The sequence below is a fragment of the Hyla sarda genome, chromosome 10, assembly GCF_029499605.1.
Source record: "Hyla sarda isolate aHylSar1 chromosome 10, aHylSar1.hap1, whole genome shotgun sequence".
NCBI classification, from domain to species: Eukaryota; Metazoa; Chordata; class Amphibia; order Anura; family Hylidae; genus Hyla; species Hyla sarda.
In genome coordinates this window covers 85,498,968-85,643,146 of record NC_079198.1, presented here as the reverse complement: position 1 = coordinate 85,643,146, position 144,179 = coordinate 85,498,968, and the positions used below count along the sequence as shown (strand labels likewise).

Sequence of the window (144,179 nt, the reverse complement as noted above, 5' to 3'; positions counted from 1 at the left end):
ACCAGCAGGTGTGTACTTTGGCTGGCCTTTCACAGTATCTTGGCCCTTAAGACTTTAACAGTAACAAAATAGTACACCACTTAGATGTACGGATGTGGTATGCTCTTAATAGGGGAGGACAATGTGCTCCAGTATGCTTAAAACTGTATTTGTCTACAACACCAGAAGGTATAAACTTTTGGCTGGCCTTTCACAGTATCTAGCCCCTTAAGACTTTAACAAGAACAAAATGGTACATCACTTAGATGTACGTTTGCGGTATGCACTTATGAAGGGAGGACAATGTGCTCCAGTACACTTAAAACAGTATATGTCTACAACACCAGCAGGTGTGTATTTTTGGATGGCCTTTCACAGTATCTAGGCCATTAAGACTTTAACAGGAACAAAATGGTACACCATTTAGATGTATGCACAATTTACACTTAATAGAGGAGGATATGCTTTTAGTGCTCTGTTCATCCCAACTGGCTGGCTACTATTAGCTTTTTACACACCAGTGCTGCTGCACACAGGCGTATACTTCACCCAAAATTGCACTTTCTCTCTCAATCTCACACCCTTCCCTATCAGTGCTTCTGGGCTGGATTTGGGCTTGAGGTGAGTCGCTGCTGTAAAAAAGCTTTTCTGTGCAACACACTGCTCTCTGTCCCTCTCTGCAATAGAACGCTGTTCTGACCAGGAGGTGAATCGTTGCTGTAAAAATGCTTTTGTGTGCAACACACACTGATGTCTGTCCCTCTCTCTCTGGAATAGAATGCTGATGTGACTGGCTGCAAGATGGCTGCTGATTATATAGGGCTGTGACATCACAGGGGTGACTGGCTGCCTGCTGCATGTGATTAAGGGTTATCCCGCCTACCCACCTTCCCAGGTTTCCTTGCCCCATGTCCTAACATGTGGATCCACCATTTTAGATGCCCTGGAGCCTGGACCGCACTAAATGGAGTTTAATGAAGCGATTGAATTGCGGCGATATTCACATTCATTGCGAATCAAATTTATCTTGAAATTCGTAATGAATTCGGATTTGTCAGATTCGATCAGCCCTAGTCTTAACTTACAATATACCAAAGTCTATATTATCAGCAGCATTTTTAAAAAAAATAAAAAATCAGGAGCAATGGAATAAAACATTAAAATAAATCTAGATTCAAGAAAAGTCCCAAGCTGTAGCAAACAGAGAAATAATCACATACATTGCTAGCCTTCCGAAGTGTAAATGACAGTCATATTGAAATTTAGAGACTTTGTACAAGGATTTGTTTTGTTTGTGGAGCTGAACTGTGAATACTCAAATACTCAAGATTCTGAGAATAGACTTTACAAAGATTATCAGGTTTCAAGAAATGTTACTAAAAGGTTGTATAAGTGTCCCACACTGCAAAGTCTTTAACACCCTGAACACTTCAAATAAAATAGAGGCAGCAGCAGAGCAAATACAAGAAACAGGTGTTACTTCAAGCAACAAAGCAGCGCTATATTCTCTAACATTGTAGGGTATGCTCACCTCTAAATGCTTTTTCACTCTCTGAACTGTATATTAATGTCGCTTATATAAAAACTAACATTACCAATGCATTGCTTTATACATCTTGTAGTAAGTAAGATGTAGATTTTTCTACTTATCTAGAAGGTTCCTGGTTACCACAGGAACCTTTTGGTAACTTGTTAACAGATATAGCCCTAACTGCTTTGCCTTTGTAATGCTGCAGATTGGCAACCACCAGGGTACCATGTTTCCTGGTTCTTGCAAGCATCACACAACATTCTCTGTGCCATGTTTCTGATGTATTTACTGGTATTCCTGCTCTGGTGTGTCTCTTTCTGTACTTTTATTGAGCCAGTGTGCACTCCCTAATGGATTCTCCTCTAATCCCAGCCAGCCACCGCAAATATTAGATTGCCACAAATGCTGTTCCAGGCCTCAGCAAGGTGGTGTTTTCAGCATTGCTTGGTCTCCGACGCATTTCATCCTGCTGTTTCTGTGTTGCAGTGATCTTCTCTGCTGTGCCTGTCTGTATACTGGCCTTTGACTTGAACTGTCAACCATAATTTCTTTCTGCTTGCTGCTTGTTCCAGCCTGCACATGTAGCCATCTTTGGCTAGCTGTTATGAATATCTCTGGGCAGAGATTCCGTAGTGTTACAAATGAGCTGTATAGAGTTAAGTGAACTTTTAAAAGGTTTGTCGGCCTTGCCGAACTTTGTGAAAATCAAGAATATGGTTCAGCTTGGTTGACACGAACCAGCAACGAAATAAACACCTTTAAAATACTGCCTAACAGTTCTACACCCTTGTCTTACACTGTTATGAGTGCATTCAATTATTTTGAAAGTGTTTTTAAGGCTCAGTTATGGTGACATGTGATAACCCATGGTAACTTTTCCAGCTTGACCATTTTTTAGGCTTACTCCTACCAAAATAAAGCGGCATAAAGTATCACTGGTTTTTGGTAGAGGCCTACCAGTGTTTATATGCACACGGAGGCATGGAAAGACGATGTGGCTTTATGAAAAAAATTATCCCTTTTTTGGGGAGTAGTAACAGAATTGGCATTCTAAAAGAGTGAAGATTGAAGAAAATATATCTCTTCATGAAAAGCAGAAAAAAATTATCCCTTTTCTGGGGATGATGAGTAGTGTATGTGTAGGCCTGGCTGGAAGTAGGGTGATGGTGGATTTGTTTTACCAGTAGTATCCCACGTACAGCAGGTGGTGGCTGACTGATGTTAATAGAATACAGCATAAGATGGAAGACAGATGTTTATAGCATACAGCATGAGATAGAAGACTGATGTCACTAGCGTACAGCAAGAGATGGAAGACAGATGTTTATAGAGTACAGAACGAGATGGCGGATTGATGTCACTAGCATACAGCATGGGATGGCGTACTGGTAGTGGCAGGAAGGTGGTGGGCTGGCGGCTAACTGATGTCACTATTGTACAGCATGAGATGGCAGACTAATGTCACTAGTGTACAGCATAGTATGGCGGACAGATGTCACTAGCGTACAGCATGAGATGGCTGACTGGTGTCACTAGTGTACAGCATGAGATGGCGTACAGATGTCACTAGCGTACAGCATGAGATGGTGGATAGATGTCACTAGAGCACAGCATGAAATGGTGGACTGATGTCACTAGCGAACAGCAGGAGATGGCGGACTGATGTCCCTAGCATCCAGCAGGGGTGGTGGTAGTACTGGCTAATCCAGTGTTTCCCAACCAGGGTGCCTTCAAGTGTTGCAACAATACAGTGTTCAGTCAGTGTGTTAACTTCAGTATTTCCTATGCCCATGCAATGGTACTTTCTTAGTTTGTTAGGAGATCTACCCTTTTATTGCTCCTATCCACTTATTTGGTTTACATAGGCATAGGGCATCACTTTAACAAATTTGAGAAGAACACTGACTGGGTTTTAAATCAGATGCCTGCTCTGACATTTCGCTAGTAGAAACTAGCTTTCTCAAAGGGACATCAGGCTACAGCAGTGGAGTGGAGTTTTGGTCCTTATATTAGCTGTCAATATCCCATCACTTCCTATGCGCGATCCCTGTCCAATCCAATGATACCACATCATTGGTTGGGTGCATTTAATTCTATGCATATTACGTTGACACTGACGTGTTTCTGGCTTCTGACATTGCCTTCTGCATTACGCATGACATTGAAACCGGTGCATGCGCAGTCATTAAACCCAACATCGAAACCGGCGCATTAATGTATCAAGATACATTTGAGATGATCAAAGCTATTCAAAGTGGTTATATATAGATATAGGGACATTTGCTGGTCACTATATGTTAATCCAAGTCTAAAATTATATTAATATATTACCTATTAACCTTAACGACCACTCAAAACATGACTATGTATAAAAATAAGTATTCTTTATTATGAAATTAATTCAAAAACAAGTTAAAAGCAAAAGGCATGGACATGTAGCAATGATAATGAGTAATGGCCAGCTATAGAGAAGACAGTAGTGGTCCAACACAGGTGTGTTTGCCAAAACTAAGTAAGGATATATATATATATATATATATATATATATATATATATATATATATATATACACATATATATATATATATATATATATATATATATATATATATATATATAATGCAATCATACAAAAAATACAAAAAAGTGCAAAGTGAACAATAAATGCATATAAGTGCAAAGGAATGGTACCCTGGATCAATGAAGAGCAAAAGTGAAAGTGGCTGAACACCAGGAAAAGCAGTCAGAAACCAGACGATAACAAGTATATGGAGAGCCCCCCATTCCCCAGTCATCCACCACACCTCCAAAGCCAGGTGGCTTTGCCCAGGAGTCATGTTGGTGGAAATTTTTTTAACAGCCAAGGAGCCATAATTCTCACTTCTCACTTCTCCCATAGTTGTTATTCTTCCCATGTTGATAACAGGCCTATATATCATATTCCTGTATTCAACATGAACTTTGTTTCCATATTCGTCCTTTTCCACTGTGCATATACATAATCCTTGGATCCATATAGTCCTAATTATGTATTCTTATCCTTCGAGATCTTGTATATAGTATGATAGATGTCCACCATATATCTTCCCAATGTCACACCCTTTGGTAAGTATGACTTTTAGATTGTTTCTTTATAGTCATCCCCTTACATTTAACTATACTAATTATTACTGATACTGATAGGTTTTATCCATAAATATTTTTCTCAAGTAATTACTATTTTAGATGTGCCAGCTTCAATGTGCTGCGTGTATACTCTTTCAAGTGATCTTTTTTACATTCTTTTCTCACTCCAGAAATGCAGAAAATGATAAACCCTCATTTAGTCCAGAGGTTTGTTTACTATTCAGGTGATATATCCATTTTGCTTCTTAGACTTCTATCTATGTTTCCTTTCCGTGGCCCAAGATCATATTTTGCAACACCCCAAAATTTGATTGCATCCAGTTTGTTGTCATGTACTGATCTTATATATCGGGCAATCAGGGTATCTGCTTGTGTGCGGATAGTACTAGTATGTATGCCTACCCATTTTCTTAGCTCCTGGGTAGTCTTTCCCACGTGCATCTTTGGACATGGACATTGAGCCACATAGATCACATTGTGGCTACTGCAATTGATACATTTCCTTAAATCATATGTACATCCATCTATTAGGTCTTCTTTTTTATCATAAATTTGCAAGATATGCAATGTCCACATGGGAAGAAACCCATGATGGGTGTGGTAACCAAGTGTGATGTTCCACCTTCGGCTCTCATTCATGACTATGAACTAGCATATCCCGAAGGCTAGGCCCACGTCTATAGGTTACACTTGGTCTATCAGGTAGTACTTCCACAATGTCTGGGTCCAATTTGCACCTAGCTCTTAAATATTGACCGACAGGGATGCTACGTTTTAAAGCATCAGGTTGCCAACTGCCCCAATGTAAGAGGCTGTTGGATGAGTTAGGCTTACGATATATACGTCTGTCAGAATTTTGTTCATGCTGTCTATATATATCGTAAGATCCAAAAAAGTGATCTTCTTGCCACCTTCTTCCGCAGTAAATTTCATTCATATATGATTTGTGTTAAGACACTGAACAAAATCCGAAAATAATTCCCTATCACCGTCCCAAAAAATCTAAATATCATCTATGTATCTCCCCCAATCTAAAGTGTGCTCAGTGTACTGGTAATTCTTCACAAAAAACAATAGTGTGTCCCCACCACCCTAAAAAAAGATTAGCAAAAGTTGGTGCACAAGTCATGCCCATGGCAGTGCCTCTTATCTGTCTATAGAAAGCACCGACGTAGAGTAAAAAAATTGTGAATCAAAATAAATTCTAAAAGTGATATAACAAACTGATTATGTTTGATACTGCATAGAAAGACAAGTTCTCACTGCAGTGATACCTTTATCATGGGCAATATTGCTATTTAAACTTTCCACTTCCAAACTCATAAGTACAATGTAGTCATTCACCTCTAAGTCATTGATTTTAAGGACTGTGACCTTTGTGTCTTTTAAATGTGAAGGTAGGGAAGATACAAATGGGGCTAGGATTTTATCCACATAATTGCTTATGCTCTCTGTTAGATTATTATTTCCTAAAATGATTGGGCGACCTTTGATGGGGTTCATTGGTTTATGGTTTTTCGGAAGTGCGTAGAAGGTGGCAACCATAGAGTGTGCATTAAATAAAAGTTTAGTATCTTTCCTACCATCACATTTAAAAGACACAAAGGACACAGTCTTTAAAATCAATGACTTAGAGGTGAATGACAACATGTTACTTATGAGTTTGGATGTGGAAAGTTTATATGTCAATATTGCACATAACCTAGGTATCACTGTGGTGAGCACTTTTTTTTCTACATGGAGTAGGCATTTATCACACATAATCAGTTTGTCATATTACTTTTACAATTTATTTTGACACACATTTTTTTTCTCTATGGCGGTGCTTTCTAGGGAGATAAGAGACACCGCCATGAAGACAGCTTGTGCACCCACTTTTGCTAATCTTTTTTGGGGTGGTGGGAACTCACTATTGTTTTTGGTGAAGAGCTAACACAGTACACTGAACACATTTTATATTGGGGAAGATATATGGATGCTATGTTGATTTTTTGGGACAGTGATGGGGAATTATTTAACACAAATCATATAGGAATGAAGTTGACTGCGAAAGAAGGTGACTAGAAAATGGGCATTTAACCGTGCAAGACAGTGACAGACAGATGCTATTAGGTTCGAAAGAAGGCAAACAATCACAAAACATTATTAGGTGCATAGGGACCTATGACGCCTATATCTCTCAGATCACAGGCATACTGAGAAAATACTGGAGGATACTAAAATTGGTTCCACACATGTGGAAGTACTACCCGATAGACCAAGTGTAACCTATAGACTTGGGCCAAGCCTTCGGGATACACTAGTTCATAGCCATGAAAGAGAGCCAAAGGTAGGTTTCTTCCCATGTGGACATTGTGCATCTTGCAAATTTATAATAAAAAATGAAGAATTTTACTAACCCAACAGATGGATGTACATATGATATAAGGAAATGTATCAATTGCAGCAGCCACAATGTGATCTATGTGGCTCAAGGTCCATGTCCAAAGATGTACCTGGGAAAGACTACCCAGGAGCTAAGAAAACTGGTAGGCAAATACATTAGTACTATCCCCCGATACCCTGATTGCCCGACATATAAGATAAGTACATGACAACAAACTGGATGTAATAAAATTTTAAGTTGTTTCAAAATATGATCTAGGGCCACGGAAAGGAAACATAGATAGAATTCTTCTTTAAGAAGAAGCTAAATGGATATATGGCCTGAATAATAAACAACCATCTGGACTAAATGAGGGTTTATCATTTTCTGCATTTCTGGAGTGAAAAAAGAATGTAAAAAAAGATCATGTAAGAGTATACACATAGCACATTGAAGCTGGCACATCTAAAATAGTAATAATCCAGAGAAAAATAATTATAGATATGAACTGATATATTCCATCATTAAAACCTAGTAAATAGAGATAAGATGAGCTCAAACATAATATCAGTAATAATTAGTATAGTTAAGATGTAAAGGGATGAATATAAAGAAACAATTTAAAAGTCATACTTACCAAAGGGTGTGACGGTGAGAAGATGTTTGGTGGACATCAATACTATATACAAGATCTAGGATGAGAATACATAATTAGGACTATATGGATCAAAGTATTATGTACTGTGGGGCAAAAAAGTAATTAGTCAGCCACCAATTGTGCAAGTTCTCCCACTTAAAAAGATGAGAGAGACCTGTAATTTTCATCATAAATATACCTTAACTATGAAAACAAGCAAGATTTCTGGCTCTCACAGACCTGTAACTTCTTCTTTAAGAGTCTACTCCTTACCTGTATTAATGGCACCTATTTGAACTTGTTATCAGTATAAAAGACAACTGTCCACAACCTCAAACAGTCACACTCCAAACTCCACAATGGCCAAGACCAAAGAGCTGTTGAAGGACACCAGAAACAAAATTGTAGCCCTGTACCAGGCTGGGAAGACTGAATCTGCAATAGGCAAGCAGCTTGGTGTGAGGAAATCAACTGTGGGAGAAATTAGAAAATGGAAGACATACAAGATTACTGATATACTCACACGATTTGGGGATTCACTCAAGATCTCACCCCGTGGTGTCAAAATGATCACAAGAATGGAGAGAATGGAGAGAAAAATTACCTAGAGAGCTGAGACCAAAGTAACAAAGGCTACCATCAGTAACACACTACGCCGCCAGGGACTCAAATCATGCAGTGCTAGACGTGTCCTCCTGCTTAAGCCAGTACATGTCCGGCCCAGAGTTTTCTAGAGAGCATTTGGATGATCGAGAAGAGGATTGGGAGAATGTCATATGGTCAGATGAAACCAAAGTATAACTTTTTGGTAAAAACGCAACTTGTTCTGTTTGGAGGAGAAAGAATGCTGAGTTGCATCCAAAGAACACCATACCTACTGTAAAGCATGGGAGTGGAAACATCATGCTTTGGGGCTGTTTTTCTGCAAAGGGACCAGGACGACTGATCTGTGTAAAGGAAAGAATGAATGGGGCCATGTATAGTGAGATTTTGAGTGAAAACCGTCTTCCATCACCAAGGGAGGGCATACAAATCACGGCACTGGCTACGGTGGCTGGTTGAGGAACACTATTCAATTCAAGTATTTGCAGGTATGAGCCTTGAAAACTGTTTTGGATTTATGGTAGCATAAGATGAGTCCTTTGGAGGCCGTGAGAAAAATGTCCCCTTATCTGCTGTAGGTTTCTTGTATGTGGATTGACTCCTGTTCTCTCTAATCTGTGTCTGTCTATCTAACTATCTATCTTTCTCTCTTTCTAATCAGTATCTCAGTCTCTATATTTTTAATCACTAACTGTCCCTATGTCTGGCTTTCTCCCTCTCTCTGTCTCCTCTCTGCAGAAGTTCCTGAGCGCTCTGAATGCTGTGGGTGGCATCAGTGCCTTTTTATCTGTGTCTCTGGCAGTGTTTTATTGGCCTTTCTGCTTGACACAGTAAGCAGCAAATCACATGATAGACCTGTGTTATCATGTGATCTCCTGCTTTCTCTATGTCATCTCACTGCCCCCGGCCTGCCCTGCTTCTTCCGCCGACAAAAAGCCATGCTTTCTGTTTAGTTTTTTTGTGTGCTATTTACCGGCTCACGTGAACCAAATCATTAAAAAAAAATTATGTATCAACTGGCTCCAGAAAGTTAAACAGATTTGTAAATTACTTCTATTAAAAAATCTTAATCCTTCCAATAATTATCAGCTGCTGATATTGAGCTGTTCTTTTCTGTCTGGTAACAGTGCTTTCTGCTGACATCTCTGCTTTTCTTGGGAACTGCACAGAGTAGAAGAGGTTTGCTATGGGGATTTGCTTCTACTCTGGACAGTTCCCAATTAAGGTGTCATCAGAAAGCACTTGGACAGAAAAGAACAACTCAACTACAGCAGCTCATAAGTACTGAAAGGATTAAGATTTTTTTATATTTTTTAAATACATTTTTAAGTAATTTACAAATCTGTTTAACTTTCTGGAGCAAGTTGATATATATATATATATATATATATATATATATATATAAAAAAAAGTTTTTTCCTGGATAACCCCTTAAACGCACCAGGATGTACATTTACATCCTGTACAAGAAGCGAGCACCAGATCATGCATGCTCGCTATATGCATGGTGGGTCGCAGCTGGTATCAGCAGCCAGGGACTCGTCGGTAATGGGGGACATCAGTGATCGTGCTGATGCCCGCCATTAACCCCTCAGATGTCGTGATCAATACAGATCATGGCATCTGCCGCAGTGCGGCACTTTGAAGAGCTGATTGGATCGCCCACAGCGCTGCTGCGGGAATCCTATCAGCTAAGATGGCGGCTGGAGGTCCCCTCACCTGCCTCCGCTGCCTTCCCGGGGTTTTCTGCTCTGGTCTGCAATCAAGGCGATTGCACTAATCAGTGTTATGCCTATGCATAGCACTGATCTGTATTAGCAATCAAGTTATTGGACTATATATAAGTGTAAAGAAATATATAAATATATAAAGTTTAAAGGGGACTATAAATAAGTGTAAAGAAAGTTTAAAAAATGTAATGAGCCCCTTCTCCCCCCCCCCTTTTTTTAACAAAAAAAGGTTTAAATTAAATAAACATATGTGGTATCGCTGCGTGCGTTAATGTCCTAACTTTTAAAATATAATGTTAAAGATCCCTTATGGTGAATGGCGAAAATGTAAAAATAAAATATATATAGCCAAGATTGCTGCTTTTTGTCACATCACATCAAAATTTATTAAAAAGTGATCAAAAAGTTGCATATACGCATAAGTGGAACAACAAAAAAATTACAGATCATGGCGCAAAAAATTACCCTCATACAGCCTATTCTGACCAAGTTATAGGGGTCAGAATAAGGCGATTTGAAACATACTATTTTTGTTGAAAAAGTTTGATTTTTTTTTAAGTGGTAAAACATGTAAACATGGGTAACATTTTAATCATATTGAACCACAGAATAAAGAGAACATGTAAAGTGTAAGTATAAAGTGTACTGCATCAAAACGAAATCCTCAAAAACTTGCAAAATTTAGTTTTTTTCTTTTCAATTTCCCCACAAAATTATATTTTTTTGGGTTGCGCCGTACATTTATGGTAAAATAAAAGGTGTCATCACAAAGTACAATTGGTCACGCAAAAAACAAGCCCTCATATGGGTCTGTAGATGGAAAAATTGAAAAAAAAAAAGTTAAAAAAAACTGAAATGAAACTGGGTGCGTTCTTAAAGGTCAAAATGGGCTTAGTCCTTAAGGGGTTAAATGTAAAATAAAACAAAACCTATATAAATCGGGTATCGTTGTAATCGTATGGGCCACATTTTTTATTGGTCAAATATTAATATTTGGGGCCCCATTTTTAGGTTTGCCTAGGGCCACACTTTGTCTAAATCTGGCCCTGCTGCTAACGGTTACCTGTACGTGGCTATGAAAATAACATAAAAACCTGTAGTTGCTATTACATTCTCATCTCAATTTAATGCCATAAAAGAAATTATTCACAGACACCTTCACTATCTACGACAAGATGAGACTATGGCCAACATTCTTTCCAAGAGCTGCCATGTGGTGCCAAAGAGGGCCAATACACTGGGGGACTTATTGTCCCCCAGTTTGGTACTCTCCGACACAAAAACAGAAAGTGGCTGGCTTAGTCACAAGGGCTTTTTTAAATGTGGCAGTAGGATATGCAGAACTTGCAATCGTGCAAAAGTATGTACACAATTTTCAAATGCGATAGAGAACCAGAATCATGCCATTAAGCATTACATTAACTGCAACCATTGCAATGTGGTATATGTCATAGAATGCTCAGAGTGCCACCTCAAATATGTGGGATGTACCACTAAAAAATTGAAGGTGAGGGCGCTTGAGCATTTAAATGACAGTGCCAGTAATACCATACGTAATCGGTCAGCAGCATCTATGCACTTTAAAAATATACATGGAGGTAATGTTAAGCACTTTTGTATTTATGCTATTGAGCGTGTCACTTTGGGACCGAGAGGAGGTTGCATGCGGAGGAAACTATTAGAAAGAGAAGCATTTTTTTTTTCACGTTGGGAACTAGTTCCCCGTATGAACCTCAATGAACTGCTGTTTCACTATTAACCCCGCATAGCTACCTCACGCTGAGTAAAACTACAAGTTTGTAGCAATCATGTATATTTAACATGCTAATTTTCATCTATGTATTTTTTAGCCATGTGTTGCAATTTTCGCTTTTGTTTCATTATTTTAGCTTTCACTTTTACTTACAATGTGTATGGTATTAGTTGCTTCTCCTCTCCCCAGAAGTCTGGTTACTTTGATACTCTCCAAAACACTAGGAAGGGGTTAATTTCCTCTTCATTGGGAGTACTATTTAACGGACACCTGTGAGAGGGGATGACATCACTGACGAAGGATGCACATGCGCCTGAAACGCGTCTGATATGCCTGGGTTGTTGTACCGGTTTTACTCGTGCCTTGAATAAAATTGGATATATTTACTTCGCATGTATCATCTCTTCTTTCTTCCACTGTCAATTGCATACATTAAAAAAATGCAGGATAACAGGTTGAACTAGATATTTGAACATATTAACAAAAATATGTTTTTCTATTTGCCTATGCTTTACTAGGATGATGTTTTTAAAAGTCTGGTGTAGCCAAGTGAGGGTGGTAGCAAAATGTAACAAGAGTGAACAAAAGAGAATATATTTCTCCTAATCGGTATACAAGTCAAGATAAAAACATTAAATGGGCACTGTCAGGATCAAAAACTTTTCATATGTTGTACATCTTGGCAAAACATTCATCTTTCTAATATGCTTCATGAAAACATGTCTTTATAGAAATCATGGCCAATAAAAAGACCCCTAGGGGTCCCTAAACTATCCAGAACATAGTCCTGTCTGGCCTGAGCATTATCTTTGCCCCAGCTGAAGCACAGGCTGGGACAAAGTCTAGGAAGTAAGGGTGGCACTACCACTCCTCTGTGCTCTCTCCTGTCCTGTCTATCAGGCTCCTGTCTTAAAAACAGACAGAAGGGGATTACAGAGCGGTCTGTAGTGACTGGAGACCCAACACAGCAGACTCAGGGAGAAGTTGAATGCATGGTGAATGAGGACGGGCTCAGTGCTTGCCTCGGACATGTCCCTTTCTGAGTAGTGGATGTCAGAAAGAGTGAGCAGCAGAACAGAGAGATTTGTGAGCCAAATATAGAAGCTAGATAGGGGATACATTTCATTCGACAGGTCACTCCTTTAACTATATATGAGGTGTTTGTATACAGGATTTAAAGGGGCACTCCTGTGGAAAACCTTTTTTTTTTTAAGATCAACTGGTGCCAGAAAGTTAAACAGATTTGTAAATTGCTTCTACTAAAAAAATCTTAATCCTTTCAGTACTTTTTAGGGGCTGTATACTACAGAGGGAATGTTTTTTCTTTTTGGATTTCTCTTATGTCATGACCACAGTGCTCTCTGCTGACCTCTGCTGTCCATTTTAAAAACTGTCTAAAGTAGGAGAAAATCCCCATAGCAAACATATTCTGCTCTGGACAGTTCTTAAAATGGACAGCAGAGGTCAGCAGAGAGCACTGTGGTTGTGACATAAGAGAAATCCAAAAATTCAAAAAGAAAAACATTTCCTCTGTAGTATACAGCCCCTAAAAAGTACTGGAAGGATTACAATTTTTTACAATAATTTACAATAATTTACAAATCTGTTTAACTTACTGGCACCAGTTGATAAAAAAAAAAAAAAAAAGTTTTCCACGGGAGAGGGAAACAATTTTAGGAACTCAGGATTTATCTTTGCATCTTTTAGGAATTACCATTTATCAGTCAGTAAATGACAAGGCCCAAGTGGTGAGCAACATACTGTATATACATTTTAAATTCAAAATAATATATCTTATCTATCTTTTATTAATAATTTGTTTAGAATCTAAAAAGCATTTTGAGGTAAGCAATGTAAAATTGTATAATTGAGATGTACCATTGTTTTCGGTGGCTCAGTGGTTAGTACTGTTGCATTGTAGAGCTGAAGTCCTGGGTTCGAATGCCACCAAGGTTTCCTTCCACACTCCAAAGCATACAGGTGCTATATAAATAAAATTATTATGATTTCTAGATTGTTGGCGATATATTGTTTATATTATATAAAACTAAAGCTACAAGAATTTACAGTGGTAAACTGATTGGGTTTGAGACCAAAAGTCTACCCAATTAAGGTATATAATTACCATAATTTTTTTTTATGAGTCATGTAGAGTAATATTAACATGCATTGTTAATATTTTATAATCTCTTCAGTCCTATGTAATAAAAAGCAAAGTGTTGCCAGACACCTAAGTAATGTACGTTATGATCTTCTGGGACTTTTAAGTATCCAAGCTTACATTCAGTTCAGAACATATCCAGTAACATTAACACAATTGCATTATCATTAGTAGGAAAAGAACTGTTGTACATCAATTTAAAGAGCTTGACTCCTTAAATTTTTTATAACATCTTAAATGATAGATGCCTCAGTCTTAAAGGGGTATTCTGATTTTAGAAAATTGTATTTAAACAAGACTATCAACCCAAGATATATAACTTACTAATATAGTAATATCACAAATTGTACTGTCTTTAGTATACATTTGCAAGAAGAACAATACTAAGGCCCCCCAAACAAATGGATTTTTGATAGTTTTGCCACTTTTAGGCTGGGTTCACACTACGTTGTCTCCCATACGGGAGCGCATACGACAGGGGGGAGCTGAAACCTCGTTCTCCCGTATGCCTTCGTATGCGCTCCCGTATGTCATTCATTTCAATGAGCCGGCCGGAGTGAAACGTTCGGTCCGGTCGGCTCATTTTTGCGCTGTATGCGCTTTTTCCCCGGACCTAAAACTTTGGTCAACCACGGTTTTAGGACCAGTTGTAAAAGCGCATACGGCGCAAAAATGAGCCGACCGGACCGAACGTTTCACACGGGAGCGCATATGAAGGCATATGGGAGCACGAGGTTTCAGCTCCCCCCCGCTGTATGCGCTCCCGTATGGGAGAAAACGTAGGGTGAACCCAGCCTTAGTCAGTTTTTTTAGACAAACTTTGAGACAGTTTCATAATAGTCCCTTATTGTACCAATTTAAAGCTCTAAAGAAGGTGATGCATAGCACAGGGATACTTGTTTTGGTGTTTTGAAGTCAAATGTTCATTAGACATAATACAGTGAGGCATATTTATAAAACTGTCTAAAACACAAATGGTTGCCCTTTGGCTGCATTGAGCAATAAAGACAGTTTTTCTTTTATATCTTTGAATGTTACCCTGAATGTTCTTGCAATATGATAAGAGTAATAAATGGTGCTAAAACATCGTTTGGTAGGCCCTCTTACTATGGGATCTGATGATCATAAATTGGGCTCACCTTTTTTGAAACTCCTGTGCCAGTGGGACAGTCTAAAGGGTTTCAATAGAATGTTGTATCACAGTTGTGCCCTAGACTCAGATCCTGGTAGCAATTGACCCCAGTTGTGTACATTGCACTTTATGTCATGCATACACTGAGGTCCTACAGAGGGTAATATTGTTCACATGTCTTATACTTGACTGTACAGCTGAGTGATAATTTGGTCATAAATAATCTCCTAGCCAATAATAACAGGGATTGTCCCTAGGCCAACCCTCCTCTTCTGGGGGAAAAGATGTAGACAAAAAACAGTTAGGGAGTTCCTGGCCTTTGCCAGAGCCACATGTGCTTCACTTAGCTAATAGTCTACAATTTAGTTCCTGATAAAGTCCACGCTTTGAGAATACGTCCTACTACATCTCAGCCTTAAGAGGAGAAGTTGTACAAGGTTCTCTTTGTCTTACACTTATCTTTTTGTGGGTCAAATGGTCTGGTCAATACCAGCCTGTACCAAAGATTACCACCAAGGAGTCAGTAAAATAGAGGGCTGCACCTTGCACCACATTAAACTAATCCGTGAAAATCCTTGTTCAGTAGTTTCAGTAATTTAGACTGAGAACCTGGGAACTAGAAAACCCTAACATTTGCTCACATCTGCATTTACATTTCATGTACTCATACTACATAAGCTTACAAGTTGTTTAATGTGATCCTAGTGTCAGAAGTCTCATTCCTGTAATTTGTGTGTAGAAAAAGCTTTAGACAAAAAGGTTTGTGGGTCAAAAAGAACCTCTAGGTTAGTACCACTCTGTCTTATGTCAAAAGCATCAGGGACTATTACAGCTAGCATAACTCTCATCATTGCCCTAGTGACCACTGCACAGCCATTGGTAATAGTCACCAGTTACTAAACATTCTGTGCCAATTTTTGGTGTCATTCCTTAATTATGTATAGTGAAAAAGTATAAACTAAAATTACTCTGTTATGAAAATCCCCTCCTCGGGAGAGCTAGTCCCTACAAAGTCTGATATTATAAGTGCTGATGTAGCACTGGCAGACATTTTAAGGATACTTCTGTACTCGAGAGGGGAATGGTAACAATTCATGCATTTCAAAGAGGAATAATAAAGGAACAAAACAACACTGTCATATTAAGAGAGCAGAAGGTCCACCTAAAAAAAAGTATGTTCTTAATTTTCCATTGCAGTTGTGTCTTTTAGTGCTGGTGTTTACATTGGGCGCATCTATATTTTTCTATGTTGAGAAGGCCAATCTAAAACAAACAAAACAAAAAACCCTATTCTCGAAAATATTCTCTCTAACAGTAACAAGACAATATTACATTTCCCTTATAAAGCACTTGAATTTGCACTCTGAGACCTAAGATAACATTAATGTTCCAAACCATTTGAGAACAGTTAAGAGACTGGCATTAAGAGGATATAAAGATTAGAGTGCACATGGTGGGTAGGGAGGGGCAGGAGACCTTGCCAATCATCAGGACTTTCTAAATAACAGTAAACAGAGAAGACATTTAGTCTCCACTACAACCACTGGAAATCGACATTCAATCTCCGCAACTAACACATTTCAGAGGACAGATATTGGGCACTTGACAATAAGTATCTACTGAAATAACAGAAGAAATGAACTGCATATGGACTTTACACAGTATATGGTTCTTATATCTTTATAAAACCTGCACAGGTACAGTAAATGCATTATTAGACATTATTCATAACCATATATGATATCAACTAAACTATCTAACCTGTCTTTAATATATTACAATGTTTTGAAGCTCAAGAAAATAACCTGACTCTTAAAAGTGCCCACGGAAGACTTATAGCGCACTTAATGAATGGGTACAACAAGGGGGTGAGACCGGTGCAAGACTGGAGAAAGCCAATAAATGTGTATATAGATCTCCAAATTTATGCCATTCTGCTTGTGGTAAGTCTTGTTCTTCATGACCACTCTTGACTGCACTGTGTTTGTTGTCCCTTCTTGTATCCTAGCTTTGGTAGTTTTTGATAATATAGATATCTGTGAAGGATCATTTCTAGGTCCCTCCGTGTATTTATTTTACCAAGCTGCAGCGCTACAATAACATAGAGAAATATATTTCAGATTACAGGAAACCTAATTATCATTCCTCACAGGAGAGAAGCCACAATGGCAAATCATGCAAACCCAACCTAAAGCTTTGAGACTAATTTGTTTTTAATGAAATGTTATGAAACAAATGCAGAAAAATTGAACATGATTATACAAATGCCGGAGCCAAGTATTTGCATATCAAATTGTGCTTTCTTTTTACATTTTTTGATATAAGCACAGAACACAGAGCTTACCAGTATAGGTGTTCAGCAAGGTTTGTTGGATAGATAGATAGTTCTGTTGGATCCAGATTTATTTGGACAGATATTACATTAGAGGCAAAAGTTAACTTATCCCCTATCCACAGGGTCCTGTCCGGTGATTGCAGGGGGTCACAGCGGTCAGACCCCCCCCCCCCCCCAATCGGCTACTTATCTCCTGTCCTGTGGATAGGGATAAGCTGATTTTTCATGAAGTTCTCCTTTAACTGAGCCATTTAATTTTATGTGCCATTTAATATCTTGTAATACTTTCACTTATCCAAGTGATTCTGAGACTGTATTTTTTTTATGACAATAGCATTTTTCCAAATCTGACATTTTAGACTTTGAAGTAAGATAGTCAAAGGATAGGGGATAAGATGTCTAGGGGTGGAGTACCCCACTAAGGGACCCATTCATTTCAGAAATAGATCTGAGTGGCCCAGGTGCAAGAAACACCCTTTTATGACCCCCTTTGAAAAAATCACAACAGGATTTAGAAACTGTGTTAACTATTTAGATTGTTAGCAGCATGTAAGGCAAAGTGGAGATGAAATTAAAAATTGTCTTGGTTTTTGCAGAACATGCTGTTTTTGGTACTATTATGGGGTACATATAATAGTACTTTTTCATTTTTAATGGAGTTTACTAAGCAGGGTAAATAACATTATAGTTGTTACAAATATGACAATGCCTATTAAATATGTGTTTGTTTTTTATTTTGTGTAATAAAATAGGGCTTTTTTTTTACACTTAATTAGTTTTTACAAAAACTTTTTCTTTGTCCCCTTTGGGGACTGTCCAATTACTACTGCTGAATTCTATACCTCTCAGTGTTACTGACAACATTTAAGACCCAGCCTGTGGCTGGGCCTCACAGGCTTCTGTTGCTGGCAAACTTGGAGGTCATAATTTGGTCTCTGGTTGCTTTTGCACCCCTTGGAACCTCACAGTTATAATGTGGAGTTGTCAAGGGGTGACAGGGCAAGCCCTTCCCCCCCTGTCAGGCTTATAGATGCAGCATTCAGCATTGACTGTTGCATCTATAGAGTTAAACTGCAAAGACTGGCATGATCTTCGGTCTTTGCAGTTGTGGAAGCTCAGCTGTATTTGACAGCCGTCTTCTGCTGCTGAGCATGTGCACTCTGCTCCTGAGTGCATTGGATTGCCATGACATGAATGAACGTCATGTCATGTGAACGTATCAGTTGCCTTGACAGACATTTATCATCATGTGGTGGGAATTCTAAAGTTTTCAAACCTTTTTATTTTTTTATTGTTTTTTTTACACTTTCTTGGAAAACCCTGCTTGGGCAAAATACAAATGTGGTAATTTGATGCTCCTAAGAAAAAAAAGGGACATGGCCCCCACCTATCATGTATCAATTTTGTCACTGCAAGCTCTGCGCCCCTTGTAGATACTCTCCTGCAAGACCCCCCATTTGAAGCAAGTTGCACTTTGTGTTTGAATTTTTAGCAGTTCTGACTAAATACATAATTGAATAGTATTTTAAATTCTTTTTTTTTGTTTTTGTCATTCTACCTTTCATCAGGATGAGAAACAGCAATCATTTACTACTTACATCTGGTATGAGCAGGTAAAAAAAAATGAACTGATTTTATATTGTCTGTCACCATGAAAATGCTGCCCAATCTACCTGCATTTTGTTATAGAGTAAGAGGAGCAGAGGAGATTAATATGCAGGGTTGTAAAAAAAAGATTCATTATAACTAAATTATAATTATATATTTTATTACTTGAAATCTTTGCTATATAAGGGCTTAGGAGTCCAATGGGCAGTCTCCTTCAGTGATTCCAAAGAAACAAGAAAATCCCTCTGTAAGTGCTACTTCTCCAAAACGGAATCACACATAGAGATGAAATTTAGTAAAGTTGATCTTTATTCACCAATTACGCATTTTGGGTATACACCCTTCTTCAGATTGGCAATCTGAAGAAAGGTGTATACCCGAAATGTGTCATTGGTGAATAAAGTTCAACTTTACTAAATTTCATCTCTAAGTGTGATTCCCTTTTGGAGGAGTAGCACCTACAGAGGAATTTTCTTGTTTCTTTGCTGCCATACCTATAAATATAGCCGCTCAACTCGACTCATTAAGCCCTTCCGGGACCAAAGTATTAAACATAAAAATCAAATTAGATTCCCTGTTGATGAGGGATTGAAATCTATTATTGACATCTAGAGGTATAGTTTTAATCATTGCTAACCGCAATACAATAATGTCTCCCCCATGCTTCAAACAGACATGGTGAAAGATGTTGTGCTTTATAAAGGAATACAGTATATTGGAATGGTGTTTATTCCTCCTCTGATGGACAGTCTGAATAGTCCGTCAAAATATATACTGAATTCCACACACACAAGTGAGCAAATAGACTGCATACCTGGAGGCACATGTAAAAGACGCTCTAATACTGAAAATCTGACCTGTCTAGTTAGAATGTAATACCCGATCTTCCACCGGCAAAATCCATCCACAACACGGGCAGCGGCTGGAGCCGCATAGACAGGAGCCCATCTGACAATCACCTGACCACATCATATGAAAGGAGTCATGAGATACAGCAGTACCCTGGTTTTGTAAGTGACTATTCTTTAATTCAGTCCGTAGTTTACTTGGAACTAATAGAGCTTTCAAATTCTTTGCCCAATGAAATGTTAAACCCGGTTTTGAAGGAATCTGTTTTTTCAAAAGGGGATCCAATTTTAATATTGCCCAATGTCTATTTAAAATCTGTTGGATTTTATTACTATTACAATTAGTAATAAAATTATATAGATTTTTTTCTTATTAGGAGTCATATTCTCATTCTTTTTATAGGATTTCACTAATTCACATTGCTTCAAAGGAAGAGTTTTTTTTATGCATTTTTTAAAATTTGTTTAGAGTATCCTTTCTCTAAAAAGCACTTTTGTAGTATTCTAGATTGACAGGTAAAATCTCTATCTCTATCTCTCAGGTAAAATTTTACGTACTCTGCGGTACTGACCATAAGGGATATTGTATATCCACTCATGGGAATGACAACTATTAACATCCACTTTTTTAAAATGGGTGCATGTCTGAACACAATCCTCCGGGCCCATAAATATCTCTAGGTCCAAGAAAACCATATTAGAATCAGAAATATTAGGTGTAAAAGTAAGACCCCACATGTATTATTAAGGTGTGAAATAAATTCCAAGGCCATATCCAAAGTCCCAGTCCAAATAAAAACAAATCATCGATAAATGTACAGTAAATTAACACCCCCTTATTCAAATTAGCATAACTGGGGTCGAAATGAGTCCCCATCGCACAGCCCCTGGTCTGATGATATAACAATCTAATCTAATCTTGGTAGACTTTGTAGACTCTGCTTGTAAATATTATCGGAGGAAAGAAAGGACTGTCTTCAGTGAGTAAACACAGCATAATACAAAACAGATTAAAATCCCAAACCCCAGGTCAGTATAATATACTAGTTAGGCCTAATTGTGGTGGTGTTATTTTGTTTTGTGTTGTTTTTTTACTCAACTTTTTTATGCTATATTTTTATTATGTTATTTTTTTGGGCATTGCTTATGTTTTATAGAGCTCTATAGAAAAACACCATAAAATGCAGCTTTTAATGTATTTTTGCAAAACTCAAAATTTTACTTAAGATACTATGTGAGATTAATAACAAAAAAAGTCTAATTCTGGTCAGTATTTTGATCAGAATTTTTAGCCAAAATCAGTAGTGGGTCAAACACACGGAAGAAGGAACACATCTTTCCATTATAGAATTTCTCTGTGTTGGTTTCTCTCATGGTTTTGGCTGACCAAGATGTTTACCGAAATAATATGTGTGAACCCAGCCTAAACATGAAATAGATTTTTAACAGTGACTCAGGTTGTGCAATCCTTAGGGTCTATTCACATAGCAGAATTTCAGCTAGCGGAACTCCGCCTCAAATTAAAGCCCAAATACTTCTATGGGATTCCACACGGAATTCTGCAAGCTGAAATTCAGAAGTGTGAATAGGAGTGCTGAATCCCATAGAAGTCTATGGGCTTTAATTTAATAGATCCTAAGACTGTCTAGTCACACCTTCTATTGGTAAAAAAAATTTGTGTAAAAAAGAGTCGCAGGTAAGCCATGCTTCTTTTACTGAAGGTTCACCCACTTCCCTATAAGCTATGGTGCAAAAGTGTCTAAAAAGTATCTCAAACACATTGAAAATGTGGTACAAGTCATGTAAGCCATTTTAATTTTTGGAGATTTCTGATGAAGACATCCTAATATTTCATTGTTTTATTTTATTTTTTTATTTGAACTAATAAAGGGTTTAATAGGATTTGATGTTAATAAAATTAGAGTACCTGTTAGAGCAAGAACAAACATTTAGGACTATATTCATAATACAGAGTTATTACTTTTCTTTTGGCTTTCTCATATTAAACAGTCCTGGAAGGATGAGTTTCTTACTTGGGATCCAGAGAAATTTGATAATGTAACAAGAGTTTCAATTCCTACACAATGGATATGGCAACCGGATATTACAGTGGTTGAACTGTAAGTATAAATAATCCCTTATAATCCCTCCTTTTACTTAAAATGTAGCAAACTTTAATTGAACATGTTACATATCTTGAAGTAACATGACTGTGTTGAAGGGGTGTTTCAGAGAGTCTGTGGGACAGTGACCTCCGTCACTGATTAGTTGAGTGTGAAGGCCGTTGTGCGACACTAACATAAGGAAGTGCTTCACATCAGGGGCTGACACCATGACAGGGAGGGGAAAAGTACGTATAGGTGTTTGTTAGAAAAATAGGGGAATACCCTTTAAAATTTCAAGTTTGGTCCATCGAGGTGTGTAAAGCATGATATGTCAGGTTAAAGTTGGTTCAAGAGTAGAAAAGAGAAGACAGACCTTAAGGTATATACAGTATATGTGTAAAGATGAACAAGCTAGTAAGATATGCATAAACAATTTATTGGTGAAATACAATTGAAAGTATGTCCAAGCAGGGCCCTTGCTGTGGACTGTATACTTATTGGTACTCAAAATTCATACATGAACAAAGATGAACTGTTAGAATGATCTAAAATCATATAAAATTACTTGAAAGTCATTGGAGGTATATATGTTGTAGAAAAGCGTTGTAAAAAATCCTCAATACAGCCACCCACAAGTAGTTCAATATATTGATATTATATCCGTGGTATTTAGTAGCAAAGTGATAGTTTGTAATAAGAGGCTGGTGCTATGCACCACTCACCGCACCGCTTCTAATGATCTCCGGGATGGGAACCTCGCTTGTCAGGAATGGCAAGGCTGTACGGCTGGCCCGGGGATGGTGTCCGTGTGCCGGTCTGGCTTGGTATCTGGAGTGGCACAGGTTGGCGTCTGGCCGGTATTTGGCGGTGGAATGAAGGCAACAGTCCGGCAGTGAGTGTGAGCAGACAGCGTCCTCGTATGTGTCCAGCGCTGCAGAGTGCTTGTCTGAGCGGTGGGCTGCAAATTGGGAGGTTCCAGCAGTTGAAAGTGCTGGAAATGCTGTGGATGGTTGTTTTTCAGGGTGGTCTGTATTGACAAGGTGGGTAGGTATGCTAGACGCGTTTTGGGGAGACCCCTTTCTCAATAGCAAAGGGGTCTCCCCGAAACGGCTTGTCACCCGCCGTAGCAAAGGGAGCCCAAGCTAACATAACACTGCAGCAGCCCGGGACTCCCGCAGCCAGGCCGGGATATATGCAGGAGATGTCCCTGCCATCTCTGAGTGTACTGCAGCACTGAGGGATGGCAGGGACAGCTCCTGCACATCTCCCAGCCCATCTGCGGTAATCCTGGGCGGCTGCAGAGTGATCCTCCTTTTAATATATAACAGAGCAGGGGAGTTTTTCTAGGTTCTACTGTAAGATCAAATTTCCTGGGTCCCATGATTGGCTGCTTGGACCCGGCCAAGCACGAAGCTGGAAATTAGAAATTACAGTAGGGACTAGAAAAACTCTGCGGCGCAGAGGTATATTAAAAGAAGCCCAGGCTGGCATCACTCTGCAGCCTCCCAGGCTCCATCTGATGCTATCCCCCCTACTCTTTAACTTAATGAGGGGATGGGTAGACTGCTTTACACCCCCCCTTGTGTCCCACCCGCCCGTGCCGCACATCTCCTGCCCGCTACAAGACTGCAACTCCCAGCATGCACTCACTGTAAGGGCATGCTGGGAGTTGTAGTCTTGCAACAGGTAGCAGACAGATGGGAGATGTGCAGCATGGGCGGGTGGGAGACAAGGGGGGGGGATGTAAAGCAGTGTCCCCATCATTAAGTTAGGATATCGGAGATAGAATCAGACGGAGCCCGGGCGGCTGCAGAGTGATGCCAGCCCGGGGCTCCTTTGTACAGTTGTAATATCATATTTCCCGCTGGAGCCGTGATCATAGCTGCCAGCGGGAAATATAAAAAATTGCTCTCCAAAGCTGTTTTGTAAGCCAGGTCCGGGCTGGCTAACATTCACGGTGTTTTGGAGGGGTTGCGACTTTTTGTAATATCAGACCACTGCAAAGAGAAAAATGTAATTCATCACTTTCCGAAACTCTCCGAAAGTCGCACAAAAATTTGCTTAGGCGCTTATGAAAATTTTTGTGCGTCTTTTGTAAGCAAAACAAGAGCTCTAAATCCCTTGATAAATGTCCCCCTCTGTCTTCTTCTTGGAAGTTCATTTTTGCAGCCTACAAAATAAGTGTCACCTCAGACCTTTCCCAGCTTGCTGTGCGGCCCATGACAATACATCAGGTGGTAAAGAGGGCCTGGCTGCTTTGTCTGTTGTGTGTGAAGACAGCCTCCTTATGAGGTTACTGGCGCACATGTGTGTTCATTCATCATTACACATATCCACAACTTGGTGTTAGGTTGTGCTTGGATGCAATGGGTGGGATAACCGATGTGTTGGAGGGAAATAAATCATCTCTCACCTTAAAACAAAGGATCCTGGGGATTGTAGTCTGAGGGAGGCCACAGAAATAGGAAGTAGCCAGTTCCCAACAACAAGCCAACAGTGTGATTGAGGACACAGGACACTCATTTACCACCAACACAAGTACAGATCCTTGGTAAGCATGTCCAATACTGTATGATACTTAATTACTAAAGTCACATTATGTTGAATAACCCCTTTAAGGTCAATTTTTCAATTGCCTCCTCCCTGTTGACCCAGAAACAACTCACCTTATGTGTATTAGGATGTGGAGCTTCCTTTGAAGGGAACCTGCAAGCTTTATTTGTTTTCTAAAAATGAAAGGCACCATTGAACAACATTTAGGGTTTTAGAGTCAAGAAGGGGGCTTAACTGCTTTAGTGCCACAACCTGGCACAGCTTGGAGGTGGGGGGAAGTTTTCATTGTCTGCTTTGTTACAGATACAGCGGAGAAAAGAAATAACAGTAGCATTCAGCACACCCAAGGAAGCCTCTCCTTGTCCTAGACAATATAGGGCAACATTCAAACAGATGAGCTACAGTATGTCCTGGTCACTCTGTATACAAATCTGTTAGCTTGCATTTCTTTTGGCATTGCCATTGGCTGTCCGGGCATCATGAGAGTTGAAGCTTTACAACATCTTGAGGGCCACAGTTTGAAGACCAATAAATTAAAAGAAAATTAATGGTGCACACTAGAGATGAGCGAATTTTTGAAAAATTCAATTCAGCCAATTCATTTTTACATTACGGGTGCCGGATCCGGCTGGGGAAGGGGCAAACTGTGTTTTCCCGTACCCGAGCCGGACCAGGAGCCAAAAAACCTAGCTACAGCTCTGTCTGTAATGCATATCATGGAACAATGTTTAGCACTTATCTGATCGTCTTGTAGTTTGCAGACTTTGTTTAAAGACTTTTTATAATTTAGGAAAAGTGACTTGTAAATTTTGAAATAAAATGTAATAGAATTTAAATTAATATTTTTGATCCATAAAAGCCAGGTAAGGCTGCATTCACACTTTGCTGGATCCGGCTGGGGGAGGGGCAAACCGGGCTCTCCCGTACCCTAGCAGGACCAGTACTGAAATCAATTTACTTTAATGAGCCGACCGGAGTCAAACGTTGACTCCGGTCGGCTCATTTTTGACCCGTATCTGGTGTTGTGACCAGACATAAAATCATAGTATACTACGGTTTTAGGCCCGGTCAGGAAACCACATACGGGTCAAAAATGAGCCGACCGGAGTCACCGTTTGACTCCGGTCGGCTCATTAAAGTAAATGGATTTCAGCACTGGTCCGGCTGGGGTACGGGAGAGCCCGGTTTGCCCCTCCCCCAGCCTGATCCGGCACCCGTAACGTAAAAACAAAGTGTGAATGCAGCCTTACCTGGCTTTTATGGATTCAAAATATTAATTTAAATTCTATTACATTTTATTTAAAAATTTACAAGTCACCTTTCCTAAATTATAAAAAGTCTTTAAACAAAGTCTGAAAACAACAAGACGATCAGATAAGTGCTAAACATTGTTCCATGATGTGCATTACAGACAGAGCTGTAGCTAGGTCTTTTGGCTCCTGAGGCGAGAACAGAAAATTGGGGCACCCCTTGGGAAAAAAAAGTAGCGGGACACCTCCACCAAATAATTTTTTTAATATGTTTCTTATGTAGATTACAGTATGGTTTTATGCAACGACTCACAAACGACATATTCACTGATCATAGAAATTCTCATCTTTTCTTCTTCCCCATCTGGCACAGGACATCATGATAATCTGTTCCAGCCAAAACTCTTGGGCAGAACCTGCAACACAAACATATTAGTATTAGGCTCTGCACTTTTCCAGCATTATACTCCCCTTTTCCCTACAAAATACTTCAGCCTTCTCCAAACATAATGCCACCAGCCTTCCCACAACGCACAATAAATGATGATTATTGATTACATTTACAAGTCAATTTTTATAAATTATGAAACATCTTTAAACAAAATCTGCAAACTGCAAGGCTATTATAACCAGCCTAACCCCACACAGTGACAGAGGGGTGTACATGTGAGACAGGGGTGTAGAGGGGTGTACATGGTAACAGTGGGGTGTACAGGGGTGACAGAGGGGTTTAAATGGGTGACAGAAGGGTGTAGAGGGGTGACAGAGGGGTGTACGGGATAACAGAGGGGTGTCCAGGGGTTACAAGGAGTGACAGAGAGGTGCAGAGGAGTGAAAGAAGGGTGGGGGGAGCACTACCTGAAGCTGAGTAGGCCTCTGTCAGCGCTGCCCCTGATCCTTCCCTCCATCCACATCATTATGCTGAGGGACCAGGGAGAATCCAGAGTTCGGAGCTGCTCCACAGGAGAGGGAGGATACACGAGGATTGGAGCTGCAGCATCACCTGTCCCGGCACTGCACACAGACTTCCCTCTCACCTGGCCTGCATGCCAGTGACTCACAGGTACGCAGGCCTGGGCAGAAAAATCAAAAAATGTTAGCGCCATATTTCCCACCAGAGTGTCCTGGCACCCCCCCGGTTGGGAATCAATGCCTCAGTGTAATGTGTGCTGGACCCCTCTTGCGGCCCCTTGCACTTATGAGGGGAGAGAAATGCGCTACAATACGCTTAAAAAAGTATTTGTGTACACCAGCCGGTGAGTACTTTTGCCTGGCCTTTCACAGTATCTAGGTCCTTGAGACTTTAGCAGGTACAAAATAGTACACCACTTAGATGTACAAATGTGGTATGCACTTATGAAAGGAGAAAATATGCTACAGTACTCTTAAATAAGTATTTGTGCACAACGCCAGCAGTACACACCAGTGCTGCAGCACACAGTCACTGTGTACTACACCAAAAATTGCACTTTCTCTCTCAATCTCACTCTTTTCCCTATCAGTGCTTCTAGGAAGGATTTGTGCTTGAGCTGAATCGCTGCTGTTCTGTGCAACACACTGCTCTCTGTCCCTCTCTGTAATAGAACGCTGTAGACAGTGACTGAGAGGTGAATCGCTGCAGTAAGAATGCTTTTCTGTCAAACATACACTGCTGTCTGTCCCTCCTAGTCAAATCAGAATGCTAATTTTACTAGGAGGTGAATCGCTGCTGGAAAGAAAGCTTTTCTGTGCAACACACAGCAATGTCTGTCCCCATCCATCTCTTTGCAGTGAAAGGCTGAAGTGACTGGCTGCAATATGGCTGCAGATTATATAGGGCTGTGACATCACAGGGGTGACTGGCTGCTGATAGGCTGCATGCTGCATGTGATTCAGGGTCATCCCACCTACTCTTGTTCCCGCCTTCCCAGGATTCCTTGCCCCATGTCCTCACATGTGGATCCACCATTTTAGATGCTCTGGAGCCTGGACCACACTAAATGGAGTTAAATGAAGCGATTTGTGTGATCGAAATACGTCGAAATTCGCATTCGTTGCAAATCAAATTTTTCCTGAAATTCTTAATAAATTCAGATTCGTCAGATTTGATTCGCTCATCCCTAGTGCACACATCTTTACCTACCAAAACTATTTTAAAGACGGACAACCAGTGAACATACAAAATTATGGATACCAGGATTCATTTAGTAAAGGATAGCCTGTTTAGTTTGATCCCAAAAAAGAGTTACCGTAGCACAAAGATGTCATAAGATAAAGTCCATTGCATCTGCATATGGGACTGAATAGCTGTAGACCAAACAGATGGACTCCTGTCCATCTCCAACAAGCTTCTGCAATTGTCACATGAGCATCAGAACTAGACCACAGAAAAAAGATAGAAGGGGACCTGGTCTGATGTTTACCATTTCTTATACACAGGCCCAGATTTAGCAGTCTGCCAGAATCCAAAATTGTCTGGTTTTGCCTATAAAAACTAATCACAGCTCAGATTTCATATCCTAGCCAGCTCTGGTAAAATATAAGCTGGGCTGTAATTAATTGTTATGGTTAAAAGCAGACAGTTTTGGTTTCAGGCAGATTGATAAATTCAGGCCATTGAGTGCACAATTTTCGGTAGAGATGAGCGAATTTTTGAAAAATTTGATTTGGCTGATTCGGCGAATTTTCAAAAAAAAAAAAATCATTTAATTCTGAATTTATTTGCGGCGCTATTAAAAACTGCTATTTCTGGCCTACAGAGAGCCTCAACAGGGGTGTAGAACACTTTGCCTTGCTGTAACACGCATAGGGAGTGTGCTGGGTTAAATAATAATGTTATTCAATATGACATGCAGATTAGAGCAGCACAATAACAGAGCCTGGAGGTGGCATCAGTAAGAAGAGACCATATAGTGGCTGAATGACCCAGCCTGGAGGTGGCAACAGCCTGACGAGACCATAGGGTCTCACAATTGAAAAGATTTAAAATATTTTTTAACATTTAAATTGAAGATTTCAAATAGATGAACCTAAAAAGTTATATTTAATGTGCCAGTAGCAGTGGCGCAGCTATAGAGGTCACAACGGTCGCCATGGCGACCGGGCCCCTACGCCCCTTCTCTGGTGGCGCTGAAGGGGGGCCTCATTTAGTCCGGTCCCCCGGCCCCAAGTAACGTCGGCTGGGGGAAGGGACACTGCCGCTTTAAGAGCAGCAGACGTCGGAAGCATGTACCTGACGTCACGGTCCCTGCCCCAGCTGCACAGGAGGACGAGGACATCCCGCCGCCGCCTAGAGATGCTGCAGCCTCCCTGCAACATGAGGAGCTGGACGAGGCTGGAAAAGAATGACGGAGGGTCAGAGGTGAGAGTGGCGGGGGGAGGGTTTGCTGGCTAGAAGAGCATGGAGCAGTGTTTCCCAACCAGGGTGCCTTCAGCTGTGGCCAAACTACAACTCCCAGCATGCCTGGACAGCCAAAGGCTGTCTGGGCATGCTGGGAGTTGTAGTTTGGCCACAGCTGGAGGCACCCTGGTTGAGTAACACTAGCATGGAGTATGACAGAGGGGGGAGGAACATGGAGACAGATGGGTGGGGGGGTGTCAGAAAAGGAACATGGTGGAGGACAGATGGGGGGGAGAAGCCCCCCTCTGACCTCCTTTCATAGTAATTGCGTATATGAAGTAATTACTTCATAGTAATTGCGCATAGTGACATCCTCTGATCTAAAACTACAACTCTCAGCATGCCTGGACAGCCTCCGCCACGATCCTTTTCCTGGTTGCCGGTGGTTAGTGAGGCATACTGACAATCACCGGCCGCAGTGAAGTCCTGCCTCGGCCAGCGATAGGCTGAGCGGCAGTGTGACTCAACGCCCACCGGCAACCAGGAAAAGGATTTCGGCGGAGGCCGCACCCCTGGTGCGTATATATATTTATTATTTTACTGCCCGCAGTCTGAATGAAAATTTTTGCATCCTGGAGTGCTCCTTTAAGTTAAAGAAAAAAAATATATATTGTGGAAACCTCTCTTATCATAAATCATCCTGTACAGATTAACATTAGGGTAGGGTTACATATCTGCGGATCCACCGATGACTTGGCTCTATAGAGTGCCTCCTGCTGTTTTCCCCCCTGTGTGCTGCTCACAACAGCAATCTGCCACTAACAAGCAGCCACACAGGGACCTGCGAGGCACTGTGGGCACATGCAGTGTATTCTGACACATCGTGGAGCGGCAGATTGCTGCTGCAAGCAGGACACAGGGGAAAACAGCTGGAAGCACACTATAGGGTCAGGTCATTGACGGATCAGCAGAGTAACATACACTATTGATCTGTTACATGTGACCCTACCCTAAGGGTGCGTTCACGTGTGCGTATTTTTGCTGCATATTTGCTTCAGCAGATTTTGCTGATGTATGTGCATATATGATGTACTGTATGTATGATGTATGAATAATGTGTGCGTGAAAGATGTGTGTAAACAAGATGTTTGTATGACGTGTGGAGATGTATTCTGTGTGGGGGGGGATCTGGAGGCGGCGGGTGTATGTATGATATGTGTGTGTATGATGTGTGTATGTATGTGTTTGTATGATATGTGTGTGTATGATGTGTGTATGTATGTGTGTGTATGTACTGTATGATGTGTTTGTATGTACTGTATGTGGCAGTATTATATTCAGGGGGTACAGTGGGTGGCAGTATTATATTCAAGGGGTACAGTAGGAGGCAGTATTATATTCAGGGGTACAGTAGGAGGCAGTATTATATTCAGGTAGTACAATAGTTAGCAGTATTTTCAGGGGGTACAGTGGGTGGCAGTATTATATTCAGGGGGTACAGTAGGAGGCAGTATTATATTCAGGGGTACAGTAGGTGGCAATATTATATTCAGGGAGTACAGTAGGAGGCAGTATTATATTCAGAGGGTACAGTAGGAGGCAGTATTATATTCAGGGGATACAGTGTGTGGAAGTATTATATTCAGGGGTACAGTAGGTGGCAGTATTATATTTAGGGGTACAGTCGGTGGCAGTATTATATTCAGGGGGTACAGTGTGTGGCAGTATTATATTCAGTGGGTACAGTAGGTGGCAGTATTGGGGATACAGTGTGTGGAAGTATTATATTCAGGGGGTACAGTAGGTGGCAGTATTATATTTAGGTGTACAGTCGGTGGCAATATTATATTCAGGGGGTACAGTAGGAGGCAGTATTATATTCAGGGGATACAGTGTGTGGAAGTATTATATTCAGGGGGTACAGTCGGTGGGAGTATTATATTCAGGGGGTACAGTCGGTGGCAATATTATATTCAGGGGGTACAGTGAGTGGAAGTATTATTTTCAGGGGGTACAGTAGGTGGCAGTATTATATTCATGAGGTACAGTAGGTGGCAGTATTATATGCAGGAGGTACAGTGGATGATAGTTTTATATTCAGGGGATACAGTATTTGGCAGTATTTTATTCAGGGGGTACAGTATTTAGCAGAATTATAATGATTATTGTCTTCATGCAGAGGATGAGGATCTACTGACAAAGTGAGGAGCCAATGGTGTCTGGATGTCAGACTCTGCAGAGAAGATGGAGCTGGACCAGATGAAGAAGAAATGAAAAGACAACAGAGAAGACGTCACTCAGGTCACTGATATCATTGTGTATTCTCCTGACTGTCACATCAGAGCGGTAGTCACTGATATAATTGTGTATTCTCCTGACTGTCCCATCAGCTGGAGTCACTTGTTAGTTCTGCAGAGATGATAGGTGACAATGTACCCTAATCTGTGGCTCTCCATCTGTTGCAAAACTACAACACTCATAATTCCTGAGGTTCTCCAGACATGATGGGAGTTATAGCTTTATACCAACTGGAGAGCAACTGGAACCAAGGTGATTGGTGGGGGTCCCAGCAGTTGGACCCCCTCCAGAAAAATGGGCTGCTTATTCTTAAATGCCTGGGCCTATGTTTTGTCTGTCCGGCCCTGCCTGTTAGTCACTTATATTGTTGTGTATTCTCCTGACTGTGTCCCAACAGTGCTGTAGTCGCTGATATCTTTGTGCGGCTGAGTAAGGGTTCGTCCGGGATTGGGGAAGCGGGTCGTCAGGGGGGGCCCAGGGCAATTTTTCGCACTGGGGCCCTGGGGTTTCTAGCTACGCCCCTGGCCAGCAGCATGAGGGGACCAAATGGTGGTATAATGAAACAGCCTGGAGGTGGCAGCAGGAATGGCATACCATATAGTGGCTGAATGACCCAGCCTGGAGGTGGCAACAGCATGAGGAGACCAAATGGCGGTACAGTGAAACAGACTGGAGGTGGCAGCAGGAAGAGGAGACCATATAGTGGCTGAATGACACAGCCTGGAGTTGGCGGCTGTAAGAGGAGACCATATAGTGGCTGAATGACACAGCCTGGAGGTGGCAACAGCCTGACAAGACTATAGGGCCTCACAATTGAAAAGATTGAAGATATTTTTTAACATTTAAATTGAAGATTTTAAATAGATGAACCTAAAAAGTAGTGTGCACAAGTAAGAATTGAGGATATGCATTGCGTAAAACTTAACGTTTAATAATATTCTTAGGAGAAAAAAAATATGTACCCAAAATTTTTTGGAAATCAAACAAAAGGAAAGTTGTGCAAAAAACACCATGTGCCACCTACATCACCAAGTATTGATGTGATGCAAAAACCTCTAAAAGATGGAAGGGAACAACGTATGGTCCATTGTACCCGGAGGGGGTAAAAACTTCCCCTGTAAGGTCCTGTAAGTGTTACTCGTCTTAAAAAGGGCAGCCCCACACAGGAACCTCTTCCTATTTCCACCTACAAACACTGCCATTTCCCAGGGTTTTTAGGTGGAAAAAGGAAGAAGTTCCTGTGTGGGGCCACCCTTTTTAAGACGAGTAACACTTTCCTCGAAAGGGTGGAAGGGAAAAATGTATTGTCCATTGTAGCAGGTGGGTGTAAAAATTTCCCCTATAAGGCCCTACTCTTGCCCTATTAATTCCCTTTTTGGCAAGTGTTACTCACCCTAAAAAGGGCGGCCCCACACAGGAACCTGCAGGTCTGAGGTATGGAGAGATTCACTAATCCCCACTATGCATAAATTTTTATGGCGAGATCTGTTTTCCAGGTCTTCCAGTTTTTCACTGACATAACAGATGTCTGTTTCAGTTTGACATAGCCTTGTAGCAAGACCACTGTTTTCATCCAGACGACCCGCCTGTGCACCCAAATCTGTTTGCAATTGTGTTAACGTTGAGTGCATGGTGTTTTCAAGGGTTGTCTGTATAGCTTAGAGTAAACAGCTTGACCAAAGTTGCCGCCAAGGTCTGAAGATCCATGGGGGAAGTAAAAGAGACTTCCGAGGCACCCACCAAGGGAAGGGGCTGAATGGGTACGGGTGTTGTCAGGGCACCCTCCTCAGGAGTGAACAACGGCTGGCTGCCGGCGGTATCCATAGCAATAAGATGTAGCTGTGCTCCCTTAGAGAGAACTGGGTGAGAAGCTGGGATTGGTTGGAGTGTAGGTACAGTGTGGGGCGCCACAGTTGGGGGACCTGCACGTTGGGACCCTTTGTTTGGGTCTTCAGATATTTTTTGTCCTAGTCTTGATGTTACAACTTGTCTTTCACAGTTATGGTCAGGTTTCAGCCTTCCCTACCTTGGCCATGTCTCAGAGCACTGAACATCTTGCCGTTATGAAATATGACAGCACTGGAGGATAATGGGTTCCTGGTGGCTTTACATTTGATTCTTCTCAAATATTTGGTAGTTAAATTTCTTTTTTTTTCTCAATGTGTTTCTTGTCAAATGTTTACTATTTGCAACAAAATGTTTAAAGGTTGTATGATAAGGCCCCAATATCTTCTTTTTTCGCCCATTTTGCCTGTGGAAAAAAAGCTGCCTAATAATTATTCACACCTTGACATATGGTGTTTTGCAACAGCTGGAGGCACCCTGGTTATAAAAAACTGGTCTGCTGTTTACTGCATGGAAGGCAGCTCAGGTGTGCTTCAATGGGTGGGGTGGATGAAGTGTGGGAGGGAGAAAAGTGACCTCACACTTACAAATAAGGGATCCCGGGACTTGTAGTTGGAGGGGGGGGGGGGGGGGGGACTCCAACAGGAAATAGCCATTTCATCAAAAGTAAGATACAGCGTTATGGTAATCTCACAACACAGCCATTTATCTCCAAGACAAGCACATATCCTTTCTAAGCATGTCTATTACTATCTGGCAGGTAAGTACTAAAGTCAAAGAACACAGAACAAAGTGTTAGTGATACAAGGGCAGGTTAGGCTCCTACTTCCATTGTGATGCAGATCAGCCACAATCAGGTATTTAAGGGGAGGTCGCACAGGTGCAAAATACTAATAAACAACCACTCACTCACCACCTACTATTCATGAGGGAGGTAGCTGCATAGTAGTATATATATATATATATATATATATATATATACATATATATATATATATAAAAAAATATATATATATATATATATATATATATATTTGTATATGTATATACTTGCTGAGTACCCGACATTGCCCAGTTTTTCCTTTCTAATCCTTGTTGTGAAGGAAAATCAACAGAGGAAGCTTTTGACTTCCTATCCCGTCCTCATATATTGTTGTCATATCCCAACTCCATATCCCGACCTCCTATCCCGACCTCCTATCCCATCCTCCTACCCTGTCCTCCTATCCCAACCTCCTATCTCGACCTCCTATCCTGACCTCCTATCTCGACCTCCTATCCCATTCTCCTATCCCGTCCTCCAATCCCGACCTCTTATCTCGACCTACTATCCCCACCTCCTATCCTGACTTCCTTTCCCATCCTCATATCTCGACCTCCTATCTCGACCTCCTATCCCGACCTCCTATCCTGACCTCCTATCCCAACCTCCTTGCCCGACCTCCTATCCCATCCTCTTATCCCAACTTCCTATCTCGACCTCCTATCTCGACCTCCTATCTTGACCTCCTATCCCATCCTCCTATCCCGTCCTCATATGCTGTCCTTGTATCCCGACCTCCTATCCCGACCTTTTATCCCATCTTCATATCCAGACCCTAGGTCGAGGTCCTCCTCCTACCTCCTATCCCGACCTCCTTGCCCGTACTCATATCTCAAACTCCTATCCCGACCTCCTATCTCGAGCTCCTATCCCGACCTCCTATCCTGACCTCCTATCCCAACTTCCTATCCAGACCTCCTATCCCATCCTCCTATCCCGTCCTCATATGCTGTCCTTGTATCCTGACCTCCTATCCCGACTTTTTAACCCATCTTCATATCCCGACCCTAAATATGTGTACCAGGTATTATATAAATATCTCCAGCCGTACGGAAGTTACGGAACAAAAAAACCCAACCCTCACAAATGGGGGTAGTTAAGGGTGAAATTAACTATCCTATATTTTAAGTGGACATATAACATGTGACCAAGTATTATCAAAATATCTCCAGCCGTTTGGAAGTTATGCTGGAACATATATTTCCCATAGACTTGTATGGGACTTTAAACATAAACCCCACCCCTGGCAAATGGGGGTGAGTAAGGGTTAAATTACCTATCCTATGTTTGTTGTTGACATATAAGTAACATGTGACAAGTTTCATGTTAATATCTTCATCCGTTTGGACGTGATGCTGGAACATACATACATACATACATACATACACACATACACACACATTGGCCCTCATTTACTAAGAATGTTGTGTAGGTTTCTTTGTGGGTTTCATTTCCCTACAATTTATTTTCCACAATATTTACTAAGGTTTCCCTACATTTTCCACTTTCCCTACATTTTGCTTTTTTTTACACATTCTCTGATCTGTGGGATTTTCCTCAGCTCAAATCTATCACATTTTATGTGGAAACCTTAGTAAATGAGTTGGATTTTTGTGAAAATGTCGGGAACACGCCCCTTTTCGGAGACCATGCCCCCTTTTCCCAGCGGTCACACCCCTTTTCCGGGTTTTCTTAGCAAAATGGAGAGTTAGTCGGGTTTTTTCAATTCTGGCGCAAATTCTGGTGCAAAATCTGGTGCAGACAGAATTTCTGGTGCAATGCGACAGAATCTGGCGCACAACCCGACAAAACAAGTTGGGTTTGCAATGGTAAATGAGGGCCATTGAGTTTTATATATATAGATTGTGATGTGGTCATGTACCGTATATACTCGAGTATAAGCCGAGTTTTTCAGCGCAATTTTTCGTGCTGCAAACGCCCCCATCGGCTTATACTCGAGTGAACTCTCTGCCTGTCAATCCCTTCATCAGTGGTCTTCAACCTGCGGACCTCCAGATGTTGCAAAAATACAACTCCCAGCAAGCCCAGATGTTCTAAAAATACAACTCCCATCATCCAGGTGAGTACAAAACAAAAGGGGGGGGCTGGATGATGACGAAGGCCGCAGTGGTCTTCAACCTGTGGACCTCCAGAGGTTTCAAAACTTCAATACCCAGCATGCCAGGCATGCTGGGAGTTGTACTTTTGCAACATCTGGAGGTCCGCAGGTTGAAGACCACTGATGAAGGGATTGACAGGCGGTGATGGCTGTCCGGGCATTCTGGGAGTTGTAGTTTTGCAACATCTGGAGGTCCGCAGGTTGAAGACCACTGATGAAGGGATTGACAGGCGGTGATGATGAAGGGGGGGGATGATGACGAAGACCACAGTGGTCTTCAACCTGCGGACCTCCAGAGGTTTCAAAACTACAACACCCAGCATGCCCGGTGATGATGAAGGGGGGGGGGGGGGGATGATGACGAAGGCTGCAATGGCTGCTGTAAAATCTTGGGTCTTGGGTCCTGTCTTGGGTACTGTCATTTAGGTGGATGTTACTCTAGCATGTACCACGTATCTAAACATCACTGATTGTGAATGGCCTCACTTTTTATTGATATACTGCCTGTAATGACAATGGGATGACTGCTACAAAAAAGTGAACTCTACAGAACAGGACAGCACTGACGTAAGGCTTAGTAGCCAGCGTGACTGTATGAATAGTAACAGGGAAAAAAAGCCAAAAAAAAAAAAGCATCACAATTATTTATTTTTTAAACTTTCTTTATAAGTCATTTTCTGGTAACATGTCCTCTTTAATCTTAAAAGGAAACTGGCATCAGGTTCACCTACATTAATCAGTTATGTACAGGTGGGTTACACCTATTATAACAATACTTACCTACCTATGATCCGTAGTCCTGTTCGTCTGTTACCTTCTTTATCCCCTTAAGGACCGAGTGTTTTTCTGTTTTTGCACTTTCATTTTATCCTCCTTACCTTTTAAAAATCATAACTCTTTCAATTTTGCACCTAAAAATCCATATGATGGCTAATTCAGTCATATTACCCCCAAAATATATGGTTAAACAAAAAAAATCATTGTGCGACAAAATTGAAGAAAAACAACATTTTGTGAATTTTGGGGCCTTCCGTTTCTACGTAGCACATTTTTCGGTAAAAAAGACACATTCTCTTTATTCTGTAGGTCCATACGATTAAAACGATACCCTACTTATAGAGGTTTGATTTTGTCTTACTTCTGGAAAAAATCCTAACTACATGCATGAAAATTAATATGTTTAAAATTGTCATTTTCTGACCCCTATAACGTTTTTATTATTCGGTATTTAATTTAGGGGCGGTATGAGGGCTCATTTTCTGCGCTATGATCCGAAGTTTTTAGCGGTACCATTTTTGTATTGATCTGACTTTTTGATCGGTTTTTATTCATTTTTTTCATGATGTAAAAAGTGACCAAAAATACACTATTTTGGACTTTGAAATTTTTTTACGTGTGCGCCATTGACTGTGCGGTTTAATTAACTATATATTTTTATAGTTCGGACATTTACGTATGCGGCAATACCACATATGTTTATTTTGATTTTGATTTACATACGTTTTTTAAAAGAGGAAAAGGGGGATGATTCAAACTTTTATTAGGTTAGGGGTTAAAGGGGTACTCCGCCCCTGGCATCTTATCCCCTATCCAAAGGATAGGGGATAAGATGTTAGATCACCGCGGTCCCGCTGCTGGGGACCCCGGGGATCGCCGCTGTGGCACCCCGCTATCATTACAGCACAGAGCGAGTTTGCTCTGTGCGTAATGACGGGCGATACGCCCCCTTAATGCAAGTCTATGGCAGGGGGCGTGACGACCGCCCCCCCCCCCCCTCCCATAGACTTGTATTGAGGGGGGCGGGTGGAGCCGTGACGTAACGATGCTCCGGCCCCTGTATTGGCCGTCATTACGTGCAGAGCGATCTCGCTCTGCACAGTAATGATAGCGGAATGCTGCAGCAGCGATCCCCGGGGTCCCCAGCAGCGGGCCCCCCGCGATCTGACATCTATCCAAAGGATAGGGGATAAGATGTCTAGGGGCGGAGTACCCCTTTAAGTGATCTTTATTTACTTTTTTTCCACTTTTTCTGCAATGTTATAGCCCCCATATAACATGCAGTACATTAATTCAATACACTGATCAATGCCATTGCATTGCATTGATCAGTGTTATCAGCATTCAATTTCAGGCTTGGAGCAATCATTTGCCGATCAGACACGCAGGAGGCAGGTAAGGCACCCTCCTGATGCATTCTAGCTGATCGGGACATTGCGATTTTACCACGATGGTCCCGATCAGCCCGACTGAGCTGCCGGGAAGCTTTCATTTTAACTTTAGACATGGCAATCAACTTTGATCACCGTGTCTAAAGAGTTAATGCCGGACATCAGCCTGATCTGCGATGTCTGGCATTAGCCGCTAGTCCTGGTAACTTATAGCAACCGGGACCTACTGATAGAGATGTCGCGAATTGTTCGCCGGCAAACAGTTCCCGGTGAATTTCGCATGATCGCGTTCGCTTCGCCGGGCGAACATATGTGAAGTTCGATCCGCCCCCTATGCTTTAACATTGCAGTAAACTTTGACCCTGTGAGTCAGAGTCAGCAGACACATTACAGCCAATCAGCATCAGTCCCTCCCTTCCAGACCCTCCTACCTCTTGCACGGACGCCATTTTAGCCTCATTCAGCATGCTGCAGGCTTAGGAAGTGGAGGGTTAGAGAAGCTGCTCCTGCTGTATAGGGAAAGCGATAGCTAGGTTGCTGCTAGGTGGTGTATTCAGGGTCCAGTTTACTCCTAAAGCACTAGTGTAACTTCTGCTTTAAGGACAACACCCAAAAAAGCCCTTTTTAGGGCTGAAAGATATCAGTCCTGGTTGGAAGGGAACCGCTGGTTAAAAGGGGTACTCCAGAATCAAACTTAAGTTCCTTCAAGCAACTATCTACTACAGTATTCAAAGAGCTTAAAGATATCAGTCCGTTAGTCTTGCAACAGCTGGAGGCACCCTGGTTGGGAGGGAACCGCTGGTTAAAAGGGGTACTCCAGAATCAAACTTAAGTTCCTTCAAGCAACTACTACAGTATTCAAAGGGCTGAAAGATATCAGTCCGTGTGTTTTGCAACAGCTGTAGGTACCCTGGTTGGGGACCACTGCTTAAAAGGGGAACTCCGCTGGCAAGCTTTTTTTTCTTTAAAGCAACTAACTACTACAGTATTCAAAGGGCTGAAATATATCAGTCCGTGTGTTTTGCAACAGCTGGAGGCACCCTGGTTGGGGACCACTGCATAAAAGGGGAACTCCGCTGGCAAGTTTTTTTGCTCATTGTCACACTAGGGCAAATCACATTTGGTGTGACAGTTGTGCAAATAAAAAAAAATACCTTTTTTGGCTGTTAAATAAAATCAGCCGTCACTGTTAGTTCACGTCACAGTTGCCATTTTTCCTGCCTGCAGGGCAAATTGTGTCACCCTAGTGCAAATCACATTAGGTGTGACAGTTGCGCAAGTTAAAAAAAACATACCTTTTTTGGCTGTTAAATAAAATCAGCCGTCACTGTTAGTTCACGTCACAGTTGCCATTTTTCCTGCCTGCAGGGCAAATCGTGTCACCCTAGTGCAAATCACATTAGGTGTGACAGTTGCGCAAATTAAAAAAAAAATACCTTTTTTGGCTGTTAAATAAAATCAGCCATCACTGTTAGTTCACGTCACAGTTGCCATTTTTCCTGCCTGCAGGGCAAATTGTGTCACTCTAGTGCAAATCACATTTGGTGTGACAGTTGTGCAAATAAAAAAATAAAAAACCTTTTTGGGCTGTTAAATAAAATCAGCCGTCACTGTTAGTTCACGTCACAGTTGCCATTTTTCCTGCCTGCAGGGCAAATTGTGTCAACCTAGTGCAAATCACATTAGGTGTGACAGTTGCGCAAATTAAAAAAAAACATACCTTTTTTGGCTGTTAAATAAAATCAGCCGTCACTGTTAGTTCACGTCACAGTTGCCATTTTTCCTGCCTGCAGGGCAAATTGTGTCACTCTAGTGCAAATCACATTTGGTGTGACAGTTGTGCAAATAAAAAAATAAAAAACCTTTTTGGGCTGTTAAATAAAATCAGCCGTCACTGTTAGTTCACGTCACAGTTGCCATTTTTCCTGCCTGCAGGGCAAATTGTGTCAACCTAGTGCAAATCACATTAGGTGTGACAGTTGCGCAAATTAAAAAAAACATACCTTTTTTGGCTGTTAAATAAAATCAGCCGTCACTGTTAGTTCACGTCACAGTTGCCATTTTTCCTGCCTGCAGGGCAAATTGTGTCACCCTAGTGCAAATCACATTAGGCATGATAGTTGCGCAAAAAAAAAAAAAAAAAAAAAAAAAAAAAAAACCTTTTTTGGCTGTTAATTAAAATCAGCCGTCACTGTTAGTTCAAGTCACAGTTGCCATTTTTCCTGCCTGCAGGGCAAATTGTGTCACCCTAGTGCACATCACATTAGGTGTGACATTTGCACAAATTAAAAAAAAATACCTTTTTCGGCTGTTAAATAAAATCAGCCGTCACTGTTAGTTCACATCACAGTTGCCATTTTTCCTGCCTGCAGGGCAAATTGTGTCCCCCTAGTGCAAATCACATTAGGTGCGACAGTTGTGCAAATTAGAAAAAAATACCTTTTTTGGCTGTTAAATAAAATCAGCCGTCACTGTTACTTCACGTCACAGTTGCCATTTTTCTTACCTGCAGGGCAAATTGTGTCACCCTAGTGCAAATCACATTAGGTGTGACACTTGTATAAATTTAACTAAAAAAATGACAGGCAGAGAAAGGCCACCCCGCAGGGGCCTTCGTGGTGCTGGGATTCCCTTTGGCCCTAGAATGGCCAGTGTTCAGAGGCCACGTACCCTGAACCCCCAAAGTTCTGAGGACTTAGTTGACTGGCTATCACAAGACACCCAATCTACTACTAAAGCTTCCGCTCGGAACCTTGACGCACAGTCCTTCTCCTCCTCTAGCTTAGTTTCGGGCACCTCTCATGCTACCACTTGCCCGCCTGCCCCAACACCAACACTAGCACCACAGCAGCTTTACTTGATCAGTCAGAGGAGTTATTTACACATCAGTTTGAAGACATGAGTGATGCACAACCATTATTGCCAGAGGATGTAGTTAACAGAGATATGTCTCAGTCAGGCAGCATTACACACATACGTACGGTGTGATGATGATGTTGCACTCGCTGCTGCTTCCTTTCTTGAGGTGTCAGATAGTGGTGAAGGTGTTGATGATGACGATGTTTCCGTGGATGCCACGTGGGTGCCCGCTAGAAGAGAAGAAGAGGGGGAAAGTTCAGATGGGGAGACAGAGAGGAGGAGGAGACGAGTTGGAAGCAGGGGGAGGTCATCGCAAGGAGTTAGTGGCACAGTCAGACAGCATGCATCGGCACCCGGGGTCAGCCAGATGGGACGCCAATCAACGCATGCTGTTGCCACCACCAGAATGCCATCATCGCAGAGCTCAGAAGTGTGGCATTTTTTTTGTGTGTTTGCCTCTGACAACAGAGAGGCCATTTGCAACCTGTGCCAGAAGAAACTGAGTCGTGGGAAGTCCAACACCCACCTAGGCACAACTGCTTTGCGAAGGCACATGATGTCACATCACAAAGGCCTATGGGATCAACACGTCAGTACAAGCAGCACACAAAGTCAAAGCCGCCATCCTCCTCCTGGTCCAGCATCTTCAGCCAGGTCAACCACTGCTGCCCTCCTTGCCCCCTCTCAACCATCCGCCTCTTTGTCTCTCACCTTGAGCAGTTCCTGCTCATCTGCCCACAGTCAGGTGTCTGTCAAGGACTCGGAGATGTTTGAGCGCAAGTAGACAATTTCTCAAAGTTACCCCAAAGTTGTCTGACAGCTGGCTTGTCGGAACTGCTAGCCTGCCAGCTTTTACCATACAAGCTGGTGGAGTCTGAGGCCTTTAAAAAAAAAATTGTAGCCATTGGGACACCGCAGTGGAAGGTACCCGGCAGAATTTTTTTTGCACAAAAGGCAATCCCCAACCTTTACTCCATTGTGCAAAAGGAAACTATGGCATGTCTGGCATGGTCCATCTCACCAGGGGGGCAAGGGTCCATCTGACCACTGATACCTGGTCTGCAAAATATGGTCAGGGCAGGTATATCACCTACACTGCGCATTGGGTAAACCTGGTGATGGCTGCCAAGCATGGAATGCGTGGCTCTGCAGAGGAGTTGGTGACACCGCCACGACTTGCAGGCAGGCCTGCTGCTACCTCCTCTACTCCTCCTACTCCATCCTCTTCCATAACCTCCTCGGCCGAGTCCTCTTCCACTGCTGCGTCTTGCTCCACATCAACGGCACCCCCCCCCCCCCCCCCAAGCTCCACATGTGCTATTCCGCATCCCGGATACGGCAGTGTCACGCCATCTTAGGGTTGACTTGCCTCAAAGCGGAGAGTCACACCGCACCAGCGCTCCTGCATTATAGAGTCTTCTGGACTTTATGATAATTTAAACTTGAATTTTGAAGAGTACTAACCATTACACAAAGGAACGCTTGTTACGCGTGTGATTTTTTAACTTAAATTTTCAAAAGTAAAATACAGAGAGGGAAGAATACTGTTTCTTTATTTGATGAAAAATTTTATTTAGAAAATAATTTCTTTGTGTGTTTCTCCATCCTGCATTATAGAATCTTCTGGACTCTTGGATATGCGCTTGTTCTTATATTTCAGCCATGTGTACATGCCTAATTTTTCTGGCCTCTGGTGCTGCACTTTTTCTGCTGCTGCAATTTTTCTGGCCGTTGCTTTCATCTTGATTTGGTGAAAAATTTTATTTTGAAAAGGATTTCTCTGTGATTTTCATCGTCCTACATTATAGAGTCTTCTGGACTCTTGGATATGCGCTTGTTCTTATATTTCAGCCATGTGTACATGCCTAATTTTTCTGGCCTCTGGTGCTGCCGCTTTTTATGCTGCCGCAATTTTTCTGGGCGCTGCTACAGCTGCGGCTGCAACAATACCAAATTTTTGAGCCATGTGTACATGCCTAATTTTTCTGGTACTCGCTGCTGACATCTCTGTCCATTTTAGCAACCGTGCATATTAGATGTATGGTAAGGGTAGCATGGTGGCTCAGAGGTTAGCACTGCTGACTTGCAGCGCTGGGGTCTTGGGTTCAAATCCCACTATGTGCTGCCTAAAGGGGGGCTCTAACTATGTGCTGCCTAAAGGGGGACTCTAACTATGTGCTGCCTAATATAGGGGAATCTATGTGCTGCCTAACATGGGGGAATCTATGTGCTGCCTAAAGGGGCTGTAACTATGTGCTGCCTAATATGGGGGGGATCTAAATATGTGCTGCCTAATATGGGGGAATCTATATGCTGCCTAAAGGGGGGCTCTAACTATGTGCTGCCTAACATGGGGGAATCTATGTGCTGCCTAAAGGGGGGAATCTAACTATGTGCTGCCTAATATGGGGGAATCTATGTGCTGCCTAAAGGGGGCTAAAGCACGTTATTCCAAACCATTTAGGAATAATAGGTGATTTATTCCCTTTATGGATTAAAACCAGACTCTGCATCAACTATGTAATTTTCCATGGGAGTTTTGCCATGGATCCCACTCCGACACGCCACAGTCCAGGTGTTAGTCCCCTTGAAACAACTTTTAAATCACTATTGTGGCCAGAAAGAGTCCCTGTGGGTTTTAAAATTCGTCTGCCCATTGAAGTCAATGGAGGTTCGCCCGGTTCGCAAACTTTTGCGGAAGTTTGCGTTCGCGGTTCACAAACCGGAAATTTTATGTTCGCGACATCACTACCCACCGAGTATGATGCGCACTCACCTGCTGAACATGCGTCATACCTCAGGAGCCGCAGATGGACGTTAATGAACGTCCATTTGCGGCAAGAGGTTAATCCAGCAGCAGGCTTGGTACATGGGCATAGCTTAAGGAGCACACGCACATCACTGCTGCTGCTTCCCCAAGCCTGCTAGCAGCAACTGTAATATCTTGGATGAAAGTCATTGGTCTTTGTAATGAAAACTAATTTTTTTTTCTAGATTGGAAGCTGGGAAACCTGCAGAAGTTTCTTATGTCTACATTAATTATAATGGCATTGTCCAGAACAACATGCCCTTTCAAATGAAATCTTCCTGCAACTTTGACATCTATTATTTTCCATTCGATCATCACAACTGCACATTTACTTTCTCTAGCTGGATACATACAGGTATGTTTTGTCCTATATCTACTCAAAAATGTGCTACAGTATAGTCAATGATTAATTCCTATGTTAAATTCAAGTCTTGTAGTATAAAAAATTTAATACGAGCGGCCTAAAACTAACTTTCCTTCCTTATTGATTTACTCCTACTTCCTCTGAATATGAATCTTTTTTCAACTTTCTCATTTTTAGCGCAAGATGTTAATGTATCTTTTCGGAGACATGAGTCAAAGACATTTACAAGTATATATAAGGATGATGGAGAGTGGGAAATCGTCAATGTAACTCCAGTCTACCGTTTGTATGTTGTTGACCTAGAGGAAAATGTTGATACCTTTGGAGAAACCTTGTTCCATGTAAGTTCATTCTTTTACCAGTTTATTTTTAGCTTTAGAAAAATTCAGAATGAACAAAAAAACAAATGTACAGGCCCCGCTTATGGATACTAACCAATTATTAAGATGCTGTACAATATTATGGTATGATCTTCATTTTCATGGTCCAAAATTCAGTCAGTTTCCTCATTTATGATAATTTTCTTTTATTGTGATGTTAATTGTACCTGTACATTGGCCCTTAAAGGGGCTATCCAGCTGTTAAAAACTTGACCCTATCCACAGGAGAAGGCCTGACTTTTCCCAGTGAACCCTCTGGCCACCCATCTTCTAAAACATACATATCTAGGCAGTGATGGCCCGCTCAGACAATCACTGACTGAGGAGGGGCACCATTGTGGCCGGTGATTGGATGAGCGGGCAATCACTGCTAAGACAATTACGTCTTGGAAGGGGGGGACCAGAGTGTTCAGCAGGGAGAGTCAGGCCCCAATCTATAGATACTTTTTAATAATTTTAAGCAAGGTTATACTCATAGAGTTATACTCATAGAGGATGCAGAGGTACCAATTGTACACAGACAATAAAGACAATGTAGGAATACAGATATAAATATAACCTCTAGATATAAATATATTGTTAAATAATGAGATTAAACAGCTAGTTGTACTAAAAACCAGTTTATTTACGTAATGGTATAGATATAAATATATTGTTAAATAATGAGATTAAACAGCTAGTTGTACTAAAAACCAGTTTATTTACGTAATGGTATATCAATAGATAAGTCCAAGCAGAGCCCTTGCTATGGACTGCATACAATTAAAACATTCTGTACGTGAATACATAAAATAAATAAATGAATGAATCGATAGATGTCAGCAGTTACAGCCACCCACAGTCCTGTGTAAATTCAACAAGGTATTGTTAATCCAATAAGTGTGGTTCAACAAGGTATTGTTATATCCAGCATGGTTATAGATAGTTAGTAACAGATTTGCAGTTGTATTGTAACAAATTTTGTAATAAGGTTTGGTGCTCTGCACCACTCACCGTACCGCTGTGTGAAGAAGATCTCCGGAAAGTGAAAGTGTCAGGGCAGACTTCGCTTCTGTGGACCGGCAACGGCTAGACGGCCGGCCTGGGATGGTATAGATGTCCGTATGAAGGTCTTACTGTGTCCGGAGTGGCACAAATCTGCGTCCGGCCATTAAGCACGGTGAAAGGCTTGCAGCGGTCCGGCGGTGAGAGGGAGCAGCGTCCTCGTGTATCAAGCGCTGGCAGGCGCACGTCTGAGCGGTGGGCCTCAAACTGGGGGATTTCAGAAGTTGAGAATGGTGGATGTAGGTTCTAGGATGTAGTTATTCTGCTGCTTGGTCTGTGTTGCTGGGTCATATATCAATGCTAGACACGTTTCGGGGTGTCCCTTTCCTCAGTAGCAGTACAATGATATAGTGGTTACCCCATGTGGGTATTGGTCTTATATAGTCCATAAAATTGTGACATTAATTAGTGTTAATTGGTGTCTCAGATGATTAGTGTTTCAGATAAATGATGGACCGGATTTTCCGCCTGGAGAGACTCAAAACGCAGACCAGATTGGCATTAGTGACTTGAATACAACTAGCTAGTTGATTTAACATAGTATAATAGATAAATAGATATATATTGTTTAGTAGTATGGATATGGATATATATATATAAATAGGATATAATAGGTTAATAATAATGATTATTTGAGGAAGTTTACGGGTATATGGAGTATATGTAACGGAATCAGTGAATGTGAAATGCATTATTATAAAATGGCATAAAGATGAATATAAATAAAATAAAATGTGCGGAATCTATTAGAATTTATGAATATCAGATGGTTACTATTAGCAGGATTGCTAATTTCCCTGGATCCAAGGTCTATGAAACAAACACAACTCCTGTGCTTCATGTGCATAATGTAAATTATGGTGCACCTGAGCACCATGAGGTACATTTACGTCCTGTGTCCTCCAGGGGTGAAAAGCCTTAAAGCATTACTGTCACTTTTAAAAAACCAATATTTACGTCACACAGTCAAAGTCAAAAGTTTTGACCAGTGCTCATATCCCCACGATCGCTAGATACAGCCGGTAAAAGCGTGCAGGTATGCATTTTACTTCCCGGTTCGTTGCTTGATCCAGCTCATTGCAGGAAACATACTCCACTGTAAGTCTATGGAGCCAGATTAATGCAATAGGTCAGATCGAGCATCAATCGAGTAAAGCATGCTTCTCCTGGTTATATCTAGCGATATAGTGATCAGTGGGGAGCACTAAGCTCCAGCCCAATAAAAAATGGGGAAAGTTATTCATATGTAGACCGCTGTTTCAGGGTTCAGGTTGGCCAGTGAGGGGCTTTTAATGTGGGACTAGGAGGGTAGTGTGTCTCCTCGAGGAGATAGTCAAACTGATGTATAGAATCTTACAAGCCATCAAAAAACTCCATGCCGTCTCTTGAGACTTCAGATTGTACTCATTATTGAGTAGGCTCTTTAGTGTTGTACAAACACTTCTATAGATGAAGCTTTACTTAAGAAATTCATGTGGTAGGTCTTGTAAGTCGTTTTAGATTTCATTACAAAGACTACATGCAAATGGACAGATCTTCTTGTGGAGAGTTAGAATATGTTATTTTTTATCTACCTTTTTATCTACCTTATATGGTTGCTGATTTGTTTTCAGATAATAATAAAAAGAAATCCACTGTTTTATACTGTGAATTTGATTCTGCCGAGTGTTCTTCTCATGGTCATGAATATGGCTGCATTTTACCTTCCTCCGGAAAGCGGAGAGAGAACATCTTTTAAGATCACCCTTCTACTAGGATATTCTGTCTTCCTCATCATTGTCGCTGACCATGCTCCTGCTTCTGGAACACCACTACTAGGTGATTTTTCTAATGTACTCAATGACAACGTAAACAAAATAAATAAATAAGGCACCAAGAAGTTTTGTTGAAATTGAATAAAACTGTATATGTTTGAATGTAATTATGATATATGTCAGTGATTACAAAATGTGTCATAATTACATCCCTAAAGCCACTTTCCCTGCCTACTTGAACGGACAACCTAGCAGTGAATCACAACTTGGAACCGGTCCATACACTGGGCTAATCTGCTGGGGCATTAGAGCCAAAATAATAAATGGAACTCTACAAGGTGGGGGTACACATCAAGAACATGAGGGGTTAACACAATAACCAACAAACAGGACTAAGGACCTAAAACAAGCAGGAATACTAAATAGCAACAAACAGAAATCACAACAAATATTTGGCAGGCAGCTCACCACACACTACCGGCCAAGAGAGGCTGAGGCTTACCATTATGGCACCAATACCCTATATGCCCAGAGAAAAACAGACAGACATTTAACATCACTGCATGCTGCATAGTTCAACCACAAGGGCCCTGCAGTTGGTCTTGTAAATATTATTATTATTTTATTATTATATTAGTGATTAAATATTGTTAATATCATTTTCTAGCCTGAGTGCAATATATACGGCAATCTGTCTTCCTTATCTCGTATTTCCTGAGAGTTACTTAAAGGACCACACACTTTTGTTATACTGACAAACAGTAAAGAAACCAGAGATAAGATAAACGGCAGATATGATAATATGAGCAAGACTGGATAACAGGATAAATATAATACAGATAAACAGGGTCAGGATATCCAGAGGATGAACGGGTTAACTGATGGTCAGACACCTTACAGGTCTGGATTACTATAACACAATTCACACAAGACAGATACAAGAAAAACTTCAAAAGCCAGACTTCATGACATGGAGGAAAATGGGATGGTCAAGAAACTTAACAGGAATACTAACTACCGAACACTGGACTGAAAACCGGATAAGTCTAAGCAGACTCCAAGAACTACTACAAGACTGATGCAAGAACCTAAAGGGGTACTCCAGTGGGGAAAAAAATGTTTTCAAATCAACTGGTGCCAGAAAGTTATACAGATTTGTAAATTACTTCTATTTACTTCCAGTACTTATCAGCTGTGGTATACTACAGAGAAATTTGTGAAGTTCTTTCCAGTTTCTCTGTGCTCTCTGCTGACACCTCTGTCCGTGTCAGGAACTGCCCAGAGCAGAATAGGTTTTCTATGGGGATATGCTTCTAATTTGGACAGTTCCTGACATGGACAGAGGTGTCAGCAGAGAGCACTGTTGTCAGACTGGAAAGAACTGCACAATTTTCTCTGTAGTAGACAGCAGCTGATTAAGATTTTGAAATAGAAGTAATTTACAAACCTATTTAACTTTCTGGCACCAGATGATTTAAAAACAGTTTTCCACTTGTTTCCACCAGAGTACAAAATACAATCTGAAAAAGAGTCTAAACAATGTACACTAAATATATACAAAGCATAACACAAAAACCCCAAGCAAAGTACAAACATAACAAGGCTGAAATCTAGGTACATGAATACAGGACAAGAAGCCATGGCTGGACTCATTATACATGTGAACCAAACAGTAGTTCAATTAGCACCAAGGAATATCAGCAGAGCTGGGGGGTCTAAATAACTCTACTGGAAGCCTATTGGATGGAAACATTAACACTATCCTGTCCAAAGCACACAACATGTAAAAACGGGTCAGGCATACACACCTACACAGAAAAACACAGAATACAGACATTACATGTATTAGAGCCGAAGGATGCAGTAAGTTTCTTCAGGAAAACTGTACAGTTAAAAGAAGGCTCTAGTACGCTGTGTGGCCACCTCTAGCCTGGATACATGATGAGATATAGTTGAGGATAGAGGTATACAGGTTCTTTATGGCATCCTGTCGCACATTTGCCCACAGATGTTGTATCTCATCCTGTAGATCCTGCACACATATGGGTTTCTTAAGCTGGGTTACCATAAATGCTTGATTGTTGGTAAATCTGGTGGCTGGGCAGTGTGTCGCTCCATAGTAAAGACAGAATTGAAGCGCTCACCATGAGGTCTCCATGTAATATGGAGCCAGTTGGAAGTCATCCAGGTTTCTCATTCACAAAACCACTGCCCAGGCTGTCAATGGGAGGACATGTAATGGGAGCTTTAAAGGGGTATTCCAGGCCAAAACTTTTTTTTATATATCAACTGGCTCTGGAAAGTTAAACAGATTTGTAAATTACTTCTATTAAAAAATCTTAATTCTTCCAATAGTTATTAGCTTCTGAAGTTGAGTTGTTGTTTTCTGTCTAACTGCTCTCTGATGACTCACGACCCAGGAGCTGTGCAGTTCCTATGGGGATATTCTCCCATCATGCACAGCTCCCGGGACGTGACATCATCATTGAGCAGTTAGACAGAAAACTTCAGCTAATAACTATTGAAAGGATTAACATTTTTTAATAGAAATAATTTACAAATCTGTTTAACTTTCCGGAGCCAGTTGATATATATATAAAAAAGGTTTTGCCTGGAATTCCCCTTTAACAGTAAATTTACTTCTACTAAGGGCCGGAAAATTGTCTAGGCAAAGACAGGGGTGTGTACTAAAGGTGCTACAGGGTGACAAGGTAACTGTGGGAGCTACTTGTGCTTGTCATACGATACTATCTTCTGGTGGTCTTAACAGTGTGTGCCCGCACATAACCATTGCTCACAACACCTCCAAACTAAATGGCGGGCAATTCTTTATACAAAAAAAAAACCATTCAGCTCTTTTCAGTCCAATCGTAAAGTCTTTCAACTGGGAAAAAAATTCTATAAATGCATCACAGAGGCATGTCTAGCAGTCATTGATCTCTCACTATGAGGTACACTACCCATAAGTAGCCTCTGAGAGCTTTTTTATTTTATAAGACACTGGGGAAAGCCAGTCTTCTGGCAAGACCCAATGTCTTATCAGTAATCGCTTACATATCTACCAAAGACATAACTACAATCTCGGTTTTGCAGTAATTCACAATTTCTATCTTGGTGCATAATTTTTTGTGTACTTTACTGAACCTAAATGTACTAACTAAATGCAGACTAGTATGGTTCACATAAAGCATTCTTTTGACATATGTTTATAGGGTAACAGTTTTCTGTGTGTGTAAATTTGCATAGCATATATGTATTCACCATCATTTTCCAGAAATGTACTATGTAATGCATGTAAAAAGTGACACAGTTTAGCACAATAATTACATCCAATATTCAAGGTGCAACTGGGTGACTTTCTATGCTACAAATTCCAGTCACAACCATGTCATCTTTGCATAGATATATCTATGAAGATGTGATATGGAATAATAAATGTTGCCTGTATAACTCAAGCCTACCAAAGCTTTATTGCCCTCAGAAGATGCTGACACCTATGTGAAATATCAGCAGGGTTATACCACTCCAAAACATTATCAAAAGAAACATATTTATAACACCAGCGGTATTGACAGAAATACATTAGATCATGTAAGACCAATGTAACAATGTATTACTTCATCGTCGTCTATAGTCATCATTCACAGTGCTATCTGAACGATCTGTGTTCCTTTTCTATAGGGTCCCATTTTGTTATGTGCATGGTGCTTCTTGTGATCAGTGTGATGGAAAGCATTTTCATAGTTAATATAGTTCACCGACATAATCTTCATCAACCAGTTCCCAAGTGGGTAAAGACATTGGTCTTGGAGAAGATGACTACTTGGCTCTTCATAAAGGATGAGAATCATTTTATTACATCCCGCAATGTTGTATCAGATAAACCAGAGCAAAAGGAAAGCAGTAGCACTGGTAAGTGACAGCCTAAAGGTAAAACCAACTAGTACTGTATATGGCTTATATGTTACTGAACTAAAAGATAAACTAAAGGATGACTTTCCCTAGTGGTTATTGACCACTGGTCAACACTTTCAATCAGCGTGCAGACACAGTGAGAAACTGCAGCTGCATCCCCCTCTTGCCCCTTTTTGTCCAGTATAAAACATAATGCCCTACATAGATTCCTTTGGAATTTAAGAGATTTAGAGTATGTACAGACATCATAGAGAAAGGGAGAGTGAAGGTTAGGAAGACTAAAATTTCCTTTACAGTTTTACTGTTTCACTTATATATAATACTGAACAAAAAAAAAGTACCCCCCTAATCTTGCATCTAAGGCATTTGTTTTGCCAACCAGTACCCTGCTCTTTACTGGCAATGGGTAAAAATCCCAACAGCTGTCCATTGATAGATGACACTTCTATTTGGAAAAGACTCTGGTTTGGCTAGTATAAGAAAGTTTTCTTTCTTCTATGGAAGAGCTAGTTTGTATACTGTTATTATGCTGTTTGTTATTGGTGCTAAAGCAAGATCATACAATATAAACATATTTGGCATCTCTACGTAAGAGCTAGAGGTTTTAATCTTTGGGGTAAATATTATTAATTGAATTAAAAGCCTTAAGAGCATAGCATGGAAAAATTCATATTTTTCCCTATAAAATGATCTGCTCCAATTTGAAATAATTAGAAAGCGAACATGTTCTGCAAAAAAAAAAAAAAAATGGGTCTATAAAATCGTGGAATATTTACCTATTGTCACCTTTTTTTTTTACATATACAACCTCTTTCCCATAGAAATCCTAACTATAAAAGAAAGAGTACACACAAATAAATAAATAGGCTGTTCTGTGGGATACTTTGGACGCTATAATTGGAGGTTCTACTTTCCTATTAACATTGACTTATCGTGATTGGCTGTTTAGTTGTACAGTGACCCCTCGACCTACGATGGCCCCGAAATACGATAATTTCAACATGTGATGGCCTCTCAGAGGCCATCGCATGTTGAAGACAGCATCAACATACGATGCTTTTGTATATCGCATAAACGGCTATCCGGCAGCGCAGACTGCTTCAGCTGCCGCCGGATAGCCGTTTACGGTGCCCCGTGTGGTCCGCTGACGATCACTTACCTGTCCTCGGGGCTCCGGCGCGTCCTCTTCGGGATCCCCTGCATCGTCAGCGCTCTCCATTGACGTCATCACGTCGCTGCACACGCCGTCCCGTCATCCAATAGGAGCGGCGTGCGTAGCCACGTGATGGCGGCGACGGAGAGCGCATATGCCGGGGAAGCAGAGGCCTTGCCGGAGCATCGAGGACACCTCGGGGACGCGGCGACAGCGATGGACGGCAACATCCCGGGCAGCGGTGACGAGCGGTGACGGTCCGGAGCGGCGGGGACATGTGAGTACAACTTCCTCTAACAGTGGTCTACAACCTGCGGACCTCCAGATGTTGCAAAACTACAACACCCAGCATGCCCGGACAGCCAACGGCTGTCCGGGCATGCTGGGTGTTGTAGTTTTGCAACATCTGGAGGTCCGCAGGTTGTAGACCACTGTCCTATACTTTACATTGCACGGATCCCTCAACATGCGATGGTTTCAACAAACGATGGTCCGTTTGGAACGGATTACCATCGTATGTTGAGGGACCACTGTATATAGAGGTGTAGCAGATGCGTTGTTAGCCATGCCCCCTGATGAAGCTTACAATAGCGAAACCTACGTTGGGGTAGGAACATATGGACTGGGCATCACAATAGGTTCTTTACTTTTTTCTCCTCTGCCTCTGTTTTTGTGCATATTTGTAAGTTTTGTCACCTACTTTGTTTTTGCTTATGTGTACTAGTATATAATTTCATTTCTTTGTATGGTGTGTTTCCTTACATGTATTTTTTGTATATTGCACGCTGCACGCTTTACAACATCCTGAGTTTCTATATCTATGGGCCTATACCTATATGTATTTTTCTGTTAGTGCTTTGGGGTCCATTCATTCACTGTTTTATGAGTATTTTATAATGTATATTCAATATCTATATGTTTTTATTATTGCCCTACTTGTGTGTGTACTCTCCCTTTCTGTTATACTGTAGTTAGTTTTTTTTGTGACTAGTATTTGCTGATGTACATCTCTTCTGCCAGGTTTCTCTGGCAGTATGTGGTTTTGGTGATAACATTTTCCCATAGACTGACATAGAACACATTCATTTTGTAAAAACAAAATGCAAATGTTCTGTGATTTTATGGAAAACATGTTGTCGAAATTTTGATGTTTGAACATTTAAAAAGAAGAGGATGGGTGGGAATATACATACACTCAGGGGTTGTGAATGTTGTACATTGGGGGGCAGTTATAGTTATGTCTAATACACAACCCAACACTCCCCCCCCCCCCCCCCCCCCCCGACTGTATGATCTCACCGGTTACTCAAATTATAAGTTGTCCAAAGCCCTTTAAAGGGTATAGTCTATCAATATTAGATCAGTGGGGGTATTTTTGCAGTATACTTTTATTAATTGTTTTGTACTGTTTCAAAGATCTCCCTGCTAGTTCAATTCCATTGTTAACAGATTGTTTCCTCTATGGTTATGACCTGTGCTGTGCCTTGGGTTCCCGCTCGTTTATTACGGAGGATGGTTGAACGGGCATCCTTCTGCAGTATCTCCCATCCCTGTTATTATGACTGCGGCTCCCTGGGGATGTACATTTATTTTGCAAAAACAGAAGCACAATTTTCGAACCATTTTTATTTTTATTTTTTTTATAAAATACGCCTTGAAATATAGAAATAAAAAATTATGCTTTGGAGAATAAAAAATTTTAATAAACTTTACAAATGGCATTTTTGTATGTACAGAGAAGCTGGCAAACTACATCGATGAAAATATAAAGTGCCTTGACAGCCAATTCACAATCACAAAGGACCCGGAAGTGCTGCTCAGAATTCTAAAAGAAATATTGTCAATCCTAGAGGACCAAAGGATGACTACTGAACAGGCTTTCTTCATCGAGTGGTTGCATATTGGATACGTCATTGACGCGCTCCTTTTCCGATTATATGTTATAGTTGTACTTGCGTACACGATTTCCTTAGCAGTTATATGGGCTCAATGGCTTGATGCTTGAAGATTATCCAACCAATTCCCAATGGCAGGATGAGCAGTACCCCTTTGGGGTAGGGTCACACGTAGCGGATATGCTGCGTATTTGATGCATGCGTATTTGACACTGCATATTTCTTTGCTAGAAAAGTCCATGAGAGTATTAATAGACACCCATAGATTTTGCTAGCAATTAAATATGCAGCGTCAAATACGCATGCATCAAATACATGAGCATCAAATATGCTGCTTATAAGCTACGTGTGACCCTACCCTTATATTATATTGACCGAAGATCATTGTTATGCAAAGAACCCATGTTTATGAAGATGTAATGCATTAAATGATAAGCAAGTAAGGAAATCAGTGTGGCATTTTATTACAGTACTTCACACTTCTATACTGTGCATGGACTATTGTATGGTGTTGTACAGTATATAGAGGGTGAACCAATGCAAACTTAATAGCTTAGGAAATTAAATAAAATGCATGTTGCACAATATATTCTATTTTTTTCTGTAGTGTATATTGTAAATCAAGTTAAATGTGTTTCACATAGTTCATTAGGCAGGATGTCATTGGCGGTGCTATCTCACATGGAGCTACAGTATAGTGAAACACCTGGAACTTTTGATGCAGTACAAGTCACCAGTTACCAAGATCTGCAAAAGAAATGAGATCTGCAGCACTGACCAATAAATAAACCTTTGAGTGACCTTAGGCTGTAGGATCTGAGGATAAGGCAATGTTCAAATTCATGTTTACTGATACAGTACTTTATCATAATTTTATTTCTTCAGATTCATTTCATCCCAGTCCCAAGCTGTATTCATCACAGTTTCCAGTCACTATAATCCCTCAGATGGGCGCTCTCCACCCAGTGTCTACACTCAGTGTACTGTACACAAGCAGGGACTCCTTTCTGTGATAAGAGTCCCTGCTTCTGAACATCATTTGTGGGGGTAATCACAGTGCAATCAGGACATCATCTAAACTGTAAATTGTTTTAGTTACATTATCTCTGTATTCTTTTTTATTTTGCAACTTTAGTAGAATAATACTGTTTTACAATGTGCTTAAGGTACTTGTATGATGTAGACTAAGGATCTCCTGCGCAGATTTGATGTGCAGAAGTTGATGTGCAGCATTTGAAGCTGTGTTCAGTCATTTAGTTTACATTGAAATCTGCAGCAGAGAATCCTGTGCACCAAATCTGTGCAAGACACTGTACATGTGAATATACCATTAATGTACATAGATGGTCAGCACAACAACCAAATACACAGGTACATGCCGCTGTGGCAAATACAAAAACACAAAAAGAAGGTTGCAGCGGCACTCTAGACTAAAATTTGAGGCTCCTATCACACTTTTTGATCAAAATGTTCCCCTCATCCACCATACCGAGGTGGCCTTACTTCAGATGGGACCCTGACATGCCATGCCCTCTGTGACTGCTTTCAGCGCATCCGCAGTGCCCAACCCTTAAGGATGCCATATTACAGCTTATACAAAGCCATGTGCCTTAGCTTTTACACTCATGTGTTATTCAATGGTGAAATTGTCAGTATTGCCAGCGTCAGTATTGCTATTATTGCATTCTGTCATGCATGACACAATGAATTTCATGCAACATATAAAGAAGGGCATATTGTTACGCCGAGCGCTCCGGGTCCCCGCTCCTCCCCGGAGCGCTCGCTACACTCCTCTCACTGCAGCGCTCCGGTCGGTTCCACGGACCCGGGGCGCTGCGATACCGCCTCTGGCCGGGATGCGATTCGCGATGCGGGTAGCGCCCGCTCGCGATGCGCACCCCGGCTCCCGTACCTGACTCGCTCTCCGTCAGTTCTGTCCCGGCGCGCGCGGCCCCGCTCCCTAGGGCGCGCGCGCGCCGGGTCTTTGCGATTTAAAGGGCCACTGCGCCGCTGATTGGCGCAGTGGTTCCAATTAGTGTTTACACCTGTGCACTTCCCTATATCACCTCACTTCCCCTTCACTCCCTCGCCGGATCTTGTTGCCTTAGTGCCAGTGAAAGCGTTTCCTTGTGTGTTCCTAGCCTGTGTTCCAGACCTCCTGCCGTTGCCCCTGACTACGATCCTTGCTGCCTGCCCCGACCTTCTGCTACGTCCGACCTTGCTTCTGTCTACTCCCTTGTACCGCGCCTATCTTCAGCAGCCAGAGAGGTTGAGCCGTTGCTAGGGGATACGACCTGGTCACTACCGCCGCAGCAAGACCATCCCGCTTTGCGGCGGGCTCTGGTGAAAACCAGTAGTGACTTAGAACCGATCCTCTAGCACGGTCCACGCCAATCCCTCTCTGGCACAGAGGATCCACTACCTGCCAGCCGGCATCGTGACAGTAGATCCGGCCATGGATCCCGCTGAAGTTCCTCTGCCAGTTGTCGCTGACCTCACCACGGTGGTCGCCCAGCAGTCACAACAGATTGCGCAACAAGGCCAACAGCTGTCTCAACTGACTGTTATGCTACAACAGTTACTACCACAGCTCCAGCAACCATCTCCTCCGCCAGCTCCTGTACCTCCTCCGCAGCGAGTGGCCGCTTCTGGACTACGACTATCCTTGCCGGATAAATTTGATGGGGACTCTAAGCTTTGCCGTGGCTTCCTTTCCCAATGTTCATTACACTTGGAGATGATGTCGGACCAGTTCCCCACTGAAAGGTCTAAGGTGGCTTTCGTAGTCAGCCTGCTGTCTGGAAAAGCCCTAGCTTGGGCCACACCGCTCTGGGACCGCAATGACCCCGTCACTGCCTCTGTACACTCCTTCTTCTCGGAAATTCGAAGTGTCTTTGAGGAACCTGCCCGAGCCTCTTCTGCTGAGACTGCCCTGTTGAACCTGGTCCAGGGTAATTCTTCCGTTGGCGAGTATGCCGTACAATTCCGTACTCTTGCTTCTGAATTATCCTGGAACAATGAGGCCCTCTGCGCGACCTTTAAAAAAGGCCTATCCAGCAACATTAAAGATGTTCTGGCCGCACGAGAAATGCCTGCTAATCTTCATGAACTTATTCACCTAGCCACTCGCATTGACATGCGTTTTTCCGAAAGGCGTCAGGAGCTCCGCCAAGATATGGACTCTGTTCGCACGAGGCGTTTCTTCTCCTCGGCTCCTCTCTCCTCTGGTTCCCTGCAATCTGTTCCTGTGCCTCCCGCCGTGGAGGCTATGCAGGTCGACCGGTCTCGCCTGACATCTCAAGAGAGGACACGACGCCGCATGGAGAACCTCTGCCTGTACTGTGCTAGTACCGAACACTTCCTGAGGGATTGTCCTATCCGCCCTCCCCGCCTGGAAAGACGTACCCTGACTCCGCACAAAGGTGAGACAATCCTTGATGTCCACTCTGCTTCTCCACGTCTTACTGTGCCTGTGCGGATGTCTGCCTCTGCCTTCTCCTTCTCTTCTGTGGCCTTCTTAGACTCTGGATCTGCAGGAAATTTTATTTTGGCCTCTCTCGTCAACAGGTTCAACATCCCAGTGACCAGTCTCACCAGACCCCTTTACATCAATTGTATAAACAATGAAAGATTGGACTGTTCCATACGTTTCCGCACGGAGCCCCTTCTAATGAGCATCGGATCTCATCACGAGAGGATTGAACTTTTGGTCCTCCCCAATTGCACCTCGGAAATTCTCCTTGGACTTCCCTGGCTTCAACTTCATTCCCCAACCCTGGATTGGTCCACTGGGGAGATCAAGAGTTGGGGGCCCTCTTGTTCCAAGGACTGTCTAAAACCGGTTCCCAGTAACCCTTGCCGTAACTCTGTGCTTCCTCCAGTAACCGGTCTCCCTAAGGCCTATATGGACTTCGCGGATGTTTTCTGCAAAAAACAAGCGGAGACTCTACCTCCTCACAGGCCTTATGATTGTCCTATCGACCTCCTCCCGGGCACTACTCCACCCCGGGGCAGAATTTATCCTCTCTCTGCCCCAGAGACTCTTGCCATGTCTGAATACGTCCAGGAGAATCTAAAAAAGGGCTTTATCCGTAAATCCTCCTCTCCTGCCGGAGCCGGATTTTTCTTTGTGTCCAAAAAAGATGGCTCTCTACGTCCTTGCATTGACTACCGCGGACTTAATAAAATCACGGTTAAGAACCGCTACCCCTTACCCCTCATCTCTGAACTCTTTGATCGCCTCCAAGGTGCCCACATCTTTACTAAATTGGACTTAAGAGGCGCCTATAACCTCATCCGCATCAGAGAGGGGGATGAGTGGAAAACAGCATTTAACACCAGAGATGGACACTTTGAGTATCTGGTCATGCCCTTTGGCCTGTGCAACGCCCCTGCTGTCTTCCAAGACTTTGTTAATGAAATTTTTCGTGATCTGTTATACTCCTGTGTTGTTGTATATCTTGATGATATCCTAATTTTTTCGGCCAATCTAGAAGAACACCGCCAGCATGTCCGTATGGTTCTTCAGAGACTTCGTGACAATCAACTCTATGCTAAAATTGAGAAATGTCTGTTTGAATGCCAATCTCTTCCTTTTCTAGGATACTTGGTCTCTGGCCAGGGACTACAAATGGATCCAGATAAACTCTCTGCCGTCTTAGATTGGCCACGCCCCTCCGGACTCCGTGCCATCCAACGTTTTTTGGGGTTCGCCAATTATTACAGGCAATTTATTCCACATTTTTCTACCATTGTGGCTCCTATTGTGGCTTTAACCAAAAAAAATGCCGATCCCAAGTCTTGGCCTCCTCAAGCGGAAGACGCCTTTAAACGACTCAAGTCCGCCTTCTCTTCGGCTCCCGTGCTCTCCAGACCTGACCCATCTAAACCCTTCCTATTGGAGGTTGATGCCTCCTCAGTGGGAGCTGGAGCTGTCCTTCTACAAAAAAACTCTTCCGGGCATGCTGTTACTTGTGGGTTTTTTTCTAGGACCTTCTCTCCGGCGGAGAGGAACTACTCCATCGGGGATCGAGAGCTTCTAGCCATTAAATTAGCACTTGAGGAATGGAGGCATCTGCTGGAGGGATCAAGATTTCCAGTTATTATTTACACCGATCACAAGAACCTCTCATACCTCGAGTCTGCCCAACGGCTGAATCCTCGTCAGGCCAGGTGGTCTCTGTTCTTTGCCCGATTTAATTTTGAAATTCACTTTCGGCCTGCTGATAAGAACATTAGGGCCGATGCTCTCTCTCGTTCCTCAGATGCTTCTGAAATTGAACTCTCTCCTCAACACATCATTCCTCCTGACTGCCTGATTTCCACTTCTCCAGCCTCCATCAGGCAAACTCCACCAGGAAAGACCTTTGTTTCTCCACGCCAACGCCTCGGAATCCTCAAATGGGGTCACTCCTCCCATCTCGCAGGTCATGCGGGCATCAAGAAATCTGTGCAACTCATCTCTCGCTTCTATTGGTGGCCGACTCTAGAGACTGATGTGGTGGACTTTGTGCGAGCCTGCACTATCTGTGCCCGGGATAAGACTCCTCGCCAGAAGCCCGCTGGTTTTCTTCTTCCTCTGCCTGTTCCCGAACAACCTTGGTCTCTGATTGGTATGGATTTTATTACTGACTTACCCCCATCCCATGGCAACACTGTTATTTGGGTGGTCGTTGATCGATTCTCCAAAATGGCACATTTCATCCCCCTTCCTGGTCTTCCTTCAGCGCCTCAGTTGGCTAAACAATTTTTTGTACACATTTTTCGTCTTCACGGGTTGCCTACGCAGATCGTCTCGGATAGAGGCGTCCAATTTGTGTCTAAATTCTGGAGGGCTCTCTGTAAACAACTCAAGATTAAATTAAATTTTTCTTCTGCATACCATCCTCAATCCAATGGACAAGTAGAAAGAATTAACCAGATCTTGGGTGACTATTTACGACATTTTGTTTCCTCCCGCCAGGATGACTGGGCAGATCTTCTACCTTGGGCCGAATTCTCGTATAATTTCAGAATCTCTGAATCTTCCTCCAAATCCCCGTTTTTCGTGGTGTACGGCCGTCACCCTCTTCCCCCCCTCCCTACCCCCTTGCCCTCTGGTCTGCCCGCTGTGGATGAAATTTCTCGTGATCTCTCCATCATATGGAGAGAGACCCAAAATTCTCTCTTACAGGCTTCTTCACGCATGAAGAGATTCGCGGATAAGAAAAGAAGAGCTCCTCCCATTTTTTCCCCTGGAGACAAGGTATGGCTCTCCGCCAAATATGTCCGCTTCCGTGTCCCTAGCTATAAGTTGGGACCACGCTATCTTGGTCCTTTCAAGATTTTGCGCCAGATTAATCCTGTCTCTTACAAACTTCTTCTTCCTCCTTCTCTTCGTATTCCTAATGCCTTTCATGTTTCTCTTCTTAAACCACTTATCATTAACCGTTTCTCTCCCAAATCTGTTTCCCCCACTCCTGTCTCCGGCTCCTCGGACATCTTCTCCGTCAAAGAAATTTTAGCATCTAAAAAGGTCAGAGGGAAAACCTTCTTTTTAGTGGATTGGGAGGGTTGTGGTCCAGAAGAGAGGTCCTGGGAACCTGAGGACAATATCCTGGACAAAAGTCTGGTCCTCAGGTTCTCAGGCTCCAAGAAGAGGGGGAGACCCAAGGGGGGGGGTACTGTTACGCCGAGCGCTCCGGGTCCCCGCTCCTCCCCGGAGCGCTCGCTACACTCCTCTCACTGCAGCGCTCCGGTCGGTTCCACGGACCCGGGGCGCTGCGATACCGCCTCTGGCCGGGATGCGATTCGCGATGCGGGTAGCGCCCGCTCGCGATGCGCACCCCGGCTCCCGTACCTGACTCGCTCTCCGTCAGTTCTGTCCCGGCGCGCGCGGCCCCGCTCCCTAGGGCGCGCGCGCGCCGGGTCTTTGCGATTTAAAGGGCCACTGCGCCGCTGATTGGCGCAGTGGTTCCAATTAGTGTTTACACCTGTGCACTTCCCTATATCACCTCACTTCCCCTTCACTCCCTCGCCGGATCTTGTTGCCTTAGTGCCAGTGAAAGCGTTTCCTTGTGTGTTCCTAGCCTGTGTTCCAGACCTCCTGCCGTTGCCCCTGACTACGATCCTTGCTGCCTGCCCCGACCTTCTGCTACGTCCGACCTTGCTTCTGTCTACTCCCTTGTACCGCGCCTATCTTCAGCAGCCAGAGAGGTTGAGCCGTTGCTAGGGGATACGACCTGGTCACTACCGCCGCAGCAAGACCATCCCGCTTTGCGGCGGGCTCTGGTGAAAACCAGTAGTGACTTAGAACCGATCCTCTAGCACGGTCCACGCCAATCCCTCTCTGGCACAGAGGATCCACTACCTGCCAGCCGGCATCGTGACACATATGAAAAACATAGTTCAGAGAAAGCCTGCCCAATTGGAAATTATCGTTTTTTTTACCCTTTATTGTTTACCGTTTTTTTTTTTACCCTTTATTGTAACAGTCAGTACACCTGATATCTCTGTATAAAAACGCTCATTAACAAAAGTAATAATGCACCAAGAAGGAATAATTGGAATAGAATAAAGCTTTGTACATGTGATTGTAATGATGATATACTGTATGTAAGTGATATCAATATGAGAGGGAACTGATAAGTTAATTGGAAAAAACTTTACAATTAAAGGATAAGTATCACCAAGAAATACTTATCCACTATCCAAAGCATAGGGTATGGTTTTAGATCACGAGGTCCCCCCCGCAATCTGCTGAACGGAGCCCCGGTTCTCCAGCACAGGAGTGCATCACGACCCCCGCCCAAAGCGGAAGCCATTCGACAATCTTCGGCTCTTCCATAGAGCTTTATGGAGGGGAGCGTGGCAGCCTACACTTCGGGTGGGGATCGTGATGCACTCCTGTGTTGGAGAACTGGGGCTCCGTTCAGGAAATCGCTGAGGCCCCAGCGCTCGGACCACACGGGATCTAAAACGTATCCCCTATCCTTTGGATAGGGGATACGTTTTTCTTGGTGATACTTATCCTTTAAATGGAGGCTCTAGTACCCTGTTGGGTGCCTCTTGTCTGGATACAACAAAAAACATAGTTGGGAATAGTGGCATACAGGTTTTATATGGCATCCTGCAGCACACTTGCCCACAGACAATGCAGCTGGGCCTGAAGATCCTGCACACTTGTAGGTTATCAGAGCTGGTGTCCCAGTTGGTTTGCCTTCATTTCTCATATGCCACTAAAACTCAAGACCAAGCAGGCCAAGGAAGTGTTACAGTCTGGCAGATACATTACTAGAAAGATCTTGCTGTGTGTGGATGAGCATTATTCTGCAAAAAAATTCCAGTTGGAAGCCCTGCCACAAGAGGCAACATGTAGCAGCAGGACGTCCTGCACATATCGTTGAGCTCTTAGTGTCCCTCGTATCACTAAGGGGTTGACTGACTGTCGAATGCGATGGCTCCCGAGATCATCACACCACCAATTGAGGCAGTGTGTTGCTCTACAGAAAAGGCAGGATTAAAAAACTCACCATGAGGCCTCCATACTCCACCCCAACCATTGTGGGATCCCAAACAGAACTGAATCTGTCACTAAAGAGGATACACAGACCAGCCAATACACATGTCCAGCCAAGTGATTACAGCACATGTGACAAGTTATTACATCATTCTATAAAAATATATCATAACCATAGTGTAACGTACAAAGATATATATTATTTAGCAAAAGGTTAGTTCAATATATTGTGAACAAACAGATCCTTATAAATAGATTAAAAAAAGTATATAGAAATACTTGAAAATATGCTCATCAATTGTTGCTTAGCAAATACATAGTTAATTCATCACAAATGTAGACAATGACACTAATACAGGAGATAGACACACACACTTACCCCGTTCAGGGTACAAACATGGTGCTGCAGTGCTAGCATGGGGCTAGTGTTACTGCACTTGTGTAGAAATCATTAAATGGGCACTGTCAACAACTTTATTTTTTGATATGTTGTAGTACTTATGTACTACAACATATCTCTAATATACTTTTATTTATTTTTTTTATTAAAATTGTTTTATTTTAATTTGAAAACCGTTCACTAGGGGTCTTCATCCTAGTGGCCGGCTGCAGCCTGGCGTGACGTCACGCCTGAAAAAGGACCGATGCGGCCGGGGATCGGTCCTTTTTCATTCAGCCTGCGCTCGCTCCCTGCCTGTCAATCAGACAGGCAGGGAGCGAGCGCATTGGCTCCCCGGCCACTGGCTGGGAGGCCACTCCTCCCGCACATCGCTGCCTCCGCCTCGTCGCCGCCGCCGCTGTCCCTGCACGCCCGCTGCCGGACTCTGCAGTAAGTGTAATGGGGGGGGGGGGTGATGTAGGGAACGGGGAATGGCGCGGGGGGGGGGGGGGGTTGTGATGGAGGGAACGGGGTATGGAGCGGGGGGGAGGGAGACGAAGGGGACGGGCTAGCGCCGCATGTAACTAATAGTTTATCTACACAGGGTGCCTCCAGCTGTTTCAATACTACAACTCCCAGCATGCCCTGACAGCCAATAGATGTCAGGGCAAGCTGGGAGTTGTAGTGATGAAACAGCTGGAGGCACCCTGTGTAGATGAACTAAGGGCGGAAGTCCCCCCCAGCAGGCATCAGTGACGTGGTGCCTGCTGGGGAAGTCTGCCTGGTAGTGAGCACACTGCCAGGCAGACAAAAAGCATTTTTAATATAGTAAAAATAAAAATTAAAAGCAGGGAGGGGGTTAGGGATAGATTGGCAATAGGCAGGGACAGAAAAAAAAAATAGGATGGTGGGAGCTACCCTTTAAGCAAGCAACGAGTCATGTGACCTAACACATGACTCGCAACTTAGCAACAGAGGACGCCGGAGACCTGCATGTCGCGATCGCTAGCTGAGCTCAGCAGCCGCTGACATCGTGAACAGTGTGAGTGTCCAGCCCATCTAAAAACCACTATGTGAGATTGCAAACTACACTGAAAGGAGTGGCATCCACTACACACATGGCAGTGAGCGCTGTGTCTCGGGGTACAACCTGATAAGGACTTGCATAAATGTACATAAAGTTCCAACTTATGTATTTTAATCAAGGAAGTCACAATAGAATACTTGGACAAAGAGAATCTCATGTAATAAAATTAATATGAATGAAAAAAAATAAAAAAATTAATAAATGGAATTTAAAGACCAATACCCATATCAACTTAAAAACACATATATAGCAGGGGATGCCAATACCTCTGTACCAAAGAATAGCATGCGCTCCAGCTCCAGTTTTCTGGGCAGGGGCACAAACCTCATGGGGCGCGAGGAGCAAATCCAGACATCATCCGAATCAACTCCCCATCACCCTCCACTGGCAGCCTATAGAGGAAATTCTGGCAATAAATCCCCACATTCACACCCCATTCAATCATAGGGAAATGGTCACACTACATATGAGCTGGCATATATGGGTACAATATCACTAAATAAGGGCAGTATTTTACAAAATATTACCAAAAATCCACATAAAATAAATTATTACAATTACAGGTTGCATCAGTTGCCACGAGCCCAAACCCACACCCAAGTGCCCAGGGAGCCACCCTCAACAGCCCAATGTGCTACAGCTCACAAAAATACTAAAAAGAAAATGAAAATTGTATTACAGTAAATCATAAAACTTCATATATAAAAAAAACATACAAAAAACTATTTAATATATTTAAAAAAATAAAAAACCTTCAAAATATCCAATATCCAGAACACTGAACGGGCGCGTTGTCCTCTCTCTCACATGAATCTCCATAAATTTATACAGATCCAATATCATGTTTCATAGGGTCTAAAGAGAGAAAAAGAAAAATGTTACAATTAATATAGAATTAATACAGTGGTCCCTCAAGTTACAATATTAATTGGTTCCAGGATGACCATTGTATGTTGAAACCATTGTATGTTGAGACCATAACTCTATGGAAACTCTGGTAATTGGTTCTGAAGCCACCAAAATGTCATCCTAAAATAGGAAAAAGTGAGGATTAAAGAAAAATAAGTAGATAACTAATATAGATAAAGCAAGTCCTTAAATATAAAAGTAATAAAGAGCTGCTGGGAGCTGTAATCACTGTCTATGTAGAGGTCAGGAGCATCTTCAGGGTCCTGTACAGCATACGCAATGTCCTAAAAAAGTAAAACAGAGCTGCACTTACTTGGTGTCCAAAGGAGCAGCTAACTGTGGGACAGGTAAAGAGTAGTACAGAACATGTACTAAAGTTGATCGCCGCGTCTACAGAACATGTAGTACAGAACATGTACTAAAGTTGATCGCCGCGTCTAAAATGAAAGTAAAAGCTTCCCGGCAGCTCAGTCAGGCTGATCGGGACCATCGCGATAAAATCGCGATGTCCCAATCAGCTAGCACGCGAGCGGAGGTCTCCTCACCTGTCTCCGTTGCATCCGATCGGCGATTGATTGCTCCAAGCCTGAGATTCAGGCTTGAGCAATCGACCACCTATAACACTGATCAATGAAAAGCTATGGCTTTGCAGGGAACAGCGTCAATGATCAGTTTGTGCAGTGTTATAGCCCTGTGGGGGCTGGACTGGAGGAGAGGGAGGGATAGGGACACAGGGGAGCACAGTTTAGGTTTCGCGAAATAGGAGGTTTTTCTAGTCATCTGACAGGAGAGGAGGAGCAGGAGCAGCTAAAGGAGCTAGAGGGTTATGAGGAAGGTAAGACAGAGGGCCCAGACACACCGTGGCAGTATGCAGTGGAGATGGAGGCAGGGAGTCCCTCCGAGTCCCTTGCACAAATGGCATGATGCATGCTCACTTGCATAGTGACCGCCGAATTGTCACCTTTTGACAGCGGGATGACTTCTGGCTCTCCACCTTATAGGACCCTCGCTACTGGCACAAAATGGGGGCCTTTTTAACACCCACTGAGAGGGAGGACAAACTGACCTACTACAGAGACATCCTACATAATCAGTTGGCCGATGCCTATCTGTGCCATTGTCCATCCTCTCGCAGGTCTGACTCGGGGGCCCCTCTGCGCTCACCTTCCACTGCCATGGCTGCTGGGGTGGCAGGAGCAGTACCAGCTCCATAAGCAGCAGCCTGAGTCTACAGTCGCTGATGAGTAGCTTTTATCACCTGCATAGTGAAGCAACTCATCAGCATCAGGTAGACAAGGAGCAGGGCCTGAACCAACAGGTGGTGGTATATCTTGACATGACCATGCCAACACACCTTAAAGATCCGCCGGACTTCTGGGCAGCCAAACTTGATTTGTGGACGCAACTAGCAGTTTGCTCTGGAAAAGCTGTCCTGCCCTACCAGTAGTGTGCCATCAGAAAGGGTGTTTAGTGTGCCGGGGGCCATGGTAACCCCAAGGAGAACTCTTCTGTCCATGAAAGATGTGGAGAGTTTGACCTTTGTGAAGATGAATCAGACATGGATCAGCCAGGATTTCCAGCCACCAATGCCTGATGCATCAGAATAGATTGACCATGGTGCCACACCAACACTTCACAAATATGGATAGTGCAAAACACATGTAAGGTGCTGCTCCCCAGTTACAGGCATTCCTCCGCATCAGACCAAGTAAATATTGAGGACATGCATTAGCTAAAACTCAACTTTTCTTAGGATAAAATATATGGATCCAAATTGTGCCACCTACACCACCAAGTATTGATGCGATACAAAGACCTCTAAAAGCAGGAAGGGAACAACTTCCCCTGTAAGGCCCTACTCTCGCATTATTAATTCCCTTCTCGGCAAGTGTTACTTGCCCTAAAAAGGTCTGCCCCACACAGGAACCTCTCCCTATTTCCACCTAAAAACACTGCCATAGTTTCCTGTGTGGGGCCGCCCTTTTTAGGGCGAGTAACACTTCACGTTACAATGAATCATTGTTCACTTCCACCTTTTAGAGGTTTTTGCATCACATCAATACTTGGTGGTGTAGGCAGCGCATGGTGTTTTTTGCACACCTTTCCTTTTGTTTGATTTAAAAAAAGAATTTTAGTACATTTATTTTATCCTTAGAATATTATTAAAAGTTAGATATTTATGGAAGAACAGAAGTGGAGCACTCACCACATTCTTGAAACAGGGACTTCTTTAATTCACTGGAATGGTGAAAACGTGTTTACAAGCAGGAGAGTGAGTTGAAACACATGCAGGGTTATACAAGCTGGCGACAGACCGTTCTCCTGCCGGAGCTGGTGCTTGATGACATGAAGGAAGAGGTGCGCTTATAACAGGTAAGGGTTACCATAGTTACATATAAACAAAAAACACCTAAAATAAGGTGCATGGTGCAGATCACATTAACATCTGCACCATGCACATTATTTTAGGTGTTTTTTGTTTATATGTAACTATGGTAACCCTTACCTGTTAAATGCACACCTCTTCCTACACGTCATCAAGCACCGGCCTAACGAAGTGCTCCGGTGCGAGAATGGTCCGTCGCCAGCTTGTATACCCCCGCATGTGTTCCAACTCACTTCCCTACTTGTAAACCAGTTTTCATCATTCCATTGAATTAAAGAAGTCCCTGTTTCAAGAACCTGGTGAGTGCTCCGCTTCTGTTCTTCCATAAATATCTGACTGTACTACATTGCACAGCGTGTATAGCACCAGATGGGCTACAGGTGTGACTTCCAGGGATAACATTAGACCTCCGGTGAAGTGTCATGGTTTGAACAGCAGCAGGTAGCTGGTGCCGGGACCACTTAAATTTCATGTAATGCATATCCTCAATACCCATTAACACTTTTACAAAAGAGACCTGCCTCAGCCTACCTCCCTACCTGCCTCAGCTACTATTCTGATCCTGCCACCCACCTGATGCCACATATCTGATGCCAAGTTCTCCTTTTTTCATCCACTTTCATCACCGGGTACTGGTATTGCCACCCACCGCCCTACTATGTCACCGGATCCCTTTCAGGACTCCTGATGCTGCTGATGCCACCTCCAGGCTGTCTCATCCTGCCACCATATGTTCTTCTCATGCTGATGCCAGCACCAGGCTGTCTCATTCTGCCACCATGAGTCCGCCACTTCCTGGCTGTGTCATTCAGCCACTATATGGTCTCCTCATGCTATCACCAACTCCAGGCTTTGTCACTGTACCGCCATGTGGTCTCCTCATGCTGCTGGCACATTAAATAAAGCTTTTTATGTTCATGGTCTCTTCAGGCTGTTGCCACCTCCACGCTGTGTCATTCAGCCACTATATGGTCTCCTCATGCTACCGCCACCTCCATGCTGAGTCATTCAGCCACTATATGGTCTCCTCATACTGATGCCACCTCTAGGCTCTCTCATTGTGCCGCTCTGCGACAGTGATTCTAATAGCGATGCCTCTAACCTGCATGTCATACTGAATAACGGTGTTATTTCACTAACCCAGCACACACCTTATGCGTGTTACAGCAAGGCAAAGTGTTCTACACCCCTATTGAGGCCCTCTGTAGGCCAGAAATAGCCGTTTTTAATAAAGATTTGCTGCAAATAAATTTGTACCAAATTACATTTTTGGGGAAAATTCTGCGAATCAAATTTTTCAAAAATTCGCTCATCTCTATATACAATATTATATTTGACATTAAGTCCCTGTGTGTGCAAGGATCCCAGTCTACTACAATTCTTTTTTCCTAAGTAGGGCCAATCTGACACCCCCTCTTTTCTGGGGTTGTACATGATCAATGGCCATAAATTTCAGATCCTTTTCAGTGTGAACCGCTTCGGTAAAATATTTTGAGTTGGGTAGATCTAATCTCTTTTTTTCTAATTGAATACCTGTGATTGTTTATGTGAGTCCCCAAATTCAATGTAGTCTGTCCAATATATAATAACTTACAAGGACATGTTAATGCATAAATCACCCACAAACAATCACATGTAAGTTAGTGTCTGAGCTTGAATTTGTGTGCATTAGTAGGGGGAATTAGAGTGAAACCTTCTATCAGATAAGGACAGTTAATACAGGAGAGACATGAATAAGAGCCAGTTTTAGGGGTAGATAAAAATGTCTGTGTAGTTCCAGTGGAACCTTTTTGTACATCAGCATGGGCTAGTTGGTCTTTTAGTTTTTTGTCCATTTATATGACATAGGTGGGTTACATTTGATTTCTTCCAGATCTCTATAGTTGTACCAGTGCCGATTAAGAATTTTAATGGCCACTGAGTCCATTATAGGAAGAGTAACATAGTAACATAATTCATAAGGTTGAAAAAAGACCATAGTCCATCAAGTTCAACCTATAACATAATGATTCCCTACTGAGTTGATCCAAGGCAAAAAAAATAAAAATTGTACTCGAGGTAAAAATTCCTTCCTGATTCCAAATGTGGCAATCAGAATAGATCCCTGTATCAACCTTCTGTCCCTATAGATCTAGAATCCATAACCTGTACTGTTATTATTCTCCAAAAATGCATCCAGACCCCTTTTAAATTCTTTTACCAAGTTAATCTCCTCAGGCAGAGAGTTCCACAGTCTTACAGTAAAGAACCCCTGTCTGTGCTGGTGTAGAAACCTTCTTTCCTCTAAACGTAGAGGATGCCTCCTTGTTATATATACAGTCCTGGGTATGAATAGATCACAAGAGTGATCTATGTAAGGTCCCCTGATATATTTATAGATAGTTATTAGGTCTCCCCTAAGCCTTCTTTTTTTAAAACTAAATGACCCTAATTCTGATAATCTTTCTGGGTACTGTAGTCCTCCCATTCCCCGAATTACTCTGGTTGCCCATCTTTGAACCCTCTCCAGCTCCACTATATCTTTCTTGTACACTGGTGCCCAGTACTGTACACAGTATTCCATGTGTGGTCTGACTAGTGATTTGTACAGCGGTAGAATTATTTCCTTGTCGTGGGCATCAATGCCCCTATTGATGCACCCCATGATTTTATTTGCCTTGGCAGCAGCTGCCTGACACTGGTCACTACAGCTAAATTTACTGTTAACTAAGGCTCCCAAGTCCTTTTCCACGTCAGTCGTCCCAAGTGTGCCCCCATTTAATACACAATCCCAGCCCGGATTTTCTTCCCCATGTATATTACCTTTCATTTATCAGTGTTGAACCTCATCTGCCACTTCTCAGCCCAAACCTCCAACCTATTCAGATCCATTTGTAATAGTGCACTGTCCTCTATTGTGTTGACCGCTTTACAGAGTTTAGTATCATCTGCAAAGATTGCTACTTTACTATTCAACCCCTCTACAAGGTCATTAATAAATATATTAAATAGAAAAGGACTCAAGACTGACCCCTGTGGTACTCCATTAGTAACAGTCACCTAATCAGAATAAGTACCTTTAATAACCACCCTCCGTTTCCTATCACCGAGCCAGTTACTTACCCACTTGCACAAATTTTCCCCCAGTCCAAGCGTTTTCATTTTATGCACCAAGCCTTTTATGTGGCAACGTATCAAATGCTTTGGAAAAATCCAGATATACAACATCCAGCAATTGCCCCTAGTTCAGTCTGGAGGTCATCTCCTCATAAAAGCTGATCAGGTTAGTTTGACAGGACCTATCCGTCATAAATCCATGCTGATATGGAGTCATACATTTATTTTTATCAAGATATTCCAAAATAGCATTCCTTAGAAAACCATCAAAAATTTACATACAACGGAGGTTAAACTAACAGGTCTATAATTCCCGGGGTCCCCTTTTGACCCCTTTTTAACCTCTTCAGGACGGCGGGCGTATCCATACGCCCCCGTTTGAAAGTCCTTAAGGACTGAGGGCGTATGGATACGCCCGTGGGAATTCCGGTCCCTGCCGATAGCCGGTTGGGGACCGGGCCGGGATGCCTGCTGAAATCATTCAGCAGGCATCCCGGCACATCGCCGAGGGGGGTCCTGGGACCCCCCATGTAGGCAATCACAGGAAATCACATGTCAATTCAGACATGCGATTTTCTGCTATTCCGGGCGGATCGGGTCTCTGGTGACCCGATCGCCCGGAAAATAGGGATGATCGGAGCTGTCAGTGACAGCCCCGATCATCCTAAGGGATAGGAGCGAGGTTGCAGTGCTGCAACCTCCTCCTATCCCCAGTCATTAGTCAGCACAGAGTACTGACCAATGGCAGTGGAAGATGGGGGGTTGTCATGGAAACCCCCCACTCTGCCCACCCCTGCATGTCGGGCAGAACAAGGGAAGAAGATGGCAGCCGGTACCTGAGGAGAAGGTGCAGTGGGGACCGCCGATCATCGGTGGCATCAGCGGAGATCAGTGTGGGGGGGGGGGGGGGGGGAAAGGAAGGTTGCAGTAAAGTGATATTTACTGCTGTCCTTCTAGTGGTTGCCAAACTGCAACTCCCAGCATGCCCAGACTGTCTGGGCATGCTGGGAGTTGTAGTTTTGTAACACCTGGAGGTCACAGTTTGGAGACCACTATTACAGTGGTGCCCAAACGGTAGCCCTCCAGATGTTGCAAAACTACAACTCTCAGCATGCCTAGACTGCCCAGGCATGCTGGGAGTTGTAGTTCTGTAACATATGTCCCTTCAGATTTTGCAATTTTCATGAAAATTGCTGCTATACTTTGAAGCCCTCTAATTTTTTCAAAAAGTAAAAATATGTCCATTTTATGATGCCAACATAAACTAGACATATTGTATTTGTGAATCAATATAAAATTTATTTGGAATATCCATTTTCCTTACAAGCAGAGAGTTTCAAAGTTAGAAAAAAGCTACATTTTCAAAATTTTCATGAAATTTGGGGATTTTTCACCAAGAAAGGATGCAAGTAGCGACAAAAATTTACCACTAAAATAAAGTAGAATATGTCACGAAAAAACTATCTCAGAATCAGAATAATCGGTAAAAGCATCTTAGAGTTATTAATGCATAAAATTGACAGTCAGAATTGCAAAAAGGGGCTTAGTCCTTAAGGTGAAAAAGGGCTCAGTCCTTAAGGGGTTAAATATTGGCACCACATTTGCCATGCACCAGTCCTGGGAAACAGTCCCTGTTACTATAGAGTCCCTGAATATTAAAAATAGGGGTCTGTCCATTAGATTACTTAATTGCTTTAGCACACAGGGGTGAATGCCCTCTGGATCTGGCAATTTGACTACCTTGATTTTTTGTAGACGGCACTGTTCTTCTTCCTGGTTTAGACAGGTGACCTGTACTGGGGAGTCTACCTTATCACACTGTATTTCACCTGGCATTTCATTTTCCTCCTTGAATACAGTGGAGAATAATTTAATATATTTGCTTTTTCCTGATCCCCGTTTATAATTTCTTCCTCATCATTTTTTAAAGGGCTTACACTTTCCTTTTTAACCTTTTTGCTATTTATATAGTTAAATAACATTTTGGGGTTAGTTTTTCTCTCTTTAGCAATGAGTCTGTCCCTATTTTTGAAGCTTTTATCTTTTTTTTTTTTTACATATTTTCCATTTTTATCTATAGATTTTTAATGCTTCTTCACTGCTGTCCTGTTTTAGTAGTTTAAATGCTTTATTTTTGTCATTGATTGCCCCCTTCACGTTTTATTCTTTTATTTATTTCTTTTATGTCTGACCCTTTTATTCCCATAAGGTATATACATCTTACAGTGAGAATTTAAGATATTTTTAAAGGTCTCCCATTTAGTGTCAGTATTCTTGTTTTTGAAGACATTATCCCAATTTATATTGTTAAGGGCTTCTCTGAGTTTATCAAACTTTGCCTTCCTAAAGTTCATTGTTTTTGTGGCCCCTCTAGAGATTCCCTTATTGAAGAACAAGTTATAATGTATTATATTATGATCCCTATTTCCTAGGTGTCCCTCTACTTGCACTAAAGACAAATGGAGTTCTCTTTAGTTGATTTCTCTTCCCTGTTGGATATAATTTTCTTTCCCTCTCTAGCTGTTCAACTCTCTGTCTTTGACAATCTACCAATGGTTTAGGGAATCCTCTTTGTACAAATATTTCTATAATGGAATCAAGGGAAACCTGGAGAGCCTGACTATCATCTACAACTCTTTTAGCTCTCAGCATTTGGCTGTATTTGGCTGCTATTGTTATGTGTAGAGATTATCATATCAGGGAAGCTTGACAATGTTGGGATCCATAGAATTGAGGAATTTGTGAAATTCCTCCAATTCAGCAACAGTCCCTATCCAGAGGAGGAAAATGTTGTCTATGTACCACCACCCCCAGACAATATCTGAAGTGGCGCGATACATATACAAACTCCTCCTCCAGAGATGTCACGTAAAGATTGGAATACATTGGGGCTACATTATAGCCTATCGCGGTACCCACTAATTGTAAAAAAAAAAAAAAAAAAAAAAAAACTCTCCATGAAACACTAAATAATTATTCGTTAAAATCATGTTAAGAGAGCTGTAGTAAAAAAAATGTTGTACTGCTGCAGAAAATGTGGACTCTTATAAAAGACACTTTTGAACAGCTGCCATGCCTTTTGAGTGTTGTATGGACGTGTATAAGCATGTGATGTCAAATGAGACTAATATAACATCATCTGGGACCTAGATGTCACATACTTTAAGTAAAAAATCATTTGAGTCTCTAATGTATGATCTGGCACAGAAAACAAATGGTCTCAAGATTTTATCCAATAAAATAGATACATTTCTCAAAACTGAACCTCTCCCTGAGACTATAGGTCTACCAGGGGGTTGGGTTAATGATTTGTGAATCTTTGGTAATATATAAATTAACGGAACGATGGGATATGGAGTTATCAAAAACTCTTTCAATTTTCAGTAAGTCAACCCCTCTTGAAACGCTTCCTCCACCAAATGAATCAATTTACCACTGATTTCCCTTATGGGGTCACTATCCAATTTTCCATAAGTACTTGGATCCAATAGTTGTAAATAAACCTCTTTCACATAGACGGCAGTTTCCATAACCACAATCCCACCACCCTTATTTAATGGGTTTAATGGTGAGATCGTGGTTATGGACCAACTCCAACAATGCCTCCCTTTCAACACTAGTAATGTTAGGGTATTTGATCTGATGTCCCTTGCTTGATATTCTAAGTTGTTCTATTTCAAACAACACTAAGGAGATATATGTGTCTAAAGCATGTCATGTGACTACAGGATTGAAGGTATTCTTTGTCTGCAGGTCCAAGTCTCGCAGGCGGAGCTCACCCTCTGGTCTGTTGACGCTGACCATATCCTTGTCTTGATTACTGAACCAAATTTTTTATTTAAATTTTCTAAAGAAATTGCTGTATGTCACACTCTAGATCAAACCACTCAGGATTTGTACTTTGAATGTCAGTAAGAACAAAAGAGAAAATGTTTACCACATCTGAATAAGAGGCTATTTCTTCTTGAGAATTTGAATACGGTGATGTGGGTTCTTGACCTGAGTCTGGCTTCTGGTTTTTCCTCTGACAATGTCGGCGGCGTCCACCTCACCTGATGGGTTTCTTGTACCCTGTGTCTGATCTTGAATGCTCCATAAAAACATTATTATACATTCCAGTTTTAGCTTTATACTTTCGTTCCTTTCCTAGGAGTAGCATCTCTTGTATCCACAAAAAAAACAGGATGATTCCACACATAAACTTTGCCTTGCTCCTGAATCTCTAAACCATTTACGCTTTTTCACATCCATGGTTTCCTGACGACATTTCTCAAAAAACTCTTTCATTTCATCATAGTCCTCTGTAGAAAACATAGACTTTAAATTATTATCCAGTTCACTCAGTTTGGCTAAAACACCTGTCAACTACTGTTGTAGAAAGTCCAAGTTTAGCTAAATAATATCCAAGGCATATCGATTAGAGATTAATTCAAATTTATTTTTAAACTCAACATTGTCTGTATACACCGTTGGTCTCAACCTAGACTGTATGCCACGTGGGATCTGTTGAATACAGTAATACTACCCCAAAGTGGTAAGATGTTATTCCAATGTAATCTGTCTCTTAGTTTCTAACTCAAACTGATGTGCAAGCGTAGGAACAGCTAAAAAGGCAGCCTCTCCCTTGATCCCGCTCAGGATCTGACTAACCTCATCCTCAGCATAGGAAGATGGAAGCTGGGGATCGTGCTGTCGAAGGATCCAGGTAAGTCCAGATGTATGAACAAAAGGTTACTTTATTAATGTACAGAACATGCAACACCGTTTCAAGACCAATCTGGTCTTTTCATCAGGTGTGAAAATAACTAGGGTTTGATACAATTTATACAGAGTGCAATCAAAATGTCACAAATGGAAATGATGTACTGTTCATTCATAAAACATAATAAAATCATTTCCATTGCATATCAAAATAAATGCACCTTCGTCTTGCACTGGCACTTTTAAATGTGGTCATCCTCGATGCCTGTGTTGTACGTGGATCCCTGACAGCGATACTTCGACTTTTAAATCTATCTCTGCAGGTGAGGTTTTTCTCCATTAAAGGAAGACATGATTGTTCCTCGATGTATGTCATTTATTTACTTACATGTAAATGTTGGATACAATATATTGGTCGGACTGTACAGACTCTCAGGGCAAGAATGAACAAACACTGCCACAATATTTATACCAAATTTATGCAACACTGTGTATCGAGGCACTTTACTATGATCCATGCTAGTGATCCCGAGTGTTTGTCAGTTTGCACAATTGAATCTATTTCAGAAGGGATCCACAATAGATATCAGAAACTTATTAACAGAGAATCTCTCTGGATTTTTTATTTAAACTCTTTATGGCCTGAAGGGTTACATGAAACAATTGAAAAGACCACATTTTGGTTGCATATAGAGTCGGAGGTGTGTTTTATATGTTGTTGTTCTTAATGAGTAAGATAACATTGTTTTTTACTATGTTTTTATTATATTTTATGAATGAATGGTACATCATTTTGATTGCACTCTGTATAAATTGTATCAAAGGCTAGTTGTTATCACGCCTGATGAAAAGACCGGATTGATCTTGAAACGCGTTGTGTGTTCGTTCTTTGCATTGATAAAGTAACCTGTTGTTCACACATCTGGACTTACCTGGCTCTTTCAACAGCACGATCTCCAGCTTCCATCTTCCTGTTTGATCCTCCACTCTCCATTGTCTTCACACTTGCGAGTCAGCATGGGAAGCCGCTGCAGTTGAATCTTTCCTTACACATGCGTCTAGAGTGTTGTGCCTCCTCATCACAACACCACCAGGTGAGCGGGCAATTTACCAGTCTTCTGCCCACCCTGTTAAGTCTATGATTCCACACAGGGAGCGCTCCATATGTTTGTTTGACTTATCAGCATAGGAAGAGGCATGGGGAATGTCCATAGCAATATTAGTAAGTGAAACGTAAGTAGTAAGTATGCCAGCATACAGATCCAAAGTCCATATTAAACAGAAGGAATAACAGTACTACTTGAATACTCTCTTCTGTATTAGTGTCATTGTTTACATTTGTGATGAATTAACTGTATTTGCTAATCAACAATGGATGAGCAGATTTTCATGTATTTTTATATACTTTTTATAATCTATTTATAAGGATCATTTTTTTCACAATTTATTACACTAACCTTTTGCAAACCAATATATATCTTTGTACGTTACAGCATGGTTTTGAAAAATTTTAAATAATGATGTAATAACTTGTCACATGTGCACTTAATTGCTGTAATCACTTGTCTGGGCATAAAAAGCCCCATAATGCTGTGTATCATTCTGCTTGAAAAAGATTCTATTGATGAATTAAAACATTGCTGCTGACATGGGCTTAATAAACTCACTTGTTGCTTCACACTATCTGGGAGTGCTGCGCTGTTTCGCTGGCACCCGATTTCCTTTGGCGTATTCAAATAGTGTTGCTATGCCTTCTGTTATCTATCTATCTATCTATATATATATATATATATATATATATATATATATATATGTGTGTTACACTTTAGCACCATTGTTTTGTACTTTGCCGCAGGGTAGCAGGAAAAACTTGTATTTGCCTCTTCAGCTTTTTTCACACCAAAAACAAAGGTAACACTAATCCATTAATAAGCAATTTTTTTTTTTACAAATACATATTGTTGTAGATGTAGATGTTAAGGGGTTAAATATATAACAAAAAAAATGAAGAAGCAAATAGACAAGACTTTCCTTATTGGTGAAAGGGAGGGGACACAGGCCTTTCATTGTTCTCTACAGGTGACATCACATATAAAAGAGAGGAGTTTCCTCCACATCCACCTTATATATGGAAGACAGTGCACAAAGAGAGTAGACAAGAGGAGACATTGGGTTGAAGAAGACATTATCTTGCACAAATGTTTGCAAGACCATACATCACAGTCAAGCAGAAAAAAACAGTCTGGTAAGGTGGCAACTTATTCTGGATCTACACATCAAGATCAATAGCAAGAATGGCACATACCTGGATGTTTTTCAACACTCTTTTATTCTCTCTTCTTATCATGTGCACAGGTGAGTTAGAAAAGTTTTTTTTTTTCAAATGAAAAAATAGGCAAGTTGGTCCATGAACTGAGATGAATACATTAATACACATGAAAATGTATGTTAGTATAAATACTATGGGCTGTTGGGTTACTATGGGTGGGTTGTCATACTGTTAAGTTACTGTTATTGTAAGTTAAATCTAGAACTTAATTCCATCTGTATTCGCTGTGGTGCACGTCATCTAGACTTAAGGGGCACTAAGAATACTTTACTAGTTGGTACTAACTTAGCAGCACTGTAAAACAATATTTTAAAACTTTCTCATATTTTGTTTTTATCAAAAGCATTCTACTATGTGACACACATTTGAAGACACTTTCAAACAATGTAAAATTATTAGATAAATAATAAGTTATTTTAATGCTTTATTAGGCTACTCTTGAACAAGTAATAAAAGTTAACATTGTTCAAGGGGTTATCCATGAATTTAAACCAGAGCTAATTTCTTCCAAAAACAGCATCACCCCAGTCCTCAGGTTATGTGGGGCATCACTATTTGTCTCCATTAACTTCAATGGAATTCATCTGTGAGATCTCACACAATGTGAGGACAGGGGTGGTGCTGTTTTTTGTAGATATTAGCTCTGGTTTTCTTCTCCTTTTCTTCTCATGGATAACACATTTAAAGGGATACTCTGTTGGAAAACTTTTTTTATTTTTTATCAACTGGCTCCAGAGAGCTATACAGATTTGTAAATTAGTTAAAATATCTTAATCCTTCCAGTACTTATGAGCTGCTGTATAATACAGAGGAAGTTGAGTTATTCTTTTCTTTCTTACCACAGTGCTCTCTGCTGACCCCTCTGTCTGTGTCAGGAACTGTCCAGAATAGGAGCAAATTCCCATAGCAAACCTCTCCTGCTCTGGACAGTTCCTGACATGGACAGAGGTGTCAGCAGAGAGCACTGTGGTCAGACTGAAAGGAACTGCACAACTTCCTCTGCAGCATATAGCATCTGATAGGTACTGGAAGGATTAAGATTTTTTAACAGAAGTAGCTTACAAATCTGTTTAACTTTCCATCACAAGTTGATTTGAAAAAAAAAAAAAAATATATATATATATATATATATATATATATATATATATATATATTTTCCACTGCAGTACCCCTTTAAGCTCACTATCAAGATCATGCCCAAATATGATGTACATCTGTAGTTTTGGCAATATACACTTTAGGCATGTTTTAAATGCTGCCTTAGATTGCAATCTTAAATTTAAGCATTAGGATATCACAGATGTATTGGACTGATGCTTCTATTATATGACGACGTTTGTTTTATCATTTACTTCTTACTTAAGGTTAACTTGTAATAACAGTGCAGACTCTGGAGGGATAATCTTGTGTATTTTATAGAAGTGACATTTATGTTGCTACTTATCTCAATAATATTTGTATGAATACAATTTCTGCAATTTCTAAAGGATTAATTCTGCTATAACAAAAAGAATCTGAATCTTAATAGACAAAAGTAATAGTAAGCGCTGGCAGGGATAATAGTGAGGAAGGTAACATACATGGATAAATTGATTACTAATTGTGCATACCTGTATCTGGAAATAATGAAGAATCAAAAATATGATATGTGCAAAGGCGCGTGCTGAAAGGAGAGATAAAAATGCTATAACATTTTAAAGGGGGATTCCTGTTTTAAAATGGCATAATATAAATTGGAGCCCATAAAACCAATCTTGCACTTGAAGATTATGGGCAAATGTCATACAACGCATATATATATATATATATATATATATATATATATGTGTGATATAGATCCTCCATTGTGGCTAGTATAAGCTAGAATATCAAACTAGAATATCACTTGCAGTATCCTAAATGCAATTGCAAAGTCACTGTATACTTCCAATATTACTGATTGTGCATTATTCCCATGGCGATTTCCCAAGTGAATGCCTACTATTAGTCGATTTCAATTTTATCTTGTGCTACGGTATTCATGCTATTCCCTTGCGGTATGCATGCGGTGGTGCATCCTTATCGTATCTGGGTTTGATATGGAAGTAAGGTGTAGAGAATCAGTGGGAGATCGCCCTGGCCGGTGGCATTTCTACCTGGCTGCGCACAACTTCAGAGTCGCCAGTTGAATTTGGCTTTTGATAGTGACGTCACTAACGGTGGCTGCTGAGGTCCACAATACTGGCAGACGCATTTCGGAAACTTAAACAACGGTTTCATTTGTCTTGGCTCAAAGAATCTGAATCTTGTTTAATGAAATGAAACATACAGAATTTAGATTACTAAGATAAGAGTGTACATAATAGTGCCAAGATAAACATTAATAATGCCGTACAACTTCTAGATTACTAGCACTGCTCATTGTTTTGATAAACAATATCATACAGCACCCAAATAGGTATACACCATGACAATGCTATAATACATCCATGTATTACTTACAGTGTCCAGATAAATAGTGCACATTATGACCCAGATTTATCAATTTGTTGGAGATAAAAAGTGCAGTGCTTTGCCCATAGCAACCAATCACAGCTCAGCTTTCATTTTACCAGTGCAATTTGAGAAATGAAAGCTGAACTGTAACCAGATGCAATGGGAAAATCAGACAGTTTATGGGCTCGTTAACACGGGCGGAGCCACAGCGTATTTTACGCTGCGGATCTACCAACAATGTACCCCTAAAGTGTGCCTCCAGATGTGCAATCCGACACTACGAGCAGACACACGGCTGCGATGTGGGAGTCGCCGCACGCAGGCACGGTGTATTCACACATCGCGGCCAATTCCTGAGTGCAGTCCAGATGTGTGCAAGTATACTGCGCATGCGGCGACTCGCACATTGCAGTGTGTCTGCTTGTAGCGGCGGATTGCCGCTCTGAGCAGGCACATCTGAAGCACACTGTAGGGGTCCATTGTTGGCAGATATGCTGTGGATACAAAATGAGCCCTATGTCTGTTTATGTGATTTCTATTGTACAACACCCAGATTACTAATGTGCTGAATATCGTGATGCAGTAAACAGATAAGTCTACATATAATGCCTCATTGTTTTTAGAAAAAAAAAGACATGTATTTCCTATTTGATTCTGGATTGATTATGGGAAGTTGCAAATCTTAATAGAGTAATCTCAACTTAGATTCTTGGTCACCATGGCCCCTGGCACTTAAAGCGTACCTGTCATAGGGCAAAAAAAATAAAAAATAAAGGTATTTGTTACTCAGTACCAAATCATGATCATGTACATATCATTTTTTTTATCTGTCCAGGACCTATATATCCCTAACAAATAGCATTTATGTGTTGCTCACTTGCTTTGTGTTCTTGCCTTCTGGAGGGTCGTGTCCATCTCTTCCTCACTGTCATGACTCATCTGCTCTGAGTCTGAGAGCAGTCTGGCAGTCTATGTGTGTCAGTCAGCTTTCACAGACTCTGATCAGCTACTTTGTCATTCAGGAGTAAGAGAAAGCTTTGGCTGTTCAAGCATGCTGGGAGTTGTAGTTTTGCATTGCAACAGCTGGAGCTGCAGTGCTTGTTAAGCACTGTGTTAGAGCAGTATTGCCTTTAGCTGTTGCAAAACTACCACTCCAAGCATGCCCACACGTCCTTTGTCTGTAGTTTTGCAAGAGCTGGGGGCACACAGCTGGAGAATATGCAGCTCTTAAACAGAGTTTTACAAAGATTGTACCCCCAGCTGTTGCAAAACTCCCACTCCCATCATAAGAGTTGTAGTTTAGGAACAGCTGAAGGCTGTAGTGGTGCAATGGTGATCTCCTGTACTAGATATCAAAACACTTTATGACCGGTATCCAGTATGCTGCAAAATACAGAGTATTCTGTCTGCATAAAGATAGATGACCCCTAGTGATGGTTATTTAAATTTTTTATTTTTTTAGTAAAATTTACATTTTTTTAAAATATATGTATATTGAAAAAAGTAATCTTATCAGTAGTACTAGAAAATATAAAAAGTTAGTAAGTCAAAAACAGCCAAGCCCGCTGTTTTACGCATTTTGCGTGACCTCTGTTGACTTTATTGCGAAGCTGGACCAATTGCATAAAACATCAGACGCAGTAGTATTCAGCTTCATGACCACAGAGAATAGGGCATATTGGATTTCAACATGCCTGATCCCTCTCAGGGACATAGGCCCCCACCAGAGGTGCCAGCAGAAGCTTTCTCCCCACTCTCTTTTACAGTATATGTATTCTCTAATGAAAGGGGAATGAGGAGAAATAGCTATCGGCTGACATCTAAAATAAATGGACATTAAATCAACTAAATAAAACAAAAAATGTGTTATGTGTAATGCAGCATAACATATCATGAGTAAAAAGTGTATTTTTAGTGAACTTTTCCTTTACTTGAAAAAAAGTAATTCATAGATGAATTTTGCCTGATGGTTTAGCCCAGAACAACATTTAGATGGTTATAACTAATACAATTTTAACAAATATATGTTTTTATTTCACTTAGACTTTTTTTCTTTTTCATGTTTTTATTTGAAAGACCAAGATACTAATTGTTCAAAATCCCTTAAGCCAACGGTTGTAAGACTTAATGAATACTTGTTGGATGGGTACAAGAAGGGAATGAGACCAGTAAATGACTGGAGGAATGCTACAGTCGTGCACTTAGACTTGGCCATATATGCCATCCTGGGTGTGGTGAGTTACTAATTGTCCAATCTTTGTATTTTTATGTTTTTTTCTTTTATTTCTATAGCTTCTCCTATAATACTCCAAAAGAAAACTAACAGGGTATTCCAACCACTGTTAGAATAAACTTAACCAGTACAGCGTACTACAATAATAAACCCCAAATCAAACAACACTATGACAAATATTAATCAAAAAATGAAATAGATGTTATTGGAAGAAATTCTTTAACAATTAAAAAAAATTGTATATAAACACAGACACCAATAACAACCCTTAAAGTACACACAACATAGTAAGGCTAGTGGCATTACATATGATAGGTATGAACACAACAAACCCACCAAGGTTAATTACAAATACACAACAGTATAAGGAACATCATTTAAATAACAATTTGTAAACCAAGGAGGGGAATACAATTACATCAGAAGTCCCAGTGTCTATAAAACAAACAAGCCTCACCAGAATATGTGTTGACTCCAACATATGTTTCACTCCATTGAGCTTCCTCAGGGGAGTAAAAAGTTAGATACTTTCTTGTTCTGTGTTAGCTTCTTTTACTAATTCTTATTACCCTATAAGATGGGCCTTTGCATGCTCTTAATGAGTGCCAATCTACTAGATCAGTGTTCCATTAGGGTATGTTCTACATGGTGGAATTTCTGCAATTTTGCAGAAATTCCATTTAACAAAGCTTGTTGAATGGAATTGCAGAATTCTCCGAACGCAGAATTCTGCTTTAATTCAAGCTGCATTAAAGAAGATGTCCAGTGAAAAAAAAAAATCCCCTATCCGCAGGTTATCCCCAACCACTGGGACACCCAAAATCTGCAATACAAGGTCCCGGCTCTGCTCCTGGAAATTACTTTTTTGGCCCCAGCATGTCAGCTGGTTGAAACACGCCCCCTCCATTCATCTTTATGGGAGAGGCGGAGACACAGTATTTCTGTGTCTCTGCCTCTCCCATGGAGATGAATGCAGGGAGCATGTTTCGACCAGCTGGCATGTTGGGTGTGAAACGTGCATTAGCAGAGCACAGCTGGGGCACTGTATGGGACATTGGACCCCCTGCGAACAGACACTTAGACACAATTTTTTTTTTCCTTGATATCTACTTTAACTTCAATGGGATTCTGATGCAGAACTCTGAGAAATATAAGAAATTTCTGCTGTCTAAATAGCACAGCAGATTCCCATTAAAATGAAGGAACAGTAAGTAACAGCAGAATTTCAGGCAGAATTAATTCGCTCGTACATTGGTTAAGACGGGGAGATATCGGCCTGTTCGGTCAATAATCCGCAGGTTATCCCCAACCGCTGGGATTCCCGTGATCTGCCATACAGATTTTTTTTTTTAAATCAACTGGTGCCAGAGCGTTAAACAGATTTGTAAATTACTTCTATTTAAAACTATTAACCCTTTTAGTACTTAGCTGCTGTATGCTGCACAGAAAGTTCTTTTCTTTTTAAATAGTATTTTCTGTCTGACCACAGTGCTCTCTGCTGACAACTATGTCCTTGTCAGGAACTGTCCAGAGCAGGATAGGTTTGCTATGGGGATTTTCTTGTACTCTGAACAGTTCCAGATATAGACAGAGGTGTCAGCAGAGAGCACTGTGGTCAAACTAGAAAGAAATGTAAAAAGAACATAACTTTTTCTGTAGTATACAGCAGCTGATAAGTACTGTAAGGATTATGAATTTTAAATAGAAGTCATTTACAAATCTGTTTAACTTTTTGGCAGAAGTTGATTTAAAAAAAATGTTTTTCGCCGGAGTACCCCTTTACCTTCAATGGGATTCCGACACAGAACTCTAAGAAATATAAGGAAATTTTGCTGTCGGAATTTCAGGCGGGGAGGTATCGGCCTGTTCGGCCTGTGTACTAGGGCCATTACATTTTTATCCTATCTCTTACACAAGTTTCGTCTACTAACCCCTGTCATAGCTCTTTCCTTGCTCAGAGAGTATATACAGTATCTGTCATTTTATCATTGATATTGTATTGCCAAAAGTTTTATATTGGATATTTTGTTCAAGCCATAGGCAGAGTACTCATACAAATGACCCTCTTTATGCATTACCTCTAACCTGAATCTCAAAATAACATTCAAAGTTACAGGAAATTTCTCCCAAACCATTCATCTGGTAAACCGATTACAATGAACCACAACTATTCCCCACAACTCACTAGACAAAGATATGCAAATGTACACGATATACAAATAAAGCCAAGTGTCCATTTCAGTTTGTTTACTGATCATTTCTTTTGCAAAATAGATTCTTTTGATTCTTTTAAGATCTAAAATGTACTGTATGTATACTGTATACCAGTTGTCTCCTAAAGTGGACCTCCAAATGTTTCAAAACTACAACTCTCAGCATGCCCATACAGCCCATACAGTTGTAGTTTTGCAACATTTGGAGGTTTATTTCCATGATGAAAATCGACAATAGCATCGTGGGCTATAAGACACCATGATGGATATGATGCATCTGGCTTTTAGTAGACTTAAACAGTATCAGACTAGAGTACAAAATAATTCAGAGAGTAATTCAGAGGGTTCACCCCTGCATCTATAGAGAAAATCTGCATGTTTACAGATGTAGCACATGCCAACTTGCGCTTCATCATGTCATTACAGAAATGCAGGTGCAAAGCAAACCATGGTACTTGAGCAGCAATGCACACTATATGCATTGCTGCTCATTATACATGTACTGTGCTGTGTGAGCAGCAATGAATAGATTATGCATCACAGCTCACCCAATTCAGTACATATAAAGTATACTAGTGTTCTGTAAGTACAATGGGCTATTAACTCTTACATAGTTACATAGTTCATAAAGTTGAAAAAAGACCAGTGTTCATCAGTTTCAACCTACTGTATATCTCTACTGTGTCCCTCCTGTGTTGATCCAGAGGAAGGCAAAAAAAAAAACCCTATGAGGCTGATGCCAATTGCCCCATACCAGGGGGTAAAAGTATTTCTTGACTCCAAATCCCTGGATCAACGTTCTGTTCATATAAATCTAGTAGCTATAACCTGTAATGTTATTCTTCTCCAGAAACTGGTCTAGGTGTCTTATAAACTCTTTTATTGTGTTCACCATGACCATTTCCTCCTGGAGAGAGTTCCATAGTCTCACTGCTCTTACAGTAAAGAACCCCCGTTTGTGTTAGTGTAGAAACCTTCATTCTCCCAGATGTAGAGGATGCCGCCTTGTTACAGATAAAGTCCTGGATATCAATAGATCATGGGTGAGATCTCTGTACGGTCCCCTGATATATTTATACATAGTTATTAGGTTGCCCCTAAGCCATCTTTAATACTAAACTAAATAACCCTAATACTGATAATCTTTCTGGGTACTGTAGTCCTCCCATTCCCCGTATTACTCTGGTTGCTCGTCTTTGAACCCTCTCCAGCTCCACTATATCTTTCTTGTACACTGGTGCCCAGTACTGTACACAGTATTCTATGTGTGGTCTGACTAGTGATTTGTACAGCGGTAGAATTATTTCCTTGTCGTGGGCATCTATGCCCCTATTGATGCACCCCATGATTTTATTTACCTTGGCAGCAGCTGCTCGACACTGGTCACCACAGGTACATTTACTGTTATCTAAAACTCCTAAGTGTCAGTTGTCCCCAAGGTTTTCTCATTTAATACATAATCCCTGAATTTTCCCTCCCCATGTGCATTACCTTACATTTATCAGTGTTGAACCTCATCTGCCACTTCCCAACCCAAACCTCCAACCTATCCTGATCCATTTGTAACAGTGCACTGTCCTCTATTGTGTTAACCATTTATAGGGCTTAGAATCATCTGCGAAGATTGATACTTTACTATACAATCCCTCTACAAGGTCATTAATAAATATATGAAAAGGAATAGGACCCAAAACTGACCCCTGTACACAATGCTAATTTCGGAGGTTTTTGTTTTCATAATTTACAAGTTACTTTGCCAATGATATGTCTGTATTATATGTTAAATGGAAAATAATTCAGTTACGGCACTGCCCCTTTACTTGTTGTCATGTATGCTATGACGTCTATAACATTAGTAAATATTACTATATTTCAGCTTCTGGTGAATCAGTTGTATGGCCGTAGAGATCCGTAGAGAAGTTCTTCTGTACGGTTTCCAAGTGAAATAGAGATGAAGTTCTTCATGAAAAGAACTTTTGAAGTCTTTGATGTTTATTGTAGGAATCGATACATGGTTGTTTAGTTATCTGCTTGTTTTATGTTTCTTTTTTTTTTTTTTTTTCTCAGAATGAAAAGGACCAGCTATTAAGAAGTTACATGTGGCTTAAACAGGTGATCTTCAGCACTAATAGTTATATGTGTGCCTTACAATAATCTCAATTCTTTAATATTTTTCTTAATCTGAAAGTGCAAAGAATTTCACTTATGTTTGTTTCTGTGTGTAATACAAAATCTTGTAAGTGGATCTAGAGTAAGAGAAGATATCTGATTTTGGCGTTGCTTCCAGAAAAGAAATGTTCAGAAAAGTAATGTACTAGTACAGCCCCAAAACATGTTACATTTCTGGCACCTAATAGAAGAAATCATTATATTTATCTTCATGAGTCAGAATACTTTCTTTAAAAGCAATGCAGTCTTATTCTTCCACAAAGACAAATATATACCAAAGTGGCCTCACAGCAGCATACACAAAAAAGCATCTCAAAACTGTGTTCTATGCAGAAAAAGGTAAACTGCCCTGAGCAGGGGGACTGACAACTGGGGTCCTCGGGCAATAGAGGCTACTGGGGCCCCCCATGCATCCATTTATCCCATCCACATGCAATAAATAAATAATTTAATATATGAAGAATATATATTTTTGTATATGTTAGGATATATTTTTATATATATTAGGATAGGGGATAGGTTTTCCTATCTTGGAGTACCCCTTTAATATGTCCTGAACAATTCCTTCAAGGAGAGTGTGCTTCCCTCCTATTTTTAAAGGGGTACTCCGGCCCAAATACATCAAATCCCCTATTCAAAAGATAAAAGATAGGGGATAAGATGTCTGATCGCGGAGGTCCCGCCGCTGGGGACCCCAGCAATCTGTCATTTGCGAGCTCTCCACAGCACTGGAGGCTCCAAGTGTGCAGCGTGACGACAACGGGGCCCCCTCCCATAGACTTGCATTGAGGGGGCGAGGCGTGATGTCACATAGGGGCAGAGTCGTGACATCACGATACTCCTGCCCCCTGGTCATCACGCTGCACATTCGGAGCCTCCAGCGCTGTGGACAGCTTGCAAAAGTGGGTGCTGAAAGACAGATTGCGGGGGTTCCCAGCGGCAGGACCCCCGGGATCAGACATCTTATGCCCTATCCTTTGGATAGGGGACAAGATGTATTAGGGCCGGTGTACCCCTTTAATTCCATTGCTTACATAACACATATTTCAAGATTCTGGCAAATTATTGATGTGATTTACAGGATATAAAAATTTATTGTACTGCAGTCAACCTGTTGTAACTTCAATCTATATAGGACATTTCTTCATATCACTTATGTTACCTGTCTGATGTACTTTGCCCTTTTGTTCCTATTTCTTGCTCCTGTTGCTTTTTTTTTTTTTTTCATAGACTTGGGTGGATGAATTTCTCCAATGGGATCCAAAGGATTTCGACAACATAACTCAAGTTTCTATTCCTGCCCAGCTTATCTGGACTCCAGACATAATTGTTTTAGAGTTGTAAGTATCAATCTAATACCATATTCCATTGGTCAGAGGCAATAATAATGCACAGTATACAGTTAAATAAGAATGTAATAACAAACTACACAACTGCAGTTTGATAACTTTACTTTGCCCAAAAGACACTGAGACCTGATTTAAATATGATGGTCCTGATTTACTAAGAGTTTTGGGTTTTTATTAGTGTGGAATGTTGTTTCCACTATATTTACTATGGGGATTCAGAGGTCGAGAAAGTTTTGACCATCTTTCACTTGGTGGAAATTACCAGCCATTTATTCACAGGATGAATTCAATAGTAAATAAGGTGGTTTATGAGAACACGTCCCTTTTTCTGGCCAACAACGCCTTGGCTTGCTACTTCTAGTTTGGTGTTACTAGAACTGGACATAGATGCCTTTATTATAGGCCCAAGGTTCCTTCTGCTAACAACATCAATAAGTTAATCTTCCTTGTAGTTCTTTTCCAAGACGGGCCTCTCAAGAGGAAGTTGTATTGCTCAGACCTGGGCTGCTGTCTCCAAACTTATCTCAAAATAAATGCTTCCATTAGGAAAAATATTGGTTTCCTTTTTCAGGCTTTATAAAGGCTGCAAAGCTTCCAAAATCTATATATCCTGGGGGATAAAAAGAGACTTAGGAGGCCTTTCTACTTCTGTTGCTGATCACTCTTGCTCTAAATACATAATAGTCTCAGTAAAGATCTTCAGAAGACACTTTCTTTAGAAGGTCCATTCTAAGATCTGTGCAGGAGATCCCTAGCTGGGGATTCTTCTTGCTTCATCCCCATTATTTGTGCTGCTGACAGGACATAAGGGAAGAGTACCATTTAAAATGTAAAGCTTAGCCCTTAGTACTTCCAGCAACATAAGTCTTCCTCTTTTTTCTAGACAGTCTGTATTAAATAAATTAAACAAGGGAGTTTAGGGATCCTTTCATAGTATGGCTCAATGATTAAAAGTTCCATCTGTGCTATCAGTACTACGGATGGAGAAATTCCTACTATTTGTGCAAAGGACTGAGGGAGAATAGATCTACATTCTAAATCACATGCACTAACAATAATTTTTTTGGCACAACTCTATATATATATATATATATATATATATATATATATATATAAAATGTACAACTGAACTGGCTTATAGTAGGCTGATATAGTTTGATACTATCCTTGAAATAGGAGGTGAGGCTTTACAAAAAAGGTTGCAGGCCTCCACATCCCAATACATTTACACCAGTAATTGGTGTAAATTATAGTTGAAATCTAGACCAATTAGTAGAGTTCTCTGAAGTGCCAATGTAGAGAGGTGGCTCAACCCTTAACCAGGTGATGGCCAGGCAATCGCAGTAACACATCCGCAACAACATTTTTAAGAGGCCGACGTCTAGTAATACATTTGGTGAATCATAGGCCTGTGTATTTTTTTGTTTAAAGTGTACCTGTCATATCACAGAAATAAAATGCTTATATATGTTACTTATTAGGTCCTGTAGATGCTTTAAATGTTTTTTTTTGTGTGTGTGTGTCTAGCTTCTGTATTTGGCTCACAAATCCCTCTGTTCTGCTGCTCATTCATTCTGGAATCTGCTGTCCAGGAAGAAGCATGTCAAAGACAAGCACTGAGCCTGCCCTCACTAACCATGTGTGGTACCATAGGTGTTGTAGGGAAAATACTTTATCTCTTTGTGACACCAGGGCACCGTTAGCCTATACATGGTCCGATGTTGGAGAAAGCTTCTCCTGGGCCAGCCTTGGGGAGTAAAGGAACATACCAACATCAGATTATGGATAACTGTCTTTACTGAGCAGGGTGCAGATGTTAATACACAGACAGTATGATGCAGAGTGGAAAGGCTGTAGCACTCCTTGGGAGCCCTGTTGCCTTGCTGGGACTTGTGGTGCTTTCACCCAATAGATTGATACTGACTTGAGAGGGGATTGAAGATTGATCAAGGTAGCTAGGGTTCTGTCAAGGTCCTGTAGGTTTCTCTGCCAGGACGTGAACTTCCACAGTGTGGGCGATCCTTGCAGAATGACTGGATCAGATAGATTTCTTCTGGACCTTCCTTTAGAGCTTCTCCACACACCTCCCAACCTTACCACACTTCTGCTGAGCATGAGCTCACACAGGAACTGGGGTAACTCTTCCCCTCACTACTCTATATACTAAAGAATTTAGGGATTCCAACAGCTGCTCTGTAACCCCTCCTCTCTGTTTTCAGACAGGAGCCTGAAATACAGGACAGGAGTGAGCATAGAGGAATGCTAGTCCTAACCTCACTTCTTAGACTTTGCCTGTGCTTCAGCTGGGACAAAGATGATGCTGCAGCTGGACAGGATTATATTTTGGATGGTATGGAGACCCCTAGTGGTCTTTTCTATAAGCAATGATTTATATATGAAAGAAGATAAAACGTTTTTATAAAGTATATTAGAAATGTTAATATTTTTCCAAGATGTACAACATATAAATAGTTTTTGATTCTGACAGCGCCCATTTAAGATCTTTTTCTTCTTCTATGCTATCACTCTATACAGTGGCACAGATTTATCAAGCTTCTTGAATCCCAAACTGTCAGGTTTTGCCTATAGTTTGTGGTAATCAAACCTACTATACAATATTCTAGGTATGGTTATAACTAATATTTGCATGATATCTTTGTTATAGTGTGGAATCTACAAGATCTCCAGAAGCTCCTTATGTCTATTTGAAAAATAATGGAAGAGTCTTGAACATGAAACCCCTTCTTATAACAACTGCCTGCAGCCTTAATATTTACTCCTTCCCATACGATACACAAAATTGTTCAGTCACCTTCACTAGTTGGATTCACACTGGTATGTAAACTTTCCTTCTAATGGGATCTGGGTGTAGCTGATTATACACATTAATAGAGATGAGCAAATCAATTCAGCGTGAAAAATTACATTTTTCATTTTCACGGACCACTGTTCCAAAAATCTGTCAGACACCTGTGGGGTGTAAATACTCACTGTACCCCATATTACATTCTGTGAGGGCTATAGTTTCCAAAATGGGGTCATATGTGGGGGGGGGGTCCATTGTTCTGGCACTTTGGGGGCTTTGTAAACACACATGGCCTTCAAGTCCAGACAAATTTTCTCTTCAAAAGCCCAATGGCGCTCCTTCTCTTCTGAGCATTGTAGTGCGGCAGCAGAGCACTTTACATTCACATATGGGGAATGTTCTTACTCAGAAGAAATGGGATTACAAATTTTGGGGTGCTTTTTTCCTATTTTCCCTTGTGAAAATGAAAAATTTAGGGTAACACCAGCATTATAGGGAAAATAAATGTTTTTTTTATTTTTCCATCCAACTATGAAGAATTTTCATTAACCCCTTCCCGCTATAGGACGCATGCATACGTCCAATCATCCGACACGTTCGCGCAATTGGACGTATGCATACGTCATAGCGATCTCCGCCACTGCCATGGGCAGTGCAGGAAATCGGTGACAGGATCCGGCTGTCAATCACAGCCGGAGTCCCGCCGCAGCTGCCGGAGCCGCGATCACGCCGGTCCCGGCAGCATTAACCCCATAGATGCCGTGATCTATCACGGCATCTATGGTGTTGACAGGGTTAGCTCTCTCGCCCTGTTCTCCAATCGTGGGTCACTGTTGGTTGCTATGGCAGCAGGAGGTCAGATTATGACCTCCTGTATGCCTGCTACGGAAGCCTGTGAGATCCAGCCATAGGCTGGATCGCACAGGCTGTAGTGTGTGCAGCTCAATACAAATGTATTGCATAAAATAAAAAGTTCTTCAATAAAAGTATGATTTGTAATTAAAAAATTAATAAAAAAATGCCCCTGTCACGATGCCGGCTGGCAGGTAGTGGATCCTCTGTGCCAGAGAGGGATTGGCGAGGACCGCGCTAGTGGACCGGTTCTAAGTCACTACTGGTTTTCACCAGAGCCCGCCGCAAAGCGGGATGGTCTTGCTGCGGCGATAGTGACCAGGTCGTATCCACTAGCAACGGCTCACCTCTCTGACTGCTGATGATAGGCGAGGTACAAGGGAGTAGACAGAAGCAAGGTCGGACGTAGCAGAAGGTCGGGGGCAGGCGGCAAGGTTCGTAGTCAGGGTGGATAGCAGAAGTTCTGGTACACAGGCTTTAGACACACAAAACGCTTTCACTAGGCACAAGGGCAACAAGATCCGGCAAGGGAGTGCATGGGAGGAGGTCAGATATAGTCAGGGACCAGGTGGAAGCCAATTAAGCTAATTGGGCCAGGCACCAATCATTGGTGCACTGGCCCTTTAAGTTTCAGGGAGCTGGCGCGCGCGCGCCCTAGAGAGCGGAGCCGCGCGCGCCAGCACATGACAGCAGGGGACGGGAACGGGTAAGTGACCTGGGATGCGATTCGCGAGCGGGCGCGTCCCGCTGTGCGAATCGCATCCCCAACGGCCATGACAGTGCAGCGCTCCCGGTCAGCGGGACTGACCGGGGAGCTGCAGGGAGAAAGACGCCGTGAGCGCTCCGGGGAGGAGCGGGGACCCGGAGCGCTAGGCGTAACAGTACCCCCCCCCTTAGGTCTCCCCTTTTTTTTGTCCGGTGACTGCCTCCCCTGGGATGAGGACACCGGGAAGGAATGGATGGTTTCCTCAATGGCAGGCAGTACAGCAGGAGTAGGAATGGGGAGGGAGGGCAGAGGGTGAAGCTTGGCACGGGGCAGGGAGACACAAGGACGGGAGCCATGAGGGGACACAGAGGCTTGCCTGAAGGGACTGGGAGGGGGGGAGAGGCATTTACTGTGGCAGGCAGAGTCCCTAACGACCTTAGGGGGACCGGATACAGGAGGAACCACAGGGTCACGGCAGGGAGTACTGGGAACCGGTTTAAGGCAGTCCTTGGAACAAGAGGGACCCCAACTCTTGATCTCCCCAGTGGACCAGTCCAGGGTTGGGGAATGGTGTAGAAGCCAGGGTAGTCCAAGGAGAATTTCGGAAGTGCAATTGGGAAGGACCAAAAATTCAATTTTCTCGTGATGAGGTCCGATGCACATTAGGAGGGGCTCCGTGCGGTAACGCACGGTGCAATCCAACCTGGCTCCGTTGACCGCGGAAATGTGGAGTGGCTTGACAAGACGGGTCACCGGAATGCGGAATTTATTCACCAAGGACTCCCGAATAAAATTCCCAGAAGCACCAGAGTCCAGGCAGGCCACGGCTGAGAGGGAAGAGCTGGCTGAAGTAGAAATCCGTACAGGCACCGTGAGACGTGGAGAAGCCGACTTAGCGTCAAGAGACGCCACACCCACGAGAGCTGGGTGCGAGCGTGCGTTTCCCAGACGTGGAGGACGGATAGGGCAATCCACCAAAAAATGTTCGGTACTGGCACAGTACAGACAAAGATTCTCTTCCTTACGGCGATTCCTCTCTTCCAGGGTCAGGCGAGACCGATCCACTTGCATGGCTTCCTCGGCGGGAGGCCTAGGCGCAGATTGCAGTGGAGACTGTGGGAGAGGTGTCCAGAGATCTAAGTCTTTTTCCTGGCGGAGCTCTTGATGTCTCTCAGAAAAACGCATGTCAATGCGAGTGGCTAGATGAATGAGTTCATGCAGGTTAGCAGGAGTTTCTCGTGCGGCCAGAACATCTTTAATGTTGCTGGATAGGCCTTTTTTAAAGGTCGCGCAGAGGGCCTCATTATTCCAGGATAGTTCAGAAGCAAGAGTACGGAATTGTATGGCGTACTCGCCAACGGAAGAATTACCCTGGACCAGGTTCAGCAGGGCAGTTTCAGCAGAAGAGGCTCGGGCAGGTTCCTCAAAGACACTTCGAATTTCCGAGAAGAAGGAGTGTACAGAGGCAGTGATGGGGTCATTGCGGTCCCAGAGCGGTGTGGCCCATGACAGGGCTTTTCCAGACAGAAGGCTGACTACGAAAGCCACCTTAGACCTTTCAGTAGGAAACTTGTCCGACATCATCTCCATGTGCAGGGAACATTGCGAAAGGAAGCCACGGCAAAACTTAGAGTCCCCATTAAATTTGTCCGGCAAGGACAGGCGGAGGCTAGGAGTGGCCACTCGCTGCGGAAGGGGTGCAGGAGCTGGCGGAGGAGATGATTGCTGCTGAAGTTGCGACTGAAGTTGGTGCACAATGGTGGACATTTCCGACAGCTGGTGGGTTAGATGGGCGATCTGTCGGGATTGCTGGGCGACCACCGTGGTGATATCAGAGATATAAGGCAGAGGGACCTCAGCGGGATCCATGGCCGGATCTACTGTCACGATGCCGGCTGGCAGGTAGTGGATCCTCTGTGCCAGAGAGGGATTGGCGAGCACCGCGCTAGTGGACCGGTTCTAAGTCACTACTGGTTTTCACCAGAGCCCGCCGCAAAGCGGGATGGTCTTGCTGCGGCGGTAGTGACCAGGTCGTATCCACTAGCAACGGCTCACCTCTCTGACTGCTGATGATAGGCGAGGTACAAGGGAGTAGACAGAAGCAAGGTCGGACGTAGCAGAAGGTCGGGGGCAGGCGGCAAGGTTCGTAGTCAGGGTGGATAGCAGAAGTTCTGGTACACAGGCTTTAGACACACAAAACGCTTTCACTAGGCACAAGGGCAACAAGATCCGGCAAGGGAGTGCATGGGAGGAGGTCAGATATAGTCAGGGACCAGGTGGAAGCCAATTAAGCTAATTGGGCCAGGCACCAATCATTGGTGCACTGGCCCTTTAAGTCTCAGGGAGCTGGCGCGCGCGCGCCCTAGAGAGCGGAGCCGCGCGCGCCAGCACATGACAGCAGGGGACGGGAACGGGTAAGTGACCTGGGATGCGATTCGCGAGCGGGCGCGTCCCGCTGTGCGAATCGCATCCCCAACGGCCATGACAGTGCAGCGCTCCCGGTCAGCGGGACTGACCGGGGAGCTGCAGGGAGAAAGACGCCGTGAGCGCTCCGGGGAGGAGCAGGGACCCGGAGCGCTAGGCGTAACAGCCCCATTCTAAATAAAAGCCCTGTATTATCACCAAAAAAGATCAAAAACACAAATCATATACATAATAGGTATTGCCAAGTCCATAATGACGTGTACTATAAAACTATAATTTAAATTGCCCGCACGGTGAACGCAGTAAAAAAAAAAACATAAAAAAAGCGCAAAATTCGCAGATTTTGTTACAAATAGCGGAATAAAAAAGATCAAAAGGTTGCACGTAGCACAAAAATGATACCAATAAAAAGTACAGCTCATCCCACAAAAAACAAACCCTTACTCAATGGCGTCGGACGAAAAATAAAAAAGTTACGGCTGTTGGAAAATGAATGGCAGAAAAAGAATTTTGCTTAGAAAAGGAAAAAGAACATAGAAAGCCATATAAAATGGGTATGACCATAATCTTACTGACCCACAGAATAAATATAACATCACTTTTACCGCACAGTGTACACCAAAAACATTTTTTTTAAACGCCTGAAATGTTCCAGTTTTTCACAATATTTAGAAGTTTTTCACAAAAAATGCTTCATGTGTCAACAAAAATGCACCAGTTATATAAAGTACAATATGTCACAAAAAAACTATCTCAGAATCACTCTGCTCAGAAAAAGCGTTCTAAAGTTATTACCATTTAAAGAGATGCATGTCAAATAAAAAAAAAAAGCCTCGTCATAGAGGTAAAAAATGGGTCGGTCCTTAACCTGTTGGGGACGAAGGGCGTATGCATATGCCCTTGCGTCCTTGTACTTAAGGACGAAGGGCATATCCATACGCCCGTGGGAATTTCGGATATCGATCAGCAGGCACTCCGCAAAAATGCCCAGGGGGGTCATCAGACCCCCCATGTCAGCGATCGGTGCAAATCGCAAATGAATTCACACTTGCGATTTGCACCGATTCCGGATCATACAGGATCTATGGTGACCCGGTGACCCAGAATATAAGGGGGATCGCGGTTGTCTAAGACACCTACGATCCCCCTGAAGGGATAGGAGTGAGGTGGCTGGGGTGCCACCCTTCCTATCCCTGCTATTGATCGTCAGAAGCGACAACCAATAGCAGATCGGGGGCGCGGGGGGGGTTAACTTTAATTTTCCCCATCCTGCCCACCCACAATAGGCGGGGCAGAATGGGGAACCTAAGGGGACCGGGCGCCGAAGATCCACTTACCCATCCCACGGCAGCGAGTGATGGTAATCGGCAGGCGGCGATGTCGTGCGGAAGAAGAGGACTGCTCCCTGGATCCTACGGAAGCCGGTAAGTTGCCTAGCAACATCTGGAGGGCTACAGTCTGAGACCATTATACAGTGGTCTCTAATCTGTATCCCTCCAGATGTTGCAAAACTACAACTCCCAGCATGCCTAGACAGCTTTTTGGGCATGCTGGAATATGTAGTTTTGCAAAAGCTGGATGGCTACAGTTTGAGACCACTATATAGTGGTCTCTAAACTGTATCCCTCCAGATGTTGCAAAACTACAACTTCTAGCATTGCCAAACAGCTGTTTGCTGTCTGGGCATGCTGGGATTTGTAGTTTTGCAACATCTGGAGGGCCACAGTCGGAGATCACTGTGCAGTGGTCTATAAACTGTAGCCCTCCAGATGTTGCAAAACTGCAAATCCCAGCATGCCCAAACAGCAAACAGCTGTCTCGGCATGCTGGGAGTTGTAGTTACGTACCTCCAGCTGTTGCATAACTACATCTCCCAGCATGCCCTTCGGTGATCAGTACATGCTGGGAGTTGTAGTTTAGCAACAGCTAGAGGCACACTGGTTGGAAAATACTGAGTTAGGTAACAGAACCTAACTGAAGGTTTTCCAACCAGTGTGCCTCCAGCTGTTGCAAAAGTACAACTCCCAGCATGCACAGTCTGTCAGTACATGCCGGGAGTTGTAGTTTTGAAACAGCTGGAGGTTTGCCCCCCCCCCATCCCCCCCATGTGAATGTACAAGGTATATTCACAAGGGCAGGTTTACAGTAAGTTTCATGCTTCAAGTTTGGGCTGCAGCAAATATTTCGCCGCAGCGCAAACTCCTAGCGGGAAACTCACCATAACACTCTAGTGCGAATGTACCCTAAAAACACATAACAAAGGGTAAAACACAACATATACACCCCCTTACACATCCCCCCAATAAAAATGAAAAACATATTGTACGGCAGTGTTTCCAAAACGGAGCTTCCAGCTGTTGCAAAACAACAACTCCCAGCATTTCTGGACAGCCACTGACTGTCCAGGCATGCTGGGAGTTTAGCAACAGCTGGAGGCACCCTGTTTGGGAATCACTGCCGTAGAATACCCCTATGTCCACCCCTAGGCAATCCCTAATCTAGTCCTCAAATGCGCATGGTGCTCTCTTATTTCGGAGCCCTGTCGTATTTCAAGGAAACAGTTTAGGGCCACATATGGGGTATTTCCATACTCGGGAGAAATTTCAATACAAATTTTGGGGGTCTTTTTCTCCTTTTACCCCTCATGAAAAGGAAAAGTTGGGGGCTACACCAAGCTGGGGTTATTGTAAAAAAATAAACATTTTGACACTAATATGCTGGTGTTGCTTTTTATTTTCACAAGCAGTAAAAGGAAAAAAAGACCCCCAAAATTTGTAACGCAATTTCTCCTGAGTACAGAAATACCCCATATGTGGGCGTAAAATGCTCTGCGGGCGCACAACAAGGCTCATGAGTGAGAGCGCACCATGTACATTTGAGGCCTAAATTGGTGATTTGCACAGGGGTGGCTGATTTTACAACGGTTCTGACATAAACGCAAAAACATAAATACCCACATGTGACCCCATTTTGGAAACAACACCCCTCACGGAATGTGACAAGGGGTATAGTAAGCCTTAACACCCCACAGGTGTTTGATAAATTTTCATTAAACTTGGATGGGAAAATGAAAAAAAAAAAATCACTAAAATGCTGGTGTTACCCTAAATTTTTCATTTTCACAAAGGAAAATAGGAAAAAAGCTCCCAAAATATGTAACCCCATTTCTTCTGAGTAAGAAAATACCCCATATGTGGATGTAAAGTGCTCTGCGGGCGAACTACAATGCTCAGAAGAGAAGGAGCGCCAATTTGTCCTGAATTGAAGGCCACATGTGTTTACAAAGGCCCCATAGTGCCAGAACAATGGTCCCCCCCACGTGACCCCATTTTGGAAACTACGCCCCTCATGTAATGTAATAAGGGGTACAGTGAGTATTTAAGCCCCAGAGGTGTCTGACAGATTTTTGGAACAGTGGTCCGTGAAAATGAAAAATTATTAAATTCTGTGAGGGGTGTAGTTTCCAAAATGGGGTCACATGTGGGGGGTCCACTCTTCTGGCACCACGGGGGGCTTTGTAAACGCACATGGCCCCTGACTACCATTCCAAACTAATTCTCTTTCCAAAAGCTCAATGGAACTCCTCCTCTTCTGAGGATTGTAGTTCGCCAGCAGAGCACTTGACGTCCAAACATGGGGTATTTCCATACTCAGAAGAAATGGGGTTACACATTTTGGGGGTCATTTTCTTCTATTACCCCTTGTAAAAATTTAAAATTTAGGGGAAAAACAGCATTTTTGTAAAAAAAAAAATTTTAATTTACACATCCAACTTTAACAAAAAGTCGTCAAACACCTGTGGGTAGTTAAGGCTCACTGTACCCCTTGTTACATTCCATAGGGATGTAGTTTCCAAAATAGTATGCCATATGGGTATGTTTTGCTGTTCTGGCACCACATGGGCTTCCTAAATGCGACATGCCCCCCAAAAACCATTTCAGCAAAATTCACTCTCCAAAATCCCATTGTTGCTCCTTCCCTTCTGAGCCCTCTACTGCGCCTGCCAAACACTTGACATACACATATAAGGTATTTCCTTACTCGAGAGAAATTGGGTTACACATTTTGGGGGGATTTTTCTCCTATTACCACTTGTAAAAATTCAAAAACTGGGTCTACAAGAACATGCGAATGTAAAAATTGAAGATTTTGAATTTTCTCCTTCACTTTGCTGCTATTCCTGTGAAACACCTAAAGGGTTAGCACACTTACTGAATGTCATTTTAGATACTTTGAGGGGTACAGTTTTTATAATTGGGTCATTTATGGGTTATTTCTAATATGAAGGCCCTTCAAATCTACTTCAAAACTGAAATGGTCCCTGAAAAATTCAGATTTTGAAAATTTTGTGAAAAATTTGAAAATTGCTGCTGAACTTTGAAGCCCTCTGATGTCTTCCAAAAGTAAAAACATGTCAACTTTATGATGCAAATATAAAGTAGACATATTGTATATGTAAATCAATATATAATTTATTTGGAATGTCTATTTTCTTACAAGCAGAGAGCTTCAAAGTTAGAAAAATGTTAAATTTTCATCATATTTTTGAATTTTTCACCAAGAAATGATGCAAGTATCGACAAAAATTTACGACTGACATAAAGTAGAATATTTCACGAAAAAAACTATTTTGGAATCAAATTTATAAGTAAAAGCATCCCAGAGTTATTAATTCTTAAAGTGACAGTGGTCAGATTTGCAAAAAATGCTCCCGTCCTTAGGGTCATAATGGGCTTTGTACCCAAGGGGTTAAGGGGTTAAACACCTGTGGGGTGTTAAGGCACACTATACCCCTTGTTACGTTCTGTGAGGGGTGTAGTTTCCAAAATGGGGTCACATGTGGGTATTTATTTTTTTTGTGTTTATTTCAGAACCGCTGTAAAATCAGCCACCCCTGTGCAAATCACCAATTTAGGCCTCAAATGTACATAGTGCACTCTCACTCCTGAGCCGTACCCCACATATCGGGCATTTCCGTACTCAGGAGAAATTGTGTTACAAATTTTGGGGGTCTTTTTTTCCTTTTACCACTTGTGAAAATAAAAAGTATGGGGCAACACCAGCATGTTAGTGTAAATGTATTTTTTTTTTTACACTAACAAGCTGGTGTAGCCCCCAACTTTTCCTTTTCATAAGGGGTAAAAGGAGAAAAAGCCCCCCAAAGTTTGTAGTGCAATTTCTCCCGAGTATGGAAATACCCCATATGTGGCCCTAAACTGTTTCCTTGAAATATGACAGGGCTCCGAAATAAGAGAGCGGCAAGCGCATTTGAGGACTAAATTAGGGATTGCATAGGAGTGGACATAGGGGTATTCTACGCCAGTGATTCCCAAACAGGGTGCCTCCAGCTGTTGCTAAACTCCCAGCATGCCTGGACAGTCAGTGGCTGTCCAGAAATGATGGGAGTTGTTGTTTTGCAAAAGCTGGTGGCTCTGTTTTGGAAACACTGTCATACAATACATTTTTCATTTTTATTGTGGGGGACAGTGTAAGGGGGTGTATATGTTGTGTTTTACCCTTTATTATGTGTTAGTGTAGTGTAGTGTAGGGTTTTTAGGGTACATTTGCACTGGCGGAGGTTTACAGTGAGTTTCCCGCAAGGAGTTTGCGCCGCAGCGAAAAATTTGCCGCAGCTCAAACTTCAAGCAGGAAACTTACTGTAAACTCACCCCTGTGAATGTACCCTGTACATTCACATGGGAAGGGGGGTGGGCAAACCTCCAGCTGTTTCAATACTACAGATCCCAGCATGCATTGACAGACTGTGCATGCTGGGAGTTGTACTTTTGCAACAGCTGGAGGCACACTGGTTGGAAAACCTTCAGTTAGGTTCTGTTACCTAACTCAGTATTTTCCAACCAGTGTGCCTCCAGCTGTTGCAAAACTACAACTCCCAGCATGTACTCGTCGCCAAAGGGCATACTGGGAGATGTAGTTATGCAACAGCTGGAGAATACGCAACTACAACTCCCAGCATGCCGAGACAGCTGTTTGCTGTTTGGGCATGCTGGGATTTGACGTTTTGCAACATCTGGAGGGCTATAGTTTAGAGACCACTGCACAGTGATCTTCAAACTGTGGCCCTGCATATGTTGCAAAACTACAAATCCCAGTATGCCCAGACAGCAAACTGCTGTGTGGGCATGCTAGGAGTTTTAGTTTTGCAAGATCTAGAGGGCCACAGTTTAGAGATCACTGCACAGTGATCTCCAAACTGTAGCCCTCCAGCTGTTGGAAAACTGCAAATCCCAGCATGCCCAAAAAGTTGTCTGGGCATGCTGGGAGTTGTAGTTTTGCAACATCTGAAGGGCTACAGTTTAGAGACCACTGTATAGTGGTCTCAAACTGTAGCCCTCCAGATGTTGCTAGACAACTTACAGGCTTCCGTAGGATCCAGCCGCATCACTGTCCTCTGCAGCCGTCGATCACCGCCGCTGATCGTTGCATCTGCCGCCGCTGATGGGTAAGTGGACCTCTGGTGCCGGTCCCTGTCAGTTTCCCCATTCTGCCACGCCTATTGTGGGTGGGCAGATCGGAGAAACCGAAAGTTAACCCCCTGCCCCCGTTCTGCTATTGGCCGTTGCTTCTATACGACCAATAGCAGGCATAGGAGGGGTGGCACCCCTGCCACCTCACTCCTATCCCTTCAGGGGGATCGTGGGTGTCTTGGACAACCCCGATCCCCCTTATTTTTTGGGTCACCATAGAACCTTATGACCCGGAATAGCCGCAAATCGCCGGTGTGAATTTATGGGACCCTCTGAGCATTTTTGCAGGGCGCCTGCTGATCGATAACAGCAGTCTTTCCAGTGACGGGGACCGGAATTACCACAGATGTACCTGTACGTCATGGGTCCTGAAAGGATTAACCCCTTAAGGACTCCATTTTCACCTTAAGGACGCAGCCAATTTTATTTTTGCGTTTTTTCTTTTTTCCTCCTCGCCTTCTAAAATTCATAACTCTTTTATATTTCCACTCCCAGACCTATATGAGGGCTTGTTTTTTGTGTGACCAGTTGTACTTTGTAATTACGTCACTCATTTTACCCTAAAATGTATGGTAAACCCCCAAAATAAGTTTTGTGTTTGGAAATTTAAACAAGAATCATAATTTAGCAAATTTGGGGGCTTCTTTTTCACGCTGTACAATTTAGGGTAAAAATGACATGGTTTCTTTATTCTCTGGGTTAATACAATTAAAATGATACCCATGGTTACATACTTTTCTAATATGGTACTGCTTTGAAAAAATCTCAAACTTTTTTTTACAAAATCAGTATATTTAAAATTGCCCTATATTGACCACCTCTAACTTTATTATTTTACTGTATTCAGGGATTTTTGAGGGCTAATTTTTTTGCACCATGTTCTGTAGTTTGTTTTGCAAAACAAGAAACTGGATGTCCAGCGCCAGGATTCATGCAAAACAGATTCTTTAATGCTTAAAATGCCATAACAGGGGTCAAGGTGACGCGTTTCAGGTGCGTTAGCACCCTTACTCGTACATGATTAATGTACGATTAAGGGTGCTAACGCACCTGAAACGCGTCACCTTGACCCCTGTTATGGCATTTTAAGCATTAAAGAATCTGTTTTGCACGAATCCTGGCGCTGGACATCCAGTTTCTTGTTTTGCTAAAGTGGTGCTGCCTCGCACAGTCCGTGCGCCTGGGGCCCTGGAGGGTGAGCTGAGAATTCCATTACTTCTTCCGTAGTTTGTTTTGTTACCAGATTTGTGACTTTTTCATCGATTTTTATAAAAAAAAAATTGCAGTTTGATGTGACAAAAAAGCTGAAATTTTTTACTTTTTTTTTCGTTAACACCATTCGCCGTAGGGGATCATTTACATTATATTTCTATAGTTCGGACATTAATGCAACAAAACCAAATATGTTTATTATTCATCATTTTTATGTATTAATATGGGGAAAAGAGTGATTAAAAACTTTATTGGGGAAGGGGATTTTTAATTTTTTTTAAACTTTTTTTACATTTATTTTACACTTTTTTAGTCCTCATAGGGGACTATTTATAGCACTCATTAGATTGCTAATACTGTTCAGTGCTATGCATAGGGCATAGCAAAGATCAGTATTATGGGCAATCTTCTGCTCTGGTCTGCTGGAAGGCAGATCAGTGCAGAAGACCTCGGGAGACAGACGGAGGCAGGTGAGGGGACCTTCCACCATCTTGGCTGATCTGATCCTCGCAGCAGTGCCGAGGGCGATCAGATCTGCAGCAGATGCCATGGTCTGTATTGATCACGGCACCTGAGGGGTTAATGGCAGACATCAGTGTGATCGCTGATGTCTGCCATTACAGGCGGGTTCGCGGCTGCTCACAGCCACAGGAACCCGCTGGGAATGAAGTGAGTGCATCTCCTGCGTTCGTATCACAGCGGTGCCATAAATGTACGTGCTGTGCACTGCCGTACATTTACGGCGCATGTCTTTAAGGGGTTAAACCAAAATTACCCAATTTGGTATCATTGTAATTACCCAATTTGGTATCATTGTAATAAGTGTGCCAATTAAAAGTACAACTTGTCCCACAAAAAAGAAGCCCTAATACAACTTTGTCGGTGGAAAAAAAAAAAGTTTGGTCATGAAGGGGTTAAAGATATGCCACCATACTTCTATGGGGCATGGAATGGTAAGGAAGGATTTCACCGTAAGTGTTTTGCTTTTGTCTGGTTTAATCATATTAGTTAATAAACATAAAATATGGCAAACCAAATAGTTCTCAGGCTCTAGAATAAGCTTTTCTCTCTACAGCTCTGGACATTATTGTAAAACCAATGGAAAAACAATATCGAATTAAAGATTTCAAAAGTACCTACTTAAATGATGGAGAATGGGAACTTGTCAGCTCGGCTTCAGAGTTCACAGAGCTTCACAGTGATGAAATTTACTTTGGAGAACTACAGTATATGGTAAGTTACCATAATTTTTCTCAATTGCAGAATTTTAAAGTGTCTTTCCAGAGATACGCTGGCTATAAACATTACACTATTGTCAGCTGACCCTATTGGAACAGGTCAGGTGTGGCTACATATGCATGCTTTAAAAATGCATGAAGGAAGTCAATAAAGCAAATATAATAAATATGAAGGATAACTTTCTTAGGATAATGGAAAAGAAATACTCTCCTACTTATATCCCATCATCATATCCCATTCTCATATCTCGTCCTCATATAGGCCCAGATTTATGAAACTGTGTGAGAGAAAAACTGTAGTGATTTTTCCACAGCGACCAATCACAGCTCAGCTAACGAGCTCTGGTAAAGTGAAACCTGACCTGTGATTTGTTGCTGTGGGGAAATCACTCCAGTTTTTTTCTCACTGAGGGGGCATGGGCGTGAGCGGGGGTGACCATGACGTTTCAAGCCTCTGCCCGGCATCGCCAGTCATCTGACATGGAGCGAAGTTCACTCAGCGCACCGGATGTCTGGAGTGCCGCAGCCGAGATCATGGGGGTCCCCAGCGGTGGATCCCCTATCCTTTGGATGGGAAATAAGATGTCTAGGGGTGGAGTACCCCTTTAACAGCACAATCAGTACAGTGTAGCCAACATGTTGGTCAGTATCAAGCATGATGGACAGGGCGGGAGATATTTTGCTGTGTAGGCTTAGCAGTAGTGGCAGCAGGGCTAGTAATAGCTGTCTTAGCAGCAGCAGTACTGTATGAAAAATGATAAACAATGTAGAATATATGTGGCTGAATAGAGCTAGTAGTAGCTGTATCAGGGTTATTAGTAGCTGTATCAGGGCTAGCAGTAGCTGTATCAGGGTTATTAGTAGCTGTATCAGGGTTATTAGTAGCTGTATCAGGGTTATTAGTAGCCTTATCAGGGCTAGCAGTAGCTGTATCAGGGCTAGCAGTAGCTGTATCAGGGCTAGCAGTAGCTGTATCAGGGTTATTAGTAGCTGTATCAGGGTTATTAGTAGCTGTATCAGGGTTATTAGTAGCCTTATCAGGGCTAGCAGTAGCTGTATCAGGGCTAGCAGTAGCTGTATCAGGGCTAGCAGTAGCTGTATCAGGGTTATTAGTAGCTGTATCAGGGTTATTAGTAGCTGTATCAGGGTTATTAGTAGCCTTATCAGGGCTAGCAGTAGCTGTATCAGGGGTAGTAGTAGCTGTATCAGGGTTATTAGTAGCTGCAGATACAGCAGCAGTAGAAGTATAATACCGAACTTGATGAATTAGGCTGGACATGGGTTTTTGTGAGTGATATTCGTAGTAGCGGCAGCAGGAATAGTAGACTGCATCAATGGCAGCAGCAGTACAGTCTGGGACATGATGGACTAGGTAGAACAAATGTAGATCTGTAAGGATACTAGTAGTGACAGCATCATGTTATCAGTACCAAGATTTTAATTTGAATTACATTTAAAAAAATGTGTGAAGAAAATGTTTATTTAAAAAAAAGTTTTAAAAACAAATTGCACAAAAGATAAGTAAACGTGAGTAATGACAAATTGACAGTTTATGTACAGCATTTTACATGGTATTAAATTTACAAATTATTATTGCTAGCGCTGTCATTAAAACTAATTTTTGCTATTGCACTGCTTATGGTGAATAAAAAAAATCTTTCTAATGTACTTTGTTTACAAAAGATTAAATTTTCTATGTTTTATTCGTGTTTAAAAAAGAACACATTTCCCCCCATCTCTTTCACGAGGGGAAGGGGGGGGAGTAGGAGGTGGTGCAAGCCTTATTCAATCATAGCTCATCTCACACTAAACTGCTCTGGTCTGTGTGTAGCAGAATAAGGGTGGAAGTTTTCCCCTGTATGGCTTTAGATTATGTCCGCCTGCTGGGGAACCCCCTTCCCAGTCTGTGAATCTGACTGAGATTGAGCAGAAAATACAGAGCAATATAAAAATAAGGGTAGCGGGTGGTTTATCATGATGGGGCAGTGAACTGGTAGGATTATAAGATTTAACATGATCATGGCAGGTAATACATGACACACTGTAATACACCTCTTCCTCATGCTGCTGGCTGAGCAAGTGGTTCGGATGCTGGTTGTCTAACTTTCTTGTGGCAGGCAGAGCTGCACCCCCAGTCAGGCGGCTGCCTAATTTGCCTATAGGCAGAGCCAGCCCTGAAAGAAGGTCATGTCCATGACACTCTGAGGCAGGGCCAGATCATCATTGGCGCTCATGGAGCGCCTGCTCCGTGCCCCGTGCCCGCAGGGGGCCCCCGTCACATTCGGGACATCCCTGTGTCCCGAAAAATCTTTTCAGGACGCAAGGATGCCTCGGTTACCTCTCTGCAGCCCCGTGTTAGCTTTAAAAATGCAGGGGCCGCCGGAAGGTAGCGCAAGCAGGGACATCACTGACGTCCCGTGCGTGCACCCATAGAAGAGCGGAGCAGAGCAGTGAGGAGGACGCGCGCATGGTAAGTCACCAGTGGCACGTCATCTTCAGTGTTCCGACACTGGTTGGAACACTGAAGTGGGGCAGTAAACAGGCATACAGCCTCCAGCCATACACTGTATATGGCTGAGGGCTGTATGTCTGTGGGAGAACTGTACTGCATCTTATGTGGGGAACTATACTGCACCTAATGTGGGGAACTGTACTGCACCTAATGTGGGGGAACTGTACTGCACCTAATGTGGGGGAACTGTACTGCACCTAATGTGGGTGAACAGTACTGCACACCTAATGTGGGGAACTGTACTGCACACCTAATGTAGGGGAACTGTACTGCACCTAATGTGGGTGAACAGTACTGCACACCTAATGTGGGGGAACTGTACTGCACACCTAATGTAGGGGAACTGTACTGCACCTAATGTGGGGGAACTGTACTGCACACCTAATGTGGGGGAACTGTACTGCACACCTAATGTGGGGGAACTGTACTGCACACCTAATGTGCGGGGACTTGTACTGATAATCTAATGTGCGGGGACTTATACTGCACCTAATCTGGGGGAACTACAACCTAATGTGGGGGAACTATACTGTACCTAATGTGGGGGAACTGTCGGGGGGGGGGGGGGGGCATCATAATGAAGTCCTCCATCTTCCAGGCAACCTTAATCTGGCCCTGCTCTGAGGTCATGCTGTAAACTCAAGGATTTAAATTTAAAGTTAAACAATGAACTTGAAAGTGAAAACAATTGACACTAAGCCACAGACTGAAGTCTAACTAACAGCATCTATTAAAGTTTGATGCAGAACTATATGCCAATATTTGTTAGATACATGAAAAACAGTGATTGACGTCACATTTGTGATGCATTGGCATCTGTTTCATAAGGCAGTGGCACGCTATCAGAGTCAAGATTGATGTTATTGAATGATTTTATGTGATGAAGATTGGTGACTCAAAAGTTGTAAAAATGCACCTAGAGCAATGTCTGCCTAAATAACACACATAGACTCCGATGGCTGACTCCTATCTCTCTCTAAAATCTATCAAAAATGTATATGAAATAATATGATCTTTCCTTCTTCTGGTGTCTAAAATGGCAACTAGCCAGCAGACCAGGCCATCATATTATACAATCACATACATCATCCTGTCCAAAACTAATTCCAAACTCTTGAAAATCTGAACATTTTGTGAAATTCAGGACAAAACCAACAAATAGATCCACACATCTTTAATTAGTACTATTTGAGCAAGGATTCATTATACCTTATATTTATCAAAGCTTGGGGGGGGGGGAACTATTTTTTATTCAAAAACATTGTCACTAATGGCTTGAAGATTGCAAGGCAAATTCTCCACACACTAAACACCCATGAACTGAGAAGCAAACAGGTTCCCATAGATCAGAAATTTATAGCAAATAAAACTTAAGTACCATAAATGTTACAGGAAATCTTTCAGCTCTAAATGAGATACTAAGTTGCGGATACCAGCAGGTCATAGTGAAATAAAACTAGACATACCACTGTTTGTAAATGTGGCCATTTGTAAGGTAATAAAATTGTTATTTTTCTTTTTAGCTGAAGTGTCATAGAGGCAGGGCCAAGCTGCAGCAGACACACCTTTTACCTTTCCCTCCCACCCGTCTTTGACATACAGGGTTGGGTGGTGGAAGAAGAGCCATGTACATCAATCCATAGGGTTGGGCAGGAGAAGACTAAATAAATTAATTTTTGTTCAAGTTTCTTGTGTTTTAGGACATGGAGCTACGGGTGCTGATGTATAATCCTGAAAAAAGGACCACTAAGTTACCGAAACCCCCTGTCAACATATCAAACTCTATAATGATAAATAGTAGGGATGTTCCGATACTGATACTGGTATCGGTATCTGGACAAATACTGGACATTTGCACGAGTATTTGTACTTGTGAAAATGTCCCTGATACCTAATCCGATACCTTCCAGCAGGACCCCCTTCAGCAGGTAGCACGGAGGTGCCCTGGGCAAGTTACCAAACTATGCAGTGCGCTCAGCAACTAAGCACACATCATGGACGGAAACTGTGGCTAATGGCGGTGATGTCTGGCATTAACCCTGAGCTTTGATTGTGGCATCTAAAAATTGCTGGTTAGTTCGCGGATGCTGATCAGGATCACTGTGGTGAAATTGCTAAGAGGACAGCTGGAAGTCCCTTACCATGCTCCATGCCATCTGATTGTCACTTCTATAATGCAGCCAGGGATGGTAGGCAGTAGTAAAGAAGCGCCAATAGCACTGATCACTGCAATGCTATGGCATAGCATTAACCAGTGTGTAATATTCCCCTATGAGGACTAAAAAATAGGGAGAAAATGTGTAAAAATTGACCCCTTCCCTAATAAAAGTTTGAACCCCCCTTTTTAAAAAGTTTTAATAAAATACATTTTATATAAAAAAAAGTCCCCCCTCTAATAAAAGCAAAAAAAACACCCCTTTTCCCATAAAAAAAAAAAACAAACTTTCACATGAATTTGAAAAAAGTATCGGTACTTGTACTTGGTTTTAAAAAATGGAATTGGGACATCCCTTATAAATAATGATCACAGAGAAACAATCCCACTTCTGTGACCACTATGGCCATTAACAATAAATGCTTTCATAGTCTAAAGTAATTGGACAAGAATGTTATTATCAATATTTCTTTGTTCTTTTTTCCTCTTTGTGCAATAATAGATAGTTATCCGCAGAAAACCACTCTTCTACTCTATGACACTGATCATACCTAGTATATTTCTCATGGTTATGGATATTTCTGGATTCTACCTGCCCCCAGAGAGTGGAGAGAGGATATCATTCAAGATCACCCTTCTTCTCGGTTACTCTGTCTTTCTTATAGTTATTTCAGATACTTTACCTGGAGTTGGAACACCATTATTAGGTAAGAATGAAATAATAAATAAAAGTGGATAAAAGTTTTCTATCACTATGACACAGGTGTATTGTTAGGTGTAGGTGTTTTTATTACTGTTTAGCGGAATTTGATTATTATTTGTGGCTGCAAATGCTCATGAATGTCCTAGCATGATTCATTGTATGAAGTGCTTGCCTTAAAGGAGTAGTCCAATGGTGAAAAATTCTATACAGTTAGCAACAGTTTAAAAAGTTATATAACTTTGTAATATACTCACATAACCCATCTGGAACAGAAAGAACCATTTTCAGTGATTTCTCTCTAGACAGGAAGTGCTGCATAATCCAGCATCTCCAGATACACTTCTTCTACAGCCTGTGGTCAGCTCCTCATTCCTTTCCTCATAGTTCTCAATATGTCAGTGCTCACCAATTACAGCACTCACACATTGAACCAATCACAGCACTCACACATTGAACCAATCACAGCACTCACACATTAAACCAATCACAGCACTCACACATTGAACCAATCACAGCACTCACACATTGAACCAATCACAGCACGCCTGCATGAGCCTGGTCACGTGGGTGCTGTGCTGTAAGCCAGGAGAAGTGTGAGGGGGAGAAGTGTGAGGGGGAGAATGAGGACGTACACAGCTCCTCCCCCCCCCCCCCCAGCTCTGTTTACACAGGACCTAACTTATCATGGGGAGGTTTCAAGTTTGCATGGGGGGAGGGGAGGGAGGACGTGTGTGAGGAGACATATTACACAGGCTGGGGATGTATAGACTGCAGGGGAATAAGTGTGTGAGGGGGGGGGGATCTCCTGAATGACATGCTGGGAGTTGTAGTCCCTGTTATGTGTGTGTATGCTAGTGTTTCCAAACCAGTGTGCCTCCAGCTGTTGCAAAACTACAAATCCCAGCATGTCCTGACAAACTTTGGGCATGCTGGGAGTTGTATATTTGCAGCAGCTGGAGGAACACTGGTTGGGAAACACTGTTCTAGCCTATTCAGCTAGAAACACTGTTCTAGCCATACACATCATGTTACACCAGTGTTTCCCAACCAGGGTGCCTCCAGATGTTGCAAAACTACTACTACCAGCATTCCCTGGTTGGGAAACACTAGCATACACACACATAACAGGGACTACAACTCCCAGCATGTCATTCAGGAGCCCCCCCCCCACACACACACACACATAGAAATCATCCCAGTATGATATTTATTCCCTGTAGTCTATACACCACCAGCCCGTGCAGTGTAATATGTCTCCTCACATATAGAAATCATCCCCAGCCCGTGCAGTGTAATATGTCTCCTCACATATAGAAATCATCCCCAGCCCGTGCAGTGCAGTGTAATATGTCTCCTCACATATAGAAATCATCCCCAGAACCCTGCAGTGTAATATGTCTCCTCACATATAGAAATCATCCCCAGCCCCTGCAGTGTAATATGTCTCCTCACATATAGAAATCATCCCCAGCCCCTGCAGTGTAATATGTCTCCTCACATATAGAAATCATCCCCAGCCCGTGCAGTGTAATATGTCTCCTCACATATAGAAATCATCCCCAGCCCCTGCAGTGTAATATGTCTCCTCACATATAGAAATCATCCCCAGCCCGTGCAGTGCAGTATGTCTCCTCACATATAGAAATCATCCCCAGCCCGTGCAGTGTAATATGTCTCCTCCCATATAGAAATCACCCCCAGCCCCTGCAGTGTAATGTCTCCTCACATATAGAAATCATCCCCAGCCCCTGCAGTGTAATATGTCTCCTCACATATAGAAATCATCCCCAGCCCGTGCAGTGCAGTATGTCTCCTCACATATAGAAATCATCCCCAGCCCCTGCAGTGTAATATGTCTCCTCACATATAGAAATCATCCCCAGCCCCTGCAGTGTAATATGTCTCCTCACATATAGAAATCATCCCCAGCCCCTGCAGTGTAATATGTCTCCTCACATATAGAAATCATCCCCAGCCCCTGCAGTGTAATATGTCTCCTCATATATAGAAATCATCCCCAGCCCCTGCAGTGTAATATGTCTCCTCACATATAGAAATCATCCCCAGCCCCTGCAGTGTAATATGTCTCCTCACATATAGAAATCATCCCCAGCCCGTGCAGTGTAATATGTCTCCTCACATATAGAAATCATCCCCAGCCCCTGCAGTGTAATATGTCTCCTCACATATAGAAATCATCCCCAGCCCCTGCAGTGTAATATGTCTCCTCACATATAGAAATCATCCCCAGCCCCTGCAGTGTAATATGTCTCCTCACATATAGAAATCATCCCCAGCCCCTGCAGTGTAAAAAGTCTCTTCGCATATAGAAATCATCCCCAGCCCGTGCAGTGCAGTATGTCTCCTCACATATAGAAATCATCCCCAGCCCCTGCAGTGTAATATGTCTCCTCACATATAGAAATCATCACCAGCCCCTGCAGTGTAATATGTCTCCTCACATATAGAAATCATCCCCAGCCCGTGCAGTGCAGTATGTCTCCTCACATATAGAAATCATCCCCAGCCCCTGCAGTGTAATATGTCTCCTCACATATAGAAATCATCCCCAGCCCCTGCAGTGTAATATGTTTCCTCACATATAGAAATCATCCCCAGCCCGTGCAGTGCAGTATGTCTCCTCACAGATAGAAATCATCCCCAGCCCCTGCAGTGTAATATGTCTCCTCACATATAGAAATCATCCCCAGCCTGTGCAGTGTAATGTCTCCTCACATATAGAAATCATCCCCAGCCCCTGCAGTGTAATATGTCTCCTCACATATAGAAATCATCCCCAGCCCGTGCAGTGCAGTATGTCTCCTCACATATAGAAATCATCCCCAGCCCCTGCAGTGTAATATGTCTCCTCATATATAGAAATCATCCCCAGCCCCTGCAGTGTAATATGTCTCCTCACATATAGAAATCATCCCCAGCCCCTGCAGTGTAATATGTCTCCTCACATATAGAAATCATCTCCAGCCCGTGCAGTGTAATATGTCTCCTCACATATAGAAATCATCCCCAGCCCCTGCAGTGTAATATGTCTCCTCACATATAGAAATCATCCCCAGCCCCTGCAGTGTAATATGTCTCCTCACATATAGAAATCATCCCCAGCCCCTGCAGTGTAATATGTCTCCTCACATATAGAAATCATCCCCAGCCCCTGCAGTGTAATATGTCTCTTCGCATATAGAAATCATCCCCAGCCCGTGCAGTGCAGTATGTCTCCTCACATATAGAAATCATCCCCAGCCCCTGCAGTGTAATATGTCTCCTCACATATAGAAATCATCACCAGCCCCTGCAGTGTAATATGTCTCCTCACATATAGAAATCATCCCCAGCCCGTGCAGTGCAGTATGTCTCCTCACATATAGAAATCATCCCCAGCCCCTGCAGTGTAATATGTCTCCTCACATATAGAAATCATCCCCAGCCCCTGCAGTGTAATATGTTTCCTCACATATAGAAATCATCCCCAGCCCGTGCAGTGCAGTATGTCTCCTCACAGATAGAAATCATCCCCAGCCCCTGCAGTGTAATATGTCTCCTCACATATAGAAATCATCCCCAGCCTGTGCAGTGTAATGTCTCCTCACATATAGAAATCATCCCCAGCCCGTGCAGTATAATATGTCTCCTCACATATAGAAATCATCCCCAGCCCCTGCAGTATAATATGTCTCCTCACATATAGAAAACATCCCCAGCCCGTGCAGTGTAATATGTCTCCTCACATATAGAAATCATCCCCAGCCCCTGCAGTGTAATATGTCTCCTAACATATAGAAATCATCCCCAGCCCGTGCAGTGTAATATGTCTCCTCACATATAGAAATCATCCCCAGCCCGTGCAGTGTAATATGTCTCCTCACATATAGAAATCATCCTCAGCCCGTGCAGTGTAATATGTCTCCTCACATATAGAAATCACCCCCAGCCCCTGCAGTGCAGTATGTCTCCTCACATATAGAAATCATCCCCAGCCCCTGCAGTGTAATATGTCTCCTCACATATAGAAATCATCCCCAGCCCGTGCAGTCCAGTATGTCTCCTCACATATAGAAATCATCCCGAGCCCGTGCAGTGTAATATGTCTCCTCACATATAGAAATCATCCCCTGCAGTGTAATATGTCTCCTCACATATAGAAATCATCCCCAGCCCCTGCAGTGTAATACGTCTCCTCACATATAGAAATCATCCCCAGCCCGTGCAGTGTAATATGTCTCCTCACATATAGAAATCATCCCCAGCCCCTGCAGTGTAATATGTCTCCTAACATATAGAAATCATCCCCAGCCCCTGCAGTGTAATATGTCTCCTCATATATAGAAATCATCCCCAGCCCCTGCAGTGTAATATGTCTCCTCACATATAGAAATCATCCCCAGCCCCTGCAGTGTAATATGTCTCCTCACATATAGAAATCATCCCCAGCCCCTGCAGTGTAATATGTCTCCTCACATATAGAAATCATCCCCAGCCCGTGCAGTGCAGTATGTCTCCTCACATATAGAAATCATCCCCAGCCCCTGCAGTGCAGTATGTCTCCTCACATATAGAAATCATCCCCAGCCCGTGCAGTGTAATATGTCTCCTCACATATAGAAATCATCCCCAGCCCCTGCAGTGTAATATGTCTCCTAACATATAGAAATCATCCCCAGCCCGTGCAGTGTAATATGTCTCCTCACATATAGAAATCATCCCCAGCCCGTGCAGTGTAATATGTCTCCTCACATATAGAAATCATCCCCAGCCCGTGCAGTGTAATATGTCTCCTCACATATAGAAATCATCCCCAGCCCCTGCAGTGTAATATGTCTCCTCACATATAGAAATCATCCCCAGCCCCTGCAGTGTAATATGTCTCCTCACATATAGAAATCATCCCCAGCCCCTGCAGTGTAATATGTCTCCTCACATATAGAAATCATCCCCAGCCCGTGCAGTGCAGTATGTCTCCTCACATATAGAAATCATCCCCAGCCCGTGCAGTGTAATATGTCTCCTCACATATAGAAATCATCCCCAGCCCGTACAGTGCAGTATGTCTCCTCACATATAGAAATCATCCCCAGCCCGTGCAGTGTAATGTCTCCTCACATATAGAAATCATCCCCTGCAGTGTAATATGTCTCCTCACATATAGAAATCATCCCCTGCAGTGTAATATGTCTCCTCACATATAGAAATCATCCCCAGCCCCTGCAGTGTAATATGTCTCCTCACATATAGAAATCATCCCCAGCCCGTGCAGTGCAGTATGTCTCCTCACATATAGAAATCATCCCCAGAACCCTGCAGTGTAATGTCTCCTCACATATAGAAATCATCCCCAGCCCCTGCAGTGTAATATGTCTCCTTGTTACGCCGAGCGCTCCGGGTCCCCGCTCCTCCCCGGAGCGCTCGCTTCTCTCTCGCTACCGCAGCGCTCCGGGCAGCTCCACTGACCCGGTGCGCTGCGATACCGTCTCCAGCCGGGATGCGATTCGCGATGCGGGTAGCGCCCGCTCGCGATGCGCATCCCGGCTCCCGTACCTGACTCGCTCTCCGTCTGTCCTGTCCCGGCGCGCGCGGCCCCGCTCCCTAGGGCGCGCGCGCGCCGGGTCTCTGCGATTTAAAGGGCCACTGCGCCGCTGATTGGCGCAGTGGTTCCAATTAGTGTGTTCACCTGTGCACTCCCTATTTATACCTCACTTCCCCTTCACTCCCTCGCCGGATCTTGTTGCCATTGTGCCAGTGAAAGCGTTTCCTTGTGTGTTCCTAGCCTGTGTTCCAGACCTCCTGCCGTTGCCCCCGACTACGATCCTTGCTGCCTGCCCCGACCTTCTGCTACGTCCGACCTTGCTTCTGTCTACTCCCTTGTACCGCGCCTATCTTCAGCAGAGAGGTTGAGCCGTTGCTAGTGGATACGACCTGGTCACTACCGCCGCAGCAAGACCATCCCGCTTTGCGGCGGGCTCTGGTGAAAACCAGTAGTGACTTAGAACCGATCCACTAGCACGGTCCACGCCAATCCCTCTCTGGCACAGAGGATCCACTACCTGCCAGCCGGCATCGTGACAGTAGATCCGGCCATGGATCCCGCTGAAGTTCCTCTGCCAGTTGTCGCCGACCTCACCACGGTGGTCGCCCAGCAGTCACAACAGATAGCGCAACAAGGCCAACAGCTGTCTCAACTGACCGTGATGCTACAGCAGCTATTACCACAGCTTCAGCAATCATCTCCTCCGCCAGCTCCTGCACCTCCTCCGCAGCGAGTGGCCGCTTCTGGTCTACGACTATCCTTGCCGGATAAATTTGATGGGGACTCTAAATTCTGCCGTGGCTTTCTTTCCCAATGTTCCCTGCACTTGGAGATGATGTCGGACCAGTTCCCTACTGAAAGGTCTAAGGTGGCTTTCGTAGTCAGCCTTCTGTCTGGAAAAGCTCTGTCATGGGCCACACCGTTCTGGGACCGCAATGACCCCGTCACTGCCTCTATACACTCCTTCTTCTCAGAAATTCGAAGTGTCTTTGAGGAACCTGCCCGAGCCTCTTCTGCTGAGACTGCCCTGTTGAACCTGGTCCAGGGTAATTCTTCCGTTGGCGAGTACGCCGTACAATTCCGTACTCTTGCTTCAGAATTATCCTGGAATAATGAGGCCCTCTGCGCGACCTTTAAAAAAGGCCTATCCAGCAACATTAAAGATGTTCTGGCCGCACGAGAAATCCCTGCTAACCTACATGAACTCATCCATCTTGCCACTCGCATTGACATGCGTTTTTCCGAAAGGCGTCAGGAGCTCCGCCAGGATATGGACTTTGTTCGCACAAGACGTTTTTTCTCCCCGGCTCCTCTCTCCTCTGGTCCCCTGCAATCCGTTTCTGTGCCTCCCGCCGTGGAGGCTATGCAGGTCGACCGGTCTCGCCTGACACCTCAAGAGAGGACACGACGCCGCATGGAGAATCTCTGTCTGTACTGTGCCAGTACCGAACACTTCCTGAAGGATTGTCCTATCCGTCCTCCCCGCCTGGAAAGACGTACGCTGACTCCGCACAAAGGTGAGACAGTCCTTGATGTCTACTCTGCTTCTCCACGTCTTACTGTGCCTGTGCGGATATCTGCCTCTGCCTTCTCCTTCTCTACTATGGCCTTCTTGGATTCCGGATCTGCAGGAAATTTTATTTTGGCCTCTCTCGTCAACAGGTTCAACATCCCAGTGACCAGTCTCGCCAGACCCCTCTACATCAATTGTGTAAACAATGAAAGATTGGATTGTACCATACGTTTCCGCACGGAGCCCCTTCTAATGTGCATCGGACCTCATCACGAGAAGATTGAATTTTTGGTCCTCCCCAATTGCACTTCCAAAATCCTCCTTGGACTACCCTGGCTTCAACTCCATTCCCCAACCCTGGATTGGTCCACTGGGGAGATCAAGAGTTGGGGGCCCTCTTGTTTCAAGGACTGCCTAAAACCGGTTCCCAGTACCCCTTGCCGTGACTCTGGGGTTCCCCCTGTAACCGGTCTCCCTAAGGCCTATATGGACTTTGCGGATGTTTTTTGCAAAAAACAAGCTGAGACTCTACCTCCTCACAGGCCTTATGATTGTCCTATTGACCTCCTCCCGGGCACTACTCCACCCCGGGGCAGAATCTATCCTCTGTCCGCCCCAGAGACTCTTGCTATGTCGGAGTACATCCAGGAAAATTTAAAAAAAGGCTTTATCCGTAAATCCCCCTCTCCTGCCGGAGCCGGATTTTTCTTTGTGTCCAAAAAAGATGGCTCTCTACGCCCTTGCATTGACTACCGCGGTCTTAATAAAATCACGATAAAGAACCGCTACCCTCTACCCCTCATCTCTGAACTCTTTGATCGCCTCCAAGGTGCCCACATCTTTACCAAACTGGACTTAAGAGGTGCAACTCATCTCTCGCTTCTATTGGTGGCCGACTCTGGAGACGGATGTCGTGGACTTTGTGCGAGCCTGCACTGTCTGTGCTCGGGATAAGACTCCTCGCCAGAAGCCCGCTGGTTTTCTTCATCCTCTGCCTGTCCCCGAACAGCATTGGTCTCTGATTGGTATGGATTTTATTACAGACCTACCCCCATCCCGTGGCAACACTGTTGTTTGGGTGGTCGTTGATCGATTCTCCAAGATGGCACATTTCATCCCTCTTCCTGGTCTTCCTTCAGCGCCTCAGTTGGCTAAACAATTTTTTGTACACATTTTTCGTCTTCACGGGTTGCCCACACAAATAGTCTCGGATAGAGGCGTCCAATTCGTGTCAAAATTCTGGAGGGCTCTCTGTAAACAACTCAAGATTAAATTAAACTTTTCTTCTGCATATCATCCTCAATCCAATGGACAAGTAGAAAGAATTAACCAGGTCTTGGGTGATTATTTACGACATTTTGTTTCCTCCCGCCAGGATGATTGGGCAGATCTTCTACCATGGGCCGAATTCTCGTATAACTTTAGAGTCTCTGAATCTTCCTCCAAATCCCCATTTTTCGTGGTGTACGGCCGTCACCCTCTTCCCCCCCTCCCTACTCCCTTGCCCTCTGGTTTGCCCGCGGTAGATGAAGTGACTCGTGATCTTTCCACCATATGGAAAGAGACCCAAGTTTCTCTTTTACAGGCTTCATCTCGCATGAAAAAGTTTGCCGATAAGAAAAGAAGAGCTCCCCCCATTTTTGCTCCCGGAGACAAGGTATGGCTCTCCGCTAAATATGTCCGCTTTCGTGTCCCCAGTTACAAACTGGGTCCACGCTATCTTGGTACCTTCAAAGTCTTGTGCCAAATTAATCCTGTCTCTTACAAACTTCTTCTTCCTCCTTCTCTCCGTATTCCTAATGCCTTTCATGTCTCTCTTCTTAAACCACTCATCATCAACCGTTTCTCTCCCAAATTAGTTTCTCCCACTCCTGTCTCCGGTTCTTCTGACGTCTTCTCAGTGAAAGAGATACTGGCCTCCAAGACGGTCAGAGGAAAAAAGTTCTTTTTGGTGGATTGGGAGGGCTGTGGACCTGAAGAGAGATCCTGGGAACCTGAGGACAACATCCTAGACAAAAGTCTGCTCCTCAGGTTCTCAGGCTCTAAGAAGAGGGGGAGACCCAAGGGGGGGGTACTGTTACGCCGAGCGCTCCGGGTCCCCGCTCCTCCCCGGAGCGCTCGCTTCTCTCTCGCTACCGCAGCGCTCCGGGCAGCTCCACTGACCCGATGCGCTGCGATACCGTCTCCAGCCGGGATGCGATTCGCGATGCGGGTAGCGCCCGCTCGCGATGCGCATCCCGGCTCCCGTACCTGACTCGCTCTCCGTCTGTCCTGTCCCGGCGCGCGCGGCCCCGCTCCCTAGGGCGCGCGCGCGCCGGGTCTCTGCGATTTAAAGGGCCACTGCGCCGCTGATTGGCGCAGTGGTTCCAATTAGTGTGTTCACCTGTGCACTCCCTATTTATACCTCACTTCCCCTTCACTCCCTCGCCGGATCTTGTTGCCATTGTGCCAGTGAAAGCGTTTCCTTGTGTGTTCCTAGCCTGTGTTCCAGACCTCCTGCCGTTGCCCCCGACTACGATCCTTGCTGCCTGCCCCGACCTTCTGCTACGTCCGACCTTGCTTCTGTCTACTCCCTTGTACCGCGCCTATCTTCAGCAGTCAGAGAGGTTGAGCCGTTGCTAGTGGATACGACCTGGTCACTACCGCCGCAGCAAGACCATCCCGCTTTGCGGCGGGCTCTGGTGAAAACCAGTAGTGACTTAGAACCGATCCACTAGCACGGTCCACGCCAATCCCTCTCTGGCACAGAGGATCCACTACCTGCCAGCCGGCATCGTGACACTCCTCACATATAGAAATCATCCCCAGCCCCTGCAGTGTAATATGTCTCCTCACATATAGAAATCTTCCCCAGCCTCTGCAGTGTAATATGTCTCCTCACATATAGAAATCATCCCCAGCCTGTCCAGTGTAATATGTCTCCTCACATATAGAAATCATCCCCAGCCTGTGCAGTGTAATATGTCTCCTCACATATAGAAATCCTCCCCAGCCCGTGCAGTGTAATATGTCTCCTCTCATATAGAAATCATCCCCAGCCCGTGCAGTGCAGTATGTCTCCTCACATATAGAAATCATCCCCAGCTCGTGCAGTGTAATATGTCTCCTCACATATAGAAATCATCCCCAGCCCCTGCAGTGTAATATGTCTCCTCACATATAAAAATCATCCCCAGCCCCTGCAGTGTAATATGTCTCCTCACATATAGAAATCATCCCCAGCCCGTGCAGTGCAGTATGTCTCCTCACATATAGAAATCATCCCCAGCCCCTGCAGTGCAGTATGTCTCCTCACATATAGAAATCATCCCCAGCCCGTGCAGTGCAGTATGTCTCCTCACAGATAGAAATCATCCCCAGCCCCTGCAGTGTAATATGTCTCCTCACATATAGAAATCATCCCCAGCCCGTGCAGTGTAATGTCTCCTCACATATAGAAATCATCCCCTGCAGTGTAATATGTCTCCTCATATATAGAAATCATCCCCTGCAGTGTAATATGTCTCCTCACATATAGAAATCATCCCCAGCCCCTGCAGTGTAATATGTCTCCTCACATATAGAAATCATCCCCAGCCCGTGCAGTGCAGTATGTCTCCTCACATATAGAAATCATCCCCAGAACCTTGCAGTGTAATGTCTCCTCACATATAGAAATCATCCCCAGCCCCTGCAGTGTAATATGTCTCCTCACATATAGAAATCATCCCCAGCCCCTGCAGTGTAATATGTCTCCTCACATATAGAAATCTTCCCCAGCCTCTGCAGTGTAATATGTCTCCTCACATATAGAAATCATCCCCAGCCTGTGCAGTGTAATATGTCTCCTCACATATAGAAATCATCCCCAGCCTGTGCAGTGTAATATGTCTCCTCACATATAGAAATCCTCCCCAGCCCGTGCAGTGTAATATGTCTCCTCTCATATAGAAATCATCCCCAGCCCGTGCAGTGCAGTATGTCTCCTCACATATAGAAATCATCCCCAGCTCGTGCAGTGTAATATGTCTCCTCACATATAGAAATCATCCCCAGCACCTGCAGTGTAATATGTCTCCTCACATATAAAAATCATCCCCAGCCCCTGCAGTGTAATATGTCACCTCACATATAGAAATCATCCCCAGCCCGTGCAGTGCAGTATGTCTCCTCACATATAGAAATCATCCCCAGCCCCTGCAGTGCAGTATGTCTCCTCACATATAGAAATCATCCCCAGCCCGTGCAGTGCAGTATGTCTCCTCACAGATAGAAATCATCCCCAGCCCCTGCAGTGTAATATGTCTCCTAACATATAGAAATCATCCCCAGCCCGTGCAGTGTAATATGTCTCCTCACATATAGAAATCATCCCCAGCCCGTGCAGTGTAATATGTCTCCTCACATATAGAAATCATCCCCAGCCCGTGCAGTATAATATGTCTCCTCACATATAGAAAGCATCCCCAGCCCCTGCAGTGTAATATGTCTCCTAACATATAGAAATCATCCCCAGCCCGTGCAGTGTAATATGTCTCCTCACATATAGAAATCATCCCCAGCCCGTGCAGTGTAATATGTCTCCTCCCATATAGAAATCATCCCCAGCCCCTGCAGTGTAATATGTCTCCTCACATATAGAAATCATCCCCAGCCCCTGCAGTGTAATATGTCTCCTCACACATAGAAATCATCCCCAGCCCCTGCAGTGTAATATGTCTCCTCACATATAGAAATCATCCCCAGCCCGTGCAGTGCAGTATGTCTCCTCACATATAGAAATCATCCCCAGCCCCTGCAGTGCAGTATGTCTCCTCACATATAGAAATCATCCCCAACCCGTGCAGTGCAGTATGTCTTCTCACAGATAGAAATCATCCCCAGCCCGTGCAGTATGTCTCCTCACATATAGAAATCATCCCCAGCCCGTGCAGTGCAGTATGTCTCCTCACATATAGAAATCATCCCCAGCCCGTGCAGTGCAGTATGTCTCCTCACATATAGAAATCATCCCCAGCCCGTGCAGTGCAGTATGTCTCCTCACATATAAAAATCATCCCCAGCCCGTGCAGTGTAATGTCTCCTCACATATAGAAATCATCCCGTGCAGTGTAATATGTCTCCTCACATATAGAAATCATCCCCTGCAGTGTAATATGTCTCCTCACATATAGAAATCATCCCCAGCCCCTGCAGTGAAATATGTCTCCTCACATATTGAAATCATCCCCAGCCCGTGCAGTGCGGTATGTCTCCTCACATATAGAAATCATCCCCAGCCCCTGCAGTGCAGTATGTCTCCTCACATATAGAAATCATCCCCAGCCCCTGCAATGTAATATGTCTCCTCACATATAGAAATCATCCCCAGCCCCTGCAGTGTAATATGTCTCCTCACATATAGAAATCATCCCCAGCCCCTGCAGTGTAATATGTCTCCTCACATATAGAAATCTTCCCCAGCCCCTGCAGTGTAATATGTCTCCTCACATATAGAAATCATCCCCAGCCTGTGCAGTGTAATATGTCTCCTCACATATAGAAATCATCCCCAGCCCGTGCAGTGTAATATGTCTCCTCACATATAGAAATCATCCCCAGCCCGTGCAGTATAATATGTCTCCTCACATATAGAAAGCATCCCCAGCCCCTGCAGTGTAATATGTCTCCTAACATATAGAAATCATCCCCAGCCCGTGCAGTGTAATATGTCTCCTCACATATAGAAATCATCCCCAGCCCGTGCAGTGTAATATGTCTCCTCCCATATAGAAATCATCCCCAGCCCCTGCAGTGTAATATGTCTCCTCACATATAGAAATCATCCCCAGCCCCTGCAGTGTAATATGTCTCCTCACACATAGAAATCATCCCCAGCCCCTGCAGTGTAATATGTCTCCTCACATATAGAAATCATCCCCAGCCCGTGCAGTGCAGTATGTCTCCTCACATATAGAAATCATCCCCAGCCCCTGCAGTGCAGTATGTCTCCTCACATATAGAAATCATCCCCAACCCGTGCAGTGCAGTATGTCTTCTCACAGATAGAAATCATCCCCAGCCCGTGCAGTATGTCTCCTCACATATAGAAATCATCCCCAGCCCGTGCAGTGCAGTATGTCTCCTCACATATAGAAATCATCCCCAGCCCGTGCAGTGCAGTATGTCTCCTCACATATAGAAATCATCCCCAGCCCGTGCAGTGCAGTATGTCTCCTCACATATAAAAATCATCCCCAGCCCGTGCAGTGTAATGTCTCCTCACATATAGAAATCATCCCGTGCAGTGTAATATGTCTCCTCACATATAGAAATCATCCCCTGCAGTGTAATATGTCTCCTCACATATAGAAATCATCCCCAGCCCCTGCAGTGAAATATGTCTCCTCACATATTGAAATCATCCCCAGCCCGTGCAGTGCGGTATGTCTCCTCACATATAGAAATCATCCCCAGCCCCTGCAGTGCAGTATGTCTCCTCACATATAGAAATCATCCCCAGCCCCTGCAATGTAATATGTCTCCTCACATATAGAAATCATCCCCAGCCCCTGCAGTGTAATATGTCTCCTCACATATAGAAATCATCCCCAGCCCCTGCAGTGTAATATGTCTCCTCACATATAGAAATCTTCCCCAGCCCCTGCAGTGTAATATGTCTCCTCACATATAGAAATCATCCCCAGCCTGTGCAGTGTAATATGTCTCCTCACATATAGAAATCATCCCCAGCCCGTGCAGTGTAATATGTCTCCTCACATATAGAAATCATCCTCAGCCCGTGCAGTGCAGTATGTCTCCTCACATACAGAAATCATCCCCAGCTCGTGCAGTGTAATATGTCTCCTCACATATAGAAATCATCCCCAGCCCGTGCAGTGTAATATGTCTCCTCACATATAGAAATCATCCCCAGCCCGTGCAGTGTAATATGTCTCCTCACATATAGAAATCATCCCCAGCCCCTGCAGTGCAGTATGTCTCCTCACATATAGAAATCATCCCCATCCTGTGCAGTGCAGTTTGTCTCCTCACATATAGAAATCATCCCCAGCCCCTGAAGTGCAGTATGTCTCCTCACATATAAAAATCATCCCCAGCCCATGCAGTGCAGTATGTCTCCTCACATATAGAAATCATCCCCAGCCCCTGCAGTGCAGTATGTCTCCTCACATATAGAAATCATCCCCAGCCCGTGCAGTGTAATATGTCTCCTCACATATAGAAATCATCCACAGCCTGTGCAGTGTAATATGTCTCCCCACATATAAAAATCATCCCCAGCCCCTGCAGTGCAGTATGTCTCCTCACATATAGAAATCATCCCCAGCCCATGCAGTGCAGTATTTCTCCTCACATATAGAAATCATCCCCAGCCCCTGCAGTGCAGCATGTTTCCTCACATATAGAAATCATCCCCAGCCCGTGCAGTGTAATATGTCTTCTCACATATAGAAATCATCCCCAGCCCCTGCAGTGTAATATGTCTCCTAACATATAGAAATTATCCCCAGCCCCTGCAGTGTAATATGTCTCCTCACATATAGAAATCATCCCCAGCCCCTGCAGTGCAGTATGTCTCCTCACATATAGAAATCATCCCCAGCCCGTGCAGTGCAGTATGTCTCCTCACATACAGAAATCCTCCCCAGCCCTTGTAATATGTCTCCTCACATATAGAAATCATCCCCAGCCCGTGCAGTGTAATATGTCTCCTCACATATAGAAATCATCCCCAGCCCGTGTAGTGTAATATGTCTCCTCACATATAGAAATCATCCCCAGCCCCTGCAGTGTATTATGTCTCCTCACATATAGAAATCATCCCCAGCCCGTGCAGTGCATTATGTCTCCTCACATATAGAAATCATCCCCAGCCCGTGCAGTGTAATATGTCTCCTCACATATAGAAATCATCCCCAGCCCGTGCAGTGTAATATGTCTCCTCACATATAGAAATCATCCCCAGCCCCTGCAGTGCAGTATGTCTCCTCACATATAGAAATCATCCCCATCCTGTGCAGTGCAGTTTGTCTCCTCACATATAGAAATCATCCCCAGCCCCTGAAGTGCAGTATGTCTCCTCACATATAAAAATCATCCCCAGCCCATGCAGTGCAGTATGTCTCCTCACATATAGAAATCATCCCCAGCCCCTGCAGTGCAGTATGTCTCCTCACATATAGAAATCATCCCCAGCCCGTGCAGTGTAATATGTCTCCTCACATATAGAAATCATCCACAGCCTGTGCAGTGTAATATGTCTCCCCACATATAAAAATCATCCCCAGCCCCTGCAGTGCAGTATGTCTCCTCACATATAGAAATCATCCCCAGCCCATGCAGTGCAGTATTTCTCCTCACATATAGAAATCATCCCCAGCCCCTGCAGTGCAGCATGTTTCCTCACATATAGAAATCATCCCCAGCCCGTGCAGTGTAATATGTCTTCTCACATATAGAAATCATCCCCAGCCCCTGCAGTGTAATATGTCTCCTAACATATAGAAATTATCCCCAGCCCCTGCAGTGTAATATGTCTCCTCACATATAGAAATCATCCCCAGCCCCTGCAGTGCAGTATGTCTCCTCACATATAGAAATCTTCCCCAGCCCGTGCAGTGCAGTATGTCTCCTCACATACAGAAATCCTCCCCAGCCCTTGTAATATGTCTCCTCACATATAGAAATCATCCCCAGCCCGTGCAGTGTAATATGTCTCCTCACATATAGAAATCATCCCCAGCCCGTGTAGTGTAATATGTCTCCTCACATATAGAAATCATCCCCAGCCCATGCAGTGTAATATGTCTCCTCACATATAGAAATCATCCCCAGCCCCTGCAGTGTATTATGTCTCCTCACATATAGAAATCATCCCCAGCTTGTGCAGTGCAGTATGTCTCCTCACATATAGAAATCATCCCCAGCCCCTGCAGTGTAATATGTCTCCTCACATATAGAAATCATCCCCAGCCCGTGCAGTGTAATATGTCTCCTCACATATAGAAATCATCCCCAGCCCCTGCAGTGTAATATGTCTCCTCACATATAGAAATCATCCCCAGCCCCTGCAGTGTAATATGTCTCCTCACATATAGAAATCATCCCCAGCCCCTGCAGTGTAATATGTCTCCTCACATATAGAAATCATCCTCAGCCCGTGCAGTGCAGTATGTCTCCTCACATATAGAAATCATCCCCAGCCCCTGCAGTGCAGTATGTCTCCTCACATATAGAAATCATCCCCAGCCCATGCAGTGTAATATGTCTCCTCACATATAGAAATCATCCACAGCCTGTGCAGTGTAATATGTCTCCCCACATATAAAAATCATCCCCAGCCCCTGCAGTGCAGTATGTCTCCTCACATATAGAAATCATCCCCAGCCCATGCAGTGCAGTATTTCTCCTCACATATAGAAATCATCCCCAGCCCCTGCAGTGCAGCATGTTTCCTCACATATAGAAATCATCCCCAGCCCGTGCAGTGTAATATGTCTTCTCACATATAGAAATCATCCCCAGCCCCTGCAGTGTAATATGTCTCCTAACATATAGAAATTATCCCCAGCCCCTGCAGTGTAATATGTCTCCTCACATATAGAAATCATCCCCAGCCCCTGCAGTGCAGTATGTCTCCTCACATATAGAAATCATCCCCAGCCCGTGCAGTGCAGTATGTCTCCTCACATACAGAAATCATCCCCAGCCCTTGTAATATGTCTCCTCACATATAGAAATCATCCCCAGCCCGTGCAGTGTAATATGTCTCCTCACATATAGAAATCATCCCCAGCCCGTGTAGTGTAATATGTCTCCTCACATATAGAAATCATCCCCAGCCCATGCAGTGTAATATGTCTCCTCACATATAGAAATCATCCCCAGCCCCTGCAGTGTATTATGTCTCCTCACATATAGAAATCATCCCCAGCCCGTGCAGTGCATTATGTCTCCTCACATATAGAAATCATCCCCAGCCCGTGCAGTGTAATATGTCTCCTCACATATAGAAATCATCCCCAGCCCGTGCAGTGTAATATGTCTCCTCACATATAGAAATCATCTCCAGCCCCTGCAGTGCAGTATGTCTCCTCACATATAGAAATCATCCCCATCCTGTGCAGTGCAGTTTGTCTCCTCACATATAGAAATCATCCCCAGCCCCTGAAGTGCAGTATGTCTCCTCACATATAAAAATCATCCCCAGCCCATGCAGTGCAGTATGTCTCCTCACATATAGAAATCATCCCCAGCCCCTGCAGTGCAGTATGTCTCCTCACATATAGAAATCATCCCCAGCCCGTGCAGTGTAATATGTCTCCTCACATATAGAAATCATCCACAGCCTGTGCAGTGTAATATGTCTCCCCACATATAAAAATCATCCCCAGCCCCTGCAGTGCAGTATGTCTCCTCACATATAGAAATCATCCCCAGCCCATGCAGTGCAGTATTTCTCCTCACATATAGAAATCATCCCCAGCCCCTGCAGTGCAGCATGTTTCCTCACATATAGAAATCATCCCCAGCCCGTGCAGTGTAATATGTCTTCTCACATATAGAAATCATCCCCAGCCCCTGCAGTGTAATATGTCTCCTAACATATAGAAATTATCCCCAGCCCCTGCAGTGTAATATGTCTCCTCACATATAGAAATCATCCCCAGCCCCTGCAGTGCAGTATGTCTCCTCACATATAGAAATCATCCCCAGCCCGTGCAGTGCAGTATGTCTCCTCACATACAGAAATCCTCCCCAGCCCTTGTAATATGTCTCCTCACATATAGAAATCATCCCCAGCCCGTGCAGTGTAATATGTCTCCTCACATATAGAAATCATCCCCAGCCCGTGTAGTGTAATATGTCTCCTCACATATAGAAATCATCCCCAGCCCATGCAGTGTAATATGTCTCCTCACATATAGAAATCATCCCCAGCCCCTGCAGTGTATTATGTCTCCTCACATATAGAAATCATCCCCAGCCCCTGCAGTGTAATATGTCTCCTCACATATAGAAATCATCCCCAGCTTGTGCAGTGCAGTATGTCTCCTCACATATAGAAATCATCCCCAGCCCATGCAGTGTAATATGTCTCCTCACATATAGAAATCATCCCCAGCCCCTGCAGTGTATTATGTCTCCTCACATATAGAAATCATCCCCAGCCCCTGCAGTGTAATATGTCTCCTCACATATAGAAATCATCCCCAGCCCGTGCAGTGTAATATGTCTCCTCACATATAGAAATCATCCCCAGCCCCTGCAGTGTAATATGTCTCCTCACATATAGAAATCATCCCCAGCCCGTGCAGTGCATTATGTCTCCTCACATATAGAAATCATCCCCAGCCCCTGCAGTGTAATATGTCTCCTCACATATAGAAATCATCCCCAGCCCCTGCAGTGCAGTATGTCTCCTAACATATAGAAATCATCCCCAGCCCCTGCAGTGTAATATGTCTCCTCACATATAGAAATCATCCCCAGCCCCTGCAGTGTAATATGTCTCCTCACATATAGAAATCATCCCCAGCCCGTGCAGTGTAATATGTCTCCTCACATATAGAAATCATCCCCAGCCCCTGCAGTGTAATATGTCTCCTCACATATAGAAATCATCCCCAGCCCCTGCAGTGTAATATGTCTCCTCACATATAGAAATCATCCCCAGCCCGTGCAGTGTAATACGTCTCCTCACATATAGAAATCATCCCCAGCCTGTGCAGTGTAATATGTCTCCTCACATTTGCTAGTGCAGTGTGTTTTTATTTCACCTGTAAGTTACCACCAGGTACCGTCTGTTTACCCCTAACCATGCATGTGGCTTTAAGTTTAAAATTTACTTTTTGCCTTAAAGGGGTACTCCACTGCCCCAATGTTCAGAATATTTTGTTCCAAACACTGGGTGCAGTCTGCTGGGGTTGTAATGTGGCAGCTGCCATGCCCCCTCTCATAGACTTGTATTGAGGGTGTGTGGAGTGACATCACGAGGGGCAGGGCCGTGACAGTCCTTGCAGCCTGCACCTTGTTTGGAACAAAATGTTCTAAACTAAATGTTTAAAACCAGCTCAGAAGTCTATAGATACACCCCTAGGTGACCTAACAGTGTTATACAGGGATTTTAGTGTTCTTATAGTTCTACACACACAATTTTTTGGGTTATTGGTGGAGTACAGGTTTAGACAGAACTAGCTCAGTCAGAACCCAAACGTTCAGTAGAACAAACGTTTGTAAAGTTTGCTCATCTCTAGTTACAACCCATTTTTTTCATAATGTAAGTCAATAGGAAATGAATTAACATCTGATAATTTATGTTTTTCCTATAAAACATATTCATTCTAAGAAGTTTTATGAAATTGCGTAATATTTTATTCAACACGCTGCATTCACAACCAATTTTTTTTATAGTCTAAATTGTTACTTCATCTTTTATCAGGTGTTTACTACACAATTTGCATGGGACTGTTGGTTGTCAGCCTCATACAAAGTATCTTCATAGTCCGGACAGTGCATCAGCAGAATATCCATCTACAAATTCCAGGATGGGTAAAGACTTTGATCCTGAAAAAGATGCCGGTCTTACTCTGTATGAAGGGTCTAGTGCAGAATTATATCTCAAAATGTTCTCAGCAGATAGAAAATGATACTGCTGGTAGGTTTTAGCTGCATCCATTCAAACTGAACAAGCTTAACTGTACTTAATGTAAATAACACAGTAGCAGGTATTATTCTATGAAATGTACACCTAAAATATATTATTGATCTACATACAAGGCAGTAGTATTACTTGTACTAATCCTGAGGTACAGTCTGTAGTATTGTATCTTGTAAAGAATGAAGAGATGTCCAGCGCAGATTCCAAGCAATACGAAATAATTTATTCAGCAGTAACACGACATGATGACAGGTAGGTGACGCGTTTCAGCCACAATCTGCGGCCTTAGTCATACAACAATACAATATAAATGAATCTCTTTTATAAGGGAGAGAGGCGGGGTTCTATCCAGCAGGAAGGGTGTACCCGGTGAGTGCAATCACCCTCCGGGTTAACCCATTGCTGGAAGTTAACCCGCTCATCCCCCGTACAATTGTGATTTAAGATAAAAAACGCATGGTCTGTATGAACACATGCTAAAAATTACAAATATTACAAAAAGACCCATATTAGATGGGATTCACAATTATAAAAAAATTCTCATGTGCAGATTAGATAGTGGTGTCTGTAAATTAACCATGAACCAATATGTAATGGTCACTATATAGCTTACAAAAATAGCAATTTCATATGAAAATATTTATCAAGTATATACAATACAGTGATTTGCTAGATTTTATACGACAAACACCATATGTTAGAGAAATGGGAAGAAGAATGGAAATATATGGAATACTGAAACAGACTCATATATATTAATATTGCGAATTATTTAACTGGATTTTCCTCATGTATACTAAATCACATATTTGTAACGATAGTTTAATCCTATATAGTTAGATAATATTCAATATGTTATTAAAAAAAAGGAAATTATTATGAGTATTGATAAAAAACATGAAGCGATATAAATCCAATTTGATTATCTATATATTCTAAATATTAGATGTTTTAAGTATTAAATTCGCAATATATATAGAGAGTCATAATTTTAATAATGTAATATTACATCTTGTCTTTGATTCAGACCTTGGGGGTACCTGGTTTGTAATTTTATTATCCAGTAAACTTCCCTATCCAGTAGTTTTTGTTTAATATTTCCACCCCTAATTGTGTGGGCAACTTTTTCTATTCCCTGAAGGCTAAGACCAGAGAAATCCCCCTCATGGTTTTCAGCACAATGCCTATTTACCATGGAAAGATGTCTAGTTTGAAAATGAGGAATATCAGACAGGTGTTTTCTGATCCTCGCCTTCAGGGGATTCGTGGTACACCCAACATATTGAACTTGGCATAGTTCACATGTCATTAGATACACCACGTTATTAGTGTTACAATTTATGTATCCAGACATGTTAAATGTTTCTTTTGTTGTGGTGGAGAAAAAAGTTTTACTATTTTTCATAATTGTACAACAAATACATTTCTGGTGTCCACATTTATAATTTTCTTTCACTTTCAACCAGGTAGATTTTTTCTTTTCTGATGAACTATAAAGACTGGGAGAAATATACTGCCCAATGGATTTTGCTTTTTTCGAAATACATTTATATCCATTTTCAAATATTTTTATATAATGACTATCATTCGCTACCATTGGCAGATATTTTTCTACTATCTGGCAAATTTGTCTAAAATTTTGACTGTAATTAGTAGAAAAGATAAGTGGTTTTTTATCATTCTGTAATGTATGTCTCTTAAGTTTTCTATTATCTCCATATATTAACTCGCTTCTATTTCTTTTACTGGCAATATTTTTTGCTCTTTCTAATGACCATTTTTGATATCCTCTCTGACTCAATCTTTGCGATATATCGTCCACTTCACGATCAAAGATCTCTGGAGTGGAACAATTACGCCTGGCCCTTATCATCTCCCCCACCGGTAGATTTTTAATTACGTGGGGGGGATGACAAGACCCTACCTGTAATATGGAGTTTGCTGAAAGTTCCTTACGGTATGTGGAGGTCTCAATCTTGGCATTTATTACATCACCTCTCAATGTTAGATCCAAAAAATTAATTTCATTTTCGTGACTATGTAATGTAAATCTGAGATTACAGGGATTATGATTGAGATACTCGCCAAAGTACTGTATGGTCGGCATAGACGACCCCCCGATAAACAGGAGGTCGTCTATATACCGGCCATACCACAGAATATGCTGACCACAACTATTGTTATGAGAAAACAAGAACTCTTTTTCCCACCAACTCATAAAGATATTTGCTAATGAGGGCGAGAATTTTGCTCCCATGCTCGCTCCGGTAATCTGCAGAAAAAATATACCATCAAACATAAAAAAGTTGTGTTTCAGTAAATAATCTACCACCAAAATAATAAAATTCTGCAGATCCTCGGAATATGGAGCATATGTGGACAAAAACCATTCTAAGGCAATACATGCCTCCTTGTGTGGAATGACCGAGTATAGGGCCGATACATCAGCTGTTATCCATCTCATCCCGGGTTCCCACTTGATGTTGTCCATAGCAACCAGGACATCTCTGGTATCTTGGAGGAAACCCGGGATGAGAGGGACCAACGGCTGAAGTCTAGAATCTGAAGTCTAGAATCCATTCACACAATCTCTCATTGAGCGAGCCAATTCCGGCAACTATGGGTCGCATTTGCGGAGGAAATACATTCTTGTGTATCTTCGGCAGTGAATGGAAAATTGACATGATAGGATTAGATACCTTAATATAATCACCTTCTTTTGTGGTTAGATGACCCTCACTTCTGCCTCGATCCACTATGTTAAAAAGGAGGTTTTTGAACTGTGGTGTTGGATTGGTCCTCAATATCCGATATGTGTTGGTGTCGGATAGCATTTCCATATTTAATTGCATATAAAGCTTACTATCCAACACCACAACTCCACCTCCCTTATCCGCTTCGCGAATAACAATTTCCTTTGCTGACATAAGTTCTTTAAGTGCTTTTCTCTCACATGTATTGAGATTGTGTTTAATTGGGGGGATATTTTGGGACAATTTATAAAGGTCTTTTTTTAATAACATATTGAATATTATCTAACTATATAGGATTAAACTATCGTTACAAATATGTGATTTAGTATACATGAGGAAAATCCAGATAAATAATTCGCAATATTAATATATATGAGTCTGTTTCAGTATTCCATATATTTCCATTCTTCTTCCCATTTCTCTAACATATGGTGTTTGTCGTATAAAATCTAGCAAATCACTGTATTGTATATACTTGATAAATATTTTCATATGAAATTGCTATTTTTGTAAGCTATATAGTGACCATTACATATTGGTTCATGGTTAATTTACAGACACCACTATCTAATCTGCACATGAGAATTTTTTATAATTGTGAATCCCATCTAATATGGTTCTTTTTGTAATATTTGTAATTTTTAGCATGTGTTCATACAGACCATGCGTTTTTTATCTTATATCACAATTGTACGGGGGATGAGCGGGTTAACTTCCAGCAATGGGTTAACCCGGAGGGTGATTGCACTCACCGGGTACACCCTTCCTGCTGAATAGAACCCTGCCTCTCTCCCTTATAAAAGAGATTCATTTATATTGTATTGTTGTATGACTAAGGCCGCAGATTGTGGCTGAAACGTGTCACCTACCGGTCATCATGTCGTGTTACTGCTGAATAAATTATTTCGTATTGCTTGGAATCTGCGCTGGACATCTCTTCATTCTTTACATTATTATACGAGTTGTGGTTCAGTCTCGTCCGAGACGCAGAAAGGGCATCTGAGTGAGCTGTGCCTAACACGTTGGATTGTATTGTATCTTGTAGTCATTATTCTGTTGGTTTCAGAGCTGAAATCTCAAAACATTCCTCATAGGCTCAATGTCTACGCAGATTCTGATGCAGATTCTTTATTATACAGGGTGGGCCATTTATATGGATACACCTTAATAAAATGGGAATGGTTGGTGATATTAACTTCCTGTTTGTGGCACATTAGTATATGTGAGGGGGGGGGGGGACTTTTCAAGATGGGTGGTGACCATGGCGGCCATTTTGAAGTTGGCCATTTTGAATTGAACTTTTGTATTTTCAATAGGAAGAGGGTCATGTGACGCATCAAACTTATTGGAAATTTCACAAGAAAAACAATGTTGTGCTTGGTTTAAACGTAACTTTATTCTTTCATGAGTTATTTACATGTTTCTGACCACTTATAAAATGTGTTCAATGTGCTGCCCATTGTGTTGGATTGTCAATGCAACCCTCTTCTCCCACTCTTCACACACTGATAGCAACACCGCAGGAGAAATGCTAGCATCGGCTTCCGGTATCCGTAGTTTCAGGTGTTGCAGAATGGGCAAAACAAAAATTGGAGCAGGACCCTCAGTTTACACAGAATATTTTGATCAGTGATGAGGCAAACTTTTATGTGAATGGTGAAGTTAACAAACAAAACCACCGCTATTGGTCTGACACTAACTCACATTGGATAGATCCCTCTAAGACTGTTGGAACACAAAAATTGATGGTATGGTGTGGTATATGGGGTACAAAGATAGTGGGGCCATTCTTCATCAATGGAAACCTCAAGGTCACTGGATATGCGAAATTGCTACATGATGATGTGTTTCCCTCTTCATGCACTGAAGCTGGCACGTTCCCTGAGTTTTTTCAGCAAGATAGTGCACCACCACATTATGGGTGTCAGGTCCGAGCATTCCTAGATGAACAGTTTCCTGGTAGGTGGATTGGTCGCCATGGACCAGTTGAATGGCCACCAAGGTCTCCCGATCTGACCCCCTTAGACTTTTATCTTTGGGGTCATCTGAAGGCAATTGTCTATGCTGTGAAGATACGAGATGTGCAGCACCTGAAACTACGGATACTGGAAGCCTGTGCTAGCATTTCTCCTGTGGTGTTGCTATCAGTGTGTGAAGAGTGGGAGAAGAGGGTTGCATTGACAATCCAACACAATGGTCAGCACACTGAACACATTTTATAAGTGGTCAGAAACTTGTAAATAACTCATGAAAGAATAAAGTTAAGTTAAAACCAATCACATCATTGTTTTTCTTGTGAAATTCCCAATAAGTTTGATGTGTCACCTGACCCTCTTCCTATTGAAAAAACAAAAGTTGGATTCAAAATGTCTGACTTCAAAATGTCTACCATGGTCACCACCCATCTTGAAAAGTTTCCCCCCTCACATATACTAATGTGCCACAAACAGGAAGTTAATATCACCAACCATTCCCATTTTATTAGGTGTATCCATATAAATGGCCCACCCTGTACATTAAATTGAGTATTAAAATAATGCCTACAGTGGCCCCTACACCTACTGTGCTCCTGTGGTGGTTACACGGCTTAAAGAGGTATTCCAGGTTTTTTGTTTTATTTGACTATGCTACAGAGGCTGTAAAATGTGTGTAGTTTCTAATATAGTGTCTGTACCTGTGTTTGTTGGCTGGTCTCTCAATTCTTATGTGATCTTTGCCCTGATGTTTATTTTTTACAGCATACAATATGAGCGTTCTCTCAGCTTTTCACAGGTTGCAGTGCGCCCTGAAACATTGCATCACTAGTTAGGTGTTGAAAGGGAGCCTGTCTGCTTCAATGGGTGAAGCTACTGCTGGGTGGGAGGGAGATCACTCTCCACAGGGATGCAGGGAATTGTAACTCAGGCATGCTGCAAAGGGTGGAGTAACTGATGAGTGGGAGGGAGAATAGTGAACTCACACTTACAAACAAGGGTTCCTGGGACTTGTAGTTGAACGGAGGGAACTCCAACAGGAAATAGCCAGTTAACAAGAAGAAAGCAGCAGCGTTCTAATGGACTCACAATATAGCCACAAGCCAAACATGGATCCTTTCTAATCATATCCATAACTGTCTGGCAGGTAAGTACTAAAGTCATTTTACGTCCACCCCAAAGCACACTAACACTCTCATGATGGACTAGACCCTGTTGTTTCTCGTTGATGCTGTGTTGTCTGGGAAGCTAAGGATTACTTGTCTGTGTATTTCAGTATAGTGAAGAGCCGTTGGTTCATGTTTTACTCTTTACTCATTGCAAATACTGGTGGAATGGCCAATTCTCTATTGGTTACTCTTTACACTCTTGCTTGCGCATACAGAGGGAACACAGACTGCAAACGTGATTGTGTAAGTTCTCCGTACAACTGACCATAAACATTCGATTTTTAGGAGTGGATCCTGTCAATACTTATAGGGGTCTGAGAGACAAGATATATTCTATATAATGTCTATCTTTCATTATTTCAATTACTATGCTGCTACTTTTATTTTAAACACTACAATCTGATATCTAACAAAGGCCTATAAGCAACCCTAGGGTGAGTATACATGCCAAAAGGAATGTACAGGTTCTTCTAAAAAAATTTGCATATTGTGCTAAAGTTCATTATTTTCCATAATGTAATGATAAAAATTAAACTTTCATATATTTTAGATTCATTGCACACCAACTGAAATATTTCAGGTCTTTTATTGTTTTAATACTGATGATTTTGGCATACAGCTCATGAAAACCCCAAATTCCTATCTAAAAAAATGTGCATATTTCATCCGACCAATAAAAGAAAAGTGTTTTTAATACAAAAAAAGTCAACCTTCAAATAATTCTGTTCAGTTATGCACTCAATACTTGGTCGGGAATCCTTTTGCAGAAATGACTGCTTCAATGCGGCGTGGCAGGGAGGCAATCAGCCTGTGGCACTGCTGAGGTGTTATGGAGGCCCAGGATGCTTCGATAGCGGCCTTAAGCTCATCCAGAGTGTTGGGTCTTGCGTCTCTCAACTTTCTCTTCACAATATCCCACAGATTCTCTATGGGATTCAGGTCAGGAGAGTTGGCAGGCCAATTGAGCACAGTAATACCATAGTCAGTAAACCATTTACCAGTGGTTTTGGCACTGTGAGCAGGTGTCAGGTCGTGCTGAAAAATGAAATCTTCATCTCCATAAAGCTTTTCAGCAGATGGAAGCATGAAGTGCTCCAAAATCTCCTGATAGCTAGCTGCATTGACCCTGCCCTTGATAAAACACAGTGGATCAACACCAGCAGCTGACATGGCATGTTCAAAAGTGGCAGCTGACATATTTCTGGTTCAAAAGTGGCTTGACCTGGGGAATGCGGCACCTGTAGCCCATTTCCTGCACACGCCTGTGCACGGTGGCTCTGGATGTTTCTACTCCAGACTTAGTCCACTGCTTCCGCAGGTCCCCCAAGGTCTGGAATCGGTCCTTCTCCACAATCTTCCTCAGGGTTCGGTCACCTCTTCTCGTTGTGCAGTGTTTTCTGCCACATTTTTTCCTTCCCACAGACTTCCCATTGAGGTGCCTTGATACAGCACTCTGGGAACAGCCTATTTGTTCAGAAATTTCTTTCTGTGTCTTACCCTCTTGCTTGAGGGTGTCAATGATGGCCTTCTGGACAGCAGTCAGGTCGGCAGTCTTACCCATGATTGCGGTTTTGAGTAATGAACCAGGCTGGGAGTTTTTAAAAGCCTCAGGAATCTTTTGCAGGTGTTTAGAGTTAATTAGTTGATTCAGATGATTAGGTTAATAGCTCGTTCAGAGAGCTTTTTCATGATATGCTAATTTTTTGAGATAGGAATTTGGGGTTTTCATGAGCTGTATGCCAAAATCATCAGTATTAAAACAATAAAAAACAATATTTCAGTTGGTGTGCAATGAATCTAAAATATATGAAAGTTAAATTTTTATCATTACATTATGGAAAATAATGAACTTTAGCACAATATGCAAATTTTTGGAGAAGAACCTGTATGTATAAGATACAATATTGCATTCATACAATGTTATGAAATTGTAAGAAAGACTAGATGTTGTGAGAAATTCACGGCAAGGTCCTGCTTTACATTCTGTGGCTATATGTTCTTAAAAAAAATGATCTGAAAAACACACAGAAAATAGAAATTGAAATATAAGAAAAAAAATTATCAAGTCAGAGGCTTTTGTAGGGGTTGGGGCCGTGTCAGCGCGTTATTCAATGCAATCATAGACAATATTTTTTGCTTATTTCCAGATTTAGTAGTAGTGGTATCATATTTATTGTTCTATTTATTACATGTAATATTTTTGATACATGTCTTTTTGTTATGTTTATTACAATTATTATTAATATTAATATTATTGTTGTTGTTGATTTTATTGTTATTATTATTATTATTTTCACAGAGGATCTCCCTAATTGTAAAACCAACGATTTAGAGGGAAGCAAGGAAACATCAGTGGAAGTGTCACCTACAAAGGAAAATGAGAAGTTACTCTCCAGTATCCTAAAGGAGATTGCTTCAATCAGACAGCATGTGAAGAAAACATATGATGACAATGTAGCTAATGAATGGCTGCTGGTTGGATACATTCTTGACATGTTCCTCTTCCGGACCTACATATGTGTAGTCACGTTGTTTGCTTTAACCATGCTAATCATGTGGTTCCGATGATTCCATTCATATCCAGTTTAATTATAATATTAATATATTCCTATATTCATAAACAGCGGGTGAAATAAGAATTGAAGCATTTTTCTCACTTAATACTGTTCGTTTGAGACAATGGTACCTCCTAATTCCAGGTCTTCTTGAAGCTCTCCACAGGTGCCCTTGGCTCTTGGACAACTGATTATTCTTTTCACTCCTCTGTCAGAAATCTTGCAAGGCCGAGGTAAATTTATAATGAAATCATTCTTTCCTCTTCCAGATTATGGCCCCAAATGTGCTCACTGGAACATTCAGAAGGTTAGAAATGTGCTTGTAACCAATGCCATTGTTACGTTATGCAACAACCAGGTTGTGAAGGTCTTCAGATAGCTTTTTGCTTTTACCCATCATGAGATGTGTCTTTGGGCACCTTGGCAATGAGACCTTTTTGTAGGCCATTAGTTGGGATTGAAACAGCTGATATTATTTTGAACTGACAAAGGGCTGGATTGCTTTTTATTTACTAATAGATTTCAGCTGTTGTTTTGGCTTTCCATGCCTTTTTCCCTGTGTCAATGCAGCTTAATACACGTAGCTTAATTTCTGAATTTATTTGTTTGAGTGTCTTCGTATGGATGGATTACTTGGGTTGTTACCAGCATGTGAGAAAAATTTCCCATCAACAGCATCTTTGGAAATATGTTTAGTGACAAAAATTGTGACGTATTCAATACTTAATTCACCCGCTGTCCATCAAGGGGAAAATAATATACTATTTTCATAGCATGCTACATACATATGTAGACATGTAGAAAAAAGGAAAATCCAGCTCCCAGGAAAATCAAAAATTAAAAAACATTTACTTGATACATGTTAAAGGGGTACTTCGGCCCTAATACATCTTATCCCCTATCCATGACCCCCACAATCATACATCTTATCCCCTATACTTTGGATAGGGGAAAAGATGTATTAGGGCCGGATTACCCCTTTAAAATGGCATTCCAGTAACGGAAAGTGACATGACACGAAAAGCCACTCCTGTTTTTATGAGTGACATGTCACTTTCCGTTATTGGAATGAAAATCTTAAGTTTAAATTTTAGATTTTCCTCGTAGCTGGATTTTTCCTTTTTTCTACATGCCTACTCTCATAAGGGAATAGTGGTTCCTTGCATCCGTGCTTCCGGACTACAACTGCCAGCATGCCCAGATAAGCCTTTAGCTATGTTATGATACAAGAGTAGGTTAGTTTACCAGTGGCAAAACACACCCTGGTACATTACAAATTTGTCTCTGCTATATTCATTGTTTAGATTTTCCATTGTTATTCAAATTTCTTATATTATTTATTTTTATTTATTAATTTAAACTACTTAAATATACAGTAATTTCGGACAAAAGATTGGCTGATCTCCTTGGCTTTAAAATATTATTAAAAAAGTACTAATATGGAAAAATACAATTTACAACAGGCCTATTTGTACTGTATCTAAATATATACATGTGGGTTACTGTCACGATGCCGGCTGGCAGGTAGTGGATCCTCTGTGCCAGAGAGGGATTGGCGTGGACCGTGCTAGTGGATCGGTTCTAAGTCACTACTGGTTTTCACCAGAGCCCGCCGCAAAGCGGGATGGTCTTGCTGCGGCGGTAGTGACCAGGTCGTATCCACTAGCAACGGCTCAACCTCTCTGGCTGCTGAAGATAGGCGCGGTACAAGGGAGTAGACAGAAGCAAGGTCGGACGTAGCAGAAGGTCGGGGCAGGCAGCAAGGATCGTAGTCAGGGGCAACGGCAGGAGGTCTGGAACACAGGCTAGGAACATACAAGGAACGCTTTCACTGGCACAATGGCAACAAGATCCGGCAGGGAAGTGCAGGGGAAGTGAGGTGATATAGGGAAGTGCACAGGTGAAGACACTAATTGGAATCACTGCGCCAATCAGCGGCGCAGTGGCCCTTTAAATCGCAAAGACCCGGCGCGCGCGCGCCCTAGGGAGCGGGGCCGCGCGCGCCGGGACAGGACCGAGGGAGAGCGAGTCAGGTACGGGAGCCGGGGTGCGCATCGCGAGCGGGCGCTACCCGCATCGCGAATCGCATCCCGGCTGGAAGCAGAATCGCAGCGCCCCGGGTCAGTGGATCTGACCGGAGCGCTGCAGCGGAGAGAGTGTAGCGAGCGCTCCGGGGAGGAGCGGGGACCCGGAGCGCTCGGCGTAACAGTACCCCCCCCCTTGGGTCTCCCCCTCTTTTTAGGGCCTGAGAACCTGAGGAGCAGACTTTTATCTAGGATGTTGTCCTCAGGTTCCCAGGATCTCTCTTCAGGACCACAACCCTCCCAGTCCACTAAAAAAAAAGTTTTCCCTCTGACCTTTTTAGAGGCTAAGATCTCTTTGACAGAGAAGATGTCCGAGGAGCCGGAAACAGGAGTGGGAGGAACAGATTTGGGAGAAAAACGGTTGAGGATGAGTGGTTTAAGAAGAGAGACGTGAAAGGCTTTAGGGATACGAAGAGAAGGAGGAAGAAGAAGTTTGTAAGAGACAGGATTAATTTGACACAAAATTTTGAAAGGACCAAGATAGCGTGGTCCCAACTTGTAGCTAGGGACACGGAAGCGGACATATTTAGCGGAGAGCCATACCTTGTCTCCAGGGGAAAAAACGGGAGGAGCTCTTCTTTTCTTATCCGCGAACCTCTTCATGCGTGAAGAAGCCTGTAAGAGAGAATTTTGGGTCTCTCTCCATATAATGGAAAGGTCACGAGAAATTTCATCCACAGCGGGCAGACCAGAGGGCAAGGGGGTAGGGAGGGGGGGAAGAGGGTGACGGCCGTACACCACGAAAAATGGGGATTTGGAGGAAGATTCAGAGACTCTGAAGTTATACGAGAATTCAGCCCATGGAAGGAGATCTGCCCAGTCATCCTGGCGGGAGGAAACAAAATGTCGCAAATAATCACCCAAGACTTGGTTAATTCTTTCTACTTGTCCATTGGACTGGGGATGATATGCAGAAGAAAAATTTAATTTAATCTTGAGTTGTTTACAGAGAGCCCTCCAGAATTTAGACACGAATTGGACGCCTCTATCCGAGACGATCTGCGTAGGCAACCCGTGAAGACGAAAAATGTGTACAAAAAATTGTTTAGCCAACTGAGGCGCTGAAGGAAGACCAGGAAGAGGGATGAAATGTGCCATTTTGGAGAATCGATCAACGACCACCCAAATAACAGTGTTGCCACGGGAAGGGGGTAAATCAGTAATAAAATCCATACCAATCAGAGACCAAGGCTGTTCGGGGACAGGCAGAGGATGAAGAAAACCAGCGGGCTTCTGGCGAGGAGTCTTATCCCGGGCACAGATAGTGCAGGCTCGCACAAAGTCCACAACATCCGTCTCCAGAGTCGGCCACCAATAGAAGCGGGAGATGAGTTGCACAGATTTCTTGATGCCCACATGACCAGCGAGATGGGAGGAGTGACCCCATTTGAGGATTCCGAGGCGTTGGCGTGGAGAAACAAAGGTCTTTCCTGGAGGAGTTTGCCTGATGGAGGCTGGAGAAGTGGAGATCAGGCAGTCAGGTGGAATGATGTGTTGCGGAGAGAGTTCAACTTCTGAGGCATCCGAGGAACGAGAGAGAGCATCGGCCCTAATGTTCTTATCGGCAGGACGAAAGTGAATCTCAAAATTAAATCGGGCAAAGAACAGAGACCACCGGGCCTGGCGAGGATTCAGCCGTTGGGCAGACTGGAGGTAGGAGAGGTTCTTGTGGTCGGTGTAAATAATAACTGGAAATCTTGATCCCTCCAGCAGATGCCTCCATTCCTCAAGTGCTAATTTAATGGCTAGAAGCTCTCGATCCCCGATGGAGTAGTTCCTCTCCGCCGGAGAGAAGGTCCTAGAAAAAAAACCACAAGTGACAGCATGCCCGGAAGAATTTTTTTGTAAAAGAACAGCTCCAGCTCCCACTGAGGAGGCATCAACCTCCAATAGGAAGGGTTTGGAAGGGTCAGGTCTGGAGAGCACGGGAGCCGAAGAAAAGGCAGACTTGAGTCGTTTAAAGGCGTCTTCCGCTTGAGGAGGCCACGACTTGGGATCGGCATTTTTTTTGGTTAAAGCCACGATAGGAGCCACAACGGTAGAAAAATGTGGAATAAATTGCCTGTAATAATTGGCGAACCCCAAAAAGCGTTGGATAGCACGGAGTCCGGAGGGGCGTGGCCAATCTAAGACGGCAGAGAGTTTGTCTGGATCCATTTGTAGTCCCTGGCCAGAGACCAAATATCCTAAAAAAGGAAGAGATTGGCATTCAAACAGACATTTCTCAATTTTGGCATAGAGTTGATTGTCACGAAGTCTCTGAAGAACCATACGGACATGCTGGCGGTGTTCTTCTAGATTGGCAGAAAAAATTAGGATATCGTCCAGATATACAACAACACAGGAGTATAACAGATCACGAAAAATTTCATTGACAAAGTCTTGGAAGACAGCAGGGGCGTTGCACAGGCCAAAGGGCATGACCAGATACTCAAAGTGTCCATCTCTGGTGTTAAACGCCGTTTTCCACTCATCCCCCTCTCTGATGCGGATGAGGTTATAGGCGCCTCTTAAGTCCAATTTAGTAAAGATGTGGGCACCTTGGAGGCGATCAAAGAGTTCAGAGATGAGGGGTAGGGGGTAGCGGTTCTTAACCGTGATTTTATTAAGACCGCGGTAGTCAATGCAAGGACGTAGGGAGCCATCTTTTTTGGACACAAAGAAAAATCCAGCTCCGGCAGGAGAGGAGGATTTACGGATAAAGCCCTTTTTTAAATTTTCCTGGACATACTCAGACATGGCAAGAGTCTCTGGGGCAGAGAGAGGATAAATTCTGCCCCGGGGTGGAGTAGTACCCGGGAGGAGGTCGATAGGGCAATCATAAGGCCTGTGAGGAGGTAGAGTCTCAGCTTGTTTTTTGCAGAAAACATCCGCGAAGTCCATATAGGCCTTAGGGAGACCGGTTACTGAGGGAACCACAGAGTCACGGCAAGGGTTACTGGGAACCGGTCTTAGACAGTCCTTGGAACAAGAGGGCCCCCAACTCTTGATCTCCCCAGTGGACCAATCCAGGGTTGGGGAATGAAGTTGAAGCCAGGGAAGTCCAAGGAGAATTTCCGAGGTGCAATTGGGGAGGACCAAAAGTTCAATCCTCTCGTGATGAGATCCGATGCTCATTAGAAGGGGCTCCGTGCGGAAGCGTATGGTACAGTCCAATCTTTCATTGTTTACACAATTGATGTAAAGGGGTCTGGCGAGACTGGTCACTGGGATGTTGAACCTATTGACGAGAGAGGCCAAAATAAAATTTCCTGCAGATCCAGAGTCCAAGAAGGCCACGGTAGAGAAGGAGAAGGCAGAGGCAGACATCCGCACAGGCACAGTAAGACGTGGAGAAGCAGAGTAGACATCAAGGACTGTCTCACCTTTGTGCGGAGTCAGCGGACGTCTTTCCAGGCGGGGAGGACGGATAGGACAATCCCTCAGGAAGTGTTCGGTACTAGCACAGTACAGGCAGAGGTTCTCCATGCGGCGTCGTGTCCTCTCTTGAGGTGTCAGGCGAGACCGGTCGACCTGCATAGCCTCCACGGCGGGAGGCACAGGAACAGATTGCAGGGGACCAGAGGAGAGAGGAGCCGAGGAGAAGAAACGCCTCGTGCGAACAGAGTCCATATCTTGGCGGAGCTCCTGACGCCTTTCGGAAAAATGCATGTCAATGCGAGTGGCTAGGTGAATAAGTTCATGTAGATTAGCAGGAATTTCTCGTGCGGCCAGAACATCTTTAATGTTGCTGGATAGGCCTTTTTTAAAGGTCGCGCAGAGGGCCTCATTATTCCAGGACAATTCTGAAGCAAGAGTACGGAATTGTACGGCATACTCGCCAACGGAAGAATTACCCTGGACCAGGTTCAACAGGGCAGTCTCAGCAGAAGAGGCTCGGGCAGGTTCCTCAAAGACACTTCGGATTTCCGAGAAGAAGGAGTGTACAGAGGCAGTGACGGGGTCATTGCGGTCCCAGAGCGGTGTGGCCCATGACAGGGCTTTTCCGGACAGAAGGCTGACTACGAAAGCCACCTTAGACCTTTCAGTGGGAAACAGGTCCGACATCATCTCCAGATGCAGGGAACATTGGGAAAGAAAGCCACGGCAAAACTTAGAGTCCCCATCAAATTTATCCGGCAAGGATAGGCGTAGCCCAGGAGCGGCCACTCGCTGCGGAGGAGTTGCAGGAGCTGGCGGAGGAGATGACTGCTGAAGCTGTGGTAGTAACTGTTGTAGCATAATGGTCAGTTGAGACAGCTGTTGGCCTTGTTGCGCTATCTGTTGTGACTGCTGGGTGACCACCGTGGTGAGGTCAGCGACAACTGGCAGAGGAACTTCAGCGGGATCCATGGCCGGATCTACTGTCACGATGCCGGCTGGCAGGTAGTGGATCCTCTGTGCCAGAGAGGGATTGGCGTGGACCGTGCTAGTGGATCGGTTCTAAGTCACTACTGGTTTTCACCAGAGCCCGCCGCAAAGCGGGATGGTCTTGCTGCGGCGGTAGTGACCAGGTCGTATCCACTAGCAACGGCTCAACCTCTCTGGCTGCTGAAGATAGGCGCGGTACAAGGGAGTAGACAGAAGC

General features: G+C 42.9%; 2 protein-coding genes across 2 annotated transcripts; both read left to right on the top strand.

Moving 5' to 3' along the window:
* Positions 1 to 7,067: 7,067 nt before the first annotated feature.
* LOC130293220 (5-hydroxytryptamine receptor 3A-like) lies at positions 7,068 to 54,571 on the top strand. The gene is made up of 9 exons (XM_056541723.1): positions 7,068 to 7,164; positions 16,809 to 16,960; positions 18,921 to 18,965; positions 21,819 to 21,928; positions 44,142 to 44,311; positions 44,498 to 44,661; positions 47,358 to 47,562; positions 51,180 to 51,410; positions 54,303 to 54,571. The coding sequence occupies exons 1-9, from the start codon at positions 7,068 to 7,070 to the stop codon at positions 54,569 to 54,571; spliced, it is 1,443 nt and encodes a 480-aa protein (XP_056397698.1).
* Positions 54,572 to 77,810: 23,239 nt separating this feature from the next.
* Positions 77,811 to 138,176, top strand: LOC130293219 (5-hydroxytryptamine receptor 3A-like). The gene is made up of 9 exons (XM_056541722.1): positions 77,811 to 77,871; positions 82,397 to 82,554; positions 86,834 to 86,878; positions 88,166 to 88,275; positions 90,950 to 91,119; positions 103,848 to 104,005; positions 109,180 to 109,384; positions 128,860 to 129,075; positions 137,273 to 138,176. The coding sequence occupies exons 1-9, from the start codon at positions 77,811 to 77,813 to the stop codon at positions 137,539 to 137,541; spliced, it is 1,392 nt and encodes a 463-aa protein (XP_056397697.1). The 3' UTR covers positions 137,542 to 138,176.
* The last annotated feature ends 6,003 nt before the right edge of the window (positions 138,177 to 144,179 follow it).

Bases quoted from the DNA above. Each gene is read 5' to 3' on its own strand.
- LOC130293220 (XM_056541723.1), top strand. From the start codon at position 7,068: ATGTATCAATTGCAGCAGCCACAATGTGATCTATGTGGCTCAAGGTCC. The intron at 7,165-16,808 runs GTAGGCAAATAC...AATGTTTTGAAG, and splicing joins CCCAGGAGCTAAGAAAACTG to CTCAAGAAAATAACCTGACT. The intron at 21,929-44,141 runs GTAAGTATAAAT...TTTTTTTTCTAG, and splicing joins GATATTACAGTGGTTGAACT to ATTGGAAGCTGGGAAACCTG.
- LOC130293219 (XM_056541722.1), top strand. From the start codon at position 77,811: ATGGCACATACCTGGATGTTTTTCAACACTCTTTTATTCTCTCTTCTT. The intron at 91,120-103,847 runs GTATGTAAACTT...TTCTCTCTACAG, and splicing joins CACTAGTTGGATTCACACTG to CTCTGGACATTATTGTAAAA. The intron at 109,385-128,859 runs GTAAGAATGAAA...ATCTTTTATCAG, and splicing joins AGTTGGAACACCATTATTAG to GTGTTTACTACACAATTTGC.